The sequence below is a fragment of the Epinephelus fuscoguttatus genome, linkage group LG23 (genome assembly GCF_011397635.1).
Source record: "Epinephelus fuscoguttatus linkage group LG23, E.fuscoguttatus.final_Chr_v1".
NCBI lineage: Eukaryota > Metazoa > Chordata > Actinopteri > Perciformes > Serranidae > Epinephelus > Epinephelus fuscoguttatus.
The window spans coordinates 31872707-31994602 of record NC_064774.1 but is presented as its reverse complement, the minus strand read 5'-3'; the positions used below and the strand labels follow the sequence as shown (position 1 = coordinate 31994602).

At 39.6% G+C, this 121896-nt stretch overlaps 4 protein-coding genes across 8 annotated transcripts; 3 read left to right on the top strand and 1 right to left on the bottom strand.

Annotated features, from left to right (window-relative positions):
* Positions 1 to 541: 541 nt before the first annotated feature.
* Positions 542 to 31554, bottom strand: LOC125884058 (SH3 domain and tetratricopeptide repeat-containing protein 1). The gene is made up of 19 exons (XM_049568802.1): positions 31328 to 31554; positions 28103 to 28174; positions 24325 to 24455; positions 21620 to 21725; positions 21396 to 21536; positions 20788 to 20986; positions 20568 to 20644; positions 20193 to 20388; positions 19949 to 20079; positions 14424 to 14462; positions 12961 to 14325; positions 11324 to 11464; positions 11014 to 11235; positions 10735 to 10915; positions 10203 to 10353; positions 9616 to 9738; positions 5400 to 5550; positions 3388 to 3584; positions 542 to 2113 (listed from the first exon to the last, which is right to left on the bottom strand). Exons 1-19 carry the CDS (start codon positions 31440 to 31442, stop codon positions 1853 to 1855), a joined length of 3999 nt encoding a protein of 1332 aa, XP_049424759.1. The 5' UTR covers positions 31443 to 31554; the 3' UTR covers positions 542 to 1852.
* A 3195-nt stretch (positions 31555 to 34749) lies between these two features.
* LOC125884064 (zinc finger protein 16-like) lies at positions 34750 to 46944 on the top strand. Of its 5 annotated transcripts, none has more exons than XM_049568822.1 (13): positions 34755 to 35416; positions 36838 to 37101; positions 37230 to 37427; positions 39486 to 39715; positions 40573 to 40633; positions 41132 to 41270; positions 42217 to 42407; positions 42508 to 42634; positions 43638 to 43771; positions 44588 to 44765; positions 45074 to 45264; positions 45365 to 45491; positions 46476 to 46944. In XM_049568822.1, the coding sequence occupies exons 1-13, from the start codon at positions 35008 to 35010 to the stop codon at positions 46618 to 46620; spliced, it is 2394 nt and encodes a 797-aa protein (XP_049424779.1). In that variant the 5' UTR covers positions 34755 to 35007; the 3' UTR covers positions 46621 to 46944. The 5 variants fall into 5 exon arrangements, with proteins under 5 accessions (XP_049424781.1, XP_049424780.1, XP_049424782.1 ...); XM_049568821.1 differs by having other exon boundaries at positions 41129 to 41270; XM_049568824.1 differs by lacking the exons at positions 43638 to 43771; positions 44588 to 44765; positions 45074 to 45264 and having other exon boundaries at positions 34750 to 35416; positions 41129 to 41270; positions 42508 to 42570; positions 45428 to 45491.
* Positions 46945 to 48708: 1764 nt separating this feature from the next.
* Positions 48709 to 60616, top strand: znf16l (zinc finger protein 16 like). The gene is made up of 3 exons (XM_049568846.1): positions 48709 to 49722; positions 51790 to 51999; positions 53412 to 60616. The coding sequence occupies exons 1-3, from the start codon at positions 48972 to 48974 to the stop codon at positions 54110 to 54112; spliced, it is 1662 nt and encodes a 553-aa protein (XP_049424803.1). The 5' UTR covers positions 48709 to 48971; the 3' UTR covers positions 54113 to 60616.
* An 18347-nt stretch (positions 60617 to 78963) lies between these two features.
* sstr1b (somatostatin receptor 1b) lies at positions 78964 to 113661 on the top strand. Its single transcript, XM_049568889.1, has 2 exons — positions 78964 to 79175; positions 108449 to 113661. The coding sequence occupies exon 2, from the start codon at positions 109509 to 109511 to the stop codon at positions 110613 to 110615; it is 1107 nt and encodes a 368-aa protein (XP_049424846.1). The 5' UTR covers positions 78964 to 79175; positions 108449 to 109508; the 3' UTR covers positions 110616 to 113661.
* Positions 113662 to 121896: the final 8235 nt, after the last annotated feature.

Sequence of the window (121896 nt, the reverse complement as noted above, 5' to 3'; positions counted from 1 at the left end):
TTTCTCTTAATACCGCCACAATTTCTGATTAGGCAGACATGATAACCCTTAAAGCGACACTTACCTTTACCGTTTTCGCTCACTCAGCCGCATCCAAGCAAGACGGATGGCATTAACTTGTGATGCCTGGACTTCAGGGTAAATGGATTCACATGTGACTATAACAGCACATTATCTCACAGAAGACTGGCAACTGTTGTCTCATGTTCTCCAAGCTAGAGCAGAGAGTCACACCGGAGCAAACACTGCAGACTCCCTGTAAAACGCAGCACACGAATGGAGGATTGTTGTTGTAACAGACAACGCATCTAACATGGGTGTTGTCATTCAGTTAGCAGAACACCTGTATGTGAAGTGATTCACTCTCGTGCTCAATCTGGCCACGCAGAGGGAATTAAATCTGCCAACAGTTCAGTTTGTCAGGTGTATGCAGCATTTCTGACAGTTTTTTGTGACCGTGTTGGTTAGTCTATCTGCTTTGCATCACATTTTGCTGCAATAAAAATGAATGAAGCCAGGTGAACACACAAAAACATTCTTAACTCTCTTTATCTAGGGTAAAACTGATACTGACAAAATTTTCCTTTGGGGAAATAATTTACAGCTGGATAAAAAGACAATAAATCACAATATATTTTTTTGCAGTATTCAGCATATTGCAATATTGCAATTATATCATATCATGACATAAGTATCGTGATAAAATACGGCGATTCCCATCCCTAACATATATGGATAACAGTTTGTTCATAATCAGACAAAAGTGCAAAAGTACATACTTTGTAATAAAGACATAACTAATTAACTTATTTTTAGCCTTACTTTAATATTTGGAAATCATTGTTTCTGCAGCTTTTTCTGTTCTAGTTAATTATGTTGTTTATAGTTTACCTTGTGCTTTAATCACATTTTTCCACAAGTATCACAGTTTCATCTCATATTATATAACATACTAATCTAATGAACTCATAATTAAGAGCTGTAATTAGCAGCTCTGTCTCTATCACATAAACATGCTTGTGGCTGCAGAAGAAAACCCAAAGTTAACTAAGCAAGGTGATAAGCAGCTTTATGATACTGGTTATCCAGGGTGGTCTCCTCTCTCTGTTATTTTTTGCTGCTCATAGAACATTTAGCTGAAACTGTAAGAGCAAGCTGTCAGATAAGGGGGATTAAAAGAAGTACCAGAAAACACAGAATTCCATTATACACAGATGATGTACGTGTATTTAGGAGTGATTAGTTAAAATCTGCATGTTTCTTTTAATTTCAAAAAATTACCAAAAGATACTGGAAAAAAATAAATCAAATGACCTTAAACATCTACCCAATTTTTAAAGGTGATGACATACAATTACTTAAAGGTTTCACTGCTTTCTGGTTTATATTCTATTTGTATATTTCCTGAGGATTAACAGAAGCCTGAGTAAAGTTGAATCCTGAATTTTTGCATGTGTGCACGTATACAGTTGCATGTATACAGGTTCACAATGCAACAGATAATTAGAATAGACATTCTGGGGGCGTTGGTGGCTTAGTGGTAGAGCAGGCGCCCAATGTACAAGGCTGTTGCCGCAGCGGCCCGGGTTCGAGTCCAGCCTGTGGCCCTTTGCTGCATGTCATCCCCTCTCTCTCTCCCCCTTTCACACTTAACTGTCCTGTCCATTAAAGGCAAAAAATATCTTAAAAAAAAAAAAAAAGAATAGACATTCTGATCTTCATTATCTCTTCCAGATAAGGTTTTAAAGATGGATTTTCCTTTGGGATCTGTTAAAATCATATTTTTTTCTGTACCAAAAACAAGCATTCATCCAGCTATCTGCTCAAGTTTATGTTGCAAATATTTGACTTGTCATTCCTTTTGTCCGATGGTCTTGTACTGGGAGATGCTGCTAAAATGCTGATCCGGTGAGATATTAATCCTCCTCACGTTGAGCTCTGCAGCAAATGCTCTAGCCTTCTGGTAAAAGAAGAGAGAGAGCTCCCGGTCCTCTAGGAAGTTGTGGTAGATGGTGGCGAGGCGGGTGCAAAGCTGTAGCTGAGACCTCTTGTTGCCCAGATCCATGGCTGCAGCTAGAGCCAGGTGGTAGTAGCCTGCAGCGTCAAATGGGTCCTGTAAAGATAATAGCAAAATGTACAACCCTTTAAGAATTTTGTCATATTATTGGCCATCACAGAAGCCCTGAGGTTTTGTATTGGTCATGTCAGTGGAAAAAAATCTCTTTTTTTCTTGCTCACTCAGTTGACCTACGCAAAAAGCCTAAGGCAGAGACAGCACACCTCTCCGTCCCTCCACGGGTCCACCTGGAAAGCCTTAAAGCAGCAAGAGCAAACCTCTCTGCCCTTCCATGCGCCTACATGGAAAGCCTAAGGCAGGGAGAGCAGCTGCAAAGACCCCCCAGGAACAGATCAGAGAAAGCATCAATGACAAACAGAAATGACATTGATAAGTCAGACACAGCATGAAAAGGAGGAGCTGGGCTGGAGGCGGGTTGCAAACCCCCTTGCAGAGGAAGCAGCAACGGTAGGCAGACCAAGGCAGTTTAAATAGCGTGCCCTGAATGAGATTTGCCAATTGGTTGCATAGACGGGAATCATGGGATCTGTCAGCTGACTCCCTTACATCAATCAGCTGATCCCTAAGTTTATTGTGCTGCTTGAGATCAGCTGATGTAGCTGGGATATGAGCTGACCTTGACCATGTGTCCTGCTTGAACTTGGATTTAGTTAACCTAGAAGGTAGAATCTTCAATTTATGCTGCATTTGGCTAAACTTTTAATGCCCTTTGCACTTAGCGCTATATTCTGCACAGCTTTCTCACACTCAGAAATGCCTAATTAATTTTAAAAGTTTATGTCCTGTGTAAGAGATGAGCTTCTGACCAACATTGCCTGCAAAAACTAGACTAGAGACATAATAATTAAAAGTTACCACATTCACTATTATGACAGTGAAGTAAACAGTGAAGTCCCGCTGCTGGCAGATAACTGGAATTTTGTTAGACATGAGCTCTAATTTTGTGATTCGTGATGTCGGTGTGTTGTGCCCAGTGCAAACAGAATGTGGTGGTACACAAGAAACTATTCCACATCCCGAGATACATTTTTTTAATTTGTGATCTCCAAATAAGATGATTAAAAAATGATGGTGAAATGAACTGGTGACCGGCTTGGAAACTAACAAGACAACAATTCTGGTTACTACAGAGCCACAGGAATTCATCTCAGGAACTTAACCAGGAACTAGTTGTTCATTCCTTCATACTGTATGAAGCTGCATATGTAAAGCAGCCACCAGGTTTGTTTTCAACTAGTTACCAACATTCAGCACTGAATGCTGCCAGATCCTTGTTTATCAGAAAGTACAAAACCATGTCTATCATTTACCTTCAGATCATAGAATATGATGTCCCCCAGTGTCTGATACACCCGGACATAGTACAGTGTTTCCTCATCAAACAGCAGAGGTGCTGGACAGAGGGTCAGGGTTTTTAGGTAATAGTGTTCAGCCAGTTCATACTGGTCCAGACGGTGGTACAGAGAGGCCAGACGATGGTAAGCCACTCGCTCATTCAGACGCTCACCTAGATGTACAAACAAACACAAAGGCAGACATAGTTATTCAGTTAAAGCACTTCACTATCAACTGTCAGGAAAATTGTAAGTTGAGTTATCAGTTTGCCTGTGTACTGCTTTTGTCAATGGCAATAATTCATACTGATATTTATGAATCACAGAGGACAATTTCTAATGGTTTAGGTCACCAAATGGTATACTTTCACACAAAATGTAAGCTAATGAGCAGGATATTTGCTGAGCAAATCCATAGTCCCCAGATGATGAACCCTTTGTATTCTGGACACTCCATCAACTTTACTCTTACATAAGATACCTTATAATCAGAGTTGGGTAAAAAAATCAAAGTACTTTACTGTGTTACTTTTTTGAAAAGTAACCAGTTACTGTACAAAGTTACTCCCTGAGAAAAGTAACTCTTTTTAAAGTACTTTTGAATATTCTACATTTCCTATTGGCCAATGGACCACAGGGCCCTAAGCCTACATTTGTTGTCCGTAAATTGAAGTTATGGACCACTTGCCCTTCACTGAGATCCAATTCTCCCATCACAGCTGTCACTTTGACCAGTAGAAACACAGAATGATCTGCTGCCATAGACAACTGTATGACAACAACACCCCAGTGTTTTTAATATTTCCTCTAGGGATGTTACCACACAGAGTAAAAGGGGGAAATGATGGTGTGAAACAGCAGAGGCACTGTGTGTTGTTGTTGTGGAGGATACAGTTGCTTGAATGTTTGCGTAGGGTGCTTCAAATGTAGCTCCTGCCATCTGCTGACGCTTTTAGGTGACTACAACAACATTTCGGCTAGCACATGAACAGACACAGTGACTCAAACAATAGTAAAAGTCATAAAAATAGGACAAGAATAAACCGATGACATGAAAGACGACCAGGGATGATTGGTGAGTACTATCGTGTAGTGTGTCATGTCTGTCGGCCAAGTCACGGCACGATTTTATGACTCCATAATCGTGTAATGTGACATAGTGACTTTCAGAACGGGCAGAAAAGTTGTGTAGTGTGTACCAGGCATAATGCAAGTCCTGAGTCTGACCTGTCTGTCAGCGAGTCCTCCTCCATCTATTGAGGTGTGGGTATTTTACTGACGATACTGCGGAATGTTTTAGACTCCACCGTAGACAATGGCAGCATTTCTTCTACCATGTAGCTAGCCGTAAGCTTCATGGCTTCTTTCGGACTGATAGGTTTAAGTTTAATAAGGAAGTAACTGATGGCTTGTTTGAAAATGTACACAAGTATTTGATTACTCAAACAGCAAACTAACGCGTTAGGTTACTCGTTACTGCAAAAACTAATCAAAGTACTCCAACGTGTTACTTTACAACACGTTATACCCAACTCTGCTTATAATGAATTTTATAGATTGACCTTCAATCTGTTGGGCACATTCATGCTCACAAATGTTGAACCCTTTACATTTTCTTTTTGCGCCACCAGCAGGACAAACTTTACATTTTAAGTTCCACTTATGGCGATGCTCTATCAATAGCTAAATCAACAGTATTTTTATTGCTGAAAATTTTACTGCTGTGGACTCTTGGTGGATTTTAGTAGATAATTTGTGGACATACTTCCAAGTCAGTCTGTCTACAGATTATCAGTGCAGCATTTATCAGTTCTACAATAAACATGTAAAATAACAGCATTATATACAGTATTTCATTAATTACATCACAGATGAATAACAGTCACAGGACCATGTCTTTTTGCCCCCTTTAAAAAAGTCCAAATACAACCATTAATTATAAACCTTAACTAATATTTAAAATGATTTGTGTTGGAGGTTTTCCGTACCCAGAGTGATACTGATGTCCAGTGCAGTCTGAGCAAACTCCACAGCTTCCTCATACAGCTTGAGACTGAGCATCAGTTCAGTCAGCTTATTACACAGCCTGAGCCTGGAACGTATACTGCTGCTCTTCACTGCGATGGGCAGAGCACGGTCCTACCAAGTGGAATACACAGAGATACACTGGATATTATAATAGGCCTAGGGATAACTCTGGTTTATTACAACTTGACACTTATTTTCTCAATCTTAAGCATCATTCATAACAATAACAGTAATGCTTTTATAGCACAAAAGGCCTATGGCTACTTGAAGTGTACATTTAATAATAATAGTAATGATAATGATAATACATTGGATTTATATAGCACCTTTCAGGATACTCAAAGTTGCTTTACAAAGAGCAACAACAGCAAGCCAGATTTTACTAAATACATGGACATATAGGTGTAACCTAAAACTGTGTGCTCTAATTAGCTAGTACTTGTTGCATTTAAGTGTCAGGGTAGGGGGTGGTTTGGGCAAAGAAGTCATGGCTAGTGCTGGAGAATTTTAGATAATCTCTGAGATTAAAGCTGTAAATTTACAGAAACAAACTCAAAAACATAGTGCTTGAGAGTCGGATGATGTAGTATAAAGAGTCACAGGGTCCATGGAGGGAGTAAGAGTGGTAGATAAATGGGTCACACACAGGACATTTACACAGGAGACTGGGGTTCAAGTCCTGTGCCAGTCAGTTTTCTTATTTTTAGGCAGATTTCACAACAGGTTGGCAGAGACTAGAAATAGGTATTATGGCAGGGTGTACAATTTCTCCATTAGCATTTACTATGGTGATGGAAGTAATCATCAGGGCTTCCAAGTGGGTAGTAGGTGGGGAGAGACAGCAGAACGGGGTGCATCTTCCACCAGTTAGGGCTTACATGGATGACATGACACTGGTGACTACAACAATGCCATGTACAAAGAGGCTACTAGAGAAGGTAAATAAGAACCTCAAGTGGGACAGCATGAAGATCAAGCCATGTAAGTCTAGAAGCATCTCAATACGTAGAGGTTAAGTGATAGGAACTTTGTCATAGATGATGAGGAAATCCCAACAATTAGGGAAAAGTCAGTAAAGAGCTTAGGTAGGTGGTACAATGTGGAGCTGAATGATGAGGAACAGGTGGTGAAATTTAGAAAAGATGTGGCTGAAGGATTGGATAGAATAGATAAATCAGAACTTCCAGGAAAGCTGAAGTTGTGGTGTTTGCAGTTTGGTCTATAACCTAGGTTAATGTGGCCACTGTCAATTTATGAAATTCCAATATCCGTTGTGGAGAGAATTAAAAGGTCAGTTAGGTCCTATATTATGAAGTGGTTGGTAGGGCTGTACCCAAATATTCGGATATTGGAATATTTGTTTCTATGGGTAGGTATTCGTTATGAAAATTTGGTATTATTTTTTCTTTTTTTTTTTAACATATTTTTTTGGTGCTAAATGTAGTCTTTTTGTTGTTGGTAAATGTAGGTTATCAATAAAAATCAAAACTTTTAAATTGTATTGTTAAAAATGTGAAAAGATAGTATAGCCTACTGAGCTTGTGTGCACGGCACGCTTGAGCGCATCTGTCTGAGGCTGTGGATCAATGCCAAGTTTTACCACTTTATCACTATTCCCTCTAACTTGTAGCTGTTTTTTTGTTATCTTTTGAATTTAATATGAATTATGGAACCATTTTTGTCAACGTTTGTTTCCCCCGTTTTGTACAATAAATTATTGTTTAAAGTTTCAGCAAGTTTCTTTTGGAGTGCGTGACACAAGTGTGTTTTGAAAACAACCGCGGACTGTCACCTGCTCAACGCATCAGTACCTTCGGATGCCATGACAGTAATAGCCAATAATGTCAAAATATCATTTACAGACCGATTTAACAGACGATCACTGCTGCCCGACCTGCAGGTCCATTTGCGGGTCCCACGCATCACTACTCAGCTCAGTCTATAAGGCTGTACACAACAGTAAGGCTATAGACATTATATTCTACTCAGGCCGGCAGAACCAGCAGCACATTGACTCTACAGTGCACGGCACTGCTGATTAACCATTTTATTGCAGCACAGAGTGTCTGCCAGCAATTACTTGCAGAGGCTTCCTACAACTTGTTTCAACGGTTCCGATTTAATCAGAAGACAAATTAAACAGGATGACTAGCCAATGTGAAAATCAAACTAAACATAGAATAATGTAGTGAAGGAGACTGTTGTGCCATCACATTTTTTGTGGTTTGAGATCTGCTCGCCGCTGTGCAAGACTCTGCAATACAATTAGGTCCAAAAAAACTCCGGAGTCAAGATTGGCAGTTCAGGAGGCAGAGGCAGCTCTTAGGCATGCAGAGATCGTAGGTAATGGTCAGTTTGGCCGGGGAGGCCTGGGGCTTGGCTCAGGCAAACCGGTATGGAGTAAAGCAGGTCCCAAAGATAAAAGTAAGCTGGTTGTGGAACAGATACATAGACAGGAGGAGATATTAAGGAGTGCAAAGGTAGTGGCCCAGGCTAAGCAGGGATAGTGGTTGAATTGGGAAAATGTAGAGAAGAGGAAGCTTAGTTGGAGGGACCTGTGGAATATGGAGGAGAATCGTATTAGATTCCTGGTAGGGGCTACATATGATTTGTTACCAACCCCCCAGAACCTAAAACTGTGGGTAAATGAGGACCCATCATGCCCATTGTGTTCACGTACCGCAGCCTTAAAGCACATTTTGTCAGGCTGTAAAGTTAGCTTGTCACAAGGCCGGTATACACGGCAACATAACCAGGTGTTGAAAAGTTTAGCTGCAGGCATTGAAGGGAAACGAAGACAAGCAAATTCAGAAGGTTTTAAGAATAGGAGTTTAGCAATTCAGTTTGTCCATGAGGGGGAGAATACAGAAGTGATAAGTTAGTAAGGAGGCAAGGGTGTGACAGCCTAGAAGGTGCTTGTGATTGGGAAATGCAAGTAGATTTAGGGGGAAAGCTTGTTGTTCCCCAAGAAAATAGTCTGTACCAATCAGAGGCCTGACACAGTGTTGTGGTCAGTGAGTCCACGGATAGTTTATTTCATTGAGCTGACAGTTCCTTGGGAAGCCTCAGTGGAAGAAGCCTATGAAAGAAAAAAGCTTAGGTATGCAGACTTAGGAGCACAAGCTGAGCAGCGAGGGTGGAAAACTAGTCCAGTGGAAGTGGGGTGTAGGGGATTTATAGCACGATCAGCTGTCTCGCTCCTGGGGGAACTCGGAGTGCAGGGACAGAGTTTGAAGAAGACAGTGAAGGAAATGTCAGATGAAGCAGCTAGAGCTAGTCAGTGGATTTTGATGTGGAGGAATAATGTCAGTTGGGGGCCAGCAGGGGGAACTACTAGGCAGGGTACATAACTCCTTGAGATCAGGTGGAGAGATCCACCAATCAGTTGTCTCAGGAGAAAATCCAAGAAGAAGAAGGTTATTTAAGTGTGGGAATGGCCTATTTGAATCCATTTTGTTTGAGACCATGTTGCAAGGTGAGTGTGTTTGCTGATTCTGTGAGTTAATCTTTTCTATCTCCTTTAACTTTAGCTTATATTGGAGTTATGATATGTAGCGTGTGAAATAGGGTATGGTTAATGTGCTAGGAAAGGCAGTATCGGCACGGTCTATACCTGGAGCTTGCATCAGAGGAGCCTGGGTTTGGTTGAAGGTGGCAGTGCTGCTTGGGCTGAGAAAGCCATGTGTAAGTAAGGTAAAGGAGGTTATTGGGTTGGTGCGGGGAGCAGTGAGACCTGGCATTAGGGGAGTGTCTCTGGGCACCAGAGGTCACTGTCTAGCCTCCTGGAAGTGTCGTGGGACCAACTAGACAAAACACTGGTGAAAGAAGGTTCCCACCTGATGACCCCAAAGATGTGTTAGTTATCACTGCTTAGTGGTCTGTATAGTTAAGCCTTGCCATAATAGCTTATCATAGGGCTTATGAGATTATTCACTGAGCGCTGATCCTTTATTTAGAGCACAAATTTCTTGTGTTTATTTGAACTTAGACTTGTACTTGTTGATGTAGACTTGTTTGCATCCCAGTTGCAAACAGCATTGTGGCTACAGACACCTGGGTGCTTATAGCATCTGCTTTAATATAAAAGTGCCCCAGGACACAGGTTGATGGCAGTAGGAAGTGTAAAGAAATATTTTTAAATATTTGTATAGTTTCAGTGTTTCATTCAGACTGTACCCTATAGAAGGTGATGGCCTTGTCCCGGTCTTGGTTGCTGTTGAAGAAAATGTCTCCTGCAGCTTCCAGAAGCTTCAGAATGAACCCGGTGTCTCCTGTACTCAGAGCAACATCCTGAGCTGCCTGATGATGACATTTACAAAAATACAGATTTTCATTCTGTGTTTTAATTTACCTGTCAAAGACAGCACAAAAGTGAAGCTACCTAAGCAAGTGCTTAAGGTCTTATGGCAACAGGAGGGCACTAAAAACATGAAGTACAACTTGACCTCTGCAACCTCTGCTCATCTTGTAATAAAATGTTTTATTTTAGTTAAGTGCTGTGATTTAGTGATTTAGTGCTATGGAATAACATTAAATTGTTAATGAATTCATGTAGAGTATGGGAAGAGTTCAAATTTGAACTAAAAGGGAACAGGGAAAATAGAAAAAAGGGCCCATCTCCAATAGATGGCTGTCTCTGCAGTTCAATGAGTTAAATGTTTTAATTTACAATACACTAACACTGAAAACAGTTCATGATTGAGTTTCAAAACTTTCATACATTGTGCTGCAACTGATAGAAATAAAAACAGCTGCTCCCAGACCTGAATATAAAGGTCCACCAGTTCAGTCTGGTTCACCAGGTGATAGATCTTCCCAGCTTGCAGCCAGCCATACGCCTCCTTCTCCCTGCAGCCCAGGTCGATAGAAATACCCAGACTGCTCTTGGTGTAGTCAAGAGCTGCCCTGTACGCCCTGAAAACATTCGGAAACTTAGATTAGTCCCATTACTCCGAACTTTAACTCTACAAAACACAAGCATTGATTTTATTGATGTTGATTTTTGTTTAAAAAAACAACAACAACAAAAAAAACAAGGAAAATTGGAACAGCAGGTTATAGTGTTTATAAATGTCACCACTAATTTCTATAAAAGTCCATAGATTATGAGGCATGGATGATTCAATAATAATATATTCAAATTCATTTAATTGACAGTAAACCATTTGATACAGCCCCCTGCTCTAAAAATGCAAACAAACTGTATTTTGTTGTTTTATTGAAAAAGCCATATATGAGTGGGGGAAAATAAGCACATGAGTGAATCTTAAGGACTTATTCCACCCTCCCACACACCTCTCTGTGCCCAGTGTGAGGTAGAGCTGGCTGATGGCTTCCAGTGCATCCCCCTCCTGTCCTCTGTCTCCTGTGTGTCTCAGCAGCTGGACCTGGTGCTGACTGTAGATGATACACTGGGCCTGGTCTGGACTCTCACACCCATACAGATGGCACAGGTGTTGGGTTGCAGTGAGCTGGCCTGGCAATGAGCAATAGTTCAGTTCATTAAAAATAGCAAAAGTAAAAAAAGTGGCACACAAAGTAGAGCAAGTGAGGGTGTATGACTTACATACTTACAGTCTAACAGGTTGGCGCTGATAGCTAGCAGCAGGGCCCATTCATAGCATCCTTTCCCGTAGTCCAGCTGGTGCTGCTTAACATAGTGCTGTCCCAGCTCCAGCAGCACTGTGATGAAGTTTGCCTCATGACCTTCTTCATCCAACTCAGAGAAGAGCTGCACAGCCTCAGTCAGGTGTCTTTGCGCTAGTCCTTTAGCTCCAGCCTTCAGACATAACAACCCTTTATGAGGACGGAGAAGCAAAGAGTCATCTTAGAGAAGTGATGTTCATTGGAAGAATCATCTGAGAATAAGCATAAACTATGTTACCTAGGTTAGCCTGAGCAACAGCCCAGTTTGGCATATCCTCATACTCTTGGCAGATGTCAACAGCAGCCTGGTAGCTCTCTGCTGCCCTCCGAATGTCACCCATGCATCGAAGGGCCACACCACGCATGTTGAGGACCACACCTTTGCATTAAATTAAACAGATTTACTTTAACAGTTATCAAATAGCCTGATTTTAAATCAATATTTATAAGTTCTTCAATTCAAACATAAAGTGCTCCTGTTAGAGTCAAAATAATCACAGAGGCACAAATCATCATACTTAAAATGATGAACCTGGAAGTAGCTTTTCACATAAACAATAATAGCTGACAGTTAAGTAATATCTTCAATGTTCAACTCTTGCACTTCCAAATCTGTAGTTTAGATTACATGGTTAATCAATAAAATTTAGTGGACCCTATCTGATTACTTCAGTGGTTGAAAAGTGGGTCATGCTTTGCCATAGTTGAAAGGTCTGTCATTCTGCATAATAAATAGCCATGTGCCTCTGGTTGGAAGAGTCTGTAGCATATTTTCATTGAAACAGCCCTTTTTGAGCAATGGGCGTTTGTTTTCCAGATAGCCGATTGTTGCACAAATTGGACTTTCGGTACAATAAGACATGTCAAACACCCAAGCTTCAGGGTTAGTGTTTGAGTGTCTAGTTTGCTAACTAGTAAGTTCACTAGCTCACTAGTGTGAACAACAGAAACAAAACTTTAGCACGTAAAATACAGTAATGTACTAAAGCAAAACTGAATAACAAAAGGTGCTTTCATACTGGAGAAACTTTTTCAAAGTTTTAAGAACCCCCCTTTTTGTTGTGTCCGCACCGTAAGAACTAGAAAAGGCCACTGTTTTGAGGTACGTTTTAGCTCCCATTTCAGTGAAGTAACTGTTCCAACACAAGAGGAACCATGAGTGATGTAAGTGTATGGTGATTAATCCAGACCTAAGTTTACATTGATTGGACAAACTCAGCCAATGTAGCACCGACAACCGCCATTTTTAAAACCTGTTAACTGTGTAAACAACAGACAACACAAAACACTAATGACATCTTGTACCAACAAAAAAGGAAGAAAACACTGACAAATGGACCAGCAGTGAAGTCCAGGCTTGACTAGGCACATATGTGACAGTGGAAATACAACATGATTTTGACTCTACCGATTGCTGGCTGGCTTACAATAAATCATTTGAGCATTCTTTTTGTCGGTGCAAAAGCAAACAGGAAAAAAAAGCCCTTGAAGGTATGCAGTTCTTGTGGGACCTACTGTGGGCAATTCATCTCAAGGAGTCCCCAGAACTGCCTTACAAAACACTCAGAAGCATTGCCACTTAGAGACAGCCTGGAGTTTTTAGTACCCTGTTCTACCACTCCTTTATTGGTCAACAGAAACAAAGAAAATCATAAATGTGTTGTGTAACCATGTGTGAGAACTGCGCGTCGAACAAGTTTAAATGTGTTTTTTTTGTCTAGAGGATTTCTTGGGTTATTCCAATGTAATGGAAATGCTATCAGAAATGCCAAAATTGGACTTGTCCAGTATCTGACTTTAATTCCTGGATATACTTCCTTGCAATACAGCTTCTAAAACACTCTGTAAGAAAATAAGCCAAAGAAACCCACAGACCTTCCTGAGGGGTAGTGCAGTGTTCTGGCATGGAAGCTAGGACAGAGTCCAGGATATCCAAAGCAACATTTGGCTGATTGTTGTCAATGTGAAGCCATGCCAGCCAGATGAGGGCACTGTTTCTTTCTGGAACAGAAATGGGGAGTCGCTGTGAGGGAGGATTGTCGTTTATGAGAGTATGCATATGGCTGATAGCATGTCCAACCATTCTGTGCTTGCAAAAGAGTTGGCAGAGGCAAAGAGTAAGCTGGTGGCTCAAAACATGGTATTGATCACTTCCCCCTCCTTGGACTTTGCTAGAAGAGAGGGCTTGATGTAAATATGGAGCCACTTGAGGTGGGATGGAGGCTTCCTGTTCTGTAATCCCATACAGTCTATTGATATCGTCCAAAACTAGAACCATGCTGCTAAGGCAGTCCGTCAGTGTAGCAGAGGGCTGCAGAGAAGCTCTCCTGGCTGAACTAACACCGAGGTGGGGAAGTCGGTGTTTGCTGTAGAGCCTTCCCAGGGACAGGTATTCATGACTGGTAGAGATGCCCCATGTTCTTTGAGCTTCAGCACAAAGAACGAGCAGTCTCTCAAGGTAAGGAACAGATTTCACCCCCTCAGAACGAATCCAGTGGTGCTTAGCCAATAGATGACAAGCCCGGGCCTCTGCCATTTGGTTGTGAGAGAGAACAGCTTTCTTGAGGATGTATTTAAGAGCAGAGTTGTCCTCTAAGCATTCCAAGCAGTCTGGGATTCCCATTAGCAAGGCAACAAGCCGCTCTGTCAGAGCAAAGAAACTTTCAGTATTTTTCTGCAAAAGATATATGGCAACCAGGTTGGAGTAGATGCTGGCCAATAGCCTGAGATCCATGAAGCCTTCTCGTGGCACACTGAGGGCTTCCTCAAAGTAAACCCGGGCCTGGCTGAACTTTGACCTCCCGGCACAGAGCTTACCCAACAGGAAGCACAAACGCGTCTGTGACCAAAAGAGTCGCTTCTTCCTGGCCGTTTCCCTAGCAACGCCCAGGAAGGAAATCAGCTCATCCTCGTCTGAGTGACCAGTAAAGGTGGAGGAGGTGAGGACTTCCGAACTTAGTCCATACAAAATGCCAAACTCTATTTTGTAGTCTTGTCCATCCAAAAAAGAGAAGAGAGGAATGAAGTTCTCAGTGTTGTTGTTTCCTTCTACAACAGGATGAACAGTGAAACAGGGAGAGCTTGGGTTTTTGTCCTCTGTGGCCAGGACCAAGTCCCCAAGTGTCCCGTTTATGGTCACTTTGGAATCTGGTAGTGAGTCTTTTCCTTGATCAAGAATTCTCTGAATATTTCTCTTCAGGCCAGTCTGCTGCTGAAAATCAACTTTGCCTGAAGAGCTGCCTGCAAAAGAGTAAAATGATGTTGAGATACATGGGAGACCACTTTGGCAAAACAAAAAACACAGTTATGTGACATTTACTGTGGGTGGCAGTACTTACATGATTTTTTTTTCTCAGAGTCTTGGTCACTGATGATATCTGAGATTGAACACAGAGAAGAGTGAATGAGAAAAGACCATGAAGTCTCAACAACTGATGATTAAAGCATGTAAATGTCAATCTGATTCTTTGATCCATTTAGACTGTAAAAGCGTTACAGGGTTTGTGTCCATCCTCAAAAGAAAAATGACAACATCATTCGTTTGGTTATCTGAATAGGACTTCTTGTGGCCATATGAACTATGACACTTTTCTGTCAGGAGCAAAGGTAGAAGTAATATGAAATTGTTGCAACAAAGCAGTAGGGAGAAGGTCAGGGTGGATGGTTGGATTAACAAACCTGACAGAGGTTTTTGTTTCTTGTCTCCTACTGATCAACTGTGGTTTTTAACCATGACCATAAAGGTTCTCTAACATTGACCAGGTAGTTTTTGTACATAAATTTGACCAAATGATGAAAATAACTGTAGCAGATCAGGAAATGGCAATATGAATCATTTTAGGCCATATTAGGAATGTCAGTGTCAGTCTATGGGTCTGTCAGGCAGTTCATCCACCACTTCATCAAACCTGAAATATTTCAAAGTACTGGATAGCCTAGGTTACTATGAACGTCTGCACAGACAGTCATTGTGCTCAGAGGATACATTTTACAGACTTTGGTCATCCCCTGACTTTTCATTTAAAACCACAAACAGGTTGACATTTTTGGTCTTTTGTGGCATGCAAAAGTTTGGGCACACTTGGTCAAAATTTCATTTACTGTGAGTAGTTAAGTAAGTAGAAGATGAACTGATCTCCAAAAGGAGTGAAGTTAAAGATGACACATTTCTTCAATATTGTAAAGATTATTTTTAATTTCAAGCTTTTTCAGTTTCAAAATAACAAAAAATTAAAAGAGCCTGACGCAAAAGTTTGGGCACCCTGCATGGTCAGTACTTAGTAGTAAGTTGGACAGTGTTTTCGTTATGAAATTCAGCACCCTTTTCATAGAAAAAGTTCTATTTTAACTTCATCAGTCCACAGAACTTGTTTCCAAAAAGCATCAGGCTCATTTAGATGTTCCTTTGCAAACTTCTGACACTGAATTTTGAGGTGAAGATGCAGGAAAGGTTTTCTTCTGATGACTCTTCCGTGAAGGTCATATTTGTGCAGGTGTCACTGCATAATAGAACAGTGCACCACCACTCCAGAGTCTGTTAAATCTTCCTGCAGGTCTTTTGCACTCAAATGGGGGTTTTGATTTGCCATTTTAACAATCCTATGAGCAGTGCTTTAAGAAAGTTTCCTTGGTCTTCCAGAACTCAATTTGACCTCCACAGTTCCTGTTAACTGCTATTTTTTAATTACATTATGAACTGAGAAAAAAACAACTACATGAAAACACTTTGCTATCTTCTTGTACCCTTCCCCTGCTTTGTGGGCACTTTTTAGTTTTCAAAGTACTAGGCAGTTGTTTAGAGGAGCCCATGGCAAGGTGTCAGGAGTATTTATAACGCTTTGAAATTTACAATACCTGGCCTTTCCTAATGATGAATGTGAACAAACCACAGTCCTAGCAAGCTAATTATGATCTGCAGGGCAGTAGTCATCATATACATTGAGGGGGACACATCCCCCCAATGTTCGGATATGCCCAAAATGTCCCCCCAAATATGTAACTGAAACTGAAAAACAATAATTCTTGCTATTCTACGGCAGCCTTGTAGTCCAGGCTCTGCTGTTTAATTTGATGTTCAACATCACTGTATTCTTCGTGACCAGTGCATTGTCTCACACTGCATTTGCAAAGTCGTTCCAGCTGGGGGACTTTCGGGTTTCCAACAATTTGGGGAACCCAATAATAGAAGATGAGTGCTCATTCTTTGTCAAAATTCTTTGTCAAAATACGTTAAAATCACGTGTTTAACGGGGAATTATTCAAAATTTTCACAGGGGAGAACCCCTGGACCCCTGGGTAAAAAATTGTTCCCACTTCAGGGCTAAAGCCCCGGATGTTTTCAATTCCTAATGATGTCCCTGGTCCCCCCCAATGTTGACTCCATGGCTACAGCCTTGATGGTCTGAGACCCTGGTAAAAGTTGTCTGAGAGCTCAAATGTCTTGGGCTGCCCAAACCTTTGCATGGTGCTCCTCTCCTTTTTTCACTCTAAAATTGTACAAAACAAAAATAATACACTAATCATGCTTAAAACGTTGAAAAGCATGTTTCATCTTTAACTTTATGCTTTTTGGAGATCAGTTCATCTTCTACTCACTTAACTATTCACAGTAAATGAGATTTTGACCAGGGGTGCCCAAACTTTTGCATGCCAATATATATCTTTAAAAACTATTGTATCGGTTAAACTTTACAGATACATGATTCTATATGATGAATCAAGATGATTTTAGGTGATCCATTGACTTTTCATCTGGCAACACCAACAGGTTTCCCTTATCTGATTAACTATCTCAACAACTATTAGATGGATTGCCATGAAATTTGGGACAAACATTTATGTCCCCCTCAGAATGATTTGTAATAACTTTGGTGACCTTCTGACTTTTCATCTAGCGCCATCATCTGGTGAAAATTTCAGTTTGTCCAACGCTGAAGTTTATGACTACATATCTGAAAAGCTAATGATATTCTTACCAGTCTCAGCTTTACTTTGAGTTCATCAAAAATTAGAAATATAGACCCCTTGAGTGCTGGTAAATAGTGATCACGTGACTCGATGTGCATGCGCAACAGGGCAGCAGTAAAAATGGCAGAGCTGGGGAGATATGTGAAGTCGCTCAATCCCAAGGATCGGGAATGGTATTTAAACAAATTAATGTTGGTCAACAGCGAAAGACTTCCGCATCCATATTGGAGGGATCCAAAGGAATGGGTGGACGATCCAACCAAATGGCCCATGATCCAGTGGCCAGATATTTATGCATATCTGATTGAAAAACCTAGCGTTTACACCAACGAAAAACTGCGTGCTTACAAGTCAATGGACGCATATAACTACGCTGTCTGTGGTCATGTCCAGGACGTCATGTACAGTGATCTGAATTAAGAATTTTGTGTACTGAAAGCAGAAGTACTTCCTAGCCAACGTCAGGGACACAAAATCACCATGTACCAGGCATGGGTTGTTATAAACAAATCCAGGAACTTTGTCTTGACCACGAATTGCACATGCATGGCAAGGTAAGTAACGTTAGTTAGCTAGCTAACAATATCCAACTCTGAGCTTATTTGACTATGACTGTTAGGTGGCTAACAATATCTAACTCGCATTTGTCATAAGTTACACAGCACCACCTATTATTTGAATAGCATTAATTCCGGGAGTACAACATAAGGCCCGTTTCCACTGAAGAAGTTCCAGGGTACTATTTGTGGGGCAGGAACTACTACAGGAACGTCCCCTTGCTCAGCCCTCTCAACCGCCGTGTCTCCACTGAGAGAGTGGAGTAGGAAGAAGGTTCCTGTAAAGTTACCGGGTTCTGGATGTGATGTAATCGTTGCGCGACCATTTTGACCGGGGCCACGTAGTGGCGTAGGGATGCTGTTAGCCGATAGCAGTGTCTGTAATAACTCACTAAACTCACAAAGTGGCACATGAAAAAAAATATTTTTTCCAGCGGATGTCTTAGTTACAACATGATTGCGCTAATTGGAGTAGTTTCATGTCGTATCCAGCAACGGGAGGCTTTTAACAAATGATGTCCTGATGTTAGCTTTGCTGCTGCTGTTAGCTGTCCCTGTCAGCTGATGCTTTCTAGACATTGTGATTTCCCAAAACTGAATAAATACCACACACAGCAACAACTGCTTTGCTAGCTCAATCATGTTATAACTAAAATATCCGCCGGAAAAAATATGTTTTTCACGGACCGGTTATTGAGTTTGTTTACATGGCAGTGGAAGCTATGAACGAGCTTCCACCATCTGCTGAGTTTTAAAAATGCCGGCTATTTTGTTGCTTTCTGTTGACGTCACATTCTGCCTTGAGTATATCCAATCAGCACCAAGTAACCCCCAAGCCCCAGCCAGGAGTTTTTCGGGGCCGTTCTGAGTACCTACTCCGGGGCAGGGACTTGTTTTGCCCCTGTAAAAGTTCCGGAACTCTGTTCTTCGGGGGGTGGTTCCTGCGGTGGAGACACGCACCAACGGCCCCGGCCCCGTAAATTTACCCCGAAGTTCTTGCGGTGGAAACAGGCCTATAAGCTACAACTTCAGTGTGTTAAGATAGCCAGTAAGTTACCTCTTATGCATTTGTTGGCAAGACTCGATTTTGTTGTCCTGTCATTTTGTTATCTGACATTGCAGGCTAGGGTCATGTTGCAGCCATGCAGCAGCAGTACTCTTTAAGACTGAGCTCTATGTTAGGATGGGGAGGACAGAGAAGGCGTCCTGTACATCAGGACCGTGCATGTGGAAGATGTCCAGGAGAGAGGTCCAGCCAGCTCCACTGAAACAAATCAGCTTTCACAAACCAAAAAGGTTAGATGGTCTTCTCCGGTTAGCATTGAAGGGTTTTTTTGCCCTTTGGAATCCGGTAAAATTTAAGTTCTTTGTTTTTACTAGATCTGTTCTGGCATCCCACAACACAACAGGAAGACATGACAAAAAGTTAATGTTAATAAATTATATAAAGAAAAGATAACAAATCCGCTGCTCTCATACATGGGACTCGAGACTGCGGGCACAAAACTCCATCCAGCGTTTTGCCGCCCTGTTGTGCGCGCATCCTGTAGAGGCGATGACGTAGGTCTCGAAAGCGTCTATAGCACATGGTCTCTGAAGTGTATGGCGCAAGTGCATTCAGGGTGTGTCCAACTTCACTTTTGCTGTTTGAATAGTGCATAATCTGAGTGCAAATGAAGGCAAAAGGGGCAAAGGGGCTTTATTTTGTCTCTTACTTAATCAAAGTGTGTTTTGAGTGTGACATGAAATCAGCCAATTAGAGTGCCATCTCCCATTCCCTTAAAAGCCAGGTTGCCTGCTGTTATCAATTAAATTGGAGAAGCTTGGAGTTTCCTGCTGAGAGTAATGCAGTAAGAGCAGTGATGTCACTGCAGCAAATATTGTGGGATATCTGAGCATCAAAACTAAAAACTGTATTCACAAACTTGACAGAGGAAACATAATTAAACTTTGCATGCACCACCTCATTTTGAAAGCTACGTGCCTATGAGCGTACAGATGGGCACAAGTGCATTTGCTTCTTCCACAGCATGGGTGCTGGCAGTGAAAATGACAACTGCATTGGCCTGAAACTAGCAATGACATTTGCACTGCACTGTGCGCCAGGTGTACAACATGGCCCTTGGTCTTGTACAGTCATCTGTAACTGTTCTAGAAGGCAATGGCATGTCATCCTGCCAATAGAGGTGACAGATCAGAATATGCTCATATAGGTTGTTTATATGAGCAATGACAAAATACTTTGCCATTTAGTTTGGATGACTTGTTGAAATTTGTGGACACATGACACAAATCTGTATACAGTAAATCAATGTGACCGGTGAGTCTTTCTGCCTCACCCAGTTTGTAGCTATGACCAATATCGTTTTGAGATTTCTCCTTCAATAAGGCAGTTGTTTCCTTTATGACTTTGCCTTCTTGCAGACTGAAGAATGTCCTGTCCTCTCTGTCCAAAAAGATATCTTCTGAGCTGGAAGGGTGACAAGCACAGGACAAGACACGGCATTTTCATATGCTCTATTGTAAAATGATTTAATGTATGTTTTGTTAATATGGCTAACACAGTAATACTCCTGCACCCACTTGTAAATGTCCGTGGATGGTTTCACTAGGCTTGTCTTGACCAGACCCACTTCTCCTGTCGCCTCCTTCCTCCCTGTGAACCAATCAAAGCAGGACACCAGAAGCCCCACAATGATGATGCGATCGCCGGATGCCACACTCAGCTCATCTGGGCCCTCAGCATCATACTCCTCTGTGGCCAGACAGGTTCCTCTGGCTGAACAAAGGAGGAGGATAACATGAGACTAGTTAAATCATAACTTTAAGTACCACTCTTTGGCTTTCATTTAAAGTGCAGGATATTAAAGCAGCTCAAAAGTCAAGTTGAAATGTCAATTTAAATAGAAATAAAAATTAATTTCTCTTATTTTATATCATTAGGTTTTCTGCACTTACCAAACTGCAGAGGGAAGTCACAGGCAGGTTTCCCATCACCAACTAAAATGCTCTCTGCACAGGATTTGAGAAACCATCTGTGGACAGATGGGATCATGTGAGCACCTTATATGTATACTGTATAGTCACAGATCAGTAACACCAGTAACAATCACCTATATGAGACTGTTAGTCCGCACAGTGTGTGTTAATGTGACAGCTGTGTGTTAATGTGACTCACTGATAAAAAGGGACGACCAGCTCCAGAGCAGGTTTGGGTGCTGTCCCTCTGGCTCCGTCAGCCAGGCAGAGGACTGTCCATCCTGAGCCCAGGAAGGGAGGCTCAAACTGGGCTATATCTCCCTGCTCCAGGTACAGGTCACCTCCAGAGGTGGAGCTGTCAAACATCTGGTTGGTACTACAACTAGCAAACAATGAACCTAAAGACAGAGAAATAGTAAGTGTGTGTGTGTGTGTGTGTGTGTGTGTGTGTGTGTGTGTGAAATAGTTCAGGCAGGACACAATGTCAAGCTCAGCTCACATCCCAGCTACATCAGCTGATCTCAAACAGCCCAATCAACTGTTGGATCAGCTGATTGATGGAAAGGAGTCAGCTGATAGATCATAATTCCTTTGTATGCAACTAAAGCCCTATTTAAACGGCTTTATAATGATGATAAAGTTAAGCCTTATTTTTCAGTTGTATATTATTTACTAGATCATTTTGAGGTAATTATTGGTGCAAGAAGCAAACTTATTATACAGTAGTTTTTGGGTAATAAGCATGTTCTGATTTGAGTGACTGAAGTAATATGCAAGAGCAGCACAAAAAGCTGAAGTCTGTCATACCTTCCTGCATGAGAATGCCTTTGTAGATCAGGTTAAGAGTTTCCTCCTGAATGGAAACCTCGATTGCGATGTCTTCCTCCAAAGAATTGAGCCAGAATTTCTGGTCTAACAACAAATTCTCCATACACCGACCCAGGAAACCTAGAGGGGAGGAGGTGAGGGCACAAGTGACGTCATTTTTACTCACAGCAGCAACAGCAGTGGCAGCACAATTCCAAACCTACCTAGAGTGTAATATGTGGTGAACTTCCATATTTCCTCAAATGTTTTGAATGTCACAAGAATCACTTTTTCTTCACTGTTGATGGAGATGAGATTAGTGGACAGCTCCTACAGAGAAAAGAAAAAGGTTAATAAATGATACCTCTGTACTGATATTTCTGATGTGAATGTCATTTTTTTTCAAGAATATGTCCGTGAGTAAATATAGTCTTCTTTTGGTTCAAGCTTCACCTCCAAATTACGTATACTATTTAAAATAAACTGCAAAACAGTATAACACCAAGTCAGTTAAACTTCAATCTGTCTATTTGGGAACATTCCTGACTGATTCTTCTCTAGTTTTGTTTTCTGCTAGTGTCCTTGTCACTACTGGTAGCATGAGGCGGTACCAGCAGCCCAATCAGGTTGCACAGGTAGTCCAGCTCCTCCAGGATGGTACATCCATACATGCAGTCACATGAAGGTTTGCTGTGTCTCCCAGCACAGTCTCAAGAGCATGAAAGAGATACCAGGAGACAGGTTGTTACACGAGGAGAGCTAGACAAGGCTGTAGAAGGGCATCAACCCAGTGGCAGGACTTGTATCTGCTCCTTTGTGCATGGAGGAACAGGAGGAGCACTACCAGAGCCCTGAAAAATCATGACCTCCAGCAGGCTACTGGTGTGCATGTTTATGACAAATCAATCGGCATCGATCAACTGGCATTTGCCATGGAACACCAGAATCCGCAAGTCCGCCATTGACACCATGTTCTCTTCACAGGTAAGAGCAGGTTCACACTGAGCACATGTAACAGGTGTGAAAGAGTCTGGAGACACCATGGTGAATGTTACTCTGCCCATAACATCATCCAGCATGATGGGTTTGGCGGTGGGTCAGTGATGGTCTGGGGAGGCATATCCTTGGAGGGAGCCAAATGTACCCTGACTGCTGTTAGCTACCTGGATAAAATCCTCACAGTAACTGTCAGACTTTATGCTGGTGCAGAGGGCCCTGGATTCCTCCTGGTGCAGGAGAATGCCTGGCCCCATGTGGCCAGATTGTGGAGGCATTTCCTGGATGACAAAGGCATTGATGCCATTGACTGGCCCTCTTGATCCTCTGACCTAAATCCAACTGAGCACCTATGGGATGTTACGTATTGGTGCATCAGATGCCACCAAGCTCACTAATGCCCTGATCCAGGTCTGGGAGGAGATCCCCCAGGACACCATCCACTGACTCATCAGGAGCATGCCCAGACATTGTTGGGAGTGCATACAGGCACACTGGGGCCGTACACACTACTGAGCCACATTATGAGTTGCCATGTAATATTTCAACTTTATTCTTGTAGATATATGACTTTATTCTGGCAATGTTATGACTTTTTTTCTCATAGATTTACAACTTTATTCTTGAAATCTAAGAATTTTTATTCTTTAACATGGCCTTAATTCTCCTTTGTAAGGGATAAGTCAGATGAGGAATTTTACTCAGATAATAGGACTATACTAATAAACGTTCCACTTGTACAGAAATACTGTATATGTATACACATGCCTACATATATCCATATAAAGCACAAACAGATACATCAATACATGTATGCACATATCATTCCTCCCTCCTAATGTAGTAAGTGTTTGTTTTTGTCAATGACGTGCTCAGATTGTTATTTTAAGTGTCTGGCAAAATTATGGAAAGGATTCCTACAAAGAAAGCCTTTTTTGTGTAAGAGTAAGATCCTTTTTGTTTAACCAGGAAAAATCCAGAAATCACCATTGCCAGGTCCACCAAACTCCATATAAATAAACAGTAATTTAACCACATATAGAGCCAGCATATTTTTACATCTGACTGGGTGAATTAAGGGTTTATTTCAACAAAAACAAATTTGGTGATTGTTGGAACACTGGAAAGACGAACCAAGATGTTTTTTTGTGATTTTTATTTTGTTTCTGTCGACTTTGAATGAAGTGTGTTTTACGATGATAAAATTACCGTTAAATGGAGTCTGGTGAGTTTGGCAATAGTTATTTCAGGGCTGTTTCTGTTGAAACAAAAAGATCTTACTCTTTAACAAAAAGGTGTATCTCTGTGGCGATCCTCTCCATAATATTGTCAGACACTCAGATAACAATCTGAGCATATCAGTGACAAAAACAATCACTTTTAGCAGACGTAAATTGACCAAGTAAATTGCCCAGAGTGGTTACATTACAGCCTGTTTTTGCCGCTGCTTTTGCTCAACACTGGACCAATTTCAAAACTTATATCTATTACTCACTTAGACACAAAAACATGGGAAAATAGGGCCCAGGTTAAAAATGACCAAAGTTACTCTTTAAATTGGTCTTTGCACCAATGTGGTAACTGTAACACTGTGCATCAATAATGACCATTACTGAACGACTGGTGGTTTAAGAAGTTTCAGAATCAACAACAATCACTATTCTCCAGGACGGATAAAATTACTAACTTGTAGCTTATAATCACCAAAAGAATATATTTTGGTAGAAGTACCCTTTAAACCTTTATCACAAAACTTTAAGCTGCTTAGATTCTGGCCACTAGAAGGCAGAACTGCAACTCACTTAGACAGACAGCCGTTACAGTATGATTCATTTATAATATATGGAGGAAGTGGACTTTTGCACAACTTAAATTGCCAAATTGTAGGGGTGTGTGTGTGTGTGTGTGTGTGTGTGTGTGTCATGAGCTTTACCATGAATAGAGCGTTGACCTCGGTGCTGTCAGCTTGCAGAATGCGCAGTTTCCCTCTCAGCATTTCCTGTGACTCCTCATCTGCAGGAAGGCGGTCAGGACCCCTGACCACATCCAGCAGCACTGGCAGAGCTGAACACACAACACAGCGACACTATGCCAAATGTTCCACTCACTACACATCCTGACCACAGATCTTTAATAACCACACTGAAGGGATTGTTATCAAAACACTTGATACGATAACATAGTATGTAATGGTGTCTGACTTTGTCCTGTTTTACACAGAGATCCTGCTATAGAGCCTCTATGAAGTCCCTAATTTACGCCTCTTTTGCATTTTTACACAGAACCAAACCACGGCAGCATCATGCCACTCCAGTGTGTAATTTTAGACAGCATACCGACATCCCAAAAACAAAAAAAGGGTGAAAGGCGTGACATGTAACACAACAGTGTCAGCCTTTATTGTGATATACAGTGGATATAAAAAGTCTACACATCCCTGTTAAAATATCAGGTTTTTGTGATGTGAAAAGATGAGACCAAGATAAATAATTTCAAAACTTGTTTCACTTTTAATGTAAATTATAACCTGTACAATTCAGTTGAAAAATAAACAAATCTTTAAGGGGGGAAAATACAAAAAAAAAAAAAAAATCACTTAAAGTAACCTGGTTGCATAAGTGTGCACACCCTTAAACTAATACATTCAAACTCATGTTAAATTGTAGTCAGTACACACCTTCCATCAATTAAAGTGACTCTGACTCTAAATAAAGTTCAGCTGTTCTCACAGGATTTTCCTCATATTTACTGAGTTGCATCTTACATTAGAAGCTGTGATCTGCAAAGAGCTAACAAAGCATCAAAGGGTTCTCGTTGCTGAAAGGTTTTGGTCAGGAGAAGGGTACAAAATAATTTCCACAGCATTAGATATACGAAGGTACACGACAGTCATCAACAAGTGGAGAAAATACGGAACAACAGTGACATTACCAAGAACTGGACGTCCCTCCAAAATTGATGAAAAGACAAGACGAAAACAGGTCAGGGAATTGCCAAGAGGCCAACAGCGACACTGGAGGAGCTGCAGGAATTTCTGGCGAGTACTGGTTGTGTACTACATGTCACAATGATCTCCCATATTCTTCGTATGTCTGGACTATGGGGTAGGGTTGCAAGACGGAAGCCTTTTCTTACAAAGAAAAACATCCAACTACATTTAGCAAAAAAAAAACAAAAACAAAAAAAACCCATCAAATTTCCAAAAAGCATGTGGGAAAATGTGTTATGGTCTGATGAAACCAAGGTCGAACTTTTGGGCCATAGTTCCAAAAGGTATGCCTGGTGCAAAAACAACACTGTGCTTCACCAAAACAACACCATACCCATGGTGAAGCATGGTGGTGGCAGCGTCATGCTTTGGGGTTGTTTTTTTTCAGCTGGAACTAGGGCTTTAGTCAAGGCGCAGGGAAGGGATGGGGGATAAAAATTGATACAGCGTGTATCACAATATTTTTGTTTGTTAATATCGTATTGTTACACAGACATTACAAATACAAATGATATTTTTTAGTAGCCTACTGGAATAATATAATCTGTTGCTTTTTCAGTTACAGATACATTTTTTTGTGATAAAAATGACTGAAGTGAGATGAACAGAGTAACTGCTTTTTTCATTCAATAAAACTGTTGAGTTTCCTTTGGGGACATAATTTACCTCTGGGGAAAAAAAGTAATAACTTGCAATATACTGCAATATAATATTGTATCATAACTAATGTATTATAATAATATAATATCATGGGGCCTCTGGTGAGTCCCACTGCTAGTTTTACCTTTTAAGCACGACTATGACCCAAAACATACATCCAAATGAACAAAAGAATGGCTTCACCAGAAGAAAATTAAAGTTTTGGAGTGGCCCAGCCAGAGCCCAGACCTAAATCTAACTGAAAATCTGAAGAGGGAAGTGCACAGGAGATGTCTTCACAATCTGACAGAGTTGGAGCGCTTTAACCAGGAAGAGTGGGCAAATACTGTGAAGTTAAGATGTGGCATGCTGACAGACTCTTACCCAAAAAGACTGAATGCTGTTATCCAATAAAAATATACTTAAATCAGGTATTAGTTTAAGGATGTGCACATTTATGCAACCAAGTTATAATAGGTTTTCATTTTTTTTATTTTTTTTCCCTCGAAAAGATTTGTTTGTTTTATAACTGAATTGTACAGGTTGTAAGTCACATGAAGTGATTTATCTTGGTTTCTTTTTTAAACATCACAAAAATCTCTAGTAGCTACAAAAAACTTTAAAATCTCCCTGTGCCGCCCATGATTCCATCCCGCTGGTTGTCTTGTTTATACAGAATTCGTTTTGGAGCTGTTATTACCTTTGTTCTACGCTCAGATGCAAGGCAGCTCTGTCCCCTCTGCAATCGTACCTTTTCTACAGAACTGCGAGGCAGAATAATGGCGCGATAGTCCTGCTTCGAACAGACAGTGTAAAAGGGGCCTCTGAGTGGTTTGGCGGAGTTACTGGATGCTATAATGAGACCGGGAAGTGCATCATACCATAACCTATTTTAATTTAAGCTCATGTAACTTAACTTTTACTTAAATAAACTTGCAGTAAAATATAGATTCATTTTTAAAGCATCAACAGCAATAGTGTACATCTCCACAAGCAGAGTAATTTGCTATGTTTCTAACCTCAAAGGCAGTTAGACAAACACCTCTCTTGTTAATGTTTGTTAAAAAAAAGAATGAGCTGAGCAGTTTCTGCCACTTAACTAGTGTAATAAAACAAGATCCAAAATCCAGTGTTACAATAAAGGGAGCTTTTTTCAAATACAAGTTATAATTGAATAGAACAGTGTTATAAGAAAAGGGTTAAGGTTATCCTATATGCCCAAACATGCTAATTTTAGCTATAGAGGGTTCAGGATAGAAAATATTAAGCAAGATATGGACACTATTAAAAAAATAAAAATGTACGTTGTTGTTTTGTGGTGTGGGTGTGGTGAATGTTTAGATGGTTAGGGTTAGATTTCTACAATAAAAGCCAACCCACACACTATCAAAACATTGACATTGAGCTCCCTTGGCTGCCTATGAGCTCATCTAGTGATCTGAGTCAATAATAACAATGTGTGACTGACTCACAGATTAATAAGTGACTCCAGAGGAATGCAGAGGTTCAAGGTATAAACCACTTCCAATTTTCCCACATGACTTTTCACTGAGGTCACTTCAGTTTTACAGGTCAGGTGTTCTATTATGACTCGTCAAGGTTGATAGTTCTACTAAAGTAGACTATCAGTCTGTAGTCTGTTTAAGTCCGGCAGGGACCATGGTATGGAGTGGGGACTGGTAGCGGGAGAGGAGCAAGTTCAACCAACCACAGAACATTTCACACTAAACACAGCTTTACAGCTTCATTATGATGGCAATGTGAAGCCATGTGACCGTGGTGTAGTTTATTTATAGCCTAATATTAGCTTTTGCTTATAAAGGTGGTGTTAATTTGTGAAGATTATCTTGCTGAACAAAACGTGTAAGTACGATAAATGTTAGTTTGCCACAGAGCTTATTTACTGTAATGATCCAAAACCCAGTGGTAAAATCATACCCCATAGGCTTTTTGATGAGGAAACCAGGGCACCGCTAACTTGACTACTCTACAGGTGTTATTTCAGTCTGGACCTAACGGGGGAAGTGACCAACAGTGGCAGTAGCGGCAAATCAAAAAGAAACAAAAAACAAAAAACAGGTACCTGTGGGGAAGTTTTCCTCGCATGCTGACGCAGTTCCCTTTAGACTTGCAGCATCTCTGGAGAAACCACGCACTGTTGAGAACATGAAGACACTGATGTAACCAAAATTGCAGGTGGCTTATTTTTATTTAAGGCACTATGACAGAACTCATGTGCCATTTCCTTCCAATACAGGAAAGAAACAGAAAAGCAAAAACAAATGCACACCATGGACTCTGCAGGTACCGTTTGAACAGAACCTAACAATTTCTGACATTGTGAAGTTCTCTAAATGCTCCAGTGCTGCTCAGATCAGACTGTGGTTGTGTTGGGCAGCCTCCAAGTGTGTCTATGAATTAAACACCAATACTCCACTAATTAACCCATCAACAATTATGTAATGTAGGTATTCTAATGGGATTTTGGAAGTTATTGCGTACTGTTACTTGACTGTGGTCTTTTGAGTTTCACTGTACAGAATGATGTCCTGTAGAAGGAATAATACCTGCACACACATGTCCATGTCCGTGTGTGCAAAATAAGTGCAACAGGGCAATGTGCAATTTACACCAGCACTTTACAAACTAGTGAATTAGCACTTTGTAACAGGCAATGTGCAATTCTCTTCTTGTATATCTTAACACTCAAGCACTTTAGCACTTAAGCACTTTTACACCTAAATCCAACTTTCTATGGTCACTTAATTGCTGGTCTGTTATCAGTAACTTGGTTTATTGTTTAATGTTTTTTTTTAGTCCTACTGTACTTTATATTATTACTGTTTTATTGATGTATATGGCCTTGTTGTCCTGTTGTTTGTTGGTGTCCTGTTTTTATGTGTTTGGCATTAATTGCCGCAGGTACGAAAGATGGATATTAGCCACTGGCTACAATCTTGCATATTTACACTTGTGTGTTCATCAATATGTACTGTCCCTGTTTAAAAAAAATAAATAAAATCAAAGTCAAAGTCAAATGTTAAAGGGGCTCTATGCAAAATTAAGAGCGTATGACTTGTCTGGACATGGTTCTCAACACGGAGATACTCTACTATATTTTAATATAGCAATTAGTGGTGTACTGCTATATTAATGCTCTGAATGTTGCATACAGATAATTTAAATCCCAGTTTAACTCCTGGACATATACAGCAGGATTTCTGACATCACAACCAGTGTGGGGCAGTAACACGATTTTAGTTCAGTTAGGACCACTTTAGTCAAAGACAATTTTATTTCCATTTGCAGTATTATATTTGGTGGCATGGTTCTGTTCTGGGGCCTCCCTGCCCTTCCATGCACCCCTGTGGAAAGCCTTAAAGCAGAGAAAGCACATATCTCTGCCCTTCCATGTGCAAACAATGAAAGACTGAGGCAGAGAGAGCAAACCTCCCTGCCCCTCCATGCAGCAGCAAAGACCCCCCCCCAGGAACCAATCAGAGCAAGCATCAGTGACAAACAGAAATGACACTGATAAGTCAGACACAACATGAAAAGGAGGAGCTGGGGTGGAGGCAGGTTGCAAAGCGGCTTGCAGAGGAAGCAGCAACAGTAGGCAGGCTACAGCAGTTTAAACAAGGTGCCCTGAGTGACAAAGCAGCAGTTTAGAAGATGGAAACGCTTACCTTAGCGACTGGGAATATTCCCATTACTTTGATTTTGTTGGGAGGAAACACAACAAGAACACTGTTGCTGCAAGTAGTCATACTAAAACTCTTTCCACTGTAGATAACATCGGCACGTCATTGGTGTCAGCCGATACTGGCTTGAAAATGAAGTATTGGAATCGGCCATCATGCTGATAATATCAGCACGTCATCTATATCGGCCAATATTGGCTTAAAAATGAACTATCAGAACTGGCCAATATACTTTTTCTTAATTTGCACAATGAATAAATATTACATAAATTATTATTATTAAATTATTAAGTATTGTATGTCATGTCTCCATCTGCTGGTGGGCCATCATGATAAGAGTATGCCTGTATAATATGATGTTAAATCCACTACAGAAGAGACTTTATGATCACTATAATTAGGTAGGGGAAAAGTGGATATATCGATATTGGTTATCAGTGAGATGAGTTGTTGCATATTGGATATCGGCAAAAAATTCAATATCATGCATCCCTAGTCTGAAACACTTGCTATAACTGACAGCACAACAATGTGAAGCTCCAGGAAATACATCCCACCAAAGGTGAGCCCTTCTTAGCCGCAGAGGTCGGCTGTAGTGCTAAACAACCAAAACTAGGTTTTACTCATGGGCAGCTGCAGGATGCAAAGAAGTAATGAAGTATGTGGATGGATATGTTGTGAATGAAATGTTACCCCTTAATTGACTCTCCATGTTTAAGGCAGAGCCTTAGGAAAATACAGGTCACAGATAGCTGTTACCACTTAATTAAATTAAATTACCACTTGTGTAATGGAAAAGTAATATAACGAGAAATGTAACGAATTACTGTTGGCAGGGAGCAATCAGTAACATCATGTTATTACTTTTTTAAAGAGTGATGCATAATGAGTAGTGGAAATCACCGGAGGATCCACAATACGATATTATCATGATGCTTATAAGTCACGATTAGCAATTTTAAATATGTTGTGATATGCTGAGTATTGTGATAAAATATACTGCAATATATAACCTTTTTCAATTGTAAATTATGTCTCCAAACGAAAACTTGGTCAATATTAGTTTTACTTAATAAGAAAAAGTTTTCAGTCATTTTTGCAGCAGCAGCAAGATGTATCTGGTTGGACTGAAAAAAACAATTGGTTATATTATTCTCGTAGGCTACTAATGTTTAATTTGTATTTGTCATATTAAAAATTTATATTATAAAAAAATCTAAATTTGGTCCTGTGTGACATTACAATATTGCCACACAAAAATATTGCAACACCATGCTGTATCGATTTTTTTCCCCGCACCGTTCAGGAGTGGCTTTCATTTTGGTCCATTTTAAATGGTGTTACTGATTAAAAACAAACAAAAAAAACGAATTTAAACACAGGAGATAAATGTAACCCATCAGTGTATCCATATTGCCCAATTCAAACAAAACATCATACAGACAAAAATTATAATAAAGGCTAACATCATTTAGGCTCATTTCTTCCACTAAATAATTTTGAATATTAGGCTACATAAAGTTTTTAATCACTTGGCATATTGTCAGAATTTTATCACATTGCTCTGGCTTTGAACTTCCTATTATAGACCTACGGAGACAGCCTACCCGTTCTGCTGTGTCGGTTTGATTTCTCCGCCACCTCCCGGTGCTGCTCGCCCTCTGGAGAGATTTTTCTCTGGTTCCCACGACTGCCGGCGTCTCGGTCCCACCTGGCTGACATGTCCAATCCAACTGTCCTGTGTTCCCGTTCCCCTGTGACCAGTCAACACCTCACCATCCTCACATGCTTCTGCCAGCAAAAGTTGTGCGCCAGTCCAAGAGACAGGAGTGTCAGACTCACCACAGTACCTGACCCGGCGGTTCCTTTCAAAATAAAAGTCCTACAGTATTTACAAAAACTTCACGACCTTGACTGACCTGTAGAGGAATGGTTTGCAGATTTTTTTTTAACTGTGTGTAATGAAAATTAATGCACACTGAGGTCAAAACTAACAGAAAGGTTCCTTGCTTTGACAGAAGAGGTTAGCAACTTATTTCTGAAAAGGAGATTGTTTAAATATATTGTTGGAATTCATATTTGAATAAACCTTTGGATAACGTGCATTGCTGAATATGGCCTTTGTATTCTAATGTTATGCTGGTTAATAGAGTCTGTTTTGTTATAATTAGCCAATGAAAAAAGACAAACTGAATGATACCTCTTCAAAACAGTATGAACCTCGAGAAGATTCAGTTTATTTAAATAACTAATAATGATAATAATACTAATAATACTACTAATAATAATAACAACAACAACCATTCATGCTCACATTCCCACTTATGGCCAATTTAGAGTCAATATTGACCTAACTTGCATGTCTTTAGACTGTGGGAGGAAGCCTGAGTACCCTCAGAAAACCCACGCTGACACGGGGAGAACAAGCAGGCTCCACATAGAGGGGGTCCCCCACCCCGGTTTTTGAGCCCCCCAATCCTGGGTTCATACCAGGACCCCTTTTGCTGCGAGGCCACAATGCTAACCACTGCACCATAATAATAATAATAATAATAATAATAATAATATACTAATGATGATGATAATTATTATTATTATTATTATTATTATTATTCAGTGGGGTATTTAGGATGTCTTATGGGAAAAAAAACCCTACATTTAAACAAGTTAACAGTTGACTAAACATTTTGGATACTTAGACTCAGTATTTTTTGTATTTAAAAAAAAAAAAAAATTTTTATGAATGTTATTATTAGATTAGATTTTTTTTCTGTTACTACCTCTGTTCTAGATTCTGGACCCCTCTCTTTAAGCACCTGTGTCACACGTCGTGCGTCAATGTGAGTCGCACTTGCGCAAAAAGGTCCGCCATCTTGAACAGCTACCTATGGTTACACTGCTTGGACAAACCACATGTCACGATCTGAGTTTCAACCATGGACGTGAGTTATGCAGTTTTTCACAGCATGAGTTGCTACAGGAAGGAAGATGTGGAGTCGTAACTGAGAAACAGCTCAATTCAATTAATATTATTATTTGTTCTTGAAGTTGATTAATATTTATTTATTACAATGAATTACAAAGATGGTGCTCTTATTTTGAAATTACACTAAATTAATTTCCTGTAGTACTCCGGTGAGTTTGACTCAAACTCTTTGTGGTAATGACAGGCCTGAACCCTTATCACATTTATTCTGTTTGTTATTGCTGGTTTACTTTACATTCATGCTACAGGTTGTATCTTTCAATTCAAATAACAAGATCCTATCTTTACTTTTTGTGAGGTTCAAGTATGAAAAGTTCTTACAATCTCTCCTCAAAATTCAAGTGTGCACTTTTCAAGTTAATAATCACTCACTGAACAAATAAAGCTCCTTCCATTACCAAATCACTAATGGGACAGAGGGGGGACACAGGCCAACATTTCATTCATGCTGTTACATAAAGGCCAGCTAGACTTGTTTCCCAAATATAACCAAAGAACTGTGGTACTGTCTCACAGACATACACTCCTTCTATCCTAAATGTTTCCCCAAAGTTTCCCCCTGTGTTTGGTTGTGTGGGTGTGGGTGAGTATTTGATCCAGAGTGTGTGTTTTCCCTCAAACATCCCAGGAACAGACTCAGCATTTCCTTTTCTCCAGTCAGTTCCTCTGTCAGCTCAGAATCACAGCCGTGCAGTGTTGTTCTTTAACAGAGAAACACTCAGGAATTTATAACAGTGAGAATCACAAGATACGTGATGATTCAGCATTTAGTTATACACATTCTGCAAGTCTGGTGTCATATACTCATTTTATTACATTTTTACTCCACACACAGTAGCTGTCAGATGACCAGGTGGTGTAAAGTACAAGAGTCTTTAGTCTTATATGTGAGTATGAAACCCTGAAAGCAGCTTCCAGAATTTGCTGGAATTTGTTGTTTGATGTTCCCCGTGCTGCTGGCTGCAACACAAACCCAAAGCATGATCAATACACCCCCATGCTTAACAGCTGGACAGGCGGTCTTTTCATGAAATTCTGAATCCTTTTTTCTCCAAACACACCTTTGCTCATTGTATCGAAAAAAAAAAAAAAAAAGTATTTTAACTTCATCAGTCCACAGGACTTGTTTCCAAAAAGCATCAGGCTTGTACAGATGTTCCTTTGCAAACTTCTGATCCTGAACTTTGTGGCGAGGACACAGAAAAGGTTTTCTTCTGATGACTCTTCCATGAGGGTCATATTTGTACAGGTGTCACTGCACAGTAGAACAGTGCACCACCACTCCAGTTCTTGTTAACTGCCATTTCTTGATTACATTATGAACTGAGGAAACAGCTAGCTATCTGAAAACACTTTGCTATCTTCTTATAATCCTCCTCTGCTTTGTGGGCATCAGTTATTATAGTTTCTGACTCTTTTGTTCAGACTTGGCAGGCACAATGTGCAGGTAGTGTAATGTGGGTTTATCAAAGGCTTCTCAATGCAAATAACTTCCTGTTTGCATGTGCTGGCAAAAGGCTAAGATAAGAATGGAGTTTGTGGGCAGTACAGTAAAGCCAGAGCAACAATCTAGAAGCGGCTAAAAAGCTCTTTAAAAGTGAAGTAAAGTTAAGAGTTGGTGATGATTGCCAATGGGCTTGTCACTATCAGCAACACCTGTCTCATGTTGTGTTCACAGCAAGTATCAATAAAACACCAAAACAAGTGAATTACATGTAAAGTCAGTGTAAAAATGTGATAAGACATGAAGCTGGGTGGTGCAATAGATGCAATGGACACAACACAAATGACGTGAAATATGTGAAGTAAGCAGCATGAATGATGCGAGTAGCGCGATTTTGCATCATAGGCTTGTTCATGAGAGTTGTACAAAAATAATCAAGTGTGTTTTTAAATTTAATTGTAACCAGAACCGTAACCTTTTACATAAGGGTTTATATTGTAAGTTGTGACGGCTTCATTAATGCTTAATAGTAGCCTACATGAGTTGCTTTATAGATTAGTTACGCCATTAAAAATTAAACGTTTGAGGTGCCAAGTTGATTGGTCAGACAGTTTGAGGACAGCGATGACCGCACCTGGAACTGGAGTCCTGATCCGGCACTCCATACCAGTTGGGGGCGGTAATGCGCCATTATATTGTTTGCTAACTGCCATAATACGTCATGAAGAAGAACAAGACGACTAATCAAAAAGAAGAAGAAGAAGGGAAAACCCAAACATACTTGAGAACTCTTGGAAACCAAAAGAAACCATAGCTTCGCTGAAACGAGCCTGTCTCCTGAACTCCACGGCGTGTTCATGGAGCCTCCCGGGTCAGCGAACCGAGCCGACGGTGATTTCCAGGAGCTGGAGCCCGACGAGGAGCTGCTCTGCTCGGTCAGCGACATCACCGAGCACCTCGGCAGAAACATCACCGTGGTGCTGGAGACAGCGCTTTCTGAGATCCGCAAAATGGTCAGCATCAGGATACGAGTCCTGAAAATGGAGCTGCGCGAGAAAAGCGAGGAAATAGAGGTGCTAAAGGCGAGACTAGAGACAGTTCAGAGGGATGGTAGGGACCCTTTCCCCGGCGTTCCCACCATGGAGCCGTCTGCAGATGCTGGCTTCAAGAAACATGACTTCAGCTCCGGCAACAAACACAATAGTATCGATCCCAGGAGAGCCAAGGCTGTCATGCCTGGTGTGAAGAAGGAGGTTATAGCGGAGGGTGAGTACCAGAGGGCCGTAAGTGACATTTTAGGTGAAGATGGCACAGAAGTCAAACTGACTGACACATGGGCAAATGCTAGAATGTACTGCCCTATCTGAGTGTTTCAACAAGCCCCGTCCTACTGTGATTTGTCTGTGTTGTCATGGGCAAGGGAACCACACACAGGATACAGAGATATAGGGAACCACACACAGATCACAGAGGATATAGTGAACCAGACACAGACCACAGATGATATAGGAAACCAGACACAGGACACAGAGAATATAGGGAACCCAGACACAGGACACAGAGAATGTAGGGAACCAGACATAGGACACAGAGCATGTAGGGAACCAGACACATGACACATAAATTAGGGAACCAGACACAGAGAATATTGGGAACCAGACAGAGGACAGGGGGATACTTGGAACCACACAAAGGACACAGAGAATGCAAGGAACATTACACATGATACAGAGAAGAAAGGGAACTAGACACAGGACACAGAGCATGTAGGGAACCAGACAAATGACACAGAGAATAAAGGTAACCGAGGACACAGAGAATATAGGAAACCAGATACAGGAGCATATAGGTAAGGAAACTAATCAAGAACCCCCTTGAAGGTCAAGTTAATTTTATTTAATTTTACTTTCAATACAGTGCCAGATGACAACAACAGAAGTCATTTAAGGTAACCTTTCCCACAGAACAGGTCTATACCTTGTCCTTTTATTAAACACACTAAATAGCCTTATGTTATTTATCTTATTTACACGACAGCATGTGCATGATGCGCACACACACAGACATGGGCATGTGCACGCACACAGAGGTGAGCACGCTCCCCCCAGCTGACAGAGAGTGGGTGTTGGAAAATATGTCGCATCAAGTTGGTCAATCAAAGTAGGCTAGTATCTTTTTTCAAATCAATCTGAAACTTACATAACTTGTATGATATTGTATGATATTATAATGTACCTTTATTGCTGTATATTATTATATTATTACTATATTTTACCAGTATTAATATAATTCATTGTTATTCAGTGAATTGATTATATTGATAGGTATTTTTTATATTATCACGATGGACTCTGTAGTTTATTTTCAACTTAACCAACTTAACTGAACCGAAGGGTAGCCGGGTCAAGTCCCTATCCAAACTGCTAGCTGGAGAGGTGCCAGTTCACCTCCTGGGCACTGCCGAGGTGCCCTTGAGCAAGGCAAGGCCAAGTGGTTATGGTTCATTTTTTAACAAATGTAAACGGTATAAGGATATTTTTTCTATTAAATCAAAGAATTACTTTTTCTTTGTAACTCATTAATGTAAAACATTTTCATATTTTGTTTATGAAAGGCGCAGGTGACTTTCTATATATAGGTTAACGTCATATTTCACTTACACCCCTCTGGTTCTCACCCCTCTATAGATGCTGTTTGCCACTATCTAATGAAAGACAAGAACTCGAGGGGATATCCTGAAATGGACGGAGACCAGAGTAGCCAAGTCAGTGGCGGCAGGAAGCCTCGCCAAGATCAGGACCTGCACTCCCTCAGCCTGCAGCCAAACAGTGTCATGGCTGTAGACTCCAAGTCTACCACAGATGACCTCTTCAGTGTCCTCCCCTCTGGCAACAAACGGATGTATGTCTATGAATTAGTAGTACCAGTGGAATATTCTTCAGACCTGAAAGGTAAACACACTCCTTGATATGCTAATAAGGAAAGAGTATCTGATAGTATTGGAATAACATGAACAGTAAATTCCCACAGCACACCTGTCTTTTCGAGATAAAGTTTTATGTGATCATATTTTTCCCAGTCATGAAGGAGACCGAGAGTGAGGGCACCCCAACTGGTGAGGATGGTGGTGAAGATGAGTTGCCGAGGAGGGAGGGAGGTGGACTGGAGCAGGCCCAGGCCCCACACATCCAGCCCTCTGAGTTCTCTATGGAGCCCCAGAGTTCTCCAGGGGAGGGAGGGAGTCCACTGGACGGCAGCACAGACAGGCCTGTGGCAGGTGGGTAAGACTGGGGAGAAAGGAAAGGAATGATGTGGAGTATTACAAGAACAAAACTGCAAGTGTAATAAATTTCAAAAATAGGTTGATAATTGTTTGTGTAAGCAGGAGTAGGACATGAGATGTCAGTGAAGCCAGTATTCCAGTCTTGTATCAGCTATAAGCTCCAATGCTGCACTGAGACTGTCCTTTCCTCTCACTGTTTTGAAACATACTTTTTAACATACTTTTTTATGGTTTAGATCTCAGCCAGTTAACATTTTGAAATCAGTATGTGTCTACACTTTTTATACCTTTGCATTGGTGATAGCCGTGGCTGGAGGCATTACGTTTTTGGGATGCCCATCCGTCCATTCCGTCCTTGTGAACACAATATCTCAAGAACACTTAAACGGAATTTCTTCAAATTTGGTACAAATGTTTACTTGCACTCATTTAAGAAGTAATTCGTTTTTGATGGTTATAGGTTTGGGGTCAAGGTCACTATGACCTCGTCTGTCTCATTCTCATGAACATGATATCTTAAGATTGCCTTGAGGGAATTTGGCACAAAGGTTTACTCTGACTCGACGGTAAACTGATTTGATTTTGGTGGTCAGCGGTCAAAGGTCAAGGTCACCATAACCTTGAATTGATATCATTCTTGTGTACGCGATATTTCAAGAACAGCTTGAGGTATTTCTTCAAATTTGACACAAACATTCACTTGGACTCAATGATGAACTGATGAGATTTTGGTGGTCAGAGTTCAAAGGTCAAGGTCTATTTGACCTCCTTTGTCTCATTCTTGTAAATGTGAAATCTCAAGAATACCATGGGAATTTCTTCAAATTTAGCACAAATGTTCACTTGGATCCAGTGATGAACTGATTAGATTTTGGTGGTCATAGGTCAAGGTCACTGTGACCTCCTCTGTCTCCTTTTTGAGAATGCAATATCTCAAGAAGACTTTGTGGGAATTTCTTCAAATTTGGCAGAAATGTCCACTTGGACTGAACAGTAAACTGATTAGAACTTTGTGGTTGAAGATCAAAGATCAAGATCATTGTTAACTCAAAAAATATGTTTTTGGCCTAAACCCAAGTATTCAGTTGCTATTTATGACAAAACTTCACACAAATGTCTAATAGGCTAAAATAATAAAGTGATTTCTTATCCAAAAGGTCAAAGGTCAACTTCACTGTGACATCATAATGTTCTGCATAAAACATTTTTCTGGACATTATTCAATGTCATAACTCAGGAACAGAAGTGGAGACATTTGGTGAGATACTGAATTGGTGAGACTAATCTTGGTCCTAATTGAATAGATTTTCTGTGCTGTTGGGGGGAAGATGTTTGTGAAACATCCATGTTTTCACAGACATGGATGTAAACTATAAGAGAAACTTGACTGGTGCACTGAAGCATATAACCATGGGGCAGTAATTCTAGTTCACCATAAGGACTCTGTAAAGGGCTGAGATGCTTTGTGAATAACTTTCATCTTTTCCAGGATCTAGTCTTTACTTAAAGGGGAAATTCTTAAAAAATGTCATAATTCTAAGAATTTTCCTGGAATTTGGTCACTAGAAGCAACTCTTAGTACAAAGAAGCTTTGTGAATACAGCCCCAGGTCTCAGCTTGTGTGCACAGGTTTGTGTTGGCGTGGACTTGCGGTGCAGCACAGTAAATCTGACTGACAAGGCATGGCAAGAAATTCTGTAATTTTATGAGAGACAGTTCTGATTATAAATATTCCAGTTTTAAAACACATCACAGAACTCTTTACTAGCACTTTATTTACACCTGTGTTTATTATTAGGAGTGACTGTTTATTTTTTTGTAAATAAATAAATAGAATTAAAGAAATTAATGCTATATTTTGTGTCATTTTAATGTGTGATAATCTGTGAGTCACGTGACTGATCCTCAGACACCAATTTGATAAAAGCGAGATAGCTGACAGTGTTGGTAGAATAAAGCATGGTGGACTGGAGAGCAGTTTGTCACAAGTTAGGCATTACTTGGCTATTATCAGTTGATAAAATAATGTTTTTGTTTTGTTTGTGGTTTCAGGCCAGCAGTTCCCTGTCCGCACCTATATCTGCTCTCTGTGTGGAACCTTCTGCCCTGACACTCTGTTCTTAGAGGAACACGTCAGAATGATACACCCCGACTCTGCTGGTGCCCCAGGACACATGGGAGAAGTTTTCCTTCAGTCAAGCAAGTCTTCAGCCAATGACATTACGTTTTTAGTTTTGCCACATATGCCGCCCCAGACCAACCATGTCGACTGTGCTTCATTGGTACGTATTAAAGTTATTGACGTTATTATTAAAGTTATTAATCTTGTAATGTTTAAGTAAATGCAAAATAATTATTTGTTACTGTGTAGCTAAGCCACTTTATCCATTATCACTTAAAAGAAACTTAAATCTAAGGATTACAGTTAACGCGCTAACTAGCTCATGTTAGCTTTCCAGCTAACTAGCTATTTTTGCAGAAAATTCTAAGTTAACATTAATGTTGGCCCCTTTAGTTGGAAAATTTCGACTAGTCTGCTGTAATGAAAGCGTTTAATCACCGGCAGCTAGTAAAGAGAGGCTAGTGCATTCGTCATTGGTAGTAAATATACCATTTTTTTAATCTACTATTTATTTATCTACTATCTAATATCTACTTTATTTTGTGACAAAGAAAAAGAAATCTGTCATTTTATTATACTATTGTGGCAACTTCAAGGGCATCAAGCAGTTATATATATTTGTTTTTTCGTCCACTGGGCAGTTGCATGCCCTCGGGACTTCATAGACATGAATGGGGTTCTGACTTTGAGGCCATGAAATGTTTGTGAACTCTTACACCAAAATTAGGTTTGTGTTGTAGCATTGTTAGAGAGTCAGAACCAGTATTAATTTTGTTGCAAGAGTTCATATAAACATTTTCTAGGCCTCATAAAATAAGTACCCCAATTATTGTCTATGGAGCAGCCCCAGTTTTTTCATCTTAGTTACAACATCTAGGAGAGAGAGGTGCATGTTCTCAAATACTTATTAAAATGGGTTACATCGCTCTTTAATACAGTGTAATACTTTTTCATTGCCTCTCTGTTGAGCCGTTTTTCCCACTGTTAGACTGACATACTGCCTCTCATTCCTTACAGAAAGGGCCAAGAGGAATAAAGCGAAAGAGGACCATTGGGCCTAATACTCAAGGGAATTCATGTAAGTCTTGCTGATAAACTGATATACCTTGGGGAGATGTTAAATAAATGTTTCTCAAAATGTTGGAGTGTTCCTTTGGTATAATGTGGTTTGGCCATACAGATGTTTTTGTGGCTGAAGAATGAGTGTTCCTTGTAGAATTTTCATCAACATCAGCATCATTTTGACATTGACCTCCTCTGCAAAACCTAAACATTATTAAAAAAAAAAATTAGGCCTATTTTTTTTAACAGCTTTAATCTCCTCTTCTGATGCCCACCAATGTATTTTTAACGTATGTGAAAGTACAGATAGGTGCCATTACAGTGACTTATCCCTGCCAGATTACTCCATCGAATGCCACACTAAAACTGGACAGGAAAATATTAAAGAAATTGCACCTTTCTGTACTTTGCTCTTAGAGAAATGATGTATTTTTGTGGTAAAACTTGTTTCATGATAGCTTTTAATAAGTTATTTTAGGATGAATTTATGATTGGGGCTTGTTATTTTCAGCAGACCTACTGGAGCAAATTGCCTCCCCAAACACCAGCTCCAACTGCCACACTCCGACAGCAACTCCTGCCCCCTCCACACCAAAGATTTTTAAAGAAATTTGCAGCATACTCCATCTGTCATCGGGTGGGAAAAAGAAAAGGTATGATTTATTTAATAGTATTTTGATATGAAAGGCTAAGTTCAGAATTTTGGACTCAAGCACTATTTCCTACTTAGCAATGACATTGCCGATCAAATGAGTACTTTCTACTGGATAACTGCAGCTCCAGGTAGAAAGCCATAAAATTAATGCAAAGTCAGTTGGGCTTCAGTCTGTACAGATTAGAAATGTCATGTTTGGACACCCATTAAACAGTAACTAATTGATGTATTTCTGAGAGAAAAAAAAACATAGTACTCACTGCCCAACCTCTAGTCTCAGTTGGTTTTCTAGTCTTGGCTACTCTGCACCACCTTGGTTAGGTCGGAGCTGGCTAGTGATGCCACTCATTCAGCCTTTACCACTGGTAATGCTGTCCCAGTGGCGGGAAGACTACCCCCAGGTATCCCCTGTCATTAAGCAGCTTCATTTTTGATTTTGCAAAACCACTTGTAGCATTGTTAACTATGTTAGCACAACTAGCCATGCTGACACTGCTATTGGTGCTAACAGAGCAGTAGTTAACAATGTTAAAGGGGTAATTACACTCAAAATTAAGCCACTTACTCACCAAGATTACCTGGGACCGTAGGGCAGGCACAATGTTGCCATAGCAGCGCTGTGGGTTGGGACATGGCAATTGTGAAATGAGATGCTCTGCTAGCTTGCTCCCACCAGACCTGGATGGTGTACAGTGCAGTAAACTTAAGAGTAGCAAAATTAACCTATAGACCAACATATGTAATAGTCTCAGAGGTTAAACGATTAACTGCCAACTATTGACATTCCTAGTACAAACCCCACAGTACTGACAGTGCACCCAACGTAGGTTTCAGCATTTATTTTCGGTGCCATTGTGATCATTGTAGACTAGTGTTCATGTTTCTTATTTGACATACTGCATTGTCTTTGCTGTGTTGTAATGTGATCATATGTGTCCACACAGAATTAAAGTCACAGTGGATGAACTGGGTCGCAGGGTGGGTTCTCCAGAATACATGTCATTTTCGTCTATAGCGACATACTTAAGGACAGATAATAACGCAAGGAAAGAACTGCAAGCCCAGCTGGAGGACGCTGGGATTAAGCCCACCCAGGTTACAGCCAAGGTTTCCCTGTTTTCTCGGCTTTGTGAAGGCAAGCTGTGTCATTTTGTCTTAAAATTTTCATAAACTACTAACACATACCTTATTGAGGCAACAACTTACTGTTTTTCTTTACTATTTTCTTTCATCAGAAGAGGTAGATGCATTATGTGAGAGCCTTGCTGGCCTGGTGAGAGACCATCTTCCCTTTGAAGGTCTCCATGTCATTCAAGAGGCTGACAACGAGATGGTGACTCTGGGGAGCTTGTCGGAGTTCCGGTATGTTTCAAACTTAGTATACATTATGTGTACATTATGTACACCTGCGAAAAAAAATTCTTTCACTATTCATGACTCACTATTTCTTTCGTAATATTGGCCAACATTACTGTCCTTCAGAGGATGTTGCACGGTCAGTTTTAAATTAGGGACCTTGAGTAATCCGCAGATGCTACATGCTAGCTTACTGGTGAAGAGGTTGACCTTTCACCTTAAGACATCTTAATAATATAGGGCTGAATGGGATCACATGAGCCTTACCTTAACAGCCATGTCCAATTTATGCTAGTTCCATGTATTTGAGAGTCAAAACCATGCAGCACAAATGCCATTTTCTCCTGTTTAAAAGATGTTTTATTTTCCTATTTCTGCATACTGTGATTCATAAGTAGTCTTGGAATTGTATAAATTGGATCAAACTTTACAAAAGTTTTCTTCAAGGTGTCTTAATGTGGTGTTTGTAGGGATTTTTGTCAATTTCCTTACATTTCTCAATGGTCAAAAATGGTTTAGTTTTGCATTAGATTAGTTTAACCAAATTCAAACCTTGCTGCAGCAATCCATTACAAAAATTGCTTCCAGTTATGGAACACTTCTATGCGGCACAGACTGTTGACCTTGTATCTCCCCATAAAGATCCCCTGCCCCCCCTAAACAGACAGACATGGGTCTATGGTGGGTTTCATGGGGTTAATAATTGCACATTCCTGGTATGTTGCCAGGGCATTCCGTCTGAGATGAGTGCTTGACCTCTTGCCATGGCAAGAGGTCAAGCATATATATATATATATATATATATATATATATATATATATGGCCAGACTTGAACCTCTCTCATATATATATATATATATATATATATATATATATGTGTATATATATATATATATATATATATGTGTATATATATATATATATATATATATATATATATATATATAATGTGTGTGTGTGTGTGTGTGTGTGTGTGTGTGTACTATAATATATACTATATTTATTACAGGTCCCATCTAAGGAGAGCTGTAGCAGCCATCATGGAAAGAGTGGAAGCTGTGGACCTGGCCTCCCATGGCTTCATGTCCAAAATGTTGGACATCGCATTGTCCATATTTGAAAAATGTCTGGATAACCAAAGCAGTATGTATGGAAAATGCAATTTTGGGGGTTATTAACTTATATGTTATATGTTGTTAACTGCCAAACTATTCTATCTAACGTAGCTAACTGTTGGCATCTAACTTTGGGAAGCAAGTACAGTCATTGACATCAGCCTCTTTGACACAACATGAAAAAGTTTAAACAAAATTTGGCCTACTACGGATTATTATTTCTCCAACTGTGAAGCACAACATAGAGGGTCACATTATTAAATAAACTGAAGTTTTGTGGGCAGAAATAATACGATGTTTCTGTGTGTGTTTGCTAGCTGCTAGGTTGCTCAACTGACAGCTGCAACTCCACTGCTATTTTCTTCCGTGCTTTGTCCAGGCAAGGCTTCTGCTGCCACAACTCTACAAGGGTTTCCTCTTTGGTGGATTCTTACACATTTCTTTTTGGGCATTTTGCCTCCATGGCAAGCTGCTATCCGTCTGTTTGTTTGGGTGTAGCACCAGTGTGTCATTTCATGCTACATTTCTATTGGTTGATTAATAGATGTAGGTTGTAACAGCAGTCACAATGTGAGATGGTCATCCCAGATTTTTGACTCCGTTAGAACTTTATCCCAGGCTGTCTTTGATCGCAAGAGCGTGACAATGGCCATACTTGAACCTCTCTCACTGTGCGACTTAGGCCCACCATCTTTCGTCTGGGACAGCCTAAAATTGCACAGTGTATATCGGGCTTTAGAGGGTTAATTGGAAAGGAGGCTGGTTTAGTGGTAAAAGTTGTGTCATGATAGTTTTTTGGTTATTTTAGGATGAATTAATGATTGAGGCTTTTCATTTTCAATAGACTCACCGGTACAAACTGTCTTCCCATCTACCAGCACCCAGCAACAGCCTGCACCCATCAAGTCCTCTACTTTCTCCACCCAGCACACTCCAACAGCAACTCCTGCCCCCTCTACACCAAAAATTTTCAAAGAAATTTACAGCATACTCCCTTTATCATCGGGTGGGAAAAAGAAAAGGTATGATTTGTCTAATTGTATTTTGATATAAAACGTTAATTCCAGAATTCTGGACCTCTAGCACTATTTCCTACTTACCAATGACATTGTCAATCAGTTGAGTCCTTTCTCTGCACAATCCATGCTGTTTTTCTTACTGGATACCAGCAGCTCCAGGTAGTAAGCCATAAAACTAATGCAAAGTCAATGGAGCTCCAGTTTGTATAAACCCCACAGCACTGACAGTGCACCCAGAGTGTTCGTGTTTCTCATTTGGCATACTGCATTGTCTTTGCTGTGTTGTGATGTGATCATACATGTCCACACAGAATTAAAGTCACAGTGGATGAACTGGGTCGCAGGGTAGGTCCTCCGGAATACATGTCATTTTCGTCCATAGCGACATACTTAAGGACAGATAATAACGCAAGGAAAGAACTGCAAGCCCAGCTGGAGGACGCTGGGATTAAGCCCACCCAGGTTACAGCCAAGGTTTCCCTGTTTTCTCGGCTTTGTGAAGGCAAGCTGTGTCATTTTGTCTTAAAATTTTCATAAATTACTAACACATACCTTATTGAGGCAACAACTTACTGTTTTTCTTTACTATTTTCTTTCATCAGAAGAGGTAGATGCATTATGTGAGAGCCTTGCTGTCCTGGTGAGAGACCATCTTCCCTTTGAAGGTCTCCATGTCATTCCTGAGGCTGACAACGAGATGGTGACTCTGAGGAGTTTGTCTGAGTTCCGGTGTGTTTCACACTCAGTATACATTATGTACACTCGTTTTAAAGTTTTACCCTCATAGTGCATAGCATTATGCATAGCATTATGAACATTCTAAAACGGTTTACTCTTGTTGCGGGTCTTTGGTCTGAACTCGGTTTAATAGCCAGGCGTGGCAACACATTTTGACGGATAAATGCCAGTCTAACCACTGATGCTGCCAAGCAGTTCATTTTCATAGAAGTTCTTTGGATATAAAACCTCTTAAAGCCCACGGTGTTGTCCGCTACGCGCTTGAGCTAACGTTAGTTAGCTGCTTAAATCGCACATACAAATTTAAATGTTTAAAATTTTGTGAATATGAAGATGGTACACAATTTAATTTCTACAACTTAATCATTCAGTTCATTTTACTGAAACCATGAGCACTAAAATACAATTCATTCATATTTATAGGCAAGGTAATGAGAAAGAAGAAACAAGGTGATGATTCCCTCCCTCTGAAACAGTCCTAATGTCCAAATGTGGCTGGTCTCAGATAATCTTGCAGTTGAAGATGCTGAATTTGGAGGTCCTGGGCGGGTGTAGTTATGTTGTCTGTGGTTGTGAGGCTGGTTTGGTGTACTGCCAAATTAATGGAATCAGTATTGGAGACAGCATATGGGAGTGAAATGAACATTGGTGGACATTGCTGCAGTCAGCATGCTAATGACAAGCTTAGACTGTCTTGTCCTTTTATTGTTACAATCCCAAGGCACACCTGTGTAGTAACGATCAGTGTCTTGGTATGCCACACCTGTCAGGTGTGCCACCTCATCACATGGAATAAATGCTTCAGTGGTGGATAGCATTCAAATCCAATTCCTGACACACACACACACACACACACACACACACACACACAATTGTACAATGTGCACAAAACACTGAAATCCTTGCCCCAACTTTATGCAGAGTCATAGTGTGTGGTGTACAGTGCTTCTAAAAGTTAATATGTATGTATTACAGGTCCCATCTAAGGAGAGCCACGGCAGCCATCAAGGGAAGAATTGAAGCTGTGGACCTGGCCTCACATGGATTCATGTCCAAAATGTTGGACATCATGCTGTCCATATTCGAAAAATGTTTGGACAACCAAAGCAGTACGTATTGAAAATGCAAATTTTGGGGGAAATATAGTTTATGATTAGCGGACCCAAGTGGAATTTGTTAGTTTTCAGTGGTGACCCAGAATGAAAATGTGTGGGATTTATGTTTTTCGTTTTTTTGCTTGTAATGTGAAAGATAATATATATATATTTTTTAATTGTGCGAATGAGTCATTGCAAATTCACTGTGGGCCTGGTAATTAATTACCAAACCAAAACCATGTGGTGTAACATAGCAATCTGATGGAAAAACTTTACACTCCAATGTTTTTTAACTGCCATAGTCATTGTTATTACTGTATTATGTAGTAAAATAAAATAAAAAATACCAAGGGTGTAAAAATGTGATGGTCATTTTTTTTTTTATTATTGTTTGGTGTGGCTGTGACATGCAGAACATGGAGTGACTATAACCAAAAACAAAGTAGGAACTCCACCTCCTCTCTTCCCTCTCTTAGAGGCAGGACGTTGATTTTTGATTACTCCCTTTATGTATCGTGTCTTGTTTACGTATGCATCTCGTCTGTTGTTCAGTTGGTGGCTTAATTCAAGTCACTATAGCCGTTAAAGGGAAACTTAGCCAAATTTTTTTGCAGAGGGTGAAGTCAAGCTAACCTTTTCAAGCCAAACTAACCCTAAACACAACAGTCACACAATAACACAAACAAACTGCAAACAGTGCAGTGGTAAACCAGCAGCTCCCATGTTCAGCAAGGTAAAATTACCATTTTGCCAGTGTAGCCTGGCTTTGAAGAGAGCACAAGTTTTACTTTTTGTTCAGCTCCCTGTCAAAATGAGCTGTCTGTTTAGAAAGTACAAGAGTTTACCATGATATATCAGTTTAAAGGTATACTGTAATATGAAAATTGATGATTATCATAGTATGTGCATTCATCTACGATATTGGGAAAAAAATGCAACTGGAAGAAGAATCGTAACTATATTTTGGTTATTTTTTGGGATGCATGTCATTGGTATCAGCTGATACTGGCTTTAAAATGAACTATCAGAATCTGCCCTTTTTTAAATTTTGCACAATGAATGAATATATCATACATTAAAGAGTATTGTGTTTCATGTCTCCATCTCCTGATGGGGCATCACGACAAGGGTATGCATGTTTAATATGATGTTAATTCCACTACAGAAGTGATTGATGATCACTAAACTTAGGTCGAGAAAAAGTGAATATATCGATATCAGTATTTGTTATCAGCCAGATGAATTGTTATTTATCAGCATATCAGATATCAACAAAAAATCCATTATTATGCATCCCTTGTCATTTTCAAAAGGGAGACTTTTTGCACATACTTACATTAAAAAATCATTTCAAGTCTCAATAACAGTAATAAAATATTTGTTCACCCAAAGATAAGCCTTCTATTTATTTCTTTAAGGGTCATTCTGACTGATATTAATAATTCTGTAAAACCATAATACTGAGACATTTATCGTACCATGAAAATCTCATACTGTTGCATCCCTAGAAAGTACTGAGCATATGATTGGATAAATGAGACCTGGATTATACTGCTGGAGCTGTGTGAGAGTTTGTAAACAGATGTTTTGATATAGTTTTGTTGTGAAATGTGGACTCTCCTGACTTAAATTGATCAAGAATTGTCTGCGTTTTTGGATTCTTCATTTAACGGAGGTGTGTGAGAAAAAGTTTTCTTTGTGAACTCAGTGTAACACATGGCAATTAATGTAGAAATGGTCATTTGAGGGTTGAAGTATTCCTTTAATCTAGAGTGCATATTTTTCATCAGACATCCCAGGAACAGACTCAGCATGTCCTTTCTTCCAGTCAGTTCCTCTGTCAGCTCAGAATAACAGCCGAGCAGGAGGAGCAGTATTGTTCTAAAACTGGAGCAACACTCAGCAATTTAGCAGCAGTTAACAGACAGTCACAGAAGGGATCACAAAATACATGATGGCTCAGCACTAAAGTAGACTTTCTGCAAGATGTCATTCCCACTCATTTAAGTTGTTTCCTACTGTATACTGTAGAGGGCGCTACGTAATGAAACCGATCTAAACTCTGCCAAATTCAGCCATTACTGCAACTCTGTTGTGTGTATCTGTCAAGTAAACTACTGTAAAAATAACTACGTCCGTTTACTCCTTTCAAAACAAAGGTATATTCGGCCAAGGCTACGTCCAGTTGCCTGTTTGAGCCATTAATGCTTTTTATTTTGAAGACAGATTCTTGTTACATCCGGTATCCTGTCTCTAATTGTGACAAACTTAACTACTGTCTTTCGGCATCATCCAAACATTAGCTTGTTGGGTAGCATTTAGCTAACGTTAGCCAAACTCTTCGGGAAAATAGAGCCCTTCGCTAAGCTAATCTATGAGTCGCAAAAGAAACCATAGCTTCGCTGAAACGAGCCTGTCTCCTGAACTCCACGGCGTGTTCATGGAGCCTCCCGGGTCAGCGAACCGAGCCGACGGTGATTTCCTGGAGCTGGAGCCCGACGAGGAGCTGCTCTGCTCGGTCAGCGACATCACCGAGCACCTCGGCAGAAACATCACCGTGGTGCTGGAGACAGCGCTTTCTGAGATCCGCAAAATGGTCAGCATCAGGATACGAGTCCTGAAAATGGAGCTACGCGAGAAAAGCGAGGAAATAGAGGTGCTAAAGGCGAGACTAGAGACAGTTCAGAGGGATGGTAGGGACCCTTTCCCCGGCGTTCCCACCATGGAGCCGTCTGCAGATGCTGGCTTCAAGAAACATGACTTCAGCTCCGGCAACAAACACAATAGTATCGATCCCAGGAGAGCCAAGGCTGTCATGCCTGGTGTGAAGAAGGAGAATATAGATGCTATTTGCGACTATCTGATGAAAGACAAGAACTCGAGAGGGTGTGCTGAAATGGACGGAGACCAGAGTAGCCAAGCCAGCGGCGACAGGGAGGCTCGCCAAGATCCGGACCCGCAATCCCTCAACCTGTGGTCAGACAGCGGCATGGCTGGCTCCGGGCCCGGGCACGGAGACTCCGAGTCTACCACAGATGACCTTTTCAGTATGCTCCCCTCTGGCAGTAAACGGATGTATGACTACGAATGGATAGCACCAATGGAGTATTCTTCAGACCTGAAAGGTAACCACACAGGTGTGTGTGTGTGTGTGTGAGAGTGAGTGTGAGTGACATGCACTGTGTTAAGCTATGGGGTCCATTACTGCCAGCAAAATTGATATTAAGAAATAGAAATACTTTTGCCAAGTGGTATTGTAGATAATAAGTCAAAAGTTTGGCATTCTAAGATAAAATTTGGAATAAGTCAAAAAAGGGGGAATGTTGGTGGTTCTGGATTTGAACTGGCCAGCTGCAACCTTTCTGGTTCCCCTTTTCAACCAAATTATGTCTCTGGCCAGTTGCACAAAATGCCCCAAGTTTTTCCCCTAAGTATTACACTTTTTAGGCTTAATTTTGTCTCAGCTGAGGGATTTACTTCAGGGTGTTGCACAGAATTCCTTAAAAAAGTTTCCTAAGTTATTTATGGCATTAAAAGAGATACTGTACAGTTTCCATGGAGACTGTTTGCTTGCACACGTTCTAGTGATACCTGTTATCGCCTCACCTGTTATTGTCTCACAGGGTAGGTCTATAAATAGTGAAGAAAAGAAGATAAGAAAAGAAAATTGTTCAGAGGAGGAAAATGTCAATAATTCTGGACAAAGATAGTAAAATAACGCACACACAAAATAAATGCATCATAAACTGAGGGTATTGCACATTGCACAGTGGAAGTAAACAGTAGTAGAAACTAGGGTTGCAACAGTATTCGATTTTCATTGTACAATTAACCGTATCAGAAAGTATTGTGGTTTCACGGTATAGCAATATACGGTATTACACAATTATAATAAAAAAAAACAGTTAAAGGAATGAAAACAAAGGTGTTCTTTTTGGTTGAACAAAGGCTTTATTTCTATAACTGAAACTGAAGCCCTTTTTTTCATTGAAGTATGTGTCTCCCTTTTTAAAATAAATAAAATATAGGCTAGTTGAGATTGTTTTGTCTGGTTGCATTTTATTTTTGAATTACCATAGATGAGCAAATGTACAAGAAATGATAACCATCAATTTTCATACCATGATATACCTCAAAACAGGTATACTAATGCAGCCCTAGTAGCAAGATGACATCTTGCATTAGCCTACCTGTGTATTTTTGTTCTGTTAATACAGATATTTGGTTTTATCCAATCATGGGCCAACAATTAGTGAAACCACTGCACGCTCTCTTTTTCTGATGATTTCTCACTTAGTGTCTCTGTTGTTGCCTTCTCCATCTTCTCTTTCCAACTTGTAGAATAGGGCATGGCCACTGAAATTGTCACAGCTCGCACTTCACGTTGAACAAAACCTGCTGTATTAAGTTTTAGCTGGGAACTATGGACAGGGTAAAAAAATTATACAGCGTTGTATCGTGACATTTTGTGTAGCAATATTGTATTGATACACAGATGCCAAGTATCGAACTTCTATTATATACATTATTATTTTTTTGTAAATACAACTTTTGGTACTAGAATAATAAAATTAATTGCTTTTTCAGTCCACTAGATGGTGCTGATGTTAGTGGCATTTGGCAGGAAATTAAAAAAAAGAATAGATAGAGGGACCGGAGAAAGAAATCAGAAATGCACCATCAATGTTTAGATCAACCTTCTGGACTTATTTTGGGTTTTTTAACACTGAAGGAAAGGAGGACTTGGATATGACACATGCAATTTTCAAGTAGTGATATATGACAGTAAAATACAAATAAACATGGGGGCTCACCTCACGCTTCATCCAGACATAGCGTTTAGCTGCTAACGCTAAGCCCGCTTTGCAGAAAAATCAATCAACACTGGACACACTTAGCTTAAAACAACTACCATCCAACTCTGAGAGAGCTCAGAAAACAACACAGTCCATCACCTACTTCATGTGCAAAGATCTGCGTCCATACAGCGTTGTTGAAAACAAAGTCTTTTGTTACATGCTAAAACACAGGAACCCAGGTATGTTACTCTGTCCCGACGTTTTTTAACCGACACAGCTGTACCCAAACTCTATAGAGAAGGGAAGAATAAAGTTGAGGAATCTTTGAGTACAGCAGGTACATAGATAGATTTTATGATGGTGTTGGTCAGTTTGTCTTTTTTTTTTTTCCAGTCATGAAGGATCCCGATTGTGAGAGCAACCTGACCGGTGAGACAGAGGATGATGATGAGGATGAGTTGTCGAGGAGGGAGGGAGGTGGACTGGAGCAGGCCCAGGCCCCGCTCTCACACGTCCAGCCCTCTGAGTTCTCCATGGAGCCCCAGAGCTCTCCAGGGGAGGGAGGGAGTCCACTGGAGGGCAGCACAGACAGGCCTGTGGCAGGTGGGTAAGACTGGGGAGAAGGAAAAGGAATGATTGGGAAAATTACAAACACAGGACAGACTGTGCAGTAAACTTTAAAGATAAACTGATAAATGTTGATGTAAGCTGGAACAGGATCAATGACAGTCACAACAGGTCGTGAAGCCAGTGTCATGTATCAGTTGTAAGCTTCAAAGCTGCACTAAGGCTCACCCTAATATTGATATCAACACTGTTTGGATATGCTGAAAACTATATCCTTTTTTACAACACAGTAACCATTACCCTGCACTTTTATTCATGTATTGTGCCATCATTTTCAGCTTGCACCTTCCTTTATTCTACATGCATATATTTTTTCCCAGTTTCAATTTAGATTAGCAAGGCTGCAGAATGAGAGCGCAGGACTGTTGTATGTTCTGTGGTTCTGATTGGTTGTTTTATTGATTTTTGTTTGTTCCACAAATCATGTTCAGCATCAGCATAGAAAGTAACTAAGGGTGTCGGTTTCAGATTATTTTGCTTTTGATAGCCCAACACCCATGAAGCACCCACTCACTGGTTAATCTTTTCAGAAAAAAAGGCAAAATGGTGTGAAATACAAGAGGTCATTCCTGTTAGGCCAGCACTCTATTGACTTAGTGAGCTTTAGTACCGCATTTAAAAGCGCTATCCACTTAGAGGTGCTGAAATTTCAGTGTTTTGTGATGTAAATGTTTTGCCTTTTATTTTGTTTTCTGTTGGCTTTGCTGAACTACAGCCAGCTAGCTGTGTAAACATGCGGAAAACATAGTGCCCACTGTCCACCCTTTGGTCCCCATTGGTTAGCTAAGGTTAGCCTTGGCCGCTCTGCACTGTGCACCAGGTAAATATTCTTGACCGTTAAGTGATTACTGGTTAACATCTCTAATAGTAACCTTTATTTATTTACCTCGTTTACTGTACTTCTTTCGCACAAGCATTTTTTTCAGGGATTCAGTTCTATCTCATCTTATAATTTAATGAATATGAAATAACAACTTAAGATAACTAGAACAAGCATAATTTGTGAATAAGTGTCAGCAGTTCTGTCTTCAAAAATCTAACTTTGTCTTTGGAAAGAAATTCTGTAATTTTACAGAAGACAGTTCTGATGACAAAAATTACTTAAAATATAAAATTATGTTCTTTTTTATTACACAGCATTCATTCAGCAGCAGATGATGATGATTTGTTTAATTTGAATCTATTGTGACCTTTAAGTCACATGACTGACTGATTAATTGTATATACAAGTACCAAAAACAACCTCAGACACGGCCCTGATGAAAGCAAGATGGCTGACAGTGTATGTTGAATAGAGCATGGTGGACTGGCCAACAGTTGTCTGATACCGGTTGGACAGTTTGCTATCATTTAGGCATTAATGAAATAAAGTGTGTTTGTGGTTTCAGGCCAGCAGTTTCCCGGCCACACCTACATCTGCTCTCTGTGTGGAACCTTCTGCCCTGACTCTGTGTTCCTAGAGGAACATGTCAAACTGATACACTCAGACTCTGCTGGTGCCCAGGCTCTCCAGGCTCTGCAGTCCACCTGCTCAACTGCACCTGCCATGGGTGATGGCAGCAGTGACTCCAGGAGGAGTGGAGGGGTGCAGAACGAAGATGGCACAGGAGTAGGGGCTGGTTCAGGGCGGGGAGGGGGGCATGTGAAAAAGGAGATTAAAATCGAGGGGGGGTACGAGTGCGGGGACTGTGGCCGCCATTTTAACTACCTTGGCAATCTGCGACAGCACCAGCGTATCCACACTGGAGAGAAGCCCTTCATGTGTCCAGAGTGCGGGGAGAGGTTCCGCCACGCGGCCCGTTTAAAAAGCCACAGGCTGGTGCACAGCGGGGCCCAGAGCCCCTTCCCCTGCCCTCAGTGTGGTAAAGGTTTCTCAGTGCTATCAGGACTCAAGAGACACCAGCGGGTGCACACTGGCGAAAGCCCGTATGCCTGTCCACAATGCGGCAGGCGCTTTAAAGAGCTGGGGAACCTGTACACCCACCAGAGGATCCACAGTGGGGCCACGCCCTACTGCTGCCAGCAGTGTGGGCGCAGCTTCCGCCACCTGGGAACTTACAAGAGCCACCGCTGTACCCCCGCACAGTAACCTGTCCGGCTGCTACGCTTTCTAATACCTAGAAATTTCAAGTGTATGTCAAAGACAGGACATGATGCTGACTCTAAGGTGTGTGTCTGTTGACACTGAGGGAGGTGCTGGTCATGTGGAAAACAGGGCTGGTATCCTGAGATGCTGCCCAAGCTTTCGTGTTATGTCACATTCATGACATTTCAGATCTGCATCAGGCATCAAGAAAAGCTGCATCATTGAGCTTAAGTTCATTCTTGACCTTGGAAACAGTAGTTTGATAAAATGTAAACTCAACTTCTACATTGATTGCATCACATAGACTGCATCTGAAATTCCATATTAACATGCTGTTTAGTATGTATGTGAGGTTTTTTTTAGTATGTCTGAAACCTTAGTATGAAACCATTAGTATGTGAATTGCATACTATTTCCAGTGAAACATTGCAGTATCTAAGCACTGGAAACTAACCCGGCATAAGTATCCCACAGTACAATGCGATATTGATATCAACATACATAACAGCAGACAGCCACCAAGGCAGCTCTGTAACAAGTAATAAATACCTCTAACCTATAACTTTGGTCATGAGACCGGTGCCTGATGTGCAATTTAGGAAACACCATATGAAGTATTGTGGTAGGGATACCACTACAAATAAAAGACATATTACTTGATAATTGAGCTTTGTTATGGTTTGGGCTTTGGCGTGTGGCGTGGCTTCATGGATGTTGATCGTTCAATCCACCCCTTGAATCCAGACTGAAATATCTCAAACTATTTGGATGATGTGCCATAAAATTTGTTACGTGCATTAACATTAGCTGTACGTGCTAAACATCTGCTTGTAGTGGGGCTGTGTATCGGCAGGAATCCAATATGTATTATGATACAGAAGTTACGATTGAATATATTGCTATTTTTATGCCTCATTATGTTTTTGGGTTGTTTGTAAGTCCGTCCGTCCTATTCTCGTGAACACGATATCTCAAGAATTCATTTATTAATTCATTTTCCAGAACCACTTATCTTGTTAGGGGTCACAGGGGGGCTGGAGCCTATTCCAGCCGACATTGGGTGAGAGGCAGGGTACACCCTGGACAAGTGGCCGGACTATCACAGAGCTGATACATAGGGACAGATAACCATTCACGCTCACATTCACACCCACGGCCAATTTAGAGCCATCCATCAACCTAAACTAGGTTGGATTAGATTAAGTTAGGTTTTCTCAAGAATGCCTTCAGGAAATTTCTTCACATATGACTTAAATGTCTATTTGGACTCAACGATAAACTGGTTTGATTTTGGTCAAGGTCACTGTGACCTATGTCATTCTTGTGCATGCAATATTTTAAAGTCTACACAAATAATTTTTTTTGAAATTTGGCACTAACGTCCACTTGGCTTTAGAGATGATGAAGGAACTGATTAAAATTTGGTAGTCAAAGGTCAAGGTCACTGTAACCTTGTGTCCGTGTTATTCTCATAAACACAATATTTCAAGATGGCCTCAAGCGAACTTCCACAATTTAGCACTTGGACCCAAGAATGAACTGATTAGAATTTGGTGGTCCAAGGTCAAGGTCACTGTGACCTCATAAAAAACATGTTTTTTGCCATTAAATAAGAATGCATATGCTGATTATGACAAAATTTCACAAAAATTGTGGCAGCATCACTGCCTTGTGGGCATACATCCCCAAGGCTAAATTCTAGTTTTAAAATCTAATTTTAGGAAAACTTTTAGAGTAAAAACAACACACAACTATATCCAACCACAACAGAGGCATGTATATTTGTAGTTATCACAGTCCCTTTAACATCCAACATCATAGCACTACATTTAAGGCAATCTGAGAAAAGGAATTAACATTAGCCTCTATCTGTCAAAAAAGAATAAGAGTGCTGTCCAGGTTCTTCAGGTAAACAAATTAAGAAAAAAAAATGTAAACAATTAAAAATCAGTAGTGTTTTTAAAAATCGATACATTATCACAAAACATAATATCAAACCTTTTTTAAACCCCTACATTATAGCATTCTGATGTTAGCGTGCTAATTTACGCATCATCTGGCTATGCAGATGTCTGTTTGCCTGTTGCTTGCATTTGCTAACAGCACAAGTAATGTTGTCCCTACAGATGTGATGAAAAACCAAAAGCTCAGGAAGTTCATCAAACTTGCAAATGGCAATAGAGCTGAGGTGTACACAGGTTACCATGGTTACACTTGTTTCCAACTGACAAGAAGGCTCTTAGGGAGTGGCATGGTAATTACACCTCAGTGCATCCGAAAATATACTACTGTTTATGTAAACATAAACAGTATGTAAAGTATGAACAATGATGGTCAATGTTGTATACAACACATGGTGTAGTATACAAACATGTAGAGCATAGCATGTGATTTAGGACACAGCAATTGACTCCTCATCAGCAAGTGGAATTTGCTAGATTTTTGTCGACCTGTAGTAGTTCAAATTCTTTCATTTTCTGAGGACTTTAAAACTTCTTGTTTGTTTTAGTAGAAAATTAGCAAGTTTATTCTTGACCTAAAAACGAGTACAGAAACATCCATGACAACAGAGCAACCTCCATCCACTGATGGAGACTGCTCTGCTAGTAACCTTGGGCTTAGATTGTTCAGTTAAAAAGTTGTATCAGAGGCCATCAGGCACCACATGGAGCATGTTAAGAGGTGACATTGTACTGGATGGCATCAGTGCAGAGGCTCATGGAAGGACTATCAGTAGTTTAGCATGCTTTAGCCCATTTACTATAATTTGTATGTTCTTTAAAGCAGTGGCTCTTAAACTTTTTTAATAATGCTCCCTTTTTGAAATATTTGTACAGCTCAGTACTCCCTGACCAGTGCAAAGATTGCAGTAAGACAGGAATATTGAATATAAAGTATCAAACTTTTACCCTTTTAAATTGAACTTTATTATGGTATAATTGTTTTAGGAATTAAGCATGACTGATACTTTTGAAATTAACATATTAAAAAAATCTTACCTACCCCCTGCAGAACTCCAAAGTACCCCTAAGGGTACCTATACTCTTATATTTGAAAAACACTGCTTTAAAGGATCATCCCTGTTTATACAACATGGGTTTGTAGTATTGTCCATCATTTCTCTCAGTAGTGATTTTGCACTAATTGACTCACTGTGCTCAAGTCCAATGGGGCAAGAAGCACAGCAGATGATCAGACAGGCTGGAGAGAAACCCCCTGATCAGTCACATTTATTTAGACTAAAAGAGGATGGGAAACATTGGTAAAAATCTGTCACAGGTTACAGAGACTCTCCTGTTTCAACTTTGACCTGCTGTACTTACTGTAGTTGTGTACACAGTATTTCAATGCAGTGAATTATTAGTGCTCACTCACCTTCATTTGACCTCCAAATAAAGTGTTTTAGATAATGTGGATACACTGTTGGCTACTTACTCAAGGTGTAAATAACCGTAATTATCCTGTAACATGTTTTCGGAAGCATATGGCAGCATATTTCAGCATGAAAATCACATTGATCAGACTTGAAAGGTGGTTTGCGATAGGTAATCAATCAAAGCAAACATGGCTAGAGGTAGGAGGGAGAAGAGTGATCCGTTTATTTATAAGAAAGTTATGTATTTTCGGGGGGGTGAGATGAGATACAGCAGAGATACACCATTTTGAGCTGAACCTTTGTTGGACGCCTTGCTTCTAGTTGTTTCCATTGCTCACTTTGAAAGCACCGCCTTGGTATGTTGAAATAAGTAATTATCTATACAGTAACTTCTTATTTCACTACAAAAAACAAAATAAGGGGGCAGCTTGCTGGAGGGAGATCGCCAGGGAGCTATAAATTTTTGGTAAACGACCATCGCTGTTAACAGTCTACTTGCTGTTGGCTATAGTCTATGGGTCTCATTCATGAAACGTTAGCAGAACAAACTTGTATGTAAACTGTTTACAGCAGGAAATGTACGTGTATTTCAGCATTCATCAATATTTTAGTAACTAAAGTAGGTACTAACAAAATCTACACCTTCTGAAATGCCTGTGTAAATAAGGAATACACATAAATATTGCTTGTCATTATTAGAAATTACAAGTTTAATTTGTGTTGTGCTCTGTTATGTTCACGATACACAGACACTTTTGAAACACATAAGTTAAACATGACAAAAGTTTAGAAATATAACATTTAGCTAAATTAGTTGGCAATTAGCAGATATAAGCTTCAGAGTAGATTTCTTAAAAATGTGAATGAGTTATTTAAATTGATTTAATACATGTGTTTTCTACATTTCTGGCATGCCGTTCCCACTTTATACAATCAAGAGAGAGAATTACGCAAATGTATCTTCTGTTTGAATGGCGAGACTGTGAGACCCACCTTACGGACCAAACACTAAACTATCAGTGATGGCTGTCAGAATGTAAAGTGATTTAACACTTAATATAATACGTACATGACCTGACCTTCTGCGTTTGCTGTTGGCTGGTCTAGTGGAGGCATGTTGCTGTCTCCATCAGGAATAATTTCTAAAAGAGACTGGGAAGAGCCTCCTGTTTCTGTTGTGGTATTTTTGTATGCATTTATGCTTTTTTTTTTTTTTTTTTTTGGCATCAAGTTTTATATCGAACCATTTTCATTTAACTTCTTGGATGGTTCTTACAACAGAGGACACAGAGTTAATGGCACCTTTTACCTCCTTTCAGGCCTTTGATTTACCTGTCCCTGTCACATCACTACGAACAGAAGAAAATAAAATATCTTTTCTCAGCCCCACTTCACCTAAAATAACTTCAATCCTAGTGTCAGAAGTTTCTCTTTCTCTCTCTCTCTCTCTTTTATTGTTTGCTCCATGTTCACAGGTCGACAGGATGCACCTATCCATAGTAATTATCACCCCCATATATGGTAGTCACTGGCTGTTCATGGGTGGTGATATATGCTTATTGCTGACTGGTGGGCTGCCAATTTACGATTGGCTAGCATTTATGAACATACACACGTAACTACGATCAAATCTGAGTTTCCCCGCAACATTCATGAGTCTGATTTAGGTTTTTAGTACCAAGGTTTTTTATGTGCAGACCTATCACAGATTTACTAACTTTTCATAAATGAGACCCAGTGTCATTTACAGCACATATAACAATATCAAACATGTGTTTTCTGTTTCTGCCAGAAAGGGGTTTCTGGTAGAAAACCCTGCAGGAAAACTTCTCTCAGCTCCACATGATAGTCGGATGCTCGTTTGCTGTTAGGATACAGTGTCTTTACGTTCCACTTGGGAGCGGCTGCCAAGTCAATGTGACAGCTGGTGATAATATTTGGTATACCTGTCCAGTTCAGTGTTTGGCTTCATATCAAACCGGGTTGAAAAATTTCTACAGCAGCCCAGTCCTGCTTCAAAGCTACAACAAAATGGTAGCACCTTTATAAATTTACTGTAACTCACATGAGTCACACCTGCATATATACCTGCTATATGTGATAGGGCAAAATTCATATTTTAGCGGGCATTAAATTCTACAGGGGTGGATGTTTGATTATACAACCACATAAAATCTAACATTTAGTCACATTTACTGAGGTGTGTGACAGAGTGCTGGTCACATAATTTGTATCCTATGATGCAGCACTATGTAACAACTTTTATATGGGTTCAAAATCCATCATGGCACAGTAACTTAAAGTCAAACTGAACATGATGCTGACTGGATTACTTGTCTTAAATACATTTCAGTTCTCTGCAGTATTTAATGAATGGCTGCCAGGAAAAACAGGACTTAACTGTGGTACGAATGGAAGATGGTCAGGAGTGAGCCTTGAGTTTTGAGTTGACATGCTGATAGATATAATTAAAAAAATATACTATGAATTCATGTCACAACTTTCATGCTAATACACATGGTTTAAGCACAACAGGAATTCCTACACAGAGAGGAAATAAGACTAACATTAACCTTAGGGAGAGACTTTTATTTGTGAAATACAACAATGACAAAAGATCAAAGTGTTTGCAGTATGAGTCCATTTATTAATTTGGCCTTAACTTGCTGATCCTCCAGAACACCCTGTTATCACCTCACTCTGTGGTGACAGATGGGGTAGTGGAACACCACCACCCACATGTGGACTGACTGTGTAACTACAACAAAAAAGATGTTTGTGGTACTGTCTTTTATCATGTGTAGGAAATTTATCATTTAATTTTTAACCAGTGTAATGTATGTTACAGACTATATATTGGTTATTTTATACATTTGCTTGTATGACAACTAAACATTGTGTGATGACAGAAAAATAACCATGAAGGAAAATAACATCAAGTGTCTGGTGTGTTGACTCAATTGATCCAATCCAGTGCAAAAGGTATTACAAAAATTGACTTCAAGCTTGTCTGTAAAAAAAGCTTTAGGTCTTGGCACTGTGTGGAAGACTGAAAAACAACAACACAATTGATGCAAACCTGTGAAACTGAAACACTAACCATTGACAATCTGCTTTCTAATAAATGGTTGTCTCAGTGTCATGAATTATTGTGTTTCTTTAACACATGCAGGTGGTGGAATGTAACTTATGTTCAGTATTTAAGTACAAAACTTAATCTTCATATAAGAATTTTCATTTTAAGGGCATGCCATAATTATATGATGTAACTTCTATGTTGTGATATGCTTTGTTTTAGTGTGTGTGTCTAATTTTGCCTAAAATTGGCCAGCCCTGACCGTTGCTGCGCAGCAGCTATAATTATGAGATTAGTCTGCACTTTAACTGCATTGCCACATAAAAAAAAAAAAAAAACTTTGACAAATGTATGGAAGCCAATGGATGCCTGAAATGTTGACAAACATCCAGAAATCTAAAACTGGTGATCAGACATGTATGAAATATTTTTACATGCTCATGTTGCTTCTTTCAGATAGCTATGAACAATATACATACATGTAACATCCATTACACTATGTATACTGGACACATGTGCAGACACTGGTGCTGGCTCAGGTTGCTGTACGGAGTTCAGTTGCAATTCCGAAAGTCTCAAGTTAACATAAAAAAATCTGAAGTATTTAATTTTTGTTTTTTCTATTTTCTAAAAAAAATAATTTTCTAACCTTTTGATAGTGTTATGTGTAATATATCTAAACACTTCCATTATCTAATTACCCAGATGAAAATGTCTGTGTGTGTATTATTTGTATAACTAATATTTTTAGTTAAGTTTTCACATTGACAGTTTTTAAAAATGCAAATGAAAAGTAAATTTGAGTTTAGTACAAATCATTCGTCAGTGCTATTTTCAATTGTTAAGGCATTTTAAACCATAGAATTTAAAACTAGGTTTTAAATTTCTGTCTTTCTTTTTTTAAAATAAAGTTTGTATTTTGATATTGGCAGCCATAGACTTCCACAGTCCCATCAGTTATACCTGTATTTGTTTACAGTTACAGCCTGGTACTGCTACATCTCCTCTGTCAAACCATATGGAATAATTATCAACCTGACTCCTCAGGCGCACAGTGACATTTTCCATGCACAGAGTTAATTATATTCTTTGAGTCAAGATGGATGACTGGAGGCTGAGGAGTATCTATACACAGCAGAAAATATATTCTCTCCCAAGCATTTGTGTTTGAATCCAGAGTGTTGTGGCAGATACTATAGAAAAAGAGAGACACAAGTCATAATTCATGTGGTTATCCTATTATAGCTGTTCTTTTTGATTAATTGCTCCCTTCACTGTGATGTCAGTTTTTTAATTGGTATCTCCAGTTCTTAGAGAAAGTGTGTATGTCTGTGTGACCATTGCTTTCAAATGCACTAACTAGGAGAAAGCTTTAGATCAAATCAACAGGCATTTTTCATGCACATCCAAACTGAAAGACGTGTGCATCAATGTACACTACAGTTCAGGATGGTCAGATATCATTAATCAGTGTCTTTAGTTTATTTTAGTACCATATTATCCTGCAGCCCATCTCTCATGGGCAGGGGTTAAGATTTGTGAGGAGGGGGACCACTTGCCTAATGTGGTTGGTTAAGGATAGGGTGGCCTCCACAGATGACACTGTCCACTGTTTTCATACAGACAAATTTCCCAGTGAAAACATATGTCAAAAGAAAACTCTAGACACTGTGTTCTGTGGATGTGGACTGCCCAGAGTAATAATAGTGGTTTCTGGAAAGAGTTGCCAAACAGCAGTTGGGATCAGCCTCTTAAAGAATAAGTGGGTATAACTAATGATAGAAGGATTAGACAAGTTCCATGCTTGCAGCAATGTCACTACTGCAGTCACTGAATTTAAACAGCAAAGCTCTCAGAAGAAAAAAAGAAAAAAACAACTTCAATGCCCAAAATCAACCAAGGACCACCTTCTGAAATAATCATTACCAATTATGAATAAATGTAACAAACGGCCATTGTTATTACTACAGGTTCTATTAATATGGTTTGTCGGCAGTTGTACCTGTGGTTTATGCAAGTGGTGTTGCCGAATTCCAATGTCAAACACTGTACTCTATCTCATTACTTGGTATGTATATTTCTTGGTATCTTACTTCATAGATGGTATTTCATTTAAAAAATCATCAAAAATGTCATTAATAAAGTCAAAATACAGTATTAATTAAAAAAAAGAAAAGAAAAAAAACCTCATGAAAATAATATAAAAAAACTCAGAGTATGCTGTGTTGTATGAAAAGTCATGTCATTAAAATAATTAAACATGTCATGTTTAAAAATGCCATTGTATGTCATTAAAAGTGGTAGTATAATATACCATAAAACAGTCATATAAATAATATCACAAACTCATAGCATATGTTGTATAAAAAGTCATAAAAAGTCTAAGTTAAGTTTGTCAATAAAAAGTAATTAAAATGTAATGGTTAAAGATGACATAGTATAGTATGCCATTAAAAGCAATTAAAACTGTCATAGTTAAAAATGTCATAGTATAGTATGGCATTAAACTCATACTATGATATGTCATTTAAAAGAAATCATTTAAAATGTCACTAGTTTACTGTGTCATTCATAGAAGTCATAAAAATAATATAAAACTCATAGTACAGCATGTCATATAAAAAGTTATGAAAAAGTCACCGTAAAGTATTTAATTAAAAGTAATTAAAAATATCATGGTTAAAAATCTAACAGTATACTATGTAATGAAATGTCGTAGAATAGTATGTCATTACAAAAGTCATATAAAATATTATAGTAGCCAGTAATATGTCACAAAAAAGTAATGATTATGATATATAAAAAAAATCATAGTATAGTTTGTCATTAAAAAGTAATCAAAAATCCCATGGTTAAAGATGTCATAGTATAGTATGTCATTAAAAATGTCATAAAAATGATATTAAAAATGTATAGTATAGTTTGTCATACACATAGTCATTAAAAGTCTGAGTATAGTATGTCATTAAAAAGTGTGTAGAATGCCATTTAAAATATAGCACAATATGTCAAAATACAAGAAAATGATTAAAAAAACCCTCATTGTATAGAATGCACTTTTCCCGTGCGGTCCTCAGTCAAAAGTTGCCTCCACAAAATGGCACCCAATCAGGAAGACTTTAAGAATCTCTGATCGAAGATTATTGTTTCAGAATGCTCTAAAATGGTCCATTTAGTTATGAAGTTTCTAAAAAGTTCTGTTGGGGGGAATTCTCCCAGGAGGATCAGCTCGCAGACAGTGTTGTTTAAAAAAGTTCCCCCCCCTGTGTTAATTAGGTGATAACCACCCTGACTGCCTTCATCCTGAGCACAGCTGCTTTGTTCCCAATGATTTCACTGTATAAACTTCTGTGCAACAGCTCTATCACTGAAGTTACTGCCATTGTGCAACATGCACAAATTGTGTACAGCCCCTCTCTTAACTTGAGGACCACGGCTTTTTAATGCAGTCAAGGAAAATGAGCTTACATTCCACATTTGTTTGGTCAGCGTGAGTCAGAGTTTGAAATGTTTCAAGCTAAAAGTGTAAGAATTGGCAATAGTGTGATACTAAAATAGATGGAGCTCCTGTGGGTTTAACGTCTGGTCATGACATTATAAAATACCTCCATAAAACTTCAATAGGGGCCCGCAGATAGGATGCAGGGTGGCCCACAGACCATTTTCTAATTCACAATGAAAACAAATTGATTCACACTGGGAATTTTTATGTTGTACTTTGAATATAAATAAAGTGCCACAGTGCATAAAAAAGCATAAAAACCGAGTCTGTTTACCGAAAAAGGGCCCCAGACCCCCTGACAGAGGACCAGACTAAGACAAGAATGTCCCGAAATCCTAGAAATGCCCTTGTGTACGTCTGACCTGTACAGGGCTGCTGCAACTGGATGCACCTCTTGGCAAAAATGAGTGAGGACAGCAAATGTTGAGAGGCTGAAAACAGGCAATTCATTTATTATATATACTGATAAATATTATAAATGAACTAGCCCCTGGCCTCCTGTCATTCTGCAAAAGTGTCCCCAGGGTAAAAGAAGTTGAGTTTCCCTACCCTAGAGAGCTAATCCAATCCTGAAGGTGGCACTTTAACTTTTGGGCCCATAATTTCCCACTGCTTCATCCTTACATAGTAACCCAGATGCACTGGTCTTGTACAGTTTAGTTTACATAATTCATTGTTTTCTTTCACATTCATTTCTTTTAATATCATATGTTATTATGTTTGTAATTTATATCATTTAAAGCAGAGCTGCACTTCATGCACACGCTTTGAATTGCTTGTAATTTGAAAGTAATCCTCACACAACCTTGAGGTTAGGGGGAATATTCAGAATATTCTTGATCCAGCATTGAATATTATCTCAGGGGTTTTATTGTTGTGTGTTTTGTATTGTGTGGACTACAGGAGGAGGAATCACAGCCTCTCTAATACTTTCTACTTTCTGCCTGTGGGAGGCGCTGGTCCTCTGCACAGCAGCCTGAAAGTACGTCAAATCAGTACCACAACACATACAGTCATTTACTGTTACACAGCTTTATAGAGCTGGTATGTAACATAACTTGATTCTGGGGCTTCATGTGAAAACAAAAGCTTAATAAGACAGAGAATAAAGTCCTATCAGACCCACATGAAGGCTCTCTGATTAACAAGGACAGAAAGAAACTGAATGTGACATTTGGATTATTTTATGATGACAAATTGTGAAAAACGGACAGTTGATAATGATGGGTGCCAGGAGACATGACTGAACATCTAATTAAAGCTTATTGTAGCTTACTGACACAAAATGAACAATAATGAAATGTTTTATTCAGGGAGCAGAGGGATGTGGGAGGATCATGTGATCCTAATTTTGAATCATTACAGAATCCACAGGGTGGGCAGCAACTGTACAAATAAATGCACAGTTGGAACTGAACAGGAGCAAATGAGCTTGCTGTGACTTCGTGTGGCTTAACGGCCTAAAACACAGCCAGGAAACTGAGGCAGGGTGATCCATCATTATGTCATGCTACTGTGTGAAAAAAGAATTCATGAAAATACATCCTTAACTGAAAACGGGAACAAATTAGTTTAACCACGATCGTCATGGATTTACTTTGATCCAGAGTGTCCTCTTTAAACCAATATTACATAAAAATCACTCAAGATGAATAGATATGTTAATATATAGAATACCATAGTCATACAGTATATATAATTGTGTTTCTTTGTTGTAACAATGCTTCTTGGCAATAGATCTTATACTGTTTGAAAGCATGTTTATTTCCCTTTTAAATGGTGCCACATTTCTAAGGAACATTTGTAAGGAACATGCATTTGTGGGATGAGCAGCAGAGCTGAGTATGTGGGTTGCACCCATGAAAAATTGCCAGATCTTCTCTGCCAATGCCAAACACCTTTTTTTTTTTTTTTGCTGTTGACTCTTGTTTGGTGTTGTTTGGTGGATTGGATGATTGAAGTCTGAAGAAACAAGATATATTGGCAATTTAACAATTCATTCATTTAATGAATAGGGGCCTCAGTAGTGTGTGGAAGAATCATACACAGCCACAACAGCCTGGCACCTCCTCCTCATGCTGGTCACCAGCCTGGTCACACACTGCTGTGGATGGCATCCCATTCTTCAACCAGCATTTGTCGCAAGTCAGCCAACGTGGTTGTGTTGGTCACTCCGGCATGAATAGCACGCCCAAGCTGATCCCACAAGTGTTCAATGGGGTTGAGGTCAGGACTGCTGGCAGGCCATTCCATCCTCTCCACTCCCAAATTTTGGAGGTAGTCTCTGATAATCCCCGCTCTGTGGGTGCAAGCGGTCTCATCTTGGAGGACAGACTTCGGTCCAAGACTGTGGAGATATGGGATTGCCACTGGTTGCAGAATTTCATCTTGATATCTCTCTACATCGAGATTGCCTCCACTGATGACAAGCCTCTTTTTCCCCATTCTCGCTTGATATACAACTTAAGTTGCTCAGCGGTCCAGGGTCACCGTTGTATTTTACACTTCATAATGGGCCACACATGTTCAATGGGTGACAGATCTGAGCTGCAGGCAGGTCAGTCTAGTACATGCACTCTTAATTATGAAGCCACACTGTTGGAACACATGCAGAATGTGTCTCATTGTCTTGCTGGAATAAGCACGGACATCCCTGAAAAAGACGTTGTCTGGATGGCAGCATATGTTGCTCCAAAACTTGTATGTAACTTTCAGTATTCAGAATAAGAATCAGAATCAGAAATACTTTATTGATCCCTGAGGGGAAATTATTTATGTTACAGGTGCTCCTTGCAAGAGAGGAAAGATACGTGGAAATATAAGAAATTTAAACAATAGTATTCATGGTATTCATGGTGCCTTCACAGATGTGACAGTTACACATTGTGCCATGGGCACTAACACAACTCCATACCATCACAGATGCTGGCTTTGAACTTTGTGATGGTAACAATCCAGATTGTCCTTTTCCTCTTCAGGCTGGAGGACACGACATCCATGATTTCAAAAAACAATTTGAAATGTGGACTAGTCAGACCACAGCACACTTTTCCATTTGGGTCAGTCTATCTCAGAGGATATTGAAAACATTTAAAAATACATTATATAAAACATTAAATATCTTGTCTTTGTGCTTAATCATGTTTTTTTATTGTCCACTACAGGTAACATCAGTCAAACCTCTGACTGTTATTGGGTTGTTTTGATTACATGAAAAATAATTCAACAAATTAGCACCAACACAAAAGTCAAAAGTTTCAGACTTTTTGGAGTAGGGTGACCCATGTGGAGCACTGACTTATGCAGGGGTGGCATGAAGTACTACTACTCATATGTACTTTAATTACTAACATTTCAGTGGCCTACAGTTTCTTACATTTGTGTTTAAAATTTTAATTTCAAAGATAAATGACCTATTAATCACAGCACAGCAGAGTGAAAAGTGTGATATAAAGCTTCCATACTTCCAGACTCTTCAAGTCCTCAAAAAGAAACTATACCCCCAAAAGTTTTATACAAAAGAACAACTGACACCTTTTGTGTATAAAAAGTGCTTTCACATCTTTCAGGAGTGACAAGTAGCAAGACAAGATGAGGGCAACACGAGTAGCAGGGGAGCAGCAGACTCCCGAGAGACCGTTCTTCTTCAAATCAAACCAAAATCTTATTTTGGGTCTTTGACAGGCTCAGCACCGCTCTGGTGCATTACTGTCTCTCAGGTTTAAGACTGGATTAAACCTATAAACGAAACTCCGGTTTATTTATCAAACAGTTGGTTCAAATTAAACCCCATCTTTGACTGGGCAATTAGCCAGTCAGAGTTCAGGATAATGGGGTGGCCCCTGAGGTGATCAATCAGATTTCAGGGGCTATATACAAGAGGCATGTGTATTGAATCATGAAATTGCATATTATATATTTATATATGTACATAGATCTACATTAACCAAATGCCAGCTAAAAAGAGCAAAAAGCAGCTGTTTTCATCTTTTTGCTTTCAGCAGCCACTCTGTCTGCCATCTTTTCTTTTATCGAGCACTGAGGCGCGATATAAACTACACCCACAGAAACCTGATGAGCTGCCTTATGGACCCAGAGATAAGGAAGATACAGATCGAGTCTGCACTCATCACCACAAGGACCAGGAGCAAGTACGGTGACTCATGAGAGCTCCTGGAACAACTGACGCCATCTCAAACAGAATACTAATCAGCAGCTCTCCTCCTCATGCCTGCATGCATGTACTTGTGTGTGTCATGTTTATGAATGTCTTCGTTAATACCTATACCTATGCAGAATAAACAACGGTCTCCAGCTAATGAACACTGAATAGAGCAAAGACATTGTGAACGGTGATGATACAAATTCCAGGACAAACCTGAAGACTTGCTACAAAGACTGGACACAAGTTGTGATGGAAGACTTCTTGTATCACAACTAACATGGATTACAACCAGCAGCTTACATTGCTTATGTGCAGTGACATTTGTCCTTAAAAGGAGCTCAGAGTTTGAGTGAGATCTACAGAGTCAACTTGAGGTGAAGAAACTAACTTCAGGTAAAGCTGTCTATTCACCAATATGTCTCCTATGGCGCACGCTAGTGATGCCCACAAAGCTCAATGTCAGTCACACATATCAAACATGTTTAAAAATAACCACTTGTATACAGACCTATTAGAAAACCCACTGCTAGAAATACTTTACTAAGGGCCGAACCCTGTAAGGGGGTCCGGGGGCATTTCATTTTAAGGCATCAATCTGGTGAATTCTAAGAGCCAAGTTATGATGGCAGAACATGCCTAGATTTCAACATCTTTGTGCTTTTTATATGTGAAAAATATTCTATTTTTACTGATACTAGTGGTATGTTATGGTGAAGGGTTGCACTTAAAATACGACTATAGTATGAAGTCAATTTCACCTAATCAGTTTAAGGCCAATATACAACACTATCATTATGTACTTAACAGATTGTGGCGTGTTGGGGCTAAATGGGTTGAATTTCCTGGCATGCCCTGAGACAATGTGTGTTGGGTAATGGGTTACACTTAATGTTGTAGTTAAAGACATTTTGCACCATGAGTTAAGTGGTATACACAGTTAGTGACCTCCCACCTGTGTAAGTATTAAAGCCTCTAGCATAAATTTGTGCTGAGATGCAATTAAGAACACTTCCTGGTTCAGAATTAATCTATATTCTAGCAACTGAAAAACCCATGTGTGCCTCAATGTGTTTTTATAGTTCAATGAAATTTAAAAAAAAATGTAATAAAATGTAGAATTAAACAACAACAAAACAAAGTCATGTTAACTGACTGTAAAATTTGTGTCAGACAAGGGTCATGTGACACATTTATTTTGTGTCTGGTGTACTTAAAACATTTATGTTATTGTAATGTACTAAACTAAAAGTTGTGCAAGTTGTTTTAACAAAAGATTTAAGTCGATAGAGCAAAATGAAGTTTTATGACCAAGTTCAGGAAAAAAGACTACGCCTCGATCTCACCATTTTTGCACTAAAAGTATTTTCAGCACACCTTATCCGTTTCCCTCGCCTTTGACTCTGTTCTCACATGACCCTTGTCAGACATGAACAAGAAAAAGAAAGAACAAAAAAATATAGCTCATCTTCAACTATGGACTAGATACTCACTCTCACTCCCTGTGATGGCAATCTGTTCAACGAAGATCCACAAACTCCTGAAAACTCAGTCTTCTCCATCTCCTTGCATCCAGTGCCTCTAGCAAAACTGGTTGCACTCGGAAATTTACATTTCCCAATACCCTTGCATTCATCCTCAGCCATTCCAATGTCGTTGGTTCCTCGCCTTCCAGCAGCTCAAGGGGAAGATCCCGTCTTCGGTGTCCAAGGGACATTGTACCATCCAGACATCTCTCTGCTACCCGTTTGTGATCCAATGAAATTTAATAACTATGTTCGGGAAAAAAGTCCACGCCTTGATCTCATCCATTTCCACACTAAACGGATTTAAGCGCACCTTATCTGTTACCTTCCGATTTGACTCTGTTCTCACATTCCTCCCCACCAAAACCCATTTTCTTTGTTTTTTCTTTTTGCTGTTATCTCTCCTTTTTCTCAGGAATACAGGAATACAGACAGGAATATAGGAATCACCAGGGGGCTCTATTGTAGAGTAGGCGAACAGACAACTCCCCAACTCTGTCTCAACTTCCCTGGTTCTATTACACCCTTCCTCTTCAGCCGCCACTTGACCGCCATCAGACTCCACCCTCCACCTGTCTGCGACCCTTATTTCTCCCATCACTACCCCCCACCTTCCTTCCTTCCCCATTCCTTCATCCCATGACCCTTGTCCCTTAATCCCACATCCCTCAATCCTCATCCCAAATCCCTTGACCTTCATCTCTTCGTCCCACATCCCTCATTCCTCTTCGGTTCTTCCTTTGACCCTCATTCCTCCATCCCTCAACCCTCATCCATTATATGTAATAAACTAATTGCAATCTATTACTCTATTAGTGTGGTCTTTGTTAGTGAATTAGGGTTTACAGTGTGGGACCTTGTTTTCTTTCACACCTGGTTTTATGTTGCTTACCTTTCCCTTCACAAGCTGGGTTTTAATGCTGTACTTTATTGGAAGGAAAAGTTAACAAGATGCAGATCTGCCAAACTAACCTCTGAGTTACCATCCTTGAATATTGAGTATATAGCATAAGGATATATTTTATAACATATTTTGTTATAGATAGAAAAAGGGCATATATAAAAAATGGAGTTTTTCTTTGAACACAGGGATATTTCTAAGGTAGCAATCTAAATTACTCACTGGGACCTGTTTTCTGCCCAACATATAGTTGGAGGGCCCACTTTCTCTATGGGCCCCCTTCACCCCATGGGCCCTAGATCAACCACCCTGCCTGTACTGTCTATATTTACACCCCTGGACTTTATTCTCTGACATCTCAGGTGTATTTTTGAACTATTGAACTATCTACTTTGTTACAGAAAATATTTCTGTCCCGCCAAAACAGAAATAGCAAAACACCCCCTCTTGAAATACCTTCTTGTGACAGAACATTGATATTATATATTTACTGCATTAACCACAAATCACTACAGTATACCTTACATTACTGCTGCGCATATGCCAGACCTATTTTCCATATCTTTTTCGATTGATTTCCTGCCTTCCAGGCAGCCTTTGCTTTCCACTCATCTCAGTGCACTGTTAAAATCCGCTTGCAGAGACTTTCTTCAGATAGGTAATCTATCACGGTGACCTTTTCATTGCATGGTTATACAATAGGGAGCAGGGACTGATTCAAAAGCTATTGGTGCATTCAAGAACACTCTGACATTTGAGCGTTAAGAGTCGGCTGCTGGACAGTGACCTTTTTTAAGCAGAGAAAAGCCAAATTCTCTGAAGCTGTGGTCCTTCTCATGGACTGTGGGTGTCAACATGTATCAGTGGCTTTGCATGGGAGTAATCTAGAGATAGTAAATCAAAAGCAGTATCACTTGCTGTTTGCATATTGGAATTTCCCCAATAATCCAAGAGGCTGTATGTGTTTTAATATCCACCCATTGGTGTTCCACTGTAACATAGGTAGGCCCTATAGTAGTTTTCTCATCTTTCCATCCAGCCATTACCATGTATAACAGTTTACAACAGTTATTGAGCTACTGTATTCTCCACAGGCTGAGGGTAAACCAGCAGAGCTTGAGCCAATTTGTTTCCATGTGGTTCATTTCTGCCATGTATAGATCTGCTCACCTGCTGATACCATCATAATAACTACACTACTTCAAAAGATTTGTGACAAGACATCTCTATGCCGGTATCACCAAAACTCGACAACTCACACCAAAACAATCTAGACTGACAAAAAGCACTACAGGTAAGAGGAAAAATGTATTTGTCCCTTTAAATAACCTGTAGTACAGGTAATCTGCTCACCTCATAAACACAAGGTTAAAGGATTAGTCTGGTGTTATTCTGTATTTTTGTTCCTACATGCAAAACCAAGTCAGCAATGTGTGAGTCTGTCTCTCGATACTTTCTGACTTTTCCGCCCTGCCTGTGGCTGTCAGATCCAAACTCAAGCCCAACAGCATTTAAAGGCTTCACTGTGTTCTATGGAATCACTGAGCAGCTGTGATTGCGAATATTATTAATCCTGTCATCTGGGGAGCCCCAGTTAATTAATCAGTAAGTTGTTTTCCCCTGGAATAGGTTAATTATCTTGTTCTGCTACAAAGCAGAAGGAAAACAAAAGGTTTGATGACAAAATTAATGCTCTTCAGATAAAATGATTAAAAAAACAATTGCAACCATGGCCAGTGTCCTTATGTGCCCAGTTTGTGCATTGTAAGTATAATGAGAGTATAAAGAAATAATTTAGAGACAGACTTGGGATAACACATGGGAACACACAGGTAGAAGTGAACTTGTTAGGGACTATTCTTTGTGGCACAAAGTCAAACAAAATTATCAGTTTTGGAAGATCAGGTACTGGAACTATTTTTTGACAATAACAGTGTATCCCTCCGCCCAGTGCTTCAGTGCAGCATCTAGCACAGGTTTCCTGATATGGTCAGAGAGCACAGATTTCTGTCCTGTACAGGCACAGTGATACCAAACGTGAAACTTCACTGTGAAGGCTGATTTGTAGTTGTACGTAGGCTCTGCTGCAGCCTACGCAAGTGACCTACACTGTAGTGAGCATTTATACTTGTGCAGTGGAATGTCTAAGTTGCTCTGCAATTACATCTCCAAAACACTGGTTGGAGGAGGAGTTTCTGTGAAGTGCAGTAAAGTTTGATTGATTCAACTGACACATACAATCCCGCATATACAACATGCTAATGCTATTCGCAAAAACTTATGGCATGTCTCATTGGCTAGCAGACTTTTCTTCTACTCATGCGAAACAAGGAACAACAGCAACATTTAACGAATACAAGTTTGCAAAATTCTGCTCCATTTTAACTCACAAGGTTCACCAATGACACAGTTGTCTTATACTAGTTCTGTTTTTAAGATGTATATATCAGTGGCGGCTGCTGGTCTTTCAAACAGGGGAAGCTCACTCATGCCATAGAACCACAGCAAAGTATTTCCAAAGCACTGTCAGTCACAAAGGGGTTCAGCCTTTTAGACAATTCCTCCAATCATCATGCATACACCGAGCGTCCTCTCCCGCCTACCGCTCCTTTAGGTCCCAGGGAAGCTGAGCCTCCCTGGAAGTGACGATTTTGTCACATTTATCCAATGACCGTCTCACTTTGCTGCATGAAAAAAACCTGCTCAGCACTGTCTCATAGGAATGCTTGGAGGCTCCACGTCCACCGTGCTGACACGAGAATGTATGACAGGGAGGACGTGTTTGAAAACTGGTGATAAACAGCTGATGTTTGAACATCATAGTCATGATGTTAAACACATCCTAGTGCACTTATAATGCAATGTAAATTCTTATTTTAATGTAAATTCGATAGTGCATATTTGACCATTTATTCTATGAAATTTTAGGGGAAGTTCAGCATCCCTTGTTGTCTCAGAGCAATCGCCCCTGGTATACATGCAACTATTATTAGTATAAGCCTATAACAACTACTTGTATGAATCCAGGAACACCAACATTTAATCAAGGTAATGATTCAAAATTTGGCTCCATTACAACTCAAGATTCACAGAAAAACAATTGTCTTAAACTAGACATGTTTTCCCCACATATACAACATGCTAACATTATTAGCAAAAGCTTATGACATGACTCATTGCATAAATTAGCCTAGCAGCTCGCAGCCTTTTCCTGTACTTATACAACAAGCCCTCATGCAACAGTTCTCATAATATCTAAATAATTAGCACAGTATGTAATTAATGACAGTATGTGCCTAATGTTAAGTTATACGTACTTAACATTAAGTTAAATAGATTAGGTGTAGGAAAAGAAAAATGGTGATGACAGAATTTAAAAGGACTTACATTACCAGTACACCTTTTTGGTTTTACACGGTTCCAAACACTGGTCTTCTGGAGGAGGACTCTGTTGAAAAGTCGTGCGTTTTGTTAGCAATCCACCAACCAAACCCAGGCACCCAGGAATCATGCTGGGCTTTACAGCCAATTTTTGTAGTGGCCAAACAGTGGTACTTCAATTTCTGGGGTCCATGGCATGTTGCCCCGAGGCCCAAAAAGACTTTTTCCCCATAGACTTACACTGGTAATGAGACATCTGTAAATTAGTGGATACATTTTTTTTTAACATCACAACCCCCGCAAAATCAATTGTTTCACCATCAGGATTTGATCCATTAGGTCCGATAACATTCTGAAAGTCTAGAAGAGCTGCAAGATAAAATCATTTTATCCCCAGTCTAGTTAGCGAAGCACTAAACCTGAAGTTAGCCATTTGGCTGGTTGAAATTAGCTGCTCAGCCACACTCGGCAGGGCTTGGCTGCCCTAAGTCTCTAGTGCTTGCTCTATGGGCTGTACAGTGTGGAATTAGTGCTGATAATCCCTAGATCATCTGGGTAATTTTATATGAGGAAGTTAAACCATTTTGGCTTCATGCACTACTGAGCAGGTTTCTTAGGAGAGACCGAGGCTCTGCGTTCAATGCTGTATCCAGTTCTCTTAATACATCCATAACCCAACCTGACGCCTTACATGGACTTATTCCTTCTTCACCCCTGTCAGTGCTTTGTTCAAGTAATCGCAACCTTCCCAAGTGGGTTATACACAAATAACTAGTTCATGATTATGTGGGTTTTATACAAACTGTGGTGCATTACTTTTTGTTGGTATTCGTACAAACAGTGCATGAGAGCAGTCCTGACTCATGTGAAGCCAAGATTAATGACACACAAGTCACAAAATGTTATTATGTGGAGGCTTTATTGCCCTTGCCATTAGTGTTTCTAAGTAAATGAAAGCTGCATTTCCATGGAGAGAACTTGTTTTCATTTTATAAAAATAAACAGAAAGTCTGTGTCGCATTTAGTTACATTTCTGAGGAGGTGCACATCAAGCTATGGCGCAGGGTAGCAATGTGTCTAAGCAGAGCCTACATCCTCAGTGCAGCATTGATTGGACGTAGAAATATAAACCCTGCTAACAACAAGACAAGGAGCTGCACACAGTAACTGCACCTGGCTGCTGTCAACCAAGAAATAGTTCCAGCATTTAACTCACCCCTGCTGTCAGCCTTTATGCTAAACCAAGGCACCCAGCTCTGTACTGATATCAGTGTAATCCTACATTTAAAATGAGAGCAAATAAGTTTATTTTCAAAGTGAAATATACTTTTAATGCCACTAATTTGAAATTATTCCCATCAAGATCTGCAGTACTATCCATGAACATCAATCACCTGACGTTTCCTCTGTAGGTCCGCCTCACTGGATCTGACTTTTCTGTGGCCAACTTTGTGCATTGTGACATCAGTATCATCCATTGCCTCTCATCATAGCTTTGCTGTGGAGATGAGCTGAGCATGAAGCTCAGCTGCAGGAAACCAGTAAAGGTCAAGACACAACGGAGGTCTGAGGAAGGGACTGAACAAACTTCCGTACACATGTATCATTAACCTGAAGGTATCAGGTGCGTCTCTCTGTACTGTTGGCAACGATTGCCATGGTAACAGCAAGAGGCAATTGTAATCCATGACGTATTGTCTCACACACACACACACACACACACACACACACACACACACACACACACACACACACACACACACACACACATCTTTAAGGTAAAAATGACGAAAGTAAAATTTCACATCACATTTATCACCTGTTACAGAGTGAAAAAGTGCATTAATGCCACCACATACTGGCCACACTGTTAGAGTAAACCTGTTCAGAACAGAGCCATGAGCACATTAATACAACATTAATAGCCATTCATACCTCCCACAGCGCAGACAGCATCTGACACTGGAGGTTTCATTTAGTGTTCAATATGAATCACTCATCAGTAACATGGCTGTTATTAATGCATGATATTCATATGAGAGAGCTAAAGGTCATTTACAGTGGAGGTTGTAAACAAGCACAAGATGGTGTCCAAAGAGGAATTGTTCCATCGGATGACAGATGGTGGCTGATGTCAGATCAGTCTATGCAACGCTAGTACATGAAAATAAATACAGTGTTTTACATTACCAGTCTGTACTCATGCCTGTTTCTCTACAGAGATAAGGTTGGCCCATTAATAACAAGAATGAGGACTGTAGTTTTATAAAATAAGATCCACTTGTTGGCCTTTTTCTGGATGTTTTAATTGCATTTTATGATCTTCATCCAACCCTGTTTCCTAGAAATTCTGTTTACACAGAGTTAATTTGTAACATCAGGTACGTTAGGTTAGACAAAGGGCATGATCTGCTTTGTACAAGAGGCAAGGCATGAATTAACATTTCCTCCAGCCTTAATCAAAGGGCTTTTGTTGCCCAAACCTAATCACAGAAGGGATTGTGAATGCAAATCCCAGTCTCTTGTGTCCAGAGCTGGCCTTTGTATGCCCCCCCCCCCCGACCACCTACCTGCGTCTCTGCTATGCTTCTTAAATGTAATCCACTTCCTCTCAAGTGTAAATAGAAATAGATGAAAATAGACACATTAATTTCAAACGTCACTGCCCTCATACTTCCATGCATCCTTTACGTTAGCATGGATACATCTACTAGATGGCACTAGAGGGGAGAGTCAAAAATTTCTGACAGCAAAACTAAAGTGATAGTACAGGAGGTGTGATAATGAACCTTTTAATGGAGGTACTCTAAAGCCACTTTTCCATCAAACAGTCTGGTATGGTTCAGTTCAGTTTGGTATGCATTTTTTCCATTTCTGGTTGTGGACTGTACCAATGGAACTGTTCCTTACTGTCCCTATTTTTGGTAACCCCTCTGTTTGGGTACCCAGCTCACAGATTGGGTACTAAAAGGTGGAGCTGGAAACACTGCAGTATGTTGATTGGTCAATAGTGGACAGTCACTGTTGTTCAGGACTAAGTTGAGGCTGGTTTTGAAGCTTATGTAACCATTGTTCATACTGTGGCAAGTTTTACATGTATCAGTAAACTAGAACTATAAAATGACAGGATATTTTCTGTCTCTAGCAGCAGCTGTATACTGAGAAAAAAATTACTTATTTCTGACTGACTGCTGGCGTGTTTTAAGGTGGAACGTTTACTTGTAATGTTACTCAATGCATGAGCTGATGACGTGGGCTACAGTAACACTAAACCCCTGCACTTGCCTGGGAAGGACTAAATGCACAAACTCACTATTTTTAAATATCCCATTGAGGGAGACTCTTACTGCAGCCTGTTTTATTTTGTTCTGAAAATGTCAGCGTGCAGCCTCGTTCTGAGGACAATAAATGAGGTGCAGACTTCCATCTGTGTTGGTGATGAGGAAATACAGCGAGAGCTGGACGGAGCAGTGAGTGACAATAGCCCCGTCCACATTTAAGGGTACTGTTTGTGGTGGAAAAGCAAAATGGACCCAGGGTCTAGGTACCATGTCTGCAGGGTACTTTTGTTCCCAAAGGTAGTATACTGAAAGTGTTTGGTAGAAATGGGGCTTTAGACAATGCAAAACCTGCACATGTATGAAATGAATGCAGAGTGAGGACACAAGCCTCTACCATACCCGTTTACAGTGAGTTTAAATAAGCCTTTAAGAGTCAAAATCTAATATGTTATACTGCTTAATCAGTTTGTCTGAGGCCTTTTGCGACCTTTTGCTCTTTTTACTAACTTCTTCTTTACTACTGTTAGCGCCACTTTCATGATTACATGGGTTAAACACTAATTACTGGCTCATGATTACGCAGATTATGTGCAAATTATGGTGCATTACTTTTCATAGGTATATGTGCATGAGAACAGCCTGCTTTATCAAGAAAATGTTGACTTTTCCCTAAAGTCACAGCTTCATTATTATGACACTGACTTTTTTTTTCTATTTTGAAAATGAAGAAATAAATGACAACTCTATTCTCAGAATATTGCAGTTCTGAATTACAAGTGAAATCCCTAAATCTCAGATGCATCTATTTTCAGCCCTAATAACCAGAGGTACCAGAGGCACATTTTAATGTGAGATATTTTATTCCTGGCTAGTTTCCATGTTCTCTCTGGGATCCCCAGCTTTCTGCATAGTCCAAACACATGCAGGTCAGGTCATTCTTGCTTCTTCTCAAAATTAAAAATTAAAAAAACGGGACTTTGTCTCTCTATGTATCAGTGCTGGAATAGTCTTGGCCCCCTGTCCAGGGTGTGCCCATTGTCAGCTGGGATGGGCTCCAGCCCCCCTGCAACCCTGAATAGGATAAGCAGATGATGGATGGATGGGTGGTTAGATGGGTATTTAACTGCCTGCCATCTGAGAATGACAGAATTCGGGTAATGCATTCTTTTAGTAGCTTAGATCTGAATCATTTTTTTGTCTTTGTGTATGTTCTGTGTATAATTTGCAGTGCTTTTTGATTTTTCTTACCTTATTAATAAGCTATTAATGGTATGTGTCTATGTGAGACCCTCACTTTGCATTCTTATTTATCTTCCATCTCTCTTACTTCCTCTAACTCGGTGCAACAAGCTATTTTAAGCCCATCAAACTTTAATCCTTTTCCTCTCATCTCACCTTAAGATGTGTTTTTCAGGGAAATGAGTAGGTTGTATCTCCTTCAGAGAATATACCAGGCAGCAGTGGAGGTGACACTTGAAACAGTGGACAGATATGTGGTACAGGCAACAGTGTGTGTGTCTGAGAGAGAGAGAGAGAGAGAGAGAGAGAGAGAGAGAGAGAGAGAGAGAGAGAGAGGGAGAACATGTCAGCATGCAACAAAAACAAGTGTCTAACAGCACAGAGGGAGAGAGAGAGAGAGAGTGGGCTGAGAGCGTGTGGAGAGGTAGAGGAGAGTGTAGCGGCATTAAGCAGCTCCGAGATCAGCGGATGCTGACAGACGCACAGCTGCTGATGGGAAGAGGGAGACAGAGAAGACAAGACTCTCACACTCCAGAGGAGGAGAGCAGGTACCCTGTCCATGTTCATCATCAGGCTGACTAGGACAGGAGGACAGCAGCGTCTCTGCAGCTACACGCAGACCGTAAGTTACCACCTGCATGAATCAAAGTTAATCATCAGATTCACTGAGGACGATGCAAACAAGAGCATCATGTGCGTATGAACAGGTTCAGGTGATTTTTGTGTCCTTGTTAATCTAACCTGTTTGAATTAGATTCAATGCATTTTTGAGGTAGTCACGCACCCTGAAAACACCAGCCTAAACTCATAATCAAAATGAAGGAAAAAGATTCTTTGCAGCTTTTAAAAATCTATTTGTCTTTCGTTTGCAACAATCTGCTGTATTTTTGCACCTGCTGTCCAAAGGCTATAATGATGTGCTCGGCTGTTTACACTCATCACTCTGTGTTCTTTGAAGGACAGCCAATAATGACTACTGTCCTAAGTGACTAAATTATTAATCACACTTACAAAGGGGTGTAGGTTTCAGGCATGGAGGTGGAAGCATGCACTTAAAAAGTTTGTGTACATGTATTTAAATTGATCTGAATGTTACAGCTGTAAGTCATATCTATATCTATATGAACAGTATGTATATATGTTTACATCAGGTGTGTCGTGTCGGATTTTCACTACACGATTATGGCGGCCAGAGGAGTTCACAATAACAATGCTATCATATATATATCTATCTATATCTATATCTATCTATCTATCTATCTATCTATATATATATATGTATATATGTATGTATATGTACATATATGTATATGTATATATACATACATATATATATATGAAGGTAAAAAAAAAAACATCAGTCAAATTCATCTTTAACTCTGTGTATTGTGTGTTTCCTCCCTTTTTTTGGCGAATGAATTACACCTAAAATATGAGTGTAGGCAGCTGGAGGGAGAGTCTGTAACCATAACTGTACAGTGTACAATAACATCAATTACACCTAATGGATAGTGAGAAGGCAACCAGATGGTACTGGGGGAGGGAGACAAAGTGAGAACAGAGTTATACACTGAGTTGCTAGTTTATTAGTTGGCTAAAACTAATGCAATCTAATAAACAAAACTGCAAAAAAAAACCTGTTTCATGAAGGTTCTAATGCTCGATTTTGATTAAAACTGGTGTTGATTCAACTGTATGGTCATTTTGGAGGATACAGTTCAGCTGAAATGTATGGCATTATACTAAGAAGTGTTTTTGTTATTTAGCCAACCCTCACTGATATAAATCGGGTGGACAAAACAGAAACTAGAGCTCAACCGATACTGGATTTTTAGGGCTGATGCCAATAACAATATTTGAGAGTAAAAAATTCTGTAATATTTCCGTAAAATATTGATATATCGGCTGGCATTACACATAAATTATTTCAATCAGAAGAGACATTTAGAGAAAGTAATATTTATTTAACTGTGAATGTAGTGATGAGGTGAGATGAAAGGGGAGCTGAGGATCTGGATGTGAAGAAGAGTGGGCTTTTGATGAGCTCGTCCTGGGCTCTGGATAAAGTGACTGGAGGTGAATGGGGTGGAGGAGGGCGTGACGATTCCACCTAAAATGACAGCGGACAGGAGCAGAAAGGAGAACAGAGAACAGAGTTAAAGTGTGGCAGCAGCAACATGAATGGCTGAAGGAGATTGTGGCAAAGTTTGATTGGCTAACTAGGAGAGGGAACACCCATAATCATCTGATTGGTGGAAGCAGTGGGAGTGGGTTAGAGAGATTTCGAGAAATGTACGAGAATAAGTCACAGATTAAGACAAGAAAGATGGGTAACATGACGAAAAAACAAAAAAGTGTGTACAAACAGTGTTGGGGGTGACAGTAAAATATGTTTTAACGGTACAAAAGTAATTACCAACAAGATTTCAAGTGATATTTTTACATTTACGTCACGTAACGCTCTGCCCCCTGAAAACTCTTTGTTGTTTTCATTTTTCATTTATCCACACTGATTCACCTGGATTCACTTACACCAGTGTGCCACCAGAAGAAAAAAAATCCCCTGAAGGTTTTGTCATTATACAGACTACATTATAGAAAGGTGCCGCCAATGATTGCACATGATGGTGATGCCGCACTGTGCATTATCATGTTCAGTGTGTTTCCATTCATAAATCTACAATGTATCCCATTCTGCTTTGCATCCTAAGGCTGCCTGAAAGCAGCAGGAAAAAGGAGCTGGCCTCATCCTGGTGATCAACACATCTGGTTATGCCATTGTATGTGTGTTTGTATGTTGGATGTGTTTCCATTCACATTTACGACTTTATTCTCATAGATTTACAATTTTATTCTTGAAATCTATGATTTTTTTTTCTTGAACATGGCCTTAATCCTCCTTCATAGACAAAGATGTGTAATGGAGGCAGGAAATGTTTCAGTTTAACAACAGACTTTACTGTTAAAAATGACATCAGTGGACTGAAACAGCAAACTTCATTGGGGATTTAAAAACTAGTAATTATCCGAAGCATCATTTCCTGCATTATGTTTTATAAGACAAAAAAAAAGTTTTCACATTGGTGCATATCGGACAACATATACGCCAATGCCTATACATCGGTGATAAGCCAAAATTGGCCAAATTTATCTGTCGACTGATATATCATCTGGGCTCTAATAGAAAGACTAGAGCTTACTGCAGGACTGTTGACAACTTCCAGACTGTATGTAGTTTTTTTTTTTTTTTTACAAAGCACCGCTGCACCATTCTATCTTGTACCCAGAGACTGTATAAGATAATGGATGTAGACACCTGTAGGTGACTAATTGGTTCATGGACTTTTGTTTTGGCATTTTGGCCGTAACTCTCTGGTTTTTGAAGTCAGTATGTAAACAGGTGAGTTATTTAAAATCCATACCCTGTACAGTTGTCATTAATGTTGAAATCAGCTATAGACACCAAAACCTTTTTTTTGTACCAGGCTGTAAACATGTTTATTTTTGCTGTAAAGTTGGACGTTTTGACATGGGGATCTAATGACTGGCTTCTGGAGCTAGCCTCAAGTGGTTATTCGATGAACTACAGTTTTTGGCACTTCCATGTTGGCTTCATTTTTCAGACTTGGAGGTTCATGCTTATTTGTACCTGAAGCTTACTGCTCTATATGGAACAAATATTAAGCGGTAATCTCTGAGACAGAAAAATGAAGCCAATGCAGAAGTGCCAAAAACTGCAGTTCCTTTAATGACCACTTGAAGCTGGCTTCAGTACAGAGTAAATCCCCTCAGACCCCCATGTTAAAATGCTCAACCTCATAGCAGAAAGAAACATGTTTATAGTATGGTACGTGGTTCATGACAACTGTACAGGGGGTGATTTATATATATTTTTTTTATATAACTCACCCATTTATGTCTTATTATGACTCAAAGCTACGCATATTTAAGGCAAGGGCCGCCCGAGTGACAGGCTGTGTGTGAGGTGTTGCTACAGTCTGTTAGTCAGATTCACCCCTCACTCCTCTTGTCCAAATTTAGTCACTTCTGGCTCCAAAAAAAACAAGATAGAAGCGATCGAAATGTTGAACTGCTTCAAAATGGTAGTCCCCACACCTATGGATAACCTCATGGAAGCTATGTCCATTATTTACACAGTTTATGATAGGCAACAAATCCTGACAGCTCAAACAAATGTTTGGGCCATTCATTTGATAACTAATCAAACTAGAGCTGAATCCTGAATAACAGGAAAATACATTGTGTTAAGCAAAAATGCCAAATATCCCCCAGCTCCTGCTTCTCTTTTGTGATGATTTTCTACAAGACAATGGGAATTTTATAAAATTTTCTGGCATTTAATTAGCCAAATAATTTTCAGTTTAATTTAGATTATAAAAAAAAAGTCAGGTTATCATAATAAATGAAAATATTCATTAGCTGCAGCCCTAAATCAAACAACAAATTGATTATCAAAATAGTCATCAGTTTTTTTCCAACCTAGCATCACAGAAATACATGAAATGACCACCACCTTTTAACACCACATTAGGTGGTGGCGGCACATATTGTGTTAACATATTGGCCCCATGGAAACAGTGCCAATGGTAAATCAACCATGATCCTTTGTTCTGTTGGACACATGAATTCTCTGGATCAATGATGCCAGGCGATGGGTTCTGGTCAATGTACGACCCCATAGATAGTATAGAAAGTGAGAAAGCCCGCGTGGGGAGAAGGTCAGGGTGTCTATGACTGGACGGAGGTGATCATCAAAAATACTCACATGTGCAGTGCATGCTTCATATATTCAGGTTAGGGAAAAAGTATTTACTGTTGTAGGAATGATTAGCGTTATGTGTATTAAGGGTTATCATGTTCAGCTAATCAGAAATTGGGGAGGTATTAAGAGGAATATTGGAATATTGCATTAGCTAACGTTAGCCTCAATAGCAAAACAAACTGGAGGATACCGTTCAAGTGTCGTCCTCCTTTGTAAGATTGGAGTAGTAATCAACCACAAAGCTGGCCATCCCACCTTCAGCAATCCTGTCAAGTCATCCATCCACTGAGTGAGAGCATATGGGTCGGCCAGTCTGGTCCCATTGGTCAGTGTTTACTTATTCAAGTAACACTCGTGGTCCCAGAGATTGAGTGACCTGACATGGTGTGTTCATAGATCTAGTCTAATGCTTTTACACTAAAATGAGAGCTCTGTTGGTCGAAGAAACAAAGCCTTCTATTTTTATATAAATAACAAACGGTTAAGTTAATCATACTTTCACTCTGCTGCAAGTGCCCAGAGTGCTCTGCAGCACTGAGAATGAGTTTTGGATGCACCACTTGTATCGTCTTCCGCCATTGTCTAAAACAAGCCAACAGAACTTGCTAGTTAGCACTAGCTAATGTCTTTGGAGTTCTGTTTTGCCTCAAGCTAAGCCCCACCCACCAAAACACGTCATATTGTTTACTAACAGTAAAATGGTCTGCAGTTAAAATAATTCTCTGTCCACATGTTGGGCAGAATATAATGGCCTCACAGACCACTGCCATCAACAACACTGCCTCTGTTCAAAGTACAATATTATGACCTACTCCACTGTCACCTTGTTTGTTGTTGTGAAACTCTGACTCCACCCTCTCGTGCCATCTATTGGCTGTATCTATGCCAACATAAATGACGCATGGAAGTGTGAGGGCAGAGCTGTTTAGAGTGTCTGAAACAGATGTATCTGTTTTTTATTCGTAAAGAGAGTATATATGAACCTTAATGCTGTGTTCAGGGGTCGTGGCCATTTCAGATATTTCTGTGAAATCACGTTGCTTATTTCCCTAGCAACGTCTATCCCCACTAAATATTTGCAACGCTGATGTACCATGCCTAGAAAATACACAATCCTAATATTAATTCTCAGACATATTAATACCAGACAGTTGTTTTTAGGAGTTGTGGTAGAAATTCAGTACAACAGCACCATTCAGCATCTACAGCAGGTTTTTGCAGCAGCTGGTTCGTCCTGAGCTGCAGCACTGTGTCATTTTCAGAATGACATGTGTTCTGCCCTGCAGGCAGGTAGAGGGAAAAACCATGCGGGTCAGATGTCAAGATCATCTTCTGAAATCTTCAGCTCCTGTGATTGTTGGAGAGACAGAGGATAAAAAAGACTGCCCTTAGTGAGGGTCAACACTAACATGCTGCTCACTGATGGACTCAACACCATGCATGTCAATAAGCATACTGATTAGGTGATCACTTGTATTGGCTGACTGGACTGGGCCTGCCAATGACAGTATAAATAGCCCTTTAAATATTCAATGTGTTCTGCTAAGACTTTACTTCCATATCCATGTCCCCAGGACACAGTGCTGAAGGAATACTAAGGTAGTAGAGAGTGACATGTCCACCCCATAAATGTCAATTTTAGTCAACACTTGAGTTCCTTTTTGTTTTAATGATACAGCCTAGTGTAAAACCTTATAACAACACCATTCCACACAACACCAAACCTGAATCATGGGAAAACTTGGAGATGTGGGTGCGCACTAACAAAGAAGGGGTACAAATAGGTTTATCAAGTTTTAATCACATAGCTAAAATCAAGGCTGACCTGCTGACGGTGTAAAGTGAAAAGCTGCACAGTGGGCTGAGACCCTGAGGGCTCGGACAGGCTCATGTTTGCCATTGTTTCAGTTGGTTTGTAGCATTTGGATTCTATTTGAAGTTGTTTGTTGAAATGCCCCACTGAAGCATTCAGTGACGAATACTGACATGATGAATTAGACTGTGCTTACAAAGTGCAATGACGAAAATCGAATTAGACCAATGGATGGAAAACGGATTATTATTTCAGACAGGGGTATTGTTTGCTTTCTGAGGCTCTGAGCAACACATAAAGAGGTTGCCATTTGGAGTCTGCAATCTGCTGTGTGCACTGTCCTTGATGGGTACTTGAAGGGAATTATGTTTTGTGTATTTTGCATTTACCCCGCAGCATTAACCTACTTCTCACCAACAGAGCATTCACACTTTTTTTGCTTACACTACAGTTTTTTTTTTTTTTGTTTTCTCTCTCTGGGAAATAGTTATTTGGAAGAACTAAACAAATAGAATTTGCTCACTAAGGAGCAACATTTATTGGAATATGTAAACATTTAGCAACTTACACCAGCTGCTGTTGGGGGAAGGAAGTTAGTTAGTCAGGAAGTTAAACTGTGACCAAACCATTGAGAACTTGATTAAAGCCTAGTTCACATCACACGATTTTCACCCTGATTTTGTGTTGTGGAGACTATCGTAATCTTTTGAGTGTTCATACCCGGTGACGTGTGTTTCTGTCAGCGGGAGTCTCACCAACTACGTTACGACCTGTGTGTGCACACCACAAAATTTCTCCACCAAGCCCTCGCCGACAGAGCCCCAGATAACGCGGTGACATCACCAAACTACGTTTTTTTAACTTGGTAACGACACATTGTAAAGGCATGGATATTCTTCCCAGTGTTGAATCCGATCTGCCTCCAGGGCCTGGGTCCAAACACAATGCGCCCCCCGTGATCCTGTGGATCCCATTATTGTTGCTGCTTGCCGGCTTGTCAGTGTTGCCAGATCTTGGCTTTGGAAACAAGCCCAAAAGAAGCGAGGAGGAAACATCCTGCAGTCCGACATACTATCATGCCTTTAAATAACTTATTAGACGGATATATATAGAGAGAGGCGACGTTTAGAGAGCAAGCCCAAATAAGCAACTCCACTTTAGAAACAAGACCAAAAAAAATGCAACCTGACTACCAATATTTGTAAGTGACTTCACAAAAAAACAAGCCCAAAGCTGTGGCTAATAAGCGGACCTGGCAACCCTGCGGCTTGTCCTCCTCACATGTCTTCCATCCTTCTGTGTTCTGACGTGGGACATATAGAACTATTGCATGCAATGTTTCTGTAAATTATTAGTAACTTACTTCAGCACAATAAATGGCATGAATCAATCAATTAATCAATCAATCAGCATTAGATTGTTATGTAGTCTGTTTCAAATGAAACTGGTAGCCACTGCAGCCCCGCCACTATTTTTTTTTACTTTATGTCTGTCTCCATTATGAAGAAGTAACATTGTTTGGCAGTACTCACTAGTACAATAACATTTCGGCTGGCACATGAACAGACACAGTGACTGAAATAATAGTAAAAGTGATAAAAATAGGACAAGAATAACCCGATGACATCACACATGTCGTGAGAGATGACTGGGGATTATTGGTGTGGACCATCGTGTAGTGTGTCATGTCTGTCGGCCAAGTCACGGCACAATTTTATGACTCCACAAACACGTAATGTGACATGTTGACTGTCAGAACGGACGGAATTGTTGTGTAGTGTGAACCAGGCATTAGACTTCCTGTTGGAACATAGTTAGGCATCCCAGACGTGGCATCGGTTGTCATCTACTATGACACACTACGCGAGAAGACATGATAAATTATTCCGTACGACACTCATTGTCATTCACGATCCATGCCGACACTGTACATACATCAACTTTTAGTGTTAAAGTATAAAAAATTTAAATTCAAATGAATTTTGGCAGATGTGTTGTAGTAAAGCTGCTGGATTTTGGACACAATTGTCCCCCTGTCCTCTACCACCGAAACTGCTCTGAGTTAGTTAGTCGGTCACAGTGGCTTGACGAGGCTGGCTGCTAGCACTGGCTCAGAGGATGTGCTAGCTTGGACCTCTGCATTTGCTGCTTAATGCTTTGTGTTAAGGTGATATTTCAGAATTCCTGACTGCAGAAATTGCAGAGAACAGTGCTCCTATCAACAGTTGATAGGACATTGGTTTTAACACTGGTAATAATGTAATGCTACTTTCAGTTGGCTATCTGTCATGTTTGTAGATGGTAAGAATGTTTGCAGCTCCAGATTTTTACTAAAGGAATATAACTGTTTAAATACTCCTCTTAAGCTAAACCCAGACAATTTTAGTGAACAAAGGAAGAAGAGTGAGTCCGCTATAAATCACTCTATGATCCAGTAATCAGTGCATTTTTTTAAACAAACCTCACAATAAACAAGAAAGACACCTGCAAGTTTCAGAACCAAAACAAGACAAAATATTTGCTGTTATGGTTTACCAAAACCAGACTAAAATTTGACAAAACCCCTTTTTCTGGACTATTTTATAGCTATTAAAAAAAAAAACCCTCACACAATCCAGCGCAAATGGAATTGATCCAGTTCTTATACTAAGTCTACCTGTTTTTATGTGCATTTGCACTTTATGCATTTAAAGACTTGAGTTGAAAAAAAAAAAACAACTAAAACAGAAAAAAACCCTGAAATATTTAAAAGTTGATATAAAAAAATGTGACGAAGTGCAGTAGACCTTTTTGATAGCAGACATTCTGACTTGTCATTGTGCATGCCGGCTCACTGGAATAGCTCACTGGAATAGCTCACTGGGACACTTAATGGAGCCATTGTTAAAATTATCAGTTTCACCTGTGCTTTTCCTAGTATGACAATTCAAAATGTCTGCCGTGAAAAAATGTCAATGGGGACAGATGTAGTGACTTCATCATTTATTGTGTCCTCTTCTGACTGGGAAATTAGCGCCACCAGAATTTCATCTCGGTGAGCCAACTCCTAATATTCATAATGGATGCATAACTGTAGTAGATGTACATGTGTATTAGATTGCATTTTCTTTTGCCAGTTTCTTGGGAATTTGTTTTTCATTTGGATGGCTATGGACATAAACTAAAATTTGAATAAAACGAATATTCATTTTTGTCAAAAGAATAAAACTAAATCATGATCTTATACCAAAGACAGGACTCCAGGCAGTTCCTAGTAGCTTTCCCATCTGTTGTCAGACCCAATCTGTAGGATTCAGAGGCCGTCCTTTGAAACAAATTAGACCAAAAATTGTTAACATGCACCCCTGGCATTTTCAAGTACTCAGAATCTTCCAGAACATCATCACGAAACTGTGTGGTTATATTTTTCTTAATTTAATCATTTTGTGTTTAACAAATTGCTCATGCTGGAATCTTGGATTGCAGCTTGAATCGACTTTGTGCTCGCACTGTAGTTTTGCCATCAATTAAACTCTGCAGAAGTGTGACACATTCAGGCCTCACACTCACATTTACTCCGCAGATATTTGGACCAACATTTGTGTCACAAGCCTTATTCACCAACTTCTTTGTATGATTGTTTTTCCGAGGGCTTCCATCCATCACAGAGACTTAGGACTGCTGTTTTCCAGGAAACAAAGCGAGCAGAAGAGTGAAGAGTGGTGTTGAGTGATAGGGCAAATGGTACCTGTACCTGTATGACAGCTTTGACAGCCAAGAAAAGGTTTTAAGACACTCTGAGAGCATAACACAGTGAAAATTAGTGACTGGTTCTTTCCTCTCCCTTCCAGCTCTGAAGGAGCTGTATGTGGAATGTTTTCGAGGCCTCTGGAGGACAGACGTGCATTGTTACTTATGGTGTGCATTTTTAAAATGTGTCTTTCATGTCGGGCACTTCCAGGCCTAATTTGAGGGAGATGATGGGGGAGGTGTGAAGGTGTCAACTGAGTAAACATGAAATAAATTACACATCCATTGCTCTCTCTAAAATTGACTCAGGAGACTTGAGCAGGACTCAGCCTCTCGCAGTATTTAATTGAATTCACTGCAACCGTGGCAAGCTAATTAAGTCAGCATGTTTAAAGGAAACTCATCTTTCCTTATTCTTGATTTTTTTTCCACAAGAGAAACTTGACGAAAAAAAAAATTGATTTTGTGCACGCTGATAAGCTTATATGTTTAGGATTAATTAAGGTTATATTTGAACAGGTAAAGTCATCACACAGCTAGATGATGCAACAGATTTTCAAAATAAGAAAACAAAAGAATTGCCTTTCGGATGACTCCTGGAATGCAAAAGCATGAAATTATTATTTTAATGCTTTACTATTACTGTCGTTTAGGGACTGTAAAAGCTACCCGTTGATGTTTGAAAAACCTGCTGATGTTTGAAATTAAAAGAAGCTGAAAATAAAAAAAAACAAACTTTTTTTTTCACTCTTGTCATGCAAATAGTTTATTTTTGGCCAAATTTTAAATGAGATGTAGAATAAACATCTCAGATTTGGTTATGCGTTTTTCTGATGGAAGCATTTGTTGTACCATCTACAACATGTCTGACTCTGTGTAACTGCTTTAAAAGTCTGTGTAACATTTTCCCCTGCCTACTCATTTTAACATTGTAAAGCCAAATTTAAACTCAACAGGGTCTAAACAAATGTTGGTTCAAATCCCTCTCTGCACTGCCAGGAATACAATTCTGGGGGGATAATCCAGAGTATTTGAAAAAACAAACAAACAAAACAATTCTATATGAGACAACTGGTAAATTAGTCTCTTAATCTGAGTTAATTTGGAGTTTAAATAGCCTATTGTACTGAAAAAATAAAACAAAAACACAAAACAATACAGAACGTAATTACTTTTCTCTCCTTTTTTTTCCATTTTATTTGGTTAATTTTGACAATTTATAAGCTGCAGTCCAACTCTGACAGCTGCCTCAGGGTCTTTATGCAGGTCTGTGTCCCCGCTGTACTTGACAGTGGAACATCACCTTCTGTAAAGGCTAATATGTTCACATCTTGTATCACTGACTGTTGTGTCCCCATAATTGCCCTATAATATTGATATTAATATTTTTTAATTGGAGGGCTGACTCTGGCATTTTTGGGGGCTAGGTGCAATCTGTTCAACCAATACTGCATTAAGGACCCTGCACTTTAACTGCAAACATACTACAAAATATTGTTTTTCTCAAAATGCATCATCAAGCTTTTCTTCATTTTCTTTTATTCATCTTTCGCAGTTTCCTGTGAAAGATTACGTGGTGGCACCTTCAACCATCCTCTGTTTGAGCAAAGTAAAACCTTCCTTAAACTCACAGGGACCTCTGCAGACTAACTCTGTTCTCATCTGACAGGGCTGGCAGCAGGGTCAGTAAGTGCTGCCTTAGTGGACCCACTTGCTGCACGCTGTGTTCTAGCTGTACATGATGCAGAGGTGGATATCTCTCCATCGGGAGCTATTGTAGTGGGTCAGCATGGGGCTGGTGGTATAATTTGAGACCTGAAAAGACAGATGTGTGTGCACGTAGTTACATACCCACTGTGTAGTCTGCTCAAATATAAAGCACATTATTGGTAATAAATACTGCTAAGTATGTAACTGTAATTTTGCAATAGTAATAACTCAATTTCACAATAAACTAATTATCTTGACTATGCTTACCTCCTGCAGGCAATGCTGGAGTAGCATAAGGTCAAGGTATTTATGCTACTATAATGCATGCATATACATTTATGGATTTGTGTAAAACTCTGGGCGTTCGAGAAAAGTCAAAAAATGACATTAACACTAACGGGTCTATTCAACCATTCTGCTAAAGTTTCTGTACACAGTTTGCATTCAGCAGCTTTATACATCCTACAAATTGCAAATTATATGTCAGTTAACTCTAAAGATAATAAGACAAGTGTGAGTCACACAGTCTCCCATGTGAAAGTCCTGCGCCTAAGTCATTCACCCACCACATCTTACTACCTCTGTGTTGCTCTTTTGTCACCTGTTTTTATGGCAGTACATTTGTGAGATTTTTTTCTCTTATATTTATTACCACTTTAATCTCTGAGAATATCCGAGGTTTGCTAGTACTAGCTATAACCATGACCTCTTTTCCCTAATTCTAACCGCTTCCAGCCTTGATGCGTAATGAATATTGGCCAATCACAGCATGCAGTGGGATTCATAATGGTGAATGGGTGAATATTACAAGTAGTGTAAAAGTGCTTTGAGTGGCTGGAAGACCAGAAAGGGGCTATACAAGTGCAAGTCCATTTCCCATAATAACATGTCCCAAGGCTGGTTGTTCATTCAATCATTTTCCATAACTGTTTGTCCTGGTAAAGGGTTGTGGGTGTGCCGGAGCCTATTGCAACTGTCACTGGGCAAAAGGCAGGGTACACCCTGGACAGGTTGCCAGACTATCACAGGGCTGACACATAAAGACAGATATCCATTCATGCTTACATTCACACCTTCGGCCAATTTAGAGTTACCAGTTAACCTGACTTGTGGAGAAAGCCTGAGAAAACCCATTTAAACATGGAAAGAACATGCAAACTCCATACAGAAGGGCCCCAGTCAGTCGGTGGATTCAAACCAAGAAGCCTCTTGCTGTGAGGCAACAATGCTAGCCCCTGCGCCACCGTGACTACTCTCACCAGAGTGCAAACAAGACACTTTTTATTTTGATCACTGGCCTAAATCACACCACAAACACTCTGCAAAATCAGCTCATTCTCTGTCCCAACTCATAAAGTATCGCCAATCTATTAGTGATTTCGGCAACACACAGTATGTAACACACATAAATTGACACGCCATCCCAGAATGTCAACAGCAGATGCAGGGGGTTACTTAGGGCATCATGTTTAGAAATGAAAGTTCACTGGCAAATTGGTGATATTTGATAAGATGAGATGATGTTGATGAACATGTTGGCAAAACCTGAATGTATTTCAGTTCCAAATACAAGAGCCTGGCTAGGTATTTATGCCAAACGCATTTTTATAATATCTTATATTTGAATTTAAAACTATTACCCTCATAATTATAAAAAAATATCTGGATTATTTTTAGTTTGTTTCTTTCTTAGCAGCGCCGCAGCCCACAGAGCCGGCCCTGGCTTGGGCGGTATTATGGTATACCAGGGTATAAAGAAATTCCGAGGGTATGATTGTATTGTATGTAGTGCACATCATGTGCCATCAGAGGTCAGTCCCCACTGGTGGAACAGACAGCTGAGGTGATGGACATGGACTGCGTGTGATGGGGATGTTATAGGACTGTAAACAGCTGTCCAAAAAACAAAAACAGAGAGACACCGTGAGGAAAAACAACACATTTTCACATCAAAGTGGTGAATTAAGGGATTATTTCGACTAAATCAGAGTTGGTGATTGCTGGAACAATGAATTACTAACTATACAACTAACAAGACTTGCTAAAAACAAGCTCCATATGAACGGGTGGCATTCATCAGGCTGAAAAGAGCAATTACCAAGTTTATGCAGTTAAGTTTAGTGAACTTGTAAAAATGTTATTGCATGAGCAGAATCTACAAATACTGAAATCAGTCTTTAATACACTAACAAAATATTTGTGAGAGTGAACTGATTAAATATTACTGATTACATACGTGACAATAGTGTTCTTAATTCACTATTAGCTGCTCCTCACTCACCTCCGCTAACAGCAGAGTAGCTGGAAGGCAGAGCTGAAGCCTTCTCCATATTTAATAACAGGCTGCATTCCAGTCTGTGAGCTGCAGATCTGTCATATGAAATGGGTTGAAATAGGCCCCAGCATGTGAACAGTAGCCACCACAGCAGAGAGTGATGGGAATGCAAATGAAAGAGAGAAAGAGCTTTTCAAAGCACACTCTCCCTCACAGTTCATTTTTCCTGCTCTGTGCCACTGGCTACATGATTATGAAAATAGGGTGAACATTTTCGAAGGGGGCAATTTCAACTCTGCTCTGGGGATCAATTTAGTGTTTGAGTCTGACGAAATGCTCCTTTAGATTTGTCAGCCCATCATTAGGGCAGCAGTGGCAGCCTTCTGGGAGGAATTTATGTCTCAGAAAGAAAGGACAATCAAATAACATGTGAAGGTAATGGAACTGAGGTGAATGTGCCTTGAACAACTCCCCCCTTCATCTCTTTGCTCTTTTACAAGCAACCTACAAACTTAAAAGTATTTCTTCCCTTGAGAGGAAAAGTACAGCAAAACAATGTATCCTCATATAACAGTTCGTATGATATTCTGCAAATAAGCGCCACATGAATGACATTCAACATATAGTTGCATAATTAACACAAGCTATGGTTGATTATGGTTTAGGCAAGAACAGAATGCACCTTCACTCAAGTGACACGTTCAAGTTCACTCAAAGCTCACAAGGTACCAAGACGCATCTCCAGGTTAAAGTCCCAGGGTTAAGTTCATGTTTTTTTGACCCATCCATCTCCTCACCCTGCGTCCTTGCAAGACCGCTCGGGACTGCTTCCTTGTTTACTCTCTTCAGCGGTCACACAATGGCAGCCTTTCAAAATATGTGGGATATGTATGAATTTGGGTGCATTACTTTTTGTAGGAAAACATACAAACAGTTTATAAAAACAACCTGAGCAAAAAAAGCACCACAGTAGTTTAAATACGCTGCCAAAAATCTTACATCAAGAAATAATTCAACCAATAGTTTTCTCTAAACCACAAATATCATTACTATTTGTGTACAGATTAAACAAACAATATACAACATATTAATAAGTGAGCTTTAGGTGTTGCTGACATTTTGATTTATTCAGTTTGTGATTTTTGGGTCGGCACCCTGTGATTTTTCAGACGGTGAGTCGAGCACGCCAATTCTTTTGTTTTGTGAGTTATTTTTGTAAACAATTTTTTTTTCTCTACGTTTAAGTTTAGGGATCTAAAACGTATATTTTTAAAATGCCCTCTAAAATGAAGATTTATCAAAACTCTGTTTGTAAAACAGAGCATTTGGAAAACAATGACATAATCTTCTCAAATTGCACATGCCTATTGATGCTTTGTGCTATGAACAAACACTGGAAATAACAATAACAATGGCAGTTGACTGGTTTGCTAATGTTTTATTAGCACTGCTTGGTCTAATGACTTCTTTAAACTTAAAATCACCACTTCATGGATAAATAGAGACACTGCTGCACCCAAAGTTTTTGCTCCACCTTAGCGTCCGGTGTTTATGGTTGGACACTTTCCAGAGCGGGATTGTTGTTGACGAGTAGTGGAAGGAAAACTATCGCATGTCCAAAGCATCATTCAAATGTTTAAGTGTGCTTCTTTGTCCTTATATTAAATGGGAATCAGCAGTGATGAGATCTCCAGTAGGTATTTTGAGAAAATGTTAGCCTGTACACTTCACAGACAGACAGCTAAAGCCTGGACCACAGGCGGGTCCATCTACGTCTAGAGAATAGGAGTCTTGTCGCCTGCCTACTTTTGGGCTCGCACACGTGTGTTTTCAGCAACACACAGGCATAGAAAATGTTCTTTTTATAATCATATTGACATCAGATCGCCTTTCACTACCGTCCCAGATACGAAGTATTTACTTTTGGAACACTTCCTGTTTCTGCTTCAAAATTAAAGTTCCCTGACAACTTGTCTGTGGACAGAATCTCTTCATTTGTTGACACCAGGGTTTTTATTGTGAAATATTTGCAGGACCATGTTGTTGATAATGCAGTGGCTTGTACGACTCCATAATATATGGAGTACTGGCGTTCAGTTGTTGAAATACAGTAAGTTAGTTATAGCAGCAGGCACCTCTGCAGCAGCGCCACTGTCTATGCGAACACTAATGAAGATATTTTATAAAATGAGGCTGTGCGGATGGATTTTATTTTTTTAAATGGAGAAGAAAAATATCTGTTAAAATATATCAGGGCCTTACTTTGACCCACGTCTTAACATGGAGGGGGTGGGGTTTTTGACCTATACTTCAGCCTGCCACCAGGGGGCGATCGAGATGTTTTGGCTTAACTTTTGAGGAGCTGTCAAGTTGTCCATCTTGTTATACAGTGGTTAATAGATGTAATCCATGCTAGTTGTTTCCCTTTTTCAATTTTCATGCTCAGCTAGTCACATCCTAACGCCAGAAACACACCAAGCAGCAGTAAACTGCAGCCTGCCCTGAGCTGCCTTGCAATGGCTAAGAAAAGCTGCGGCAGCCGCTCTGAGCTGAAGCCTCATGTTTTAGAGGTGAAGTGCGGCCAAACTAAAGTTGGGGTTAGTTTAACTTTTTGCAGAATATTGTGGCCAGAAACACACAAACTTGCCTCCTGGCTGCAGAAAAATGCGATTATTGTGGCAAGTTATGCTGTAAAGTTTAGCTGATTCAAAACACATATTAAACATGACTCAATATCGACAATTTCAAACACAAGTACACAAATCGGCTTCACTATAACTCGCAGAATTCACAGACAAAACACTTGTCTTTATCTGGACACATTTTCCCCAGAAAATACAACATGCTAATGTTGTTAGCATGAGCCTATGGCATTTTACATTGTATAAATCAACCTAACAGCTAGTGGAGACTTCCTCTGCTCATATGAAGCCAGGGACAACAGCAACATTTAAGAACGGAAATTTGGAATTCAAAATTCGGCTCCATTACAGCTCATAAGGTTCACAGACAAAACAATTGTCTAATACTAAACACGTTTTCCAAACAAATACAATGTGCTATTGTTATTAGCTTTGCAACTACGGGAGATTTCTCTACTCATATGAAGCCAGAATAAATCACACACAAGACTTAAAATGCTATTTTGTGTGGGCTTTGTTGTCTTCACAATTTATATTTTCTAATCTGTGAAATAAAAGTAAATAAAAGCTTTGGTTTTTAGCTTACAAAAATAGACAGAGGGTCTGTGTCGCCATGACATGTAGTTACATTTCTGGGAAGGTGCACAGAGTAGGTTAGGCTCAGAGCCTACACCGTAGGTATGGTGTCGATTATAAATCCTGATTAACACTGATTTTACTGTATCACAGGGCTCCAGACTAACTTTTCCACTGGTGGCACCAGCACATGATATGGTTGCACCCTTTCTTTGGTACAGCATAGTATTAATCAATGACCTTGCATGCTGACAAATACTGTAGGTGACTTAATTTGCACAACCTACATTGATGTTAAGATTGACAGTTACTCAAGACTTGATATTTGCAAAACATTTTAATCTGAGTATTCAGTTTCTCTGCCACAAGTAGTAGCTGACATTATACGTCATCTTGTATTATATAATTTGATTATAATAATTCAATAATTATTATACAATTTCTAATTTGTCTCTCCCTGCCTGCACTTTTATCATCAGTGGCGAGCTAAGTGGGAACCTCATGTCTTCTTTCTGTCCCCACCAGCTCTCTCTCCTCATTTTGCTGTTAAAAATATTCAGCTAAAGACTGCTTCTTTTTTGTAACATGGCAACAGCTAATGATGTACATGTGTATCACATGCTGTGTGTAGGGCACCAAGTGCCAATGATAATGATCATTATGCATAAATTGAACCACATGAAATTTTAACTGCACACAAAAAAAGGTCACAGAGCAGGTTATGTCTTTGTTTTGATAAGGTTTAAATTACATGTTAACATTAGCAGACAGAGTGAAGCACATGACACAGAAATGTGGTTACTGTTCTAAGTAATCATAAGTGATAATCAGTAAGGTACCATACAATCAAATAACAAAATGAGATTAAAATCCATATACTCAAAGGAAGGTTATAAATAAATTTTTTTTTGACCACTTGGGGCCTAAACAACTAACTGATGATAGAGTGCTGCAGGGATAGCTTTTATTTGTAGGTTCTGGATTATTGCAGAAAACAAGCTCTGTGGCAAACAAAAGTTTATGATACTTACATGTTTTGCTCAGCAAGATAATCTTCACAAATGAATGTCGATTTTATGTTTTTGAAGCTTAATGCAATCGCCAGAAGTAAAAAACCACCACACCACAGTTGCATGACTTCATCATCACCACTACATCGAGGCTGTAAAGCATGACGTCCTGTCTCCTTTAGCCATTTGTTCGCAACCTTTTTTTATAAACACGTAAAGGTTTCAAAATTCACGAGTTGTGTATTACTGATTTCAAATGTAGTGAACAAACATGGGGTCTTTTAAGCTTGTGTTAACCACAGACCTTATGTCAGCCATCTAACCAGAAACCCATTCAAAAACCCATTGGCTTTGAGACAAGGAGAAATGAGAGTGCTAAAATGCTGACTCAGTTGAGGGTTTTAGGACTCATACAGCTCTCTATAAGTTAAATGTAGAAAAACTCAAGCTTCATAAAGCCTTATCCTACAGCTATTGTCTTAACTAGTAAAGACCCTAGTAATGTGTGGAGCCAGGAGACATCTTTAGTGACATCCAATCAAAGAATCATGTCCTATTAATGACCTTCCTCCCCAATAAAACATAGATTACTGTAATTAATATCACGGAAATTAAGCTAAAGCTAAATACGGGTAAACTCTGTGAATCTGACATGGTTAAACATTTAACATGGACACATTACCTAAGTTGGTAAATTTCATCCAGCAATGCCACTGTTATGGAGAGAGGATATCATCAGACGCATTAGGAGGATGGAGGTGGAGGTTTATTCTGCTGGTGAGAAGAAAGGCAGAAAGGAATGACAGATAATGAAGAGACAGCACCATAACTGTGGGATAAAACAGCAGCCAGACTGTGAGTCAGAACAGAACAGAAACTCTGAAGGTTTGTAGTGATCCGAAGGCAATTATTTTCACTGATTCTGTATTGGCACTCAAAGTTACACAAAGTATTGACAGAGCAGGGTGACACAGCGCAGTGACAGTGCTTGCTTGATAGAATATTAAAAAGAAATAAGACCAAAGCTGTGTTTAGTATGTATTGCATAGACAGTGTATCAATTTATATAACATTACAGAATTAATCTTTTCATAGTTGACTGCGTGCCGCATCAGCTTCCAACAGGAACTGTAATATCCTTTGTTTCACCAAAACTAGACAGCACCATTCAGCCAGGTGACTCTTTTTCTAAATAAGGACTGGTGTGTTGGTGGGAATATGAGGTGCTGTCCTGTTCCTGCTGTGAATCAATGCTATACACCGTTCAGAGGTGGCTGCAGTGTAGTGCTGTGTTCGGGAGAAGCGACCACATGGTCATCTTGTTGGGGTCAGAATGTGTGTAGTTAAATCATTCCATAACCAGAAACTATGGATTACCAGAACCATTGAGAAACATAGACAATTATAAAGCGGCAGTCAACAATGTAAGTAAATGCAAAAAGGACTAAATTACAGTGTACAAGTTAAAGAAGCTGATGGGATCACATTTCACTGGAGCTGTACCTTGTATATTTCCATATGACAAAAAATTATCTTCTTTGATTGGACAACACTGCAGATATCTCCTAGTAATGGCTCCATGCATTGCTAAGGTCTTTACTAGCTAAGACATTACTTACAGGATGAGGCTTTTGTTATTATGTTATTGTTGATACCCATGAAAACACTAAAACCAATGTGTAAGTCCATCTCTTGATACTTTGTGACTTCCCTACCCTGTAGCTTTCAGCTCCAAGCACAATTGTTTCCATTGCTAAATAATTTCCTAAAACATGTTCATGAGGGTCCTAAGGACAGAGGGATGTCGTCTGCTGCAACGCCCTCTGAGGCAAATTGTGATTTGTGATATTGGGCTTTATAAATAAAATTGCTTGCTTGCTTGCTTGATTGATTGATTGATTGATTGATTGATTAAAACAGCCAAACACTGCAGTTTTTATTGAACATTAGGCCTACTCAAACAGGAGGAAATGGTCCGTATGGTTACGACTGCTTTCAGCTGCATATCCATCCACATTTGATGCTGTAGTGAATATTTATGGCAGTAGGAACCCAAATAAACTACAGTGTGTTCATAGTAAAGCAGGAAGATGTCACCCAGTACAACAGTGTGGCTCACTGTAAGGATGCACAATATTGGATTCTTCTTGCCAATATGTTACATGCTGATTTGGCCGATACCTGATACTGATATACGATATATCTGATATGTCCCTGCATGAAATACAATACTTTTCAATGCATGTAATATTCATTTTATTGTGCAAAATAAGAAAAAGCATGTTGGCTGATTCTGATAGTTATTTTAAAGCTGATATTGGCTGATACCAATGACATGCCGATATAATCATGCATCCCTAGCTTTGTGATGTGTGTTTAATAGTTTTTGGAAACTAAACACACTGGCACAGAGTCTAGAGACACACACAAAACTTGTTAGTAGGATGCATTCATTGGTGGTTTTGGTCTGCACTTGAGATTTGTTGACAATAACAGAATTATATCATCAGACTCATCCTTTAATTTTAAATGCTGGGCCCTTATTTAATCAATAGTTTAAAACTGGCTAGTCACAACTTTGAAAGGACTTAACACACAACAAGGCAGTTATTATAATATATAATATATCTACATTTATGTAGACAGTAGCTCTCATTTATTGCATATAGGCTATACTGTACAGGCTAGCTGTATTTGTTTATGATAAATAGTGTAACATAATAGAACATGAGTTTCTAATTTTGCAGATTTGGTCCTGGGCAATGCTGATTCCATGGCTATAGCCTAGACACACACATTTATTGATGGATTTACTAATAGCTGGTGCATCCTAATTCTGAACCAAAGTGGTGGACAGACGGACTTAATAACAGACCAGTGTGACCATCCTGAGTGCCCTTCCACTAATGGATTAACAACAATTCAAAGGTTTTAAGGCTTTTATCTATTCAGCAATATGGATGTCTTTTGTATGCGTGGTTCAATCTTAGTAATATGTTTGTCAAACATAGGATTGCCATGACATTAAAGCCGTAGTGACAACAGCAGCCTTGGTTGTATATTAATGTAAAGCAATGGGTATGCATTTCTTTTAGTTTTTTTTTTACCTTTTTAACACACACACATACACACACACACACACACACACACAAACTGATATATTCCGTATATCAAGCAGTACTAATGCAACTTCAAAAGGATGATTGCCTGTCATTAACGCTGGCAGAAGGGAAGGTTGGTGTGGAACTTGCAGCCTGTCGAGGAGCGGAAGACTAATTAAGACTTCGGCCTCTCTGTTCTTCCTCATCCATCATTGATGTTTCTCGAGGGGTACCGTTTATACTGAACTTTAGCGACTGTTACATCTGGACTGCTTATATACATAGACAGGCTGTCTAAGCTCAGTGGAATTCTACTGTTGGCCTCCAAAGAGCAGAGCTGAGTCTCTGTACTGACATGACTTTTGGATGCATGAACAAAGGCGGAGTGGCCTTTTGCACTTTTTGATGCACACCAGCTCTATCAAAATAGATCTAGTAATTTCAAACTAATCGTTTGGCAATTTTATCACCAAATAACCATATCATCTTGCCTCAACCACCACACCATACAGTTTGGCAGTTATTTTCTGGTATTGTCACTGAGTGATTTCTTTAGTCAGTTTAAGTCATGGTAGTCAAAGCTTTAGAGAACTGGGAAGCTGTTGACCACAGTGATCAACTTTTCCTCCATTTTGTCTGACCTTTTTTCAGTAGTTGACTGGACAGGAAAATGACTCTATGCACACAACTTGTGCAGCATTTTTAGCGAAAAAAAAAAAGTTTTCTTCATGAATTCAACAGAACATGCAGTGTATAAATGAAGGAAAGACATTCATGGACAACTTATATCCTGTGGGGCTGAGGTTGGTGACATCAAACCATTAAGATGAGCTTGCTTCCTTCCTGCCTGAAGAGACAGAAAAATACATATACCCCTACCACCATCACATGAAACAACTATGTCACTTTTTACTTCATTACAAAATCGTAATGTGCTCCAAATCTATGTTGAGCTAGTCAAAGCATTTTCAGTACAACATCTTGGTCGGAAAATCAAAGACCAACTTACACCTTAGACCATGCCAGACAATCAAAAGTGCACCATAGACCATGAAAGATTGGTCAGACAATCAAAAAGCCAAATTAGACCATGAGAGATTGGTCGGACAATCTAAAGACCAACTTACACCGTGAGACACTGGTTGGACAATCAAAAGACCGCCTTAGACCATGTCAGACAATCAAAAGTGCACCATAGACCATAAAAGATTGGTTAGACAATCAAAAAGCCAAATTAGACCATGAGAGATTGGTCTAAAGACCAACTTAGATCACGAGAGAAAAGTTTTGATAGGTGATCTTTTGATTGTCCAACCAATCAAAGGACCTTCTTACAATAGGAGAGGCTGGTCGGACAGTCAAAAGACCACCTTAGACCATGTCGGATAATCAAAAGTGCACCATAAACCCTGAAAGATTGGTCAGACAATCAAAAAGCCAAATTAGACCATGAGAGATTAGTCGGACAATTTAAAGCCCAACTTAGACCATGAGAGATTGGTCAGACAATCAAAAGACCACCTTAGACCATGTTGGACAATCCAAAATGTAACCTAGACCATGAGAGATTGGTCAGACAATCAAAAAGCCAAATTAGACCAGGAGAGATTGGTCGGGCAATCTAAAGACCAACTTAGACCAGGAGAGATTGTTTGGACAATCATAAGACCACCTATCAAAACTAAGCAAGACTATCAATACGGAATTCTTAGACTAACTAAAGCAAGTGTTGCCTTCCAAAGACCATCTTAGACCATCAAAGACTATCTCATCAAAGGACTTGCCCATTTCCAGTGGGTAAATCCAGGGCTGAATTTGTCTCCCAGTTAACCCCAGCAGGATACACAATTAAAGGACCAGTGTATAGCCTACATTTAGTCACAAGACCAGACAATCAAAAACTAATATAAACAAGCAAGATCAGATTTGACACCTTTACAAAACCAGTTTAGACCATCCAAGACTGAGCCAGACAGCCAAACAACCCAGCTTAGATCAACAAACACCACCCTAGACCATTAAATGACTAGTGTAGACTTCGCAGAATATACTGGGTCATCAAAAGATATGTTAAAACCAACAAAGACCAGGTTAGAGCTTAAAATCTAAGGCTACCTAAGGCTTAAAAGACTTCAAAGACTGGCAACAACTTTCTAATATGTTTTTCAGTCTTTGTTGTAGCTCTTAAACAATCACTCCCATTAGGCAATCTGAATGTACTGTATACCATTGTGTTTCCCCATTGTGTCTCTCATAGATAAGACTTCTTTGCAGCTGCTCACAACAATAGAGGCCTACAAACCCTTGGTATTTAGGAATGAAACAAGAATGGATAATTGAAGACAATGACTAGTGCCCATATCATCAGATTATTACATGCAAAATTGCATACACTGATAAATGTAGAGATGAATGTGCTGTAGTTTGACACAGATATTTTTATGTAAATGAGCAAAGCAGCTTTCACGCTGTTCAACTGTCATGTCTAGACAACAGGAAATCAGTCATTTGCAGCAGCACCATTCTGACCTTTGCCTGTTAAAAGACTGTTAAGGAAAATCTATATACAACAGCCCTGAACATAGCTGTGTTTGCATGGAGGTCATTTGCTTATAACAGATGCAGACTTTGCTTTCACTGCAGGCAGCGCTGTGATATCTTTTAAGTTCAGTGAGGTTACTATATATAGCAACATCATCATTGAGCAATATTGTAAACTTCTCTTCTGACATGCAGCCCATCACTTCTTTTGTTTGGCCAAACACAAACACGCCAAAAAGCATTGGATATAGAGAGGTTCTCTGCCGTAAAATGGTGGATTGCCTCCTCCCGGTTGGGAGTAAGTTACTGCCCCAAGTGAGGGAGTTAAAGTATCTCGGGGTTACATTCATGAGTGAGGGTAAAATGGAGCATGAGATGGATTGGTTGTTTGGAGTGGTGTCTGCAGTGATGCGGGCGCTGTGCAGGACTGTCGTGGTGAAAAGGAAGCTGAGCCTGAAGGCAAAGTTTTCAGTTTACTGGTCCATCTACGTCCCAACCCTAACCTATGGTCATGAGCTATGGGTAATTACAGAAAGAATGAGATCGCAGATACAAGCAACCGAAATTAGTTTCCTCTGAAGGGTGGCTGGGATCAGCCTTAGAGATAGGGTACGGACCTTGGACATCAGGAGGAAGCTTCGAATAGAGCCACTGCTCCTTTGTGTTGAAAGGGGCCAGCTGAGGTGGTTAAGGCATCTGATCAAGAGTCCTCCTGGGCCCCTCCTATTGGAGGTGTTCTGGGCATGTCCAACTGGTGGGAGACCCCAGGGCAGACCCAGATCATGCTGTAGAGATTATATATCTTGTCTGGCCTGGGAATGCCTTGGGGTCCCTCAGGAGGAGCTGGAAAACGTTGCTGGGGAGAGGGACTTCTGGAATACTTTGCTCAGCCTGCTGTGCCCGGGAGTCGGCTTCGGACAACTGGTTAAAAATGGATGGATGGATGGATGGATGGATATAGACAGGATGTGGTGGCAATTGACACAGCCAGGACCTTTATATGGACACAACTCATTACCAGGTTGTCAAAACCTCGACTCTTAGTGTCATGCGGGACACAAACTGTGCTCTCCTGGGTGAAAGTCTGGTTTCATGGACTTTCTCACTCTTTAAACCACCTCAGGTACTCTCAGTGTTGAGTATTGCCACTGGTAGACTTAAAGGGATAGTGCACCCAAAAAAGAAAATTCAGCCATTATCTACTGACCCTCATGCTGAGGAACGCTCTGGTGAAGTTTTAGAGTCCTCACATCCCTTGTGGAGATCGGCAGGGGGAGCAGCTAGCACACCTAATGGCTGACGGCACCCCAGACTAACATCCAAGAACACAAAATTGAAACCACAAAATACCTCCAAGATGCTCATCTGTAGTGATCCAAGTGTCCTGAAGCCCTGACATAAAAAGTTATTTCGAAAAACGTAATTTGAACTCTGTTTTAGCCTCACTGTAGCCTGTAGCTCTGACTGCTTCTATGTGCTCCGCGCTCATGTGTGCGCGCTTGCGGGAGACCAACGAAAGCATGAGCTTTGCTCACCCGTGTTTACATCACGTGACACGTGCACTGCAGGGGGAGACAACGGTAACCACAGTAGCTAAAAGATAATTTGCACTACAGTCTTTTAGCAAAGGACAGCCCAACATGTCTGAAGACTTTGAAACTGAGGATGAACAGCATTTCTTTGTTGAGCTGTATTTGTTTGAGCCCGACTATACGGATGGAACTCAGGCTACTGGACAAAGCAGCCGTCGCAGCTCATGAGCCTAACCCTCAGCCAGCTGCAGAATACCGGAGTCGAGCACTGGAAACCTGGTGGTGTAGTTGTTTCAAATGCAAAGCAATGCCAACGGATGAGGAAAGTCTTTGCTGCTCAGACTGGGAATTGGCAATGCCTGCACTTGAGAATCTGGACATCAGTACTGACGAGACTGCTGCTCTTCAGAGACTGTGCATCACCCTGAGCGCGTGCACGTGAGCGCGGAGCACAGAGAAGCAGTCAGAGCTACAGGCTACAGTGAGGCTAAAAACAGAGTTCAAATGACGTTTTTCGAAACAACTTTTTATGTCGGGGCTTCAGGACACTTGGATCACTACAGATGAGCATGTTGGAGATATTCTGTGGTTTCAATTTTTTGTTCTTGGACATTAGTCTGGGGCGCCGTCAGCCATTAGGTGTGCTAGCCGCTCCCCCCGCCGATCTGAGGAGGACTCTAAAACTTCACCAGAGCGTTCCTCAGCATGAGTGTGAGTAGATAATGTCTGAATTTTCATGATGCCATAGATGTCGATATCGCACGCCAAGGGGCATGACAAAATGTCAGTATTTGAAATCCCCAGAATGAGATTGAGCTGTCAGTTGTCAAGACTGTTAAACTGCTATTTCTACTTGTCTGCTATCATTCTTGTCATGTATTAAAATATGTACATATTAACATATCTGTCCCGCAAAATGATAAGACAGCATCAGACACTGCAACTCTGAAGTCCTGAAGACACAGCCCACGCCTTCTAGGGGAAGTCAGTAAAGCTGTAGTTGTAATCCATCATTATGCATCACTGTGAAATGTCCTTCATACTCCCACTAATATTAAAGATTGGCAATAGCAATTCTTTCCTACTATCTAGCATTGCATAGTAGTGAAAAAAAATATATAGGGTGAAGGCTAAACGATCACTTTAGTGAGTTAAGATTTGAATTGTTACACTTTAATACCCAATTATTGATTTTTCTCTGTTTAAAATCATTGTTGAATGCATTTTACAAAAGAGTGCAACCACACAGAGGAGGGTGTAGGGTTAGGTAAAAGCAAAGAAATTACAACCAGCATGGATTACCAGCTTCCTACACGACCCATTTTGATGGAGATAGCAAACACAGAGATCTGATGTAGACTGAAGAGACCCACATTTGTTTTGGATTAAAGAAGATATACTTTATCAATCCCCAAAGGGAAATTTCAGTTTTTTTCACTCTGTTGTCATATACACACAGGCTCAAAGTACACACATATGCACAAAGAGGACCTATACATGCATTAAACTGAGAGCTGTCAGAGTGAGGGGGCTGCTTTGGACAGGTGCCTTGAGCAGTTGGGGGTTCAATGCCTTGCTCAAGGATACCTTGGCAGTGCCCAGGAGGCAAAACCATACTTGGTCCTTGTGGGGACTGGTGACCCTCCACTTCCCATGGACTAAGTTAACTGCTGCCCCTTATCTTGTAAATCAAATAATAAGTTTAATTTTCTTAGTCTGTGGGAAGTAGAGATGTTGTAAATCATCTCACAGGGGGTCTGATAGAGGACTTAATGTTTATAGTTAGAGAAACCATTACATTTACTCAGTCACTCAATACAGAAAAAAATTAAACTCAGATGAGTCATCACTATGGGTCCATGAAGAGGTAAAAGACAAAACAACACAGATGAGACATCACAAACAGTGAGTGATGGTGCTGATATTCATCATGCCTTATACTCATATTCTTTTTGTGTCAGTTAATTTAATATCTATTCTGCCACATTTATCAATAGTGAGGCCAGAAAATAGCAATAAAGTCACTCACTCACTGCAACAGAAACAGCTGTAAAACAATGACACAGCATGAGCCATTAATGCCAAAATACACCTTTATTCTTTGTTTTTAACATCACTGTGCGCTCAAGAAAAAAACTACTATCTTGTGGTTGTTGTTGCACTTGAACAACTAAACTAGAGCCCTTTATTTGACATATTCATCATGAAGATCATTAACTGTTCCTAGCAACTGAAAATGACACTCGTGGTAAGCTCACATGTTCAAGTTTCAAGTCATAATTTGTACTTTTTTGAAATTGATGTGGCTAATGTTTAATGTCTAAAGGTTACCTAATTCATATTCCTGTCACAGGTACCATGTTGGTATTGTACTTTGACAACCACAAATCAGCAACACTAGTCCTAGTCTGGAAGGCAGGAGTTCTTCCGACCCTAAGAAGGTGGTCTAAAGTCTCCTACAGACTGTGAGATTTCAGCAGTCTTATAAGTTTAGTGCAGCTACACTGGACATGGATCTAATAAACTTGGGTACAACATCAAGTTTGATGTATGCAGACAGTACAGTGACAGCGCCTACTGAATCACAGGGTAGGACGTACAATGCAATAGCTTCCCATACTGAGTGTGCAAGGATGCTGCACAGGTTATTACTTCTCCAACTGTGGTCACATTATTAAATAACCTAAAGTTTTGTGGGCACTGCTGCTAGCTGCTAGGTTGCTCACCTGGAAGCTGTAACTCTGCCACTATTTCCGTCCATGCTTTGTTCTTCTTTACCATGGTAATCATGGTTTATCATGGTAGGAGCTGGAGGACACATCATACAGGCAAGGCTTCTGCTGCCACAACTCTACAAGGTTTTCCTCTTTGCTGGAATCCCGCATATTTCTTTTAACGTGTTTTACCTCCATGGCGAGCTGCTATCCGTCTGTTTGTTTGGGTTTAGTGTCAGCGTGTCATTTCATGTTGCATTTCTATTGGCTGGTTAGTAGATGTAGGTCTCAACAGCAGTCACACATGAAATGGTCATGCCAAATTTCTGACTCTCTGCGTTTGATCACAAGACCATGCCAACGGCCGCCCTTGAACCTCTCTCATTGTGTGATGTAGGACCACCGTTTTAGAGCAGTGTTGTTTATCTTTTGTCTGGGACAGCCCAAAATTGCCCAGTGTATTCTTGACCTTAAGGTCCACACACACCAAACTGACTTCAGAGAACTAACGGCAACAAGCTAGCCAACAAGCACATATGTACTGTGCCTAAATGAGAAGAAATCCCCCTCCATATCAGTAGATGGCAGTAGTCTGTTTGTCATTCAGAAAGGGAAACCGGGGGACCATCTTGGTGCTAGTTAGCCAGTTAGCCAATGTGGAAAGAACAGAGCATATTTACTGTACGCCAGTAAATGATAACATAAACTATCAGGAAACGTTTCTACTAAACTGATCAGTGTCAACGATTCCACATGCTGCATCATCAAGAAAAAAAGTCGACTAGCACCGATGAGGGCCAATGGTGAGGGACACACCGCACTGACTAGGGCAACAAGCACTCACTGACTACCAAACATTGACTGGCAGCCGACCATCAGCTTGGTGTGTCAGGGCTTTTAAAGATACTCATTAAAGAGGTTTTTTTAACTGAGACATCACTACATTTCCTGCCAGGATTGTGCCATGAAAAGCTGTTTTTTTTTTTGTGTTTCCAATGACTGTGCCACAAAAACTGGATGTTTTGGGCCAAAACATTATCTTTTCAAGTGTGTTTTTGTTCCTTAATGTCACCGCTGTACAGTTAAAACATAAAGACGCATAGTTTCAACACATCCACCACATAATAATATACAAAATGTATATGTAGTTTGCAGAGATGCACAATGCCAACGCCTACTCTGGTGATTGGGTTGCGCTTAAACAGTACCTCTCAGTTATTACTCATGGCCGATAGGGAATCAGTATGACAGAAGTCAGCCTGCATGGGAATATTACAGAGTCTAGAAGATTTGGAGCCTGTGAAACAATACATACTGACACAGACACAGAAATGTCTTACATTCCTCTAAATGATAAAAAGAAACTAATGCAGTGTCAGGTCCTCTGAGGTATGACTCATTTGTACTTTGATGTTGTACTTGGTGTCTGTCAGAGGCAAACTAAGTGACACTTCTTTGTTTTCTCACAGGTTTTTTACAATTCAGGTCACAGAAAATGGGAGCACAATGTATCCTGAAGGGAAGCTTCAGCAGAAACCTTATTATTTCTTTACAATCTGCAATGGCTGTGATATGCAACCAGAGAACCTGAGTGCAGGAGCCAAGCAGCACCACCTTTAAGTGAACTCTGAATTTGATTTGACCTACTGGAACACCCTCTTCAATCACCAGATGGAGTGTTTTCCATGTACTGTGTGTCCAAGTGCCTTGCTTCTGATCAGAACTCTGCACCTACTACATACAGGAACAGATGGGCAATAAGGTGTTTAATGCTACATGATTGCCCACGATGGACAGTAGTACCTTGAGAGCAGTTGCCACATGCCCTGTTTTTCTATCGCTTAATGGAAAGAATGATAAAGGTTGTCTGGACCTTACAATGAGAATTCACTGACAAGCACAAGAAACCCAGGAGAATCAAGGACACATTGACTGTGAGAAGAGGAAATAAAGGACATCTTTTTTGGGCGATAGTAACAAAGAAGCTACATATATAAATGAACATCATCTGCAGATTGTCATAAAAACCAAAAGAACAATAGGGATTCCTGACACTACTTCCAGGCTGGCTGTCATTCCAGCAGCTCAAGGAATCCCTCAGTATCTCACTATATTCTACTAAATAGTCTGCTACTACAGAACTCACTATAATTTGAATCCTCTAAGATTCATTCAAAAAACCATAGCTCCTATGAGGTCTTTCCAAAGTGTCAGCAAGTGTAGAAGGTTTTTAGATATCTACACTATCCAGTGGTCTCTGTCCACTCCTATAGCTGCAGCCACTTGGCAGGCATGGGCCTATGGAAAATGTTGCTCCTGCAAGGTTGCTAAAACAGCTTTATTGAATAAATAATAAAGTATTACCATCCCTGTCTAGGCAAATGTAGGGGGGTGCACAAACTACTGTTGATCAAGGTTGGTAATCTGAGGTATTACAAATTCCAAGAATCCCAATGTTCAATTTAATCTCTTTATTAGCTAACATCATTCAAACTTAAAGTTAGCATCACATACCCACCAAAAGGGACCATGGATATCAATGGGAGCCAGGACTATGGGTCCTATCCAACAGGGCTGCCCTATAACACAAGTATGGACTATGAGGACTACTACCAGGAGCCTGACGCCAGTAAAATCATCATTCCATCCATTTATGCTCTTGTCTGCTGTGTAGGCCTTATTGGCAATGCCATGGTCATCTATGTCATTCTGAAATACGCCAAAATGAAAACAGCCACTAACATTTACATCCTCAACTTAGCAATTGCTGATGAGCTGTTCATGTTAAGTGTTCCTTTTCTGGCCACATCAGCTGCTGTCCGTCACTGGCCCTTTGGGTCACTGATGTGTAGACTGGTGCTGAGCGTAGATGGCATCAATATGTTTACATCAATCTTTTGCCTGACTGTGCTAAGTGTGGATCGTTACATAGCAGTGGTCCATCCTATCAAGGCTGCCCGCTACCGCAGACCCACTGTAGCCAAAGTAGTCAATGTCTGTGTTTGGGGGCTATCACTCATAGTCATCCTGCCCATCATTATCTTTGCAGACACTGTCCCTGCACAGGACGGTGGTGTGGATTGTAATTTCTTGTGGCCTGAATCGGCGTGGTCAGAAGCATTCGTGGTCTATACCTTCCTGTTAGGGTTTCTGCTGCCGGTCGGAGCCATCTGCTTATGCTACTGTTTAATGGTGGCCAGGATGCGAGCAGTGGGACTAAAAGCAGGCTGGCTTCAAAGACGACGCTCGGAGAAGAAGATCACGCGCATGGTTCTGCTAGTTGTGGCGGTGTTTGTCCTCTGCTGGATGCCCTTCTACATCGTCCAGCTGGTAAGCGTTTTCCACCGGCCCCCAGACCCAATGGTCACTCAGCTTTTTGTCATCCTCAGCTACGCCAACAGTGGCGCCAATCCTATTCTGTATGGCTTTGTGTCCGACAATTTCCGGCGTTCCTTTCAACGCATTGTGTGTTTCCGGTGGCTGGAGACTGGGCTGGACGCGGAACAGGTGGATTACTGTGCTGTCGCTTTGAAGAGACAAGCAACATGTAGCCCTCTGGATTTTCCTAAGGACTGTATGGCTTCTGATATGGTGTTTCGCAATGGGACATTTACCTCCCGTACAACCACAGTGTAAGCAGAACAGGACCTAAAACAAGTAGCCACAACCCAAGATGGACTTTTTCAATCTTTGGCTTACACAGGGGAGTTTGATATTTAATTGTGAGTCATATGTTTGTTATAAAAACTCAAACTCGGAAGTTCCAAATATAAGTTCCTGGAAAACACAAGTGTGCCAAACAAAAATATAACAGACCACACGTAAACTTGTTAATGTCAGGTGTCAGGAGGATTTTGGGACATCGGCCACAAAGTTGAGAAAACCCGAAGAACAGTTAATGGAAGAAAGAAAGTGTACAGTTCAGCAGTCAACCCCAGCTGGCTGACATGTTGGGATAAAAACTGACAATGAAAAAGATGTATATAACTGTAAGGATACCACTAATTCTGTTATCAAGGGGACAAGGATGTAAAGCACAGGTGAATGTAAGCACAAAAATGGTAATGCTTAACATTTTGATTGATAGGCATAAGAAGCTGCCTGGGAAGCCCATGAGTTACACTGTTAACCCCAATCCATCCATGACACAAAATTCTAATGTAAAGTCTACATAAATGCCCAGGATTGTCAAAATGACACAAAAACTTTATGTTCACTCGACACAAAAACTCATCTCTCTTGACATAATTTTGTTAATGGTAAGTCAACGATTTTTGAGTTTTGAGCTAAGTTGACTAAAATGTATGAAGCTGATTTCACCTAATAAGTTGAAGGTCAATAAATAACGCTATCATTGTGCTCTTATTGTGACAACATATTGTGATGTGTTGAGGCTAGATGGGTGGAGTTTTCCAGCATGCCATGAGACAATGTGTTTAAGGCCATAAGCCGAAGAAAACTGTGTTTAAATGTGTTTTAAATCACTCACGTTACCCATTACACAGTGATTAATGTTTATGTGCTTTACAATGCTTCAAATGGGTTACAGTTAATGTTGTGGTAAAAAACCATTTTCCACCACACGTTATGTCGTATACACAGTTAGTGACCTCCTGCCTGTGTGGATATAAGAGTGTCTTTTAAAAAGTTTAGGCAAGGGAAAATAAAGAGCACTTCCAGGTTCAGCCTTCATCTCTTTGCCTTATTCTAGAAAAAAAAATGTTGTCAAATGTGTACCAAATGTTTTCATGTTAATATGACATAGAATTCAATGCTCAAGCAACAACTGACATAAAATTCCTGTTAGATAAGGGTCATGTGACACATTTATTTTTGTGCCTGGTATACTCAAAACTTTTATGTTGCTGTATTGTACTAAACTAAAAGTTCTGAGTGCAAGCTGTTTAAATTTAAGTTGAGTGAGCGAATTGGGGTTTACAGTGTAATTAGAAATGTGAAAATGTATTTTCATTTCTCATAAAGTAATTGTTTATTAACAGATACACCACAGTAAAGCTTCTCATGGCACCCTCAAAATCAACAAATTCTACACAACTGTGGTTAAAATCCCATTTGAAAAAGTTTCACTTAATTCCCACAGTTCACAAAAGTTTGCCATGGCAAAATGAACCTTCAAAAAAGAAAAAAAAAGAAAAAAAAAATACTGTCTGGTGAAAACGTTCCTAACCAATTCTGTGAAGAATTAACATTAATGGACCAAACATAAGCTAGGAGCCTGGAGGACATCTGGAAATTAATGAGTGCTATTGGGCATTATAGAAAATCAGGAGGTATATTTTTAACTAAATATTTATTTGTCTTTATATCAATTATAATAGCATTATCCATAAAATGAAAACTGATTTTGATTCAATTTTACCACATATTGTTCAGATCTGTCAAACTTTTAAATGTAATTGATCTAGTCTAACTTTTATGCAGTTGTTCTGCAGATTTCTTCACCACAAAGTTCAATTCAAAATTTTTGATGAACTGAAATTTTTTGGGGCTGACAACAAGTGTCACCAAGCTTAATGTCATAATATGCTAATGTGCTGGTTTTACTTTTCAGTAACATGCAAGAATGATTTGATCATTAAAAAAACAAAACAAAAAAAAAACCTTGGGATGGGGTGTGGGGGGGACGTGTTGGGTGGGGCCCCAAAAAGGCTTGTGTTGGCCCTGGATATCACCCACAAAAGAGAAAGGTTAAGTAACAGTGTCGTTTTTTAATGTTGTTTGATTCTTTCTGTGTGCTTTTCTGTATTTGCTGTATCTGTATTTGTTAATTATTTGTTAGTAGAACTGTTTAAATTTGAGATTTGGCTTTGCAAATTGAGCCACAGCTGTTTTGCTTGAGTTGCACAACATGACAGAAATGGCTGAAAAAAAAGATGTATATGCTGAGTTCATGTTTCTAAATTACAAAGGCTCACAAAAGTGATATTTTCACCTGTGATTTCACTTTGTCATTTTGTGTTTTACAGATTGTGGGGAGGGGTAGGCCTCAACATAACATGGGAACAAAAATGTTCAGCCTTATCAAATGCTCTATGTTGTGCCAGTCCTCCATAGGGACCCTTGACCTTTGACGACCAAATTCTAATTAGTTTATCCTTGACTCAACCTCATCCTTGACCACCATAAAATGAATCAGTTGATCCTTGAGTTTAAGTCAACCCTTGTGCCAAATTTGAAGAAATTCCCTTTATGCGTTCCTGAGATATTGCATGGAATGGATAAAACGACTGAGGGATGGACATTTCTGGTGGTGGAGGCATAAAAACTGTTAGTGTACCAAAATAATTTTTAACATCTATGGGTTTTTTTTTGGTGAAACCTTCTTCAGTGCCAATTCTACCTTTATCAGAGCCACATTTGTTTTAGATGTCTAAACTTAATGTCACTGTTCTAGCTCCGTAAAAGTGAGCCTCTCTGGGGTGTCAGTGGCTTAGTGGTAGAGCAGGCGCCCCATGTACAGGGCTGTTGCCGTAGCGGCCCGGGTTTGACTTAAGCCTGTGGCCCCTTGCTGCATGTCACTCCCTCTCTCTTTCCCCCTTTCACACTTGTCTGTCCTATCAAATAAAGGCTAAAAATGCCCCAAAAAATATCTAAAAAAAAAAAAAGAAAAGAAGTCAGCCTCTCCTAAGGATTGTGAAATTTATTTTACCTTGTAGAGCTTTAGCAGCACCTCTGGTACTAATAAAATTTCAATTCAGTGAGCTCTTTTTAAATTTATCACATTAGAAACAAAACCCCATACTGCACTCTTTTAGTTCTATAATATTTGGTTTAAGTGTTTAAGGCTTCTATAGCTGACTTTAGATCTGCTCACTCCCCTTGTTGGCCTGAAGAGCTTTTCATTGCTGTGACAGTCCAAATGTCTTGTCTATAGTGACTTGTAGAGGCTCCAAAGTTTATGAAAGTAAAGTTACAATATAGAGCAAGTCTTAGTTTAGCAGGTTTTGGTCTTCAATTATATGTAAATGTATTGTTCAATTCATCAAGTGGCTTGCCAGCGTTCACTTACATCCTAATGCAAATGGATTATAAGTGATATCATCATATTTCAGTCATATATTGATTTCAACATCATATTTGTGCATACATAACTGTAATAACTTCTATTATTACCTGTACTTGTAAGGTGTTGTAAGACAACACACTCTCTACTAAAAGCTTATAATGTTGCTTTCAGACAGTGAGTGGTTACTGCAGCGGCCTTAATGTTTTAAATGTCAGCACAGTGGCGAGGAGAGAAAGGGCAGCTTCTTCTTCCGTGCACAGCCACTTGCATTTGTAGTTCATGATGGTTTAACTTTATCAACTTGCCACCACAGCTCGGCAATGTGACCATGGCAACTGCAGAAACTGCAGCATGGGAACAATAACAGGAGCTTATTTTACAGTATCTGACTTCCCTGAATGGTTCACCTCCTCATGAGCTAGGTACAGACACACAAAGGAATATCTGGCGTCAGTGACAGCTGGAATGGAACACCTGTTTAAGTGGAAATACACACGATTTTTGCTTTAACTTATCATCATGAAGTTAATGTTGATTGCACAATGTAATGGGGATAGAATAATGACACTATCAGCATTTAGATTTGCTTCCACTATGCAGTTCTGCCCACCACTGGGTACAATCTCTGGGAAAATGAAGGCTCCATTCACTGCACAAAGGAAGTGCATAGACCATTGCAGAACCAAAACAGGAAGAGGATAGCGCATTTGTTATGCCCGGTAGCTATCCGCAGTTACCAAAGAGTATCAATGCAATTTCTTTGCAGGAACTATATCCTGCAGCTGAAATGGCCAAAGTAACTGTAGAAACTGTGGTATTGGACATTGAGCTATTTGTCTTTATGACAGCAGCACCAAAAATTATACTACTTGGAAATGGAGGGGGGAGTTGAAAAGACATCCATCAATTTTAAGCTCTCACCAAACTAAAAAAATCAAAGCACAGGTCAAATAATTTTTTTCCCCAAAATGGGTTCTGTCATGTAAAGTAGTTACATACGTCAGGGGAGGATGCACAACAATGTTTCTTTTTCTGCACCTAACCTGCATTTCTTTACATTAAGTACATTACATTATGGCTGATATTTTAAATCAAGAACATAATGTGACAACACCCAACCATGTTTCTTTTTCTTGATGTAACCTTTGTTACTTATTTGGTATGTTACATAAAGAACATTTTATTAAGTAAGTAGTGTAATGGCACTCAACCATGTTTCTTTCCCTAAACCTAACCTACGCAACTTTATGTTAAATATATTACATTAAGTATGTAACTTAATATTAGGTACACTACATAAAGCATGTAACTTTACATTAGGTACATAACATGAGGACACACAACAGTTTCTTTTCCTTAACCTGGCCTGTGTAACTTGACATAACCTATGCGACTTCACTGAAATATGTTGCATTAAGTATGAAACTTAACGTTAAGTAAGTAAGTAACTTTATGTTAGGTATGTTAATAATTTACATCAAGTACATAACGTGACAACACCAACCGTGTTTCTTTTCGTAACTTAACTTGCCTAAACATAACCTGTGTAACTTTATGTTAAGTATATTACTGTATATTAAGTATGCAACGTAATGTTAAGAACATTAAATTAAGTACTTTAAGTACTTCAACTATGTAAAGTGACAACCAAGGCAGGAATTTCACAAGGGCCATGAGGGCCATGGCCATGTCCGCTCCTAATTTGGCCCTGTGTCCTTGAAAAACATTGATGCCCCTCCCACACTGCCTCAGGTGATTTTGCAGTTTTCTCCTCGGCCTCTTTCCTGTCATCACGACTTTGACACCTCCATCTTCTGAGAAAAAAAATGCGTCTTTTTTATGACAGTCTGGATTCTTATTGGGCAACATCAAATGAGACGATGCGTACATCACCAGTGGTGGGTTTGATTCGAGGCTGGCATGAACCGCTCGGACGGGCTATAATGACGGTTTGATACCAGTCCATCACCGGCCAACCAGGAGCCTTCATCAAACGCCCGGGCAGGGATCGGTACCGAGACCCGGTATTAAACAACCCAAGGCAAGTTTAATCAACACCGTAATAACAGTAAGCTCCGCTATTATCGGCGTTACTTTCTTAAGTTTCGGTTTCATCGTCATTCTGCAGCCTCTCTTCTGCCTGCATGTCAGGGGTGACCTCCTCCTCCCAGCGCACACACACACACACACACACACACACACACACACACACACACACAGGCAACAGCAGAGAGGCCGCGGTGCAGATGAAGGGAATATAACTTCAAGATTACTCTAGTTGACGACAGCTACGCTTGTTGTTACTGTAAGTAAGTGCGATAAAACCTCTACCAGGCAAGCCAATACTTTATCTATACACATGTTCAGCATGTAGAAATCCATATGTCAATCTGCTCTGTCCACAGTCTGTCCTTCACTGCAGTTATGGTTTACAGTCACAGTTTACACCAGCACATCGTGCTCACGGGGCTAACAGCACACTGTTAAAGACAAACTAAAATGAAAGCTGTCTGTATGTAGGCTAACACTTTATCTGAACATGTACCTGACACAGTCAACCTGCAGACAGTGAGTCTCCTCAGTAGAGGGAGGGCAGAGAGCAGGATGAATGAGTGATACTGATGTTTGTCTTCATGCTGAGATAACGTGACTTTCTTCACTCAGTATTGTGATGTCAGGAGGAATATTTATTTTACTGACATGTTAGATTTGTTTCCAGTGAGATATTACTGAGTTTATATAGTGACTTTGTTGTTAAAAACATGACTGTTGCTGCCATGGACTGTATAAAACTATATCCTGTGTCACTGACCTATAAGGAAAACGTCAGGAGGTGAGGTGTGTGCATGTGTGTGTGTGGAGGAGAGAAGGGAGAGGGAGATGCTGGTAGAGACAGAGTGTGTGTTGTTAGATACTGTTAATGTCATTTATTATGCTTCTGTGCATTGATAGCTTTCTTTTATTCTGTTTCTGCATCATGTTGAGGAGGGCCATGCCTGTATATATATAAATATATATATGTATGCAAAAAAAAAGTGGATTGGTTGCTTGCTGCTAGAAATGTGGCCCATTGACATGATCTGGTTTTGAAATGCGGCCCAGTTGAAATAGTAATTGAATAGCCCTGCTGTAGTTTGCTTGTTAGCTATCTAACAACACATCAGAAATAATTTTAGCCAGTCTTGTTCAGTGAATCAGTTTATCATGTACACTCAAAAAATATTTAGGCCTAATATTTAAGATTGTTTGCTTATAAATACATAAACCTGGTTGTTCAAGACATTGGGTTTATTAGTACTATTAAATAAATCACATTATTTATTATACTCATTATTATTACTTGAGCTCGTTTTATTTATTCATTTCACCGATAGTTATACATCCTTAGTTCTTAAATTAAATTCATTATGGACGTGGACTTAAAATCATTGTTTTATTTTATGGCCTTGCTGCCCTGGCTTTTGGCCTTTGTGCCCTCAAAAAATTGACAACACGAAAGGCCAAGTGGCCTTGCCCCTAAAATGACAAAATTCCAGGCCTGGTGACAACACCTGCTTCTTTTCCTTGATCTAACTTGCATAACTTAACATAACCAAGGGGTTAAAGTTCTCTGGCACAGCGCCAGATTTCCGGCGTGGCGATGTTTCTGTCCGGCACAGGCAGAAGTGCTCTGCAGTGCAAGCATTTCACACGCATTTGCCCCTAAAAAAAAAAAAAATAAATAAATATATATATATATATATACATGTATATATATATATATATATATATATATATATGTATGTATGTGCGAACTGGGAAAATGATTTAGGCGCACAGTGTGCGAGTAAACACAACCTACTGTTTACCATAATCGGCATCGGACGTTTTCTCATCGGTAATCGATCAAATAAATGTGTAATGGCCGTTTGTTCAAAAGAGTAATCCAAATCAAACTCGTATCAAACAAAAACAAAGGACCACTGCCGCACCATGGGCATGTAGTGTACGCAGGCAAAAGAAAGTCATTGTCCATGCAAAGTTTCTGCGTTTCCAGTGGTTTTTTCAACCAAAAACAAGTAAGCAAACAAAGAACAAAGAAATCCCTGCATGCCTCTCCCGCTCTGGTAAAAAACCATATGTCCACCCAGGTGCATTCTGGTCGCCTACCTGCTTTCCTACATATATAAACTTTGGTGCCCACAGTATATGGGGTGCCGTTTGTAAAGTGTCTCACGCTGAAAATAACATCAACATTTTGCCCCATTTAGCTTCAAACAATGTTTAAAAAAGTATTGTGATTTTTTTAACGTCACCTTTTACCACATTTACAGCAATATTTGTTAACTTAGAAATATATTAAATAGTTAAATCTAAATATTAAATGTGGCACCTAAATGTTAAATGTTAAATCTAAATATTAAATCTAAATCTAAATGCTAAATCTAAATCTAAATATTAAATCTAAATCTAAATCTAAATGTTAAATCTAAATGCTAAATATAAATATAAATATAAATGTTAAATCTAAATATTAAATCTAAATCTAAATCTAAATCTAAATGTTAAATCTAAATATTAAATCTAAATCTAAATCTAAATCTAAATGTTAAATCTAAATGTTTTGGGTGAAACTAAATATTTAGCTAATATGGAAATTCACACTGCCGGTCACCGGAAGTACCAAAATAAAAGCTCGAGATGGTCAGACTGTTTATAGAATCAAATAACGAATTAAAACCAACTTATTGGGGGAAATGGACACTTGAACATACATTAGCGTGATAATAACTACCTAAAATAACAAGAAACGTGTTTGGAGAAATTTTATTTGATGTGTACTTTGAGCTGTTAGTGTCCCTTCTGAGGGAATCACCTTGTTGTTTACAAATACTTCCGGGTAGAAAACCAGCGGAGTTTAGCAACATATATATATGCACATCTCACGTTTTCACGTCACTGTATCACCGCTTTAGACTAATCTGGTGTTTGTAAAGCCTATAAACACTATGACTGAACAAACATTACTATCACGGTCTGAAATTAATAACATGGTTATCGTAGATTAGCGGGCTAACTGTTAGCTGTTAGCCCGTTAAGCGTGTCTGTAATGACTCACTAACTCTAAACGGTCCGTGAAGAAAATATTTTTTCCAGCGGATGTCTTAGTTACAACATGATTGAGCTAACTGGAGTAGTTTAATGTCGTATCCGACAATGGGAGACATTTAACAGATGACATCCTGATAGCTTTGCTGCTGCTGCGGCCACTGATGCTTTCTAGACATCGTGATTTCCCAAAACTGAATAAATACCACACATCGCAACACAAAACTGCTTTGCTAGCTCAATCATGTTGTAACTAAGACATCCGCTGGAAAAACATATTTTTTTCACGGACCGATTAAGAGTTAATGAGTAATTAAAGACACTGCTAACGGGCTAAGAACTGACGGTTGTTAGCTTAGCTTAGGTTGTTAATCCTCAGAAGGGACACTAACAACTCAAAGTACACAAATAAAATTTCTCCAAACACGCTTCTTGTTATTTTAGGTAGTTATTATCACGCTAATGTATGTTCAAGTGTCCATTTCTGATAAGTTGGATTTAATTCGTTATTTGATTCTATAAACATTCTTACCATCTCAAGCTTTTATTTTGCTACTTATGTTGACCGGCAGTGTGAATTTTCATATTAGCTAAATATTTAGTTTCACCCAAAACATTTAGATTTAACATTTAGATTTAGATTTAGATTTAATATTTAGATTTAACATTTATATTTATATTTAGCATTTAGATTTAACATTTAGATTTAGATTTAGATTTAATATTTAGATTTAACATTTATATTTATATTTATATTTAGCATTTAGATTTAGATTTAGATTTAATATTTAGATTTAACATTTAACATTTAGGTGCCACATTTAATATTTAGATTTAACTATTTAATATATTTCTAAGTTAACAAATATTGCTGTAAATGTGGTAAAAGGTGACGTTAAAAAAATCATAATACTTTTTTAAACATTGTTTGAAGCTAAATGTGGCAAAATGTTGATGTTATTTTCAGCGTGAGACACTTTACAAACGGCACCCCATAACAGTATACCCAAAACGAAATGAAATAGTGAACAAATACTAAACAAGAAACAACTAAACTAAATGAATAATTAACAAAAAAAATTCTAGCAAACATAATCATAACGAAATCAAAGATCTAGATCTATCTAGGATAATCAAATAATATTAATTATTAGCAAAACAACTAAATACTAACAACAAATAAATAGCTCCAACAAAATGTATTTTAAAACTAGCTCCTTTGGCTCCGATACAGCCGTCTCTCTTCCTGCATGCAGTCCCCACTGACTGCACTGAGTTTTGTAACAATGTCCCACCTACAATCCCCTCTGATTGGTTACATGGCACAAGTGATTGCCAATCAACACTGATGCCTGTGCATGCTTTCACATCATGTCACATTGAGACACAGAGCTCAGCAGGAGCAGGAGAGGCTAGGGTAAGCCAGCAGTAATTTTGAAGGTAAGGTAACAGAAACCAGACAGAAACGAAAGTTGCAATAAAAGTCCTCTATGCTGAAGTTTTAAAGTCATCACCACAACGTTATATGATCCATTTCAATGATGACATGCTTGCCCAGAGGCGACATTTCGACATAACTGCCTGTTTAATTCACATCAAGCTTGATACAATTTGGCAAACAGCCTAAATGATTTAGCTTCTAAAAATAAATAGCACCAAGGCAAAAAAGAGATGTAGGAGCTATAAGTCAAAAAGTCTGGTAACCACTGAAAGTTTTTATTTATAAACTCATTAAGCTATAAAAGTTTAATCTGAAAAGTAACTACTGAAGCTATTAATGTAGTGACCAAGGTTCCTGCCACTCTCTTTATCTCTTAATCAGGCTGGATCAGATGCTTTTGGTTTATAGATAATTTAACATATTTAGTAAAGGCATTTCAAGTGAGATTTGTGTTGGAGTTTGTGTTGAGTTGAAGTATCAGTCAAAATAATCAACAATTAGATATTTATTCAAAATCATGGAGCCCTAATTAAAATCCTACTACCAGCTAAATTTACTTAAGGTATTAAAAAAAAGTACTTTTTTGTAGAAAATTGGGTGGTGACTGATATGTTAAATAACTCAGTACAAAGTACATTATTAATATTGGTAAGTCAGTGCATAAAAGCAGCATTTTATTATTCTATTCTGTTTCTTCATTTTGTGACCACAACACCAAGCCCCCCGCTCTGGAAAAGATTTCAGATTTCAGGCACACAAATCTTCCTTGCTCCACATTTCAGGCACAAAATTTTTTCTTGCTTTAACGCCTGATAACCTACGTAATTTACATCAAGTGTGTAACTTCATGTTAAGTATGTATCATGTTTCCTTTCCTTAACCTAACATCTGTAACTTTATGGTAAGTACATTACATTAAGTATGTAACTTTACAATAGGAACACTACATCAAGCATGTATCTTTACATTAAGTACATAACGTGACAACACACAACCATGTTTTTTTCCTTAACCTAACCTACGTAACTTAACTTGCCTAAACCTAACCTACGTAATTTTACATTATGTGTGTTACATTAAGTACCTGACTATGTTAAGTACATAGTTTGACAACACACCATGTTTCTTTCACTAAATCTAATGTTACATTACATTAAGTACATGATTTACATTAGTAAGTGACATGACGATGCTGTTCATGGAGTGCTAATTTGCCAGTCGAGCTGTTGTATGTGCATTTTGGGAAGATGCATGAGCCATTGTATGAGGATATGTTGACTAATGTGACACTGTTAAATTGGCTATGATGTCATGATTGACAGCTTTGTGTGTCAGTTAGTGTGCTCACAATTGGTCAGCAA

What these genes read in the sequence shown, in the direction of transcription:
- LOC125884064 (XM_049568821.1), top strand. Translation starts at nt 35,008, where the DNA reads ATGGAGCCTCCCGGGTCAGCGAACCGAGCCGACGGTGATTTCCAGGAG. An exon ending in TCGGGTGGGAAAAAGAAAAG is followed by an intron (nt 41,271 to 42,216) that starts GTATGATTTATT and finishes GTGTCCACACAG; the next exon opens with AATTAAAGTCACAGTGGATG. An exon ending in GTTTTCTCGGCTTTGTGAAG is followed by an intron (nt 45,265 to 45,364) that starts GCAAGCTGTGTC and finishes TTCTTTCATCAG; the next exon opens with AAGAGGTAGATGCATTATGT.
- sstr1b (XM_049568889.1), top strand. Translation starts at nt 109,509, where the DNA reads ATGGATATCAATGGGAGCCAGGACTATGGGTCCTATCCAACAGGGCTG.
- znf16l (XM_049568846.1), top strand. Translation starts at nt 48,972, where the DNA reads ATGAGTCGCAAAAGAAACCATAGCTTCGCTGAAACGAGCCTGTCTCCT. An exon ending in GTATTCTTCAGACCTGAAAG is followed by an intron (nt 49,723 to 51,789) that starts GTAACCACACAG and finishes TTTTTTTTCCAG; the next exon opens with TCATGAAGGATCCCGATTGT. An exon ending in CACAGACAGGCCTGTGGCAG is followed by an intron (nt 52,000 to 53,411) that starts GTGGGTAAGACT and finishes TTGTGGTTTCAG; the next exon opens with GCCAGCAGTTTCCCGGCCAC.
- LOC125884058 (XM_049568802.1), bottom strand. Translation starts at nt 31,442, where the DNA reads ATGTCAGCCAGGTGGGACCGAGACGCCGGCAGTCGTGGGAACCAGAGA. An exon ending in CGAGGAAAACTTCCCCACAG is followed by an intron (nt 24,456 to 28,102) that starts GTACCTGTTTTT and finishes TTGTGTGTTCAG; the next exon opens with CTCTGCCAGTGCTGCTGGAT. An exon ending in CTCACACTGGGCACAGAGAG is followed by an intron (nt 10,354 to 10,734) that starts GTGTGTGGGAGG and finishes GAATGTTTTCAG; the next exon opens with GGCGTACAGGGCAGCTCTTG.